A 144,179-nucleotide genomic window follows, 5' to 3' on the forward strand; every position below is an offset into this window, starting at 1 on the left:
CTATTCATGTGTCACGTTCTGACCATCGTTCGTATGTGTTTTCCTTGTTTTAGTGTTGGTCAGGACGTGAGCTGGGTGGGCATTCTATGTTGTGTGTCTGGTTTGTCTATTTCTATGTTTGGCCTGATATGGTTCTCAATCAGAGGCAGGTGTTAGTCATTGTCTCTGATTGGGAACCATATTTAGGTAGCCTGTGTTGGGTTTTGTGGGTGATTGTTCCTGTCTCTGTGTTAGTTTGCACCAGATAGGCTCAGTCACGTTGGTTTTTATTTTTTCCTTGTTTTGGAAGAGAAGAGAACGAGCGCCATTCTCCTTGTGGAGATGGTGCAAAATACATCAACATGGTCGGTCCCTGGGATTGGGCTGGCCAACACGATTCGGTTTGCTTGGAAGGAAAAGGAGTTGGAGCCTTTAGGACGGGAAACTTTTGGAAGGATAATATTGATGGGGATTCTAAAGCTGACGGTGAAGGACGTGTTTTGTTTCCAAGGCAACTCGTTGGAGGGAGCATACGACGTGGCACTATATACAGAGGAGAAACATGATGATATCCTGAGAAGGGCAAGAGCAGTGGGAGGTGAGAGGCCGATGAGCCACTATGAAATAACAAGCCTGGCGAAGAACAACTTTAGGGTTGTAACTGTCAACATTTACAACCCATACGTTAAGGACGAAGAGGTGAGGGCCTTTCTGGGGAGATACATGGATAACGTCTCCACAGCAAGGCACCTCAAAGACTCCCTTGGGTTTTGGAATGGGAATCCCTCCTCAGGGAGGACCCAAAGGGACATGGTGGCTACCTTCATCCTCCTGCTATGTTCTTTTGTTTTATGCACGTCAGCCCCCATTTTGCAGGCGCTGTATGGCCTACGGCCACATATTCGCTTCGTGCAGCACAAGAAAATGCAGATTTTGTGGATCTGAGGAACACGAGGCGAGGGATTGTGACAAGCCTAAGGCGTGCCACGGGTGTGGCTCGTCAGCACACCTGTGGCGGGGGTGCCCGGCCCGTCAGAGGTCATATGCGTCTGCGGCTGGGGGGGGAGCAGGAGCGGGGGATGGGGGAAGAAGAGGAGGGGAAGGAAGCACGCCTCATGACCAGAGTACAGGTCCAGAGGGGAAGGCCGCAAGGAAGGAGGAGGAGCAAGAAGCGGCGGATGGAAGAGAGAAGGAAACGGAAGGCACGGGAGTAGGAGAACCAGGGAAAGCGGCGGAAGAAGGCAACCGAGTGGAGGAGCATGAGAGAGAAGAAAGCGAGGAAGGAGTGTTGGAGAAGGAGACGGTGGAAGAGCAAGTGGACTGGGGGGAAAGTGCCCTGGTGGAAGAGATGAGGGGTATGGTGGAGGAGCTGGCGGGGGAGGGTGGTATCTCTCCACTGCCGCCATCACCAAAGAAGAGAATGAAGAGGAGGGTGCGATTGGCCGACAGTGAGAGGGAGGGGATGGCCAAGAGAGTGATGGGGGTGGGAGAAACCTCTGGGTTGCTGCTGGTTTCCCCAGGCCCTCAACTTCTGTTGGGTGGGGACACACCTAACAAGACTCAGGACTGGGTACAGGAGGAGGTGGGGAGTTTTTTGTTTGGGGATTCAGCCTCCCCGATTTTTTTCCAAACCAACTGCAGCACTGGGGAGGGGGAGGAGTGTGGGGTAGACCCAGGTGCAGGGCACCCCGGAGCCAAACACTATTCCTGCATCCTGGGTTGGTGAGATGGAGGAAGAGGGGGATGTCGGGAGTACGGATGGTGTTCTCACCGGTAGATATGGAGCAGGGGAGCATCGGGTGAGTCTCCTGTTTTTTTTTTTTTTTTCTGTCTGGGTTTAGAATTTGAGTGTATTACATGTTTTTATTTTATTCTTTCATGGGGTCTAATTTTACTTTTGTTAGTTTAAATGTAAGGGGTTTAAGGGATTTTGTTAAGAGGAGGGCGGTTTTTAGTTATTTGGAGGGTGTGGGGTTTGATTTTTGTTTTTTACAGGAGGTTCACCTGAGGGATGGAGGGGATTCTTTTGTGGTAATGCAGGGGAGGGTTATAGGGGTAGATGTCACGATAAGGGATTGTAAATTTAGATTAGTGGTGGTGTATGGGCCACAGGTGGTGGCAGACAGGAGGGAGATGGTGGATTGTCTGACGCCCCTGTGTGTCACAAATAGGAAATTAGTGATAGGGGGGATGGGGGGGTTAATACAGATTTAGGAATAGGGGGGGATGTGCCGGGCTAATGGCTTGCCATGGTCTGGTAGATGGTGGTCTGCACACTATTCCGAAAATGGCCGGTCCTACATGGCGCAACTCCAGGGGGGTTGAGTGGAGGCTCGACTATATTTTTGTACCCAGGTCTTTGGGTATGTTGTCTGGGCGGCTGTTGCCTGTTTTCTTTTCGGATCACGACGGGGTGCTCCTGCAGGTGGGGTCGCCAGTCTGCCTCTTTGGTAGGGGGTACTGGAAGTTAGATCGGGATGTGCTGGAGGAGCAGGCTTTTGTTGACGGGTTTTATGGTTTCTTTTGGAGGCTTGAAGGCCTCCGGTCCATGTGCGAGGGGGTGTTAGAGTGGTGGGAATTAGTTAAGGTGAGGATTAGGGCTTTTATAATAGGGTATTGCAAGAGGAAAAAAAGGGAGGAGAGGAGGGAGGTGGGTCGTATCCAAAGGTTAATTGAACTCGAATACGAGGCAGGCAACCTCGGCGGGTCGTTTGACTGGGAGAGATCCGCAACCCTAAAGGCGCAGCTCAGGGAGTTGCAGGAGCGGAAGGCTCAAGCTTTCCTGGAACGTGCACATAGTGGCTTTCTAGAACATAATGAGACTTGTTCTGCTATGTTCTTTAAGTCGGTTAGGGCCAGACAGAGTAGGAAGGTAATGCATGGCGTTAGGGAAGAAAATGGTAGTATAGTTAGAGAACCAGAGGATATGGTCAGGGTGACAACTGATCATTTCCAAGGTTTATTTAAGGAAAGGGAAATAGATGTAGAGCAGGAAAATGTGTTTCTAGAACACTTGTCCAGGCGGTTGCCGGAGGACATTAGAGAAGTGATGGAGGCCCAGATTTCACTAGAAGAGGTTGAGAGCGCTCTTAGGAGGATGGGAAAAGGGAAGGTGCCTGGGATGGATGGGCTGCCGGCTGAGTTTTATCTCAAGTTTTGGGGTATACTTGGACCAGTGGTCCTCAAAGTCTTGAAGGCCATCCTTGAGACGGGGGTCCCGGGGGATCAATTGCTGTTGGTGTGCTGTCACTTTTATATAAGAAGGGGGAAGTAACAGACGTTGGCAACTGGCGGCCGTTGACCATGCTGTGTGTAGATTACAAGCTACTTGCAAAGGTTTTAGCAGACCGGTTGCGCACAGCCCTTCCCTACGTCGTCCATGAGGATCAGACGTGCGGGGTAGAGGGCCGCTCTATTAGATGGAACCTACAGTTAATCAGGGACTCCATCGCTTGGGTTGAAGATAGAGGACTGCCTTTAATGGTAGCAGCACTAGATCAGGCGAAAGCATTTGATCGCGTGAATAGATCCTTTTTATTCAGAGTGTTGGGTCGATTAGGATTTGGGGAGAAGTTCATAGGATGGATTCGTACATTATATGTCGGAGCGGGGTGCCGAGTTAGTGTAAATAGTCACTTGGATGACGTTTTTGACCTCTCGTCTGGGGTCAGGCAGGGGTGCCCACTCTCGGCTCTCCTCTTCGTTCTGTACATGGAGCCTCTGGGGGCTGCCATTAGGGCAGACACAGGGGTGGAAGGCTTGTTGATCCCTGGAAGTGGTGGGCTGCGTGTTAAGATGACGCAGTACGCCAACGACACTTCCTTGTTGCTGTGCAAGGACTCGTGCCTGACAAGGTCCCTTGCCATCTTTGGGGATTTCACCCGAGCGTCGGGAGCAGTTCTGAACCATGCAAAGTCTTCCGTCAAGTTTTTCGGAAGATGGCGTGGTAGAACGGATGTGCCTGGGGGGTTATCTCTCTGTGAGGGGGCCCTGAGGATTCTCGGGGTCCATTTTGAGACCTCCGGCTCAGCGACGCTGAACTGGAACATGCGTATCGCAGTGGTACAGAGGAAGCTAGCAATGTGGAAGGCTAGGTATTTGCCTTTTACGGGCAAAGTCCTGGTCCTAAAGGTGGATGTGTTGCCGTCTCTTTTGTATTTGGCGTACATCTACCCATTGCCGGCTTGTCTGAGGAGGCCTCTAGTGAGGCTTGTGTTTCAGTTAATGTGGAGTGGCAGGTGCGAGTGGGTCGCCAGAGCATGCATGATCTGTCCCATCGGGGAGGGAGGTAGGGGGGGTACCACATTTCCCCCTCAAGCTGGACACAATTTTTGTTTCTTTCTTGTTAACGGAGCTTGCTCATCCAGTGATACACCCATCCGGTTACCTCCTGCGGGTGTTCTTCTCGTATCGGGCGAGAAGCGCAATGGTGTGGTCTAACACGGGTCCTCGGGCGGAACAGCTGCCGTGGCACTTTGGTCATGCGGGCGTGCGCACCCTGAGGTTGAAGTTGCCCGAGTAGGTTTAGATCACAGACACCTGTACGAGGAGGTCAGAAAGGCAGGGAGTCCGGCGCCTGTAGTGGGCATCTCGGAAGTGGTCTGGGAGGGAGTGCAGGCGCGGGGTCTGGACAACAGTCTCAAGGACCTGAATTGGTTGAGCCTCCATAAGTGCTTGCCGGTACGTTCCATCATGTACCGGTATAGTTTGGTGCAATCCCCCACCTGTCCAAGATCCTCTTGTGGCAGGGAGGAGACTGTGCGCCATGTATTTTGGGACTGTGCCTTTGCCGGAGTAGTATGGGCTAGGGCACGGGTGTTGTTGGGTTTGGTAAGGGGGGATTTTGTATTGACATGGGCCAGGTTAGAGAGAGGTGTAGGGAGAGCGAGAGGGACGGATAGGGACAGGTTTCTGCTCTGGCTTCTCATGAGTCTCTTTAAACGGGGGCTGTGGGTAGCCAGGCAGAACATGGTGAAGACAGGGAGAGATTGGGGGGTGGAAGGGATAGTGAGGAGGGTGGAAGGAGATTTGAGGGGGAGGATGAAGAGGGAGGAGAGGAAGTGGGGGCAGCATGCTGCTCGGGAGAGGTGGAAGGGGGGTTTAGGGCTGGGTGTCATTTAGATTTGTAATGGGATAGATTAGGGACGGGGAGATAGGGAAAGGTATTTTGTAGGGTGACGGGGAGGGAAGATGCTCCCCTGAGGTTTTGTTTGGGGTTTATGTTAATTAAATAAGTTAAATTAAAATACCATTATTTGAGTATGTATGAAAATTATGAGTTGTAAAGAATGAATAGTATTGAAGATAATAAATTATTTTTTATTAAAACATTTTTTTAAAGATAGGACTGTTTTGGTTTTTTCACGGTTCTTGTTTTGTAGATTGTTGTACTTTCATCTTTATTAAAGATGCACAAAACTAACCACGCTGCATTTTGGTCCGCCTCTCTTTCCCCAGAAGAAAACCATTACAGAATCACCCACCAACCAAGGACCAAGTGGCGTGGTAAACAGAGGCAACAGCAGCAGCAGGAGAAGCGACAGGTGTAGCAGGAGCAACATCAGCAACAGCAAAGGCAGCAGCAGGAGAAGCAACAGCAGCAGCAGCAGCAGCAGTGGGAGAGGCTGCACTATTTGGACAAATGGACTTGGGAGGAGATCCTTGACGGGAAAGGACCCTGGGCAGAGCCAGGGGAATATTGCCGCCCCAAAGCCGAGCTGGAGGCAGTGCAAGCAGAGAGGCGGCATTATGAGGAGCTAGCACGGCAGAGCGGCTGGAAGCCCGAGGAGAGGCAGTGTGGCAGAGTCCCCCAAAAATGTACAGGGAGTTCCTAGGAGCCTGTAAGAGTAGAAAGGCGTTGGTTTGGCATAGGAGAAGGGTAGTTTATTGGGCGTGTTAGCTGCCGCTCCTCAGTCCAGCCACTGGAGCCATTTGATTGAACAACTTCCCAGGTCTCAGTACCAAACATTAGAACCTTCCAACCCGGTGCTGTTCCTTGCCCATTCACCCCTCTGCCCACCAGTACGCCAGTGCATCAACCAACTCTGCCCAGTCTCCTCCCGCCGCCAGTGCCATTCCAGCACTGCCAGAGCCTTCTCCCCAGCGCGCCTTAGCCGCCAGCGCCGCCTTATGCCATCCAGTCTGCCCAGCCGCCGCCAGTCTGCCCAGCGCCGCCAGCGCCGCCAGTCTGCCCAGCGCCGCCAGTCTGCCCAGAGCCGCCAGTCTGCCCAGAGCCGCCAGTGCCGCCAGTCTGCCCAGCGCCGCCATTTTTTTATATTTTTTTACCTTTATTTAACCAGGCAAGTCAGTTAAGAACAAATTCTTATTTTCAATGACGGCCTAGGAACAGTGGGTTAACTGCCTGTTCAGGGGCAGAACGACAGATTTTGTACCTTGTCGGCTCGGGGGTTTGAACTCGCAACCTTCCGGTTACTAGTCCAACGCTCTAACCACTAGGCTACCCTGCCGCTAGTCTGCCCAGTGCCGCCAGTCTGCCCAGCGCCGCCAGTCTGCCCAGCGCCGCCAGTCTGCCCAGCGCCGCCAGTCTGCCAGGAGCCGCCAGTGCCGCCAGTCTGCCCAGCGCCGCCAGTGCCGCCAGTCAGCCAGGATCCTCCAGAACTGCCAGTCAGCCAGGATCCTCCAGAACTGCCAGTCAGCCAGGATCCGCCAGAACTGCCAGTCAGGATCTGCCAGAACCGCCAGTCAGCCAGGATCTGCCGGAACCGCCAGTCAGCCAGGATCTGCCAGAACCACCAGCCAGGATCTGCTAGATTCATCAACCTTCCCGAGCTTCCCCGTTGTTAGGTTTCCTAGGCCAAGGTTAGCGGCGAGGGTCGCCACTCAAGGGACGCTAAGGCGGTGGACTAAGACAATTATGGAGTGGGGTCCACGTCCAGCGCCAGAGCCGCCACCGCGGACAGATGCCCACCCAGACCCTCCCCTATAGGTTTAGGTCTGTCACGTTCTGACCATCGTTCGTATGTGTTTTCCTTGTTTTAGTGTTGGTCAGGACGTGAGCTGGGTGGGCATTCTATGTTGTGTTTCTGGTTTGTCTATTTCTATGTTTGGCCTGATATGGTTTTCAATCAGAGGCAGGTGTTAGTCATTGTCTCTGATTGGGAACCATATTTAGGTAGCCTGTTTTTGTGTTGGGTTTTGTGGGTGATTGTTCCTGTCTTTGTGTTTGTGGCACCAGATAGGACTGTTTTGGTTTTTTACGGTTCTTGTTTTGTAGATTGTACTTTCATCTTTATTAAAGATGCACAAAACTAACCACGCTGCATTTTGGTCCGCCTCTCTTTCCCCAGAAGAAAACCATTACATCATGGGTGCTTTTTCAAAGCCTATGTCAGATACTTCAAGAAGATTAATTGGCTCCAATTAGTAATTTGCTCAATATTAGGAAATAAAGTTGGCATCATTACAAAGAAGATATTCTCCTCTTTTCTACTGTCGGTATGTAATTCAAAATGTGTTTATTCTGTTACTAGAGATATTCATAAAAACATTGAAACATTTTTCTATATACTTTTCCACGGTCCCACTGCAGTAACTCTGGTTGAATACCCCTGTAGTAGAGAAATTCCCTGGTGAAATAGAATGATCAGAGTGGTACAGGAAAGGAGGCTTCGCTCACTGTGGGGAAGAGTCTGATTATTCCTAGTAACAGTAGCCTACTATGATGCAGAGTTTTCTACAAGGGCAACATTAGGATTCTAGGAGGAGTGGAAAGGGTATTGTATAAGAGGGTAGAGGGGTATGGATGGGAGAAGGGTAGTATTATTGGGCTTTACGATGCAGAGAGATCGGTGTCTTTCAGTTTGGTGGAGAAGGGGGAATTTTGGAATTGAACAACTTAGTAGCCTAAATGTACACTGAGTATACCAAACATTAGGAACACCTTCCTAATGTTGAGTTTTGTCTTGCCCATTCACCCTCTGAATGGCACACATACACAATCCATATCTCAATTGTCTCAAGGCTTAAAACTCCTTTAACCTGTCTCCTCCCTTTCATCTACACTGATTCAAATGGATTAACAAGTGACATCAATAAGGGATCATGGCTTTCACCTGGATTCACCTGGTCAGTCTATGTCATGGAAAGAGCAGGTGTTCTTAATGTTTTGTACACTCAGTGTATATCTTTGTATATAGTTTAAATGTAGCCCTTTATTGTTGATGATATGTGTTCATCAACAGATCATTTGTGGGAACAGGATCTTCATATCTTCATGAATAATACTGCATTTGAAAGCATACAAGAACTGCATGCATTGCGTGTTTTGGTACTTAAAGCAGGTCTGACAGCCAGGTCTTTCCCATCACCCTCTGCTCAGGCCTGTTCTCTGCCTGCATCTCACATCTATTCAAATATTAAGTAACCAGGGGATCAACAATGTGTTTGAAATGATGGGGCCTATGTGTACTGTGTTTTGGGTGATTTGTAGATTCTCACAGCCTCTGGGTATAGGATAGAGGAGGTAGACTTCAGCCATCCATCAGCTACAGCCAGATTGTCATTTGAATAGACGCTGTGTGCAAGGGATGATTGGTCCAAAAATAGGAACCCAATGGTTTTATTATTAGGGCTAAGTTAAACCTGCGACTGCAAGAAAAAACATTTTACACGGGAATGAAAATAGTTATCCGAAACGTCTATTTTAATTTTAGACTATTAAATATTAACTGATGAATTTGTAAACCTGTTGTGTATTCAAAATTAGGCCTATTCTATATATTTTTGTATGGCGTGTGTGTGTGTCTATGTGTGTGTGTGTGCGTGTGCGTGTGCGTGTCTGTGAGAATTACACTATCAATTTACATCCTTGATTTCAAAATGCATTGGCCTCGCACATGCATGGTAAGGACCCTAAATAAGGACCATACGCTATCTCAATGTACGCAGTGCAGGGACTACCGAGTTTTGCTTATGCATTAGCCATTATTTTAATCTGCTTGACATATCCCCAACATAAAACCGTAAAGCGGTGGTGAACTATCTCTCTCCTGGTGAAAGTAAAGCGTTGCCTCTCTCCTGATCTATGTGCTAGAAAATTAAACACGTCCACCGGTGGTGGCTCTATCTTCAACAAGACCTGCACTTGCGCACACAAAAGGCTATGAAGACAATCAGACGAATGGAATAGATTGTGGTGATTCTCATGCGCGAGCCACCCTATAATCTACTCAAATGAAATCAGTTCTCTTTCGGCTCTATTTTTTCTGAAGACTCAGTGGTTGCTATGCAAATACAGTTTTTTTCCCTCGCGGATTTAATTAATCTTAATCTAATTTTCCAACCCGATTTTTGCCCCAGTGTTATGATAAACTGTATTTGATCAATTTTAAAGGCCTAGTGCAGTCAAAAACGATTTCTCTGTGTTTTTAAAACATATATATATTTCCAAACTATGAGGTTCTGTGTGAAATTGTGAAGATTATGATAATGCAATTTTAGTGTAAGAGCTGTTTAAATGAGTTAATAAACCAAAAGAGAGTTCCAAACCTTTCTGCCAATAACACACAATTTTCCCCTCCCCAGTCAGGCCACTCCCAGACAGTCCTAGCAAAATTATTGCTTTAGAAATGGCTCTTTTTGACCATTTTAATGAATTGTTAACCAGAAATTATTTGACATTGAGATGAAAATGGCTCACCATGGCCTATAAACCCACTGGGTACACACTGGTTGAATCAACGTTGTTTTTGCGTCATTTCAATTCAATTATGTTGAACCAACGTGGAATAGACGTTGAATTGACGTCTGTGCCCAGTGGGAAGCCTACTTTGCACATACATACAAATAAATAAATCATATGAGGAGCTGGGCCTACAAGAATAGACCTGGATTTATATTTCAGAGTCTGAATGAGACTATATCACAACAGTTTCAGTCGTCCACACGGTTGATTGTTTATACATTTCCCCGGGCAACAGATATCAGCGGCACGCAGAGCTGTGGCCGGTGGGAGAAAATGGGCATGAAAATCCGCTATCTCCATGTTCCCAGCCCCGAAGACTGTCCCAAGTGCATTGCCCACTGCGCGATACTATCTTTCAGGGAGCGCCTATCGCTAGACATGATATTATAATGATTATCCTTGCCCTTTCACCCAAAATGTAGAATAAGCGCAGGGAAACATTAATCTATGTAGAAAGCTTGTATTCAGACTTCCCAGAGCCCTTCCCTCCCCTCATCTGCAGATGATGAAGTCATGATGATTTGTCATTTCTGTCACGGCTCCACAGTCTTATTCTCAGGTCTACTCTTTCGCTATGTTGCTTTAATACAGTATTATAACAATACCCTTTGGAAAACAATGTAGGCTAGTAAAATGTAGACCTGTATACAGAGTAGGCCTAAATAGTGAATAATAATTGACTATAATAATTGACAAATTGTTATAGTTGTTGACAAGGTTATAACAATTATGTTAGTTCAACTCTAGTTAGCGAAAATATAGGCTACTCTAAATTATTAAGACATCAAAACACAGTCATAAATGACCATGTACATTTCCGGGGGTTAAAATTGGTTTATTCTATGAAAAACATCCAGTGTCAAGTTTTTAATGTCACATGCACAAGTACAGTGAAATGTCTTTCTTGCAAACTCAAAACAATGCAATAATCAATAACAATGTAATACTAGACAAAACACACACGAGAAATAAGAAGAAACATGAAGAACACAATAAGGAAATAAGTAAGCATACCATATACAGGGCCAGATACTATTAGACAAGCATATTGTCCTGTTTGAAGTTAAGAGCCATAGAGTGAAAACTAAATTAAGAGAATTCATTTAAACATCTTTTTCGTGAGTTTTTAATGTCTGTCAAAGACATCCAAACGAATTCTTAATGTGCGTTTAATAGCCCACTTTTGTAATTATAAAATATATGTTATCTTCATCATCATCATCATCATCGTCCAAGTCTGACCACATCAAACTCTATAATTGCAAGTTAACCTAACTCTGTCGTTTTGCATTGCCCTTCTTCCACATGTGAGGGTGGTGGTTTCCTTTCAAATAAAGTGAGAAGTCAGTCACATATGTGGCGTGTTTATCCGTACGTTTCTCAGGGAACTATCTAAATATCCATGCATGTGTCAGAGATGCATTTCCGTTTGATTAATCGATCTGTGAACTTCAGTGCGTCCGCGTCATTCACTTTCTCTCCTCTCCTAAGACGTGCAAAAAAAATGATATAGGAAGGCCTAACCATAATGATAGCCTAATAAATTATATTTCCAATTTCAGATAAATAATGTTAGATATAAACGAATTTAGTTCCCTCTGCCAAAATGACTGTAAGCTACAAGAAAAGTTGTTGTTTTCATGAAATACTGTACCTTATTAAATGTATTCTATCCGGAGACCCTAGCTCCGCTTCCACCTGGAATATGCGATATACCTGCTGTATCGAGTTGGAATTTACGAGTTTCTAAAACAATACGACAGTTTCAAAGATACGAGGCAATAGTCGTTCTCTGTTCCCTAGTCCTTAGTGGGTCCGTCCGGCAAGTTTAGCGGGCATATTAATTGCCACTCCAACAGCAAGCTGCTGATAGGTGTCGATTCAACATGACGTCAGGAGGCTCGTAATAAGGCTAGCTCGTGCGCTTTCAGAGGTACGGATACTGAAGCTTGGACTAAAGAGTGCATCATACTCGAAGAATAGAAGGATTATGACAGAATCGACAAGATATTGAACAGATTTTTGTCATATTTGTGTTAACTTTCGACTTTGGCAATAATTATTTGGCTGTGTGGCAGTTATGTATTCGTGCGTAATTGTAGTGGCATGATGCCTTGTTCAGATACACTAAATCATTAGCCTACTATCGCACCTCTTGGCTCATTTTGATGGACAAGCGGAGGCCTTTGCTGCTCTCAAGTTTGCATTCTTGCTTGTGAAATGTATTCACTTTGATAAGTTATTTGTTCGTTTTCGTTTTTTTGATACCATTTTTATAGCCAAGGTTTGTTCTGTCCATGCAAGAGGAATGCAATAATATTTTTGCTCAAGGGATATGATGATGCTAGCTCATTGTTGAGAGATTCGTCTGGATGAGCTGCATCCTCTGGATTGTAGGAGTGGACTAGAGCAGGTCATTCTCTAAATCAACAAAGCGACCAAGGAGACAGACACATCGCTTTGGTTTGGGACAAAAAAATAAAGACATTCACTTGGAATAGCTGGAATTATCCAAATATGGTTCACTGTGCCGGCTGCGAAAGACCTATTCTGGACAGGTTTCTACTCAATGTTCTGGACAGACCATGGCACATCAAGTGCGTACAGTGCTGTGACTGTAAATGCAATTTGACAGAAAAATGTTTTTCACGGGAAGGGAGGCTGTACTGTAAAAACGACTTTTTTAGGTAAGCACGCCTGGGCACATGCCTTTCAATATTGCGCGGAAGAGCTTTAGCTTCTACTGGGTATCCAATTAAGCAGAACTATGCAAATGTACAACAGATTATGTGAAATGCAAGTTTTATAATTATACAATTCTATTGCAAGATTATTATTTATTTTTTTGCAACAGGGGTATATGCCTAGTGTCAATCTTGTTTAATCTATCCTCATGAGCGACATAATTTGAACAAACCAGAGGCAGGATACCCAGATTATGAGTGGTGATCCAGGAAAAGATGATACATTATAAGCATATATCACCATGTTCTGTGACGGATTAAAGAAAAGCGTCCTTTGTTTACAAGGAAAGGCTGTCAAACAAACCGCGGGGATTAAAATTATGCCAGGATTCTTGACGGAAGTGTATTCTGCGTTCAATCAGTCGGCGCACGCCCGTTTGTTTGCTGAGACTCTAGTGAAAATGTGATAAGTGGATTTGAATAATAAATCATCTTGAGAAAACCCACACTGCAATCACAGAACTCCAGTCCAGACGTTTGTTAACTATTTAAATACACAACTATCTACATAAATATAGGCTACATTGCAACATTGAAAATTTAACTGTGGCTTTGTAATTTTCAAGCATTAAATGGGATATATTTCAATAATGGACCGTTGTTTTATGCATGTTGGACTTCTCTCCATACAATAACCTACTAATAAACGGCGTGGCCTTTCTTGAATTATAGTTTTAGGTAGGCCTAATAATAGTTCTACAACACGTAAACCTAGGCCTAAATATAAGATACATTTATATATATTTATAAAAATGTATTTAGCATAAAAAACATAATTATTATATTATATTTATGGTTGCTAAATAACTGGTTATCTGTGTGAATAGGCCCACGTAAAACTAATATAGTGGCGGTGAAGCTAGTGAAGCCAGGCCCAACATCCGTGTAGCCTGTAATTTCCAGATTCACAAACCAACTCGAAAAGAAAAAGCCTACGAAATTGATATATATATATTTATATTCACTTGGAATCTCATCAAAAATATATTAAGCATCAAAATACTGAAAATTAAATATTTTGCGTCATGAAAAACGCGTATCCCTTCGTGTAAACATCTATAATGTTGCCAATAATGTTTCCATGTTATTGGTAATCTGATGTGAATATTTTTTTGTGTCTATTTGCTGCTACACTGTCAACCCTGTTTTGTTTGATCAATGATGGTATTTATTTTTTCTTTCTTTCTTTTAGGAGATTTGGCACAAAGTGTGGAGGTTGCGCCCAGGGAATCTCGCCCAACGATTTGGTTCGAAGAGCAAAGAGCAAAGTGTTTCACCTGAACTGTTTCACGTGCATGATGTGTAACAAACAGCTATCTACTGGAGAGGAAATGTACATTTTAGATGAATTTAAGTTTGTTTGTAAAGAGGACTACCTAAGCAACAGCAACGGAAAGGACACAACCCTGCTCTCAGGTATGGAACATGACTTGAACCACATCCCAATTTTCAACCATAAAGCGTTATAATATATATGTATATTCTATATAATTCTATAGCCTCTTGTGAATCATTATTTTCAACGTTTTGCTATTGCTTTATATTCCATTTATAAAAGATGTATTTTGGGGGGGGGGGGGGGGCAGTTACGATAACAGTATCCTGATAGGTTCAATAACAGTACAAATCTAAACAATGACCTTGATGACGATTAAAATATTATTATAAGGATTAGAATGGATTGTTAATTCATGTTATCATCACCAATAATAATATGTCTAAAGGTAGTTGGCTAATATGTCTAGTGCATAATACTAACAATAACAATATTAATTGGCCCAATAGTAGCCTAATAATTCTCTAATGATATGGTATTCTTGTCGATTATTTTTTGTATATTCGTTCATGAATAGGCTATAAAGACATAAGAATAGATTTAAAGTAATTTCATTTCATGTTTCTTTCATCTCACAGTCACGACCTGCAGTGACCCAAGTCTATCTCCAGATTCCCAAGACCCACAGGATGATGGTAAAGATTCGGAAATCGGGCCTTTATCCGATAAAGAGGTGGGCAGCAATGAAAACGATGAGCAGAACGTAGGGGGGAAACGACGTGGGCCTCGAACAACTATAAAAGCCAAGCAACTTGAGGTCCTCAAAGCTGCTTTCACGGCCACGCCAAAACCCACAAGACACATTCGAGAACAGCTGGCGCAGGAGACAGGTCTCAACATGAGAGTGATCCAGGTAAGAGTCCATTTCGCTTACGTCTGTATCACATGAACAATAAAAAAAGAAGCTTATTTTCAGAATTATTATACGGGTCAGTGAAAATTTATTTTCAATTCAATGGCACCTAGTTCAATAATGGCAGATGGCAAGATATGCAGATTGCTTACCACTTTCGTGGTGCAGAACCACATATTGTCATTACTTCACAATGTTTTCACACCATGACCTCTAGGCTATCTATAGTCTATACACATCAATGCAAATGTCTTTGTTTTCTCATTTTGAAAATAGCGGCTATATGTTGGACTCTTAGGCTTTAGCATATGTTACGAGAATGTGGCAATTGTGGAATAAAAGGGTGGTGGTGGGGGGTGGGGGGTGGGGGGTCCCTGGCTGTTAAATCCCTGGTATTCACGGAACATACGATAAACTGGGTTAAGGATCATTGAGCATTTGACAGTTGAGCCAAGGACCCATTTAGAGGTATAGGCCTATAGGCTAATCACGTCATGGTTATTAAAAGGCATTTCACAACATGTCATCAGATCTGGGACCTCGAGATGCTGCACACATTTCTGATGCACAAAATAAATATTTGACCGGGGCTGAAAACTCAATTTCAATCAGCCATTTCCATGTAATTTGTGGTGTGCAGGTTTGGTTCCAAAATCGGCGGTCTAAAGAGCGGCGCATGAAGCAGCTGAGTGCACTGGGGGCGAGAAGGCACTCGTTCTTCCGCAGTCCAAGGAGAATGAGAACTCTGGTGGACCGACTCGAACCCGGGGAGCTGGTCCCCAACGGCCATTTCTCATACTATGGTGGTAAGGTATTTTATATTCACCATTGTCCACCCAAATAACACATTTGTGTTTTAAAGGTCATCAGAAATGCATTTTGACTATGAGCGCCCTGCACAGGCCTTTTTTAAAATTACCTTATTTAAATTCCCAATTTCACTCATAATTCACAGGTGTTTTATTGCATTAAAAAAAAGTCTAATTACAATACTGTCATCCTCCAAATAACTATTATGGCAAATTAACCCTTTATACTACTGGAAATGTAATAGTTGTACTTTTTTTTGTAATTTAAATGACATTCCTATAGGTGCATTGTACCGGTACAGGACATTTTGTTAAATAACTATTATGGCAAATTAACCCTTTATACTACTGGAAATGTAATAGTTGTACTTTTTTTTGTAATTTAAATGACATTCCTATAGGTGCATTGTACCGGTACAGGACATTTTGTTAAAGTTTTTATTTTCACCACATAAGCATTTCCCATAATAATTCTGGTGTATATGTTTGTAGATTATCAGAGTGAATACTATGGACCTGGAGGAAATTTTGAGTACTACACCCAAGGCCCCCCCTTGTTGCAGGCCCAGACCCCAGTGGACCTAGGCTTCTCCTCTGGCCCTGCTGGCACCCCTTTAGGTGGCATGGACCATCACCTGGCTGGGCACCACCCATCTGGTGAGGTGCAGTGCTTCACTGACATCATATCTCACCATCCAGTGGACTCGCCTAGCCCCGAGCCCAACGGACCCGGGTCAATGCACAGCATCTCCAGTGAGATGTGTGGCGTCAGCACACCCTTCACCTCACTGTCCATCAACGGCAGTGGATACAGCAACCAATTGTCACACCCCTCCTCAGAGATGAGCGAAGGCACTGTCTGGTAGCCCACAGGACATTATGAAGCCAAGGCTAACTATTGACTTAGGAGGCAACTGAAGTCCTGAGCGAGTATCCCTTTTACTTTATATTATTTATTTATTCATCAATTCATTTATATATAATAATATATACCCATTTCATTTATTACTTGTCTCTAACTACCTTTACTGCTGTTTTGATTGTTGCAGTGTTATTTAAAGATTCACACAGTAACAGTGTAGACACTAAAGCAGTCATATAATGGTGAATAGTGTACAAGCGTTCAGCAGAACTTTCGCTTTAGAGGGTCTACCATATCAGATGATAATGATTTTTTACCTAAAGCTTTTATGATGGCTTTGGTATATGTGCTTATTTCTCAATTTGTTTTTGTTTCTCTGTATATTTCTGTGTTTTGCCAAATCCTAGAGAGTTTGCCTTCAAAAGGAAAACTTTAAAAAGTTGTATAATCTTTTATTTAATTGAAAATAACTTGAATTTGAAGAAGAAGTCAACCTTCTAAAAATCTATGGACAATGGTTTGAGGTGGACATACAGTAGAACAGTCAACTGTTTACGTATATATTTACAGTACTTCAGGGGTTTGAATATGAGCATTGTTTGAAACCTCTTGATTCAGATGTGAACATCGTTCAAGCAACAAACCAAACTTTTGTATTTATTCTATTTATATTATGGTCATGGTTCCTCACTGTGCTAGATTGTATTATTGTGTTTACTTCGAAGAACATTTACAAACACAAATAGACAGTTGCCAAATAAGGATAAAAGCACAATTCGTTAGTGCTTTGCGTCATCAATTGCTGAACATACTACAAGAAACATAGTAGCATTTTTAACAGAATGTGTTAAATTATAGTTAATTATATAATGAGGCTGTCTATTGTGTCCGAAAGGCTTTATTTTGTGTCTTTACATGAAAGTCCAAATGATTAAGCATTGATGGTCAAATATGTTACCAGCAGCTGCTATATTCTTGAAATATCAACTCTGATATGATTATGTGACCTCTAGTGCATATTAGACCATTCACTGTATAATAAAACATGTACACAAAAACTGCAAGCTTTTTTAACGATAAAGGGGTCGACATTTTTAGGTTGAAAAGATGGACGCTACTGTTCTTTCCTCACTCACTTCTAACACACCTTCTGCACACTTGTTGATTTCTAAACAGTCGACCTAAAGTACAGTTTACCCAACTGCCCCTAGGCCCTAGTGTTATGTTATTTAAATCCCTGACATTGGGTGTGTCTGATGAACAGAATCCACTCACTGATTAGACTACAGTACACAGAGGGCCACATCCACGTCGACAACGCTTCTCAGCTCTCCATCATCAGATACATTGACATGAGGATGTCTGAGCAGGCCTCTTCTATAAGTGGATAGGAGTTTGGAAAAAGGAAGATCAAGCCTATAAATTAAGAACATATGATATAACGGTAGACCTACATATTTCTCAAATGCAATCAGATTTTTTAAATATGATAATGAGATCCTACATGTATGAATTGGCACCAAAAAATTGCGCAGTCACAACCCTTTGGCACTAATTATAGAAGTAGGCCTACAACATATAGAAAGTATATTATTAATTTACCATATATTATAACCCACTTATGCTGAACAACAATTACGTCGGATAGTATTCGTCCACCCGACATTATCTGGTTGAATTATTTTAATAATCCAAAATCAATAGCCTAAACAACAACCTCCGGTTGCTTGAAGTTAAACTGTTGCAGATCTATTTCGTCAATCAATTTTTATTTTTGATCTTTGAGTCGCCTCCTGATGACGTAGGGATTAACACGTGTTAGTTGTGAGTGCATGGAACGATGACTGGCTACAAATCACAACAGCTCGAGGATTTATTAAATCCTCTGCCCAAGTTCACGGATCCAGGGGATGATAATGATATACATTATTTGTAATGTTTTATAGTATATTTTGCTTTCAATTTGAGAACAATGTTTCCGTTTTCATGTATCAACTCGTTACACACACGCCGGGTAGCATGCAAAACTAAGCTAGCCAGTTAGCTAACAGGCTAGTAGTACACTGTAAGCACGAAACACCTATATAAACGATTGTGATGCTCAAGAAGGACTACCCTGTAAGCCAAAAGTTATCAACAGTACTGGCAACCATCCACTTAGACATGTGTTTGTTGTGAGGTAGGATGAACACCCACTGCACCAGTTCCAATAACATGATTCTGCTATTGTTGCTGCTAGCTAGCTATGATGACAATTTTAATATTTTCACTAGCTAGTATTCTTATCTCTCCAAACCTCTTATATTCATTGTCATTGCTAGTTATTCGGCTCGATGCTGAAGAGTACAAATCAACATTGACATGACCTTATGGAGAGGGGCAATATCCTGTCAGTTATTCCACTTGACTTGTCTTTCTCCTGAATAGTTCTTCTGATTTAATTGTAACATTCTGATCCTGAACAGTAAGCTATTATTGCCAGCCACTTTGTATATTGATCAGATATGACTATAAACTTGCAGTTTTCAATCATTCAATCTCACTGTTTGGATACCTCCCAGAGACGAAAGCCAAGGTGGTAGAGGCATTTGAGGGTGGTGGTGGTGGTGATGATGTGGTTGCCTTGAGTGGCCTCCGGAATAAAGCTAGACCTCTGCTGGAAGAGACAGACAAACGGTATCTGGGCAAGGCAACCTCTCATAAAGACATGCTAAAGGGGATCGAAGTTTCTGGTGAGTTGGAACATGAATGTGTCATTTATAATAATGTTAAACATATATGTTGGATAATCAATGCAACTGACCACAGGGAAAAGGAAATAAAGAACCTGTCTAGAAAGTTGGATGAGAGCTGGTTGTTTGGGTTCAAGTACTTGAAATGCATATTTTTCTCCTTCTGTCCCTGGAATTGATCGGACAAGGTTGGACTGGTGAAACGATAGTAACCTTGATTTTACTTATTTAATCAGATACACGACTACCCTTAGGATACATGCTCACCCTTTTGGGGCGGCAGGTGGTTAGAGCGTTGGGCCAGTAACCGAAAGGTTGCTAGATCGAATCCCAGAGCTGACAAGGTAAACATCTGTCGTTCTGCCCCTGAACAAGGCAGTTAACCCACTGTTCCTAGGCCGTCATTGTAAATCATATTTTTTTCTTAACTGACTTGCGTGGTTAAATAAAAAATAAATAAATAGGACGGGAGGAAGGAAGAATGTATTTCAAAAGCAATTTCATCAAGGCACTGCATTTGAAAATGGTCTTCTGTAGAATTCTGCCCTCTTGTGGTTCTGCAAGGGACACCTTTACATTTAGTAACTGTCCATCATTCAGTTCAAAATAAACTACAAGTAAATGTGCCTCTCACGCCACACTAGATTCTCTTATAATCTTGTTAACGTCTCCTATAATTATTACCATAACACATTGCTGGTCAACAAGATACCGTAGCTTTAATAGATTGATGTAGGTTCCTTATTTCCAATTTAATCTATGCTCAGCTGTGTATTGTCATATCATGTCTAGACGTTTAATTACAATAAGCATGTAACATAGAATAGCTTAGGCCTACATCTTCAAGTGGGCTGTTTTTTTGGGGGGGCTATTTATTGGAGAAATTGCATTGCTGTTAATCAAGCTAATCCCTGTTTATCCAAACAAAATGCCTTGATTAAGGCAAAGATTTACAAGTCAAACACGGGCCATGCAGCTAATCAATTTAAACTTAGAAGACAACTGATTACAGCATTAAGCTGTTGTGTATACGGCATGCACTACTATTATTCAGCTGCTGAGTGGAAGGCCATCTACATCCTTAACTGCTTGCATTAGTTAGAAATGCTACATTTTATCGCCGTATGGTTGTTAATGAACACCTGTTTGTTTTTTTCAAATGTAATATTGAATCCTGGTCTTATCATTCTATTGCGATTTGGGTTTTTAGGAGAGGATGAGGACAATGATGATGAAAACAAGGAGGAAGCTGAAGATGACAATGTTGATGATGCTGATCTGGAGGATGGAGAGGCTGAAGATGGAGATGATGATGATGATGATGAAAAGATTGAGAGTGACACTGCTAAGAAGACATCAAACTTCCCTCAGAGACAGACTTACATAAGCTAACAGAGGGGATGGATCACTTTGGAGAGAGCGAAGAGGAGGATGATGATGATGAAGAAAGTGGCGATGAGGATGGAGAGAACGAGGAAGATGAGGATGAACAGATGGAGGATGAAGCTGACGATGTGGGAGCTGTGATGATATTTTCTTTAGAGGAGGTGGATGAAGAGGTGGAGAAATGGAAAGCTTGGAAAGATCAACTTGGTATGTATTTTGATAGACCTGCTATGTGTAATATATATTCTTCACTATGATGAACCAACTTCAGCCCATATTATCATCTCTTTTTCGCAGTAGACAACCTTGTCATTATTTTATTGAATCTTCACAGCTCTTTGGGACCAGCTACTTGAGGGGCAAATGAATGTGCAGAAAGCTCTTCTGACAGCCAATAAGCTGCCACAACCACATACCTTCCCATAGTTCAAGAAGAGGGGTGGAGCAGAGTTTGCTGGAGCGTTGAAGAATAGTGAGTGCATTGTTTCTGGTTATATTTTAAACAGTACATTTTATTTTACAGCTACCAAGAATATGAAATTAATTGAACTTTGTTGATCCCCAGGGGGAAATTGAGAAAAAAGGGAAATGACACAAAAACACACATTAAAGTTTACAACCCAGTAAATTATGTGGTGATAATACTGAATGTTTTGTCTAGACATGTTATCTCCCAGAAACAGATTTTAAAAATTAGTATTGCTTGCCTGCATATGCAGTGATTATTAGTGCGTAAAATAAGTTACTTTAAACGCAATGGCATTTGAAACATTAATTTTTAATCTTGGTGGACAAGGCTGGAGCTAGTGTTATGGTTTAGTATTTGGTGGGTAAAAAATAATTCAAACTATGTGACTAGAATCTGAAGTAGGCTTGGCTCTCGGTAAAAACATCACTATAGGAAGATTGTCATAACCAAATAATATTTTCTGTCTTTTCTTATAAGAATATCTTAATCCTTGTGTTTCCACAGTGGAATCATATGTGAAACGCTAGTTTGCCTGTCTCTCATTATTGTTTAAACCTGACAGATTTGTCGTGATTCTTCTAATACTATTTTTCTCAAGGCGTGATGGTAGTCCACCTCCCTCATGAAAATCACTCACACAATTTTAGAATCAATGCCCACAGTAATAGGATTCCTCTGGCCACGGGCAATTAATAGAGTTTTTCCCTTTCTTTCTCCCCGCGCTGATCTCAAAGCTACGAGACACTGGCTTCTCCTCATTTACATATTTATTGCATTGGACTCAAATCTGGCGAGTGATTGATGTGGATCCTGCCTCCTGAATTTTTAGCGGCCCATTATTATGAAAGGGAGGGAGGGGGCTCCAGCGTGCCAGTGTACTTTTGATTAAAGTTGAAGAGGAAGGAATCATAAGTGTTCCCCACCTCCTTTCTTTTCCTACGACCTGTGATTTGGAGGGCAAAGTCTCAAGGATTTGTGGCATGTTTTAATGGATGTTGACAAGATGTGGACTAACAACAGCCGAGGCAGATCTGCTCCAAAACATTTTATGCTTGGGGGGAATACTTTCTGTAGATTGGTTGGACAAGTGAAGTTATATATTTTTTTATTGTTATGCTGCATAACTTTGTTTTATTATTTTCCCTTTTCCACCCAGCTAATATTGAGGATTTGACTTGTACCATTATGCCATTTACACTCATACTTCCCTAATTCATTAAAAATGTGTAATCATATTTACTACTAATCATAATTTCAGAGTTTGACAAAACCAATGTTAAGTTTACTTTAGACACCATATTCATAGAATGTTTCCCTCTATCTTTACCCTCTTGGTTCCCATATCTCTCTGTTTGTATATTACATCCTGACAGCATGTTCTCTCTCTGATGTTCTGTAAGGTCACAAAGCCCTGAAGGCTCTCCACTGGAGCTACAGGACCAGCTGCTTCATCAGAACCCAGACAATAGGCCCATCTCCCTGGGTAAGACCTGGGGAGCACACAGGTCAGCACTGTCTCTCTTCCACACCCACAGACAGCACACGTTGTACTCTGCTACATGGACCACTCTCCTGATTAACATTAAATGCTCTGGAATTTCAACCTACTTCCGGCTTTAAAGGCGCAGTGTAGTCAAACGTTTTTTTCCCCCTGTGTTTTGTATCATATTGTACAACAGCTGATGAAACTAACACTTAAGAAGTATAAATATATTTTCTGTATTATGTCCTGATAGGGCTTGCCTGGTGACATCACCAGGCGAGAAAAAGTTGATATAGACCAATAACAAAGCGAGTTCAAAACCTCTCTGCCATGACCGGGAGACCCATGAGGTGGTGAACAACTGTACGGTGTTTCCTCCGACACATTGGTGCGGCTGGCTTCCGGGTTAAGCGAGCAGTGTCAAGAAGCAGTGCGGCTTGGTGGGGTCGTGTTGCGGAGGACGCTTGGCTCTCGACCTTCGCCTTCCCCGAGTCCGTACGGGAGTTGCAGCGTTCGGACAAGACTGTAACTACCAATTGGATATCACGAAAAAGGGGTAAAATGTACCAAAACAATAAATTAACATAAAAACTCTGCCAATAACAGCTAGTTTTCAAGATTCCATATCCCTCCCCCTCTCCACTAAGAACACTCCCAGACAGTCCCTTGCAACATTTTAGCTTGAGAAATAGTTTTTTGCTAAAAAGCCATTTTTGTATCTCTTTGACCATTTGAATGGAAAACTATTACAGTAAGGTTCTTATTAATTGTTAACCAGAATCAAATCAAATGTTGTCACATTTCCCAAATACAACAGGTGTAGGTAGACCTTACAGTGAAATGCTTACTTACAAACCCTTAACCAATGTGTTTTGAAGAAAAATAAGTGTTCAGTAAAAAATAGATAAGTACAATTTTTTCATTACAAATAATTAAAGAGCAGCAGTAAAATACAGGGGGTACTAGTCATGAAAAGTATGAAAAAATAAAACTGTTTGGCCATAATGACCATTGTTATGTTCGGAGGACAAAGGGGGATGCTTGCAAGCCGAAGAACACCATCCCAACCATGAAGCATAGGGGTGGCAGCATCATGTTGTGGGGGTGTTTTGCTGCAGGAGGGACTGGTGCACTTCACAAAATAGATGGCATCAGGAGGAAGGAAAAATATGTGGATATATTGAAGCAACATCTCAAGACATCAGTCAGGAAGTTAAAGCTTGGTCACAAGTGGGTCTTCCAACTGGACAATGACCCCAAGCATATTTCCAAAGTTGTGGCAAAATGGCTTAACGACAACAAAGTCAAGGTATTGGAGTGGCCATCACAAAGCCCTGACCTCATCCTATAGAAAGCTATGTGGACAGAACTGAAAAAGCGTAGGTGAGCAAGGAGGCTTACAAATCTGCCTCAGTTACACCAGCAGCTCTGTCAGGAGGAATGGGCCAAAATTCACCCAACTTATTGTGGGAAGCTTGTGGAAGGCTACCCGAAACATTTAACCCAAGTTAAACAATTTAAAGGCCATGCTACCAAATACTAATTGAGTGTATGTAAACTTCTAACCCACTGGGAATGTGATGAAAGAAATAAAAGCTGAAATAAATCATTCTCTACTATTATTCTGACATTTCACATTCTTAAAGTAAAGTGGTGATCCTAACTGACCTAAGAGAGGGAATTTTTACTAGGATTACATGTCAGGAATTATGAAAAACTGACTTGAAATGTATTTGGCTAAGGTGTATGTAAACTTCCGACTTCAACTGTATCAATGATGTCGCTTTTGCTGCTGGTGATTCTCTGATCCACCTCTACGCAGACGACACCGTTCTGTATACATCTGGCCCTTCTTTGGACACTGTGTTAACAAACCTCCAAACGATCTTCAATGCCATACAACACCCCTACCGTGGCCTCCAATTGCTTTTAAATGCTAGTAAAACTAAATGCATGCTTTTCAACCGATTGCTGCCCGCCCGACTAGCATCACTACTCTGGACAACTACAAATACCTAGGTGTCTGGTTAGACTGTAAACTCTCCTTCGAGACACATATTAAGCATCTCCAATCCAAATTAAATCTAGAATCGTCTTCGTATTTCGCAACACAGCCTCCTTCACTCATGCTGCCAAACATACCCTCGTAAAACTGACTATCCTACCGATCCTTGACTTTGGCGATGTCATTTACAAAATAGCCTCCAACACTCTACTCAGCAAACTGGATGTGGTCTATCACAGTGCCATCCTTTTAATCACCAATGCCCCATATACTACCCACCACTGCGACCTATATGCTCTCGTTGGCTGGCCCTCACTACATATCCGTCGACAAACCCACTGGCTCCAGGTCATCTATAAGTCTTTGCTAGGTAAAGCCCCGCCTTATCTCAGCTCACTGGTCACCATAGCAACATCCACCCGTAGCACACGCCCCAGCAGGTATATTTCACTGGTCATCCCCAAAGCCAACACCTCCTTTGGCCACCTTTCCTTCCAGTTCTCTGCTACCAATGACTGGAACGAATTGCAAAAATCACTGAAGCTGGAGACTTATATCTCCCTCTCTAACTTTAAGCATCAGCTGTCAGAGCAGCTTACCGATCACTTTACCTGTACACAGCCAATCTGTAAATAGCCCACCCAACTACCTCATCCCCATATTGTTATCTATCTGTTTGATTTTTTGCACCCCAGTATCTCTACTTGCACATCATCATCTGCCTTACCTCCCTTATCTTCTACATTTGCACACACTGTACATAGATATTTCTATTGGGTTACTGACTGTACAATTGTTTATGTGTAACTCTGTGTTGTTTTTGTCGCACTGCTTTGCTTTATCTTGGCCAAGTCGTAGTTGTAAATGAGAACTTGTTCTCAACTGGACTACCTGGTTAATAAAGGTGAAATAAAAATAATACAAACTGAGTTACGGTATTGTTTCTGACTGTTCTTTATCTCTTCTTTCATGGTTTCGGGCGTTTGACAGAAACATCCTCACCCAGGTGGAACAGGTGCTGATGGACAAGAAGAGCCTGCTTAGACACACCCAGACCAGACGCTCAGAGTACGGAGTCCTGGGCAAGCTAGAGGCCACAGCCCCCTACCTGAGACCACCACTGCAGAGGGATATAGGATAGGGAACTTGTTGCGAAAGCAGCCTGAGAGTGTGTGTATTGACGTGTCCACCTTTTGACTGTAAACAGGGCTCGACATTAACGCTTGTCCGCGGCAAGTAAAATCACAATATCAAACAATTACTCTGATCAGAATTGTATCAGAATTGTATCATTTGTCCTCTGGATGCTTTGTATTGCTGTTCTCCCAATTTCTGCAGAGCGCATCAAGTAGGACTATTGCATTGACAGGCAGGAGCAGCCTGTCAATCTTCCCTGGTTGTGAGCGTTTGAGATCAAAGTACGTAACCATATGTACTAATTAGCATGGAATGTATATTCCTTGCTAATTAGTGAGTTATTTCCACAGTTATAGCAACTTTTTGGTCAGCAAACAGGGTTTGTACGGTCCCATGCTGTCAATAGATCTACCCTGAAACCGGAATATTCTAGCCCTACAAGTTTATATATAAACATGCCTTAGTTACCTTGCTTTGAAATAGCCTACTTTAGCCATTTGATCCCTGATTCAATTAGTACAGTTATTTTTATATAGATGAAAAGTATTTAGTTGTACTTGTAATCTAATGTTGCAATATTTTATAGGCTATGAAGGGTGGCCAACCATCCTCCATAAGAGCCTTAAAAGGGCAAAGTTGTATTTTGAGACAGGCTTGAATATACAAAGAAGCCAATAGGACAGCCTACATTTTTGTCTCATGGTAATTGGCCTAATAACTAATTGTAGTTTGAAAAGTGGTTCCTTGGATCATACAACACAATTTTAAGTTACCTTTTTTGGGGCGGGGGGACGACGACACACGTGACTTTCAGACAAGTAAAAAATCTGTCGTGCTTGTTAATGTCAAGCCCTGGTAACTATAACCATACTAGTGAGAACTCACCCCCCTAAAGTTAACTGTACAAGAACCCCTTATTTAAAGGCCCAGTGCAGTCAAAGATGGGAGTTTCCTGTGTTTTATATATATTTCCACACTATGAGATTAGAATAATACTGTGACATTTAGTAAATGATGATCATTTCATTTTAGTGTAAGAGCTGTTTGAAAAGACCACCTGACATTTCAGCCTGTTTTGGTGGGATGGAGTTTTGGCCTGCCTGGTGACATCACCCGGCTGTAAAATTATTTCATAGATCAATAAGAAAGAGCGTTCCAGACCACTCTGCCAATAACAGCTAGTTTTCAGTTTTCCCTTCCCCACTCAGACCATTCCCAGACAGTCCTAGCATAATTCTTGCTTGAGAAATTGCTATTTGCTAAAAACTCACCAGAAGTGACCTGGTGGAGCAAGCAGAGCGAGGCGGTGGAAAGAATGGGACAGGCAGAGCAGTGACTGTATGCAAGCAGGATAGTCCATATCGCCAATAATCTTTGCTGAGAGCAATGTTGTGTTTCCAAAAGTGGATGAATTGGCCTAATTTAGCATGTATGCTAAAGCCTCAACCCTTAGCTGTCTCTTCCAATTCAAATGAGCTAAAAAAAATTGTAATAATGACTACATTAAAATAAAAATGTTTGACTGCAGCGTCAGCGATGAAACGCAAAAATAGAGACACGTTCTAATTGAGCGCGATGTCAAAGCGGACAACCCGCCTGCCCTACTTCCGTTGCGTCATAATAATTCAAAACAATGCATTCTAAAATAAATCACACACATGCCTCATACATTCGCCTTTGGTGAGTTTAGGCCATAAGGTACTTCAAAGTTACCCAGAAATGATTTGATATTGAGGTAAAAACTGCTGCATTGGCCCTTTTAAAGAATATATCTCTGGTGGGAGCTTTCACCATGAAACCCCTCTTCAGTCAGATTCCTTCTAGTTTGTTAAGCATTCATTTGTTACAGCATTAACTGAGTGAGATACATTAAGTTCTGTATCTTAACTTAATCTAGTCAGCAAATGCAGCATCTGAACTTCATTAACCTGAAATGTAGGCAATGTCACGGCCCAAAATGATTTCAAGCAAGGAGCATTTGTAGGTTGTTAAATACATTACGGGAGATAGAGGGGTTGTTTCAGCAGTTTTAGATTAGGACCCGCGCAGCTCAGCCATCCCTCTTCCTCCTCCAGAGGTGCCACTTTATCTGGAGAGCAGCCTGTTTATCTGGGGTGCCACATCTGGAGTTTATGGCTTCACCTCCTGCATCGCTACATGACAGAGAGCTTTCTCTCTACCTCTTTCTCACCCCTCCCTCTCCCCTCCTCATCCTCTCTCTTCTCTCTCAGGGGACAAAGCAGCTGCTCAATGCTAACACACGTCTGAATGACCTGGACGAGGAGATCTTCGATGATGATGATTCCTATCACCAGGTAAATATCAACCCTTCTGCATGAAACAATCATCACACAAGGCCTGAAGCATTCCTAAAAAGATCTATTGTTTGATACCACACTTCCATTTTGTTACAAAAGTGGACGTGTATTACAGGCAGCATATCAGGAGTAAGCGATGCTGTGCTCTTGGGAATGGTGCCTGGATGTACATTGTGTCGTGTGAAGTACCAAGAATGCCCTTGTTATTATAGTTGGTCCTTCAGAGGGCAACATCCTGTCATTCCAGTCTCCCCCAGTCTGAGGGCTCCGGAAGTGCAGCTCAGAGCCGTTCCCTGTGGGACTAAGCCTGCTCTAGTAATACTCCAGTAATACATGGTTTTAATGTGGTTAACCTCTCACAGCAGGCCAGAGCTGGACTGATCTTTGCATCCACCGAAACATTTTTAGTCAGCAACTCTGTGCATGCCATAAATCACTGTTGTGCATTTGTGTGTGTGATGCTGACTCCTATAGTACTGTAATGGCTCTCTCTACACCGCTCAGTACAGCTGAGGCGTAGTCATTAACCATGTCTGTGAACAGAGCGATCACTCCCACACTGGATTAGAGTCATTATGTAGCACCAATGGAGCTTTAAGTTACATTCACCAAGGAACTGCAAGATATGCACATTCCTAACCTATGTCCTGATCAAGGATATGGAAAGCTATGGGGACATGCACACTGTAGTGTGCATGTTGTGTTGCTGGTGACTTGGTAGTGCCCATTCTCGCTATCTTTCCCTGTCTCAGAGCCTGGAAGCTGGCCATACAGAGAGAGAGCCCCATTGAGGGGGAGCCAGAGGGGTTAATTGGGGACATTAATGAAGATTCTCTCTCTCCTGATAGGGGTCAGGGAGAGGGCTGCATGGTGGCCGATTTTAAAACGAAATGGTCCAGTCAGTCAAGACGAGATGTTATTATCTCTGGGGGGGAACACAAAGGAACAGGGCTGAGTAATGAAACTACTCCCTGTAATGTGGGGCTGTGTGGGGTGATGTGTAGTCAGAGTCAGTTGTGTGAATGGAGTGTGAATCAATGAGAACTGTCCTCATTAAGATGTTGTACTGTGAGGTCCAGTGCTGATGATCCTCTGGGGTCCTGGCACTGTGTTACTCTTCTAACTGAGGCTGATGCCCAGTGGTGCTTCATTCTGGCAGGGCCTGGCTGGTCTGGGCCTAGGTTCTGTGGTTGGCTGCTGGGCTGACGCTGTTGAAGAGGTCCAGGTTAAGTGAATGGATTTGCTGCTAGGGCAGAGAGGAGGGGGAGAGAGAAAGCTCTGTACTCTGGTGAATATATCCAGACAGATTTCTGACTGCCTGACTCTCACACACAAAGTCTCCCCTTTTGGTCTCTTTTTCCTCTGCTCACCTTATTCTGTTTCAAACAGCTTTTAAAACAGCTTATGTGGCTGCTTATTGAACGCAAGACAAGTGCTGCAGACCCCAACGACCAGGTGGCTATGGGGAGGTGAGTGATGTGTGTGTGTGGTGCTGAGATCTGGGGTTACCCCTCTAGGCTTTGTCTGATAGGGGTCCTCTTGTCCTCTCCTACTCTTCCAGACAAAGGCTAGCCATTCAGAAGCTTCGCAGTAAGATCGAAAAGAAAGTAGCCACCAAGGCGAGCAAGAGCCGCAAAGTCAGTTGAGTGGAGGGAACAGTGAAGGTATACAGTGAGGAAATATTGATTCACTAGAATATTTCTTTTTCTCCACATTAAAACTCTGACAATAATTGAGTGCCCTTGTTTCCATGTACGTCTTGTTCCATTTATGTCCGTTAGCAGTATTAGGTGTAGTAGGTCTGTTTTTAGCATCCACTGCAGAACAATCTGTGTTTCTCTGTCCGTGGAGGCGCCAATGACCGCATGTATTACCCTTGGTTCGTTTATGAAAAAACAAATAGATTTCACTTCCTCTAATGCTGGTTTGTCCTTTCAGTCCTTTCAGTTATTTCAATGATCTTTTATTCCATAAATTCCATTTATATAAAAAAATAAAATAAAAAAGTCAACTACGCTATTCGTTTTCTCCATTTATTGCAAGTGGTCAGCCTTTTATTTGGGGCCTTTTGTGCCCATTGTATTTCTCTGTGTTTATCTTATACACACAGGCACACTGAACTAACACATGGACTCAAATACTCACATTTATTAACGGACAAACCACAGTTACACACATGTACATTGCATTAACATTTTAGTCATTTAGCAGACACTCTTATCCAGAGTGAATTACAACAGTTGAAATGGTGTGTATTCCCTATTTTTGATGTTTGTTCTTGCGTGCGTATCTGTCTAGGTTCCACATCCACAGTAAGCTGGTGAACATCATGGCCCCCATCGACCACAGCTCCATGAATGTTGATGCACGGCGAGTCTGTTATTGTTCACGCATTACATGAGTAAAGGCAGCACTCTTCACTGGCATGCCAATATTGACCTGTTCTTCAACCTATCACCTCCTCTATCTTGGGGCTGGAAATCACAGAGCTCAGTGTTCCTCTGTCCCGTCCTCTTGTCACAGCCATCTGACACACTCACTACAGCCTCACTCACAAACCTGAAATGACTGTCCCTATAACAGCTACCCTCCCATAAATCTCTGAATGCTGCTGTGCTCGGCTGCTCTCCTGCACTCACACACATACGTTGTTCCCCTTTTAGCCTTTTTGTTGCCATCGTCTGTAGTTGGTCAGTGTGATTTCTAAATGAGATGAACAGGTTCTTCAGCTGTAATGTATTGACTGCTGATAGTCCTATTATGTGAGTTTATAAATGCCATAGCAGGACTGTTGTAGTCTTCCATTTGCTAGTGGGCCCATATTGATTCCAAGCGCACACTGGAAACGGAGAGGACAGTAGATGGCTAGTCCCCTGACTGTCCTTATCTGTCCTCCAGTACGTACTATAGGTAGGTAGGGTAGTGCAGGCAGAGGTTGTGTTTACTGTGAGATGACAGCTATTCTAAACACGGTAATAACTGACCAATGGCGTGACCTTGCCCTGCCGTGTTTACAGCCCACCTCATTTCCATAGCAATCAATGGCCTACAGTAATAATGGTGATGTATGACCGTTGCATCAGGCTGGTCACTGACCTTTCCCAGAGAGACACACTGGGTGACCTTTTGGAATGAATGCCCCGGCACAGCCCTCCTCACCCTCTATATCACCCTCCCTCCCGGCCCTCTTATCTCTCTCCCCCACCACCGTATCTCAATGCTGCGCTGGCTTCACGGACGCAGTCCGCAATGCTCCACTGGCTCCATGAATGTTAATGTGAGGGGGGAGGGGGGCTGTCAGAGACAGGTCTCATACAATGCAGGATCTAAACGCGGTTTGTTTATTAATAAAGGTACGTGGTGGAGTTGAGTGAGTGGGCTCTTTTTATTTTATACTGACTGTTTCCAGCCCTGCACCCACTAAAGGATGTGCATTTGATCACTCTTGACACACACATGCAAGTGTCATGCATACATTTCATGCACATTGCACACCTGTGCACATTTAAGTCCTCTAGAAGGTATTTAGACATTCATCATGGCACATTTCTGCATGTAATATATAGGAGATGCAATTTGAGGGAGGCTGCACCTCCAACCACACTTCAGCTCCCCTGTTCCTCGTCTCCCGTCTTCTCTCCCTCGTGCACACACACACACACACAGACACACAGTCAGTCAGTCCTATTTTAGGCTGGGTTCTGAGCCTCCTCCCCTGTCTTCCCGGCGCTCCTCAGTATTCCCCAGTCGATATTTACCGAGCTCAGGCGGAATGAGAATTTATGCATTATGTGGTGATGATCAGAATGTATTGTAATCCTTGACCCTGGTGGCGCATTTCAAATGAGGATTGGGGATTAAGCCCCTGTGGCTGGCTGACAGACACATTGGCTCCCTGCCCCCTGAGAACAACACAAGGCTCCTCTTTAACACAACACATTACACAGATACAGGGACTGGGACCCTGCACTGACTGTTATGCTGTAGTGGACACAGATTTGTAATAGGTTATAATCTGTATAGCATGCTATTGTAGGAGTGGTTACTTCTCTACCCTGGCCAACACAAACTATAGGTTGTTTGACACCACTGCAGTTTTTGCTGAAGGTGCAGTGCGGGAGTGACATGCTCTGAGCTAGTAGGAGAGGTGCACAGCAGAACAGAAGGCAGAACCCAGGAGATAAACACATGCCTCTTCCTGTGGTCTGGCCCTCTCCTCTAAAGGCTTATGAACAGCACCAGTCTAGATGTTAGTTCAGAATGGAGAGCACAGGTCAACTGACTGCACCGGAGCAGCACAGGTCAACTGGCTGCACCGGAGCAGCACAGGTCAACTGGCTCCCTTGATTTTCTAATAATCTCAACACAATTAACAGAGACATGTCAGTTCTGGTGGCATCACATACTGCCATCTAGTGTCTATTCCATATGCAGACAGACGCACACAGGCTTCACAGGATGTACATTTGTATGTAAATGTTGAACATTGTTTTATGGATGTAGAAAACAGTTGTGATCTATGTGCAGACAGTCGTCGTACACAAACAAAACTAGCCCCGTCTCAAAATTAGGCTCTATTGGCCTATCTATCTGAGTAGAGCCACTTTGGCTGGAACATTTGACTGATTGAAATGACTGAGCTGGTCAGGGAAGGAGGAGGCAGCCCAGCAAGATGTAGATTGAGAGCAGCTGGGGCCTTTCCCTGATTCCCTCCCTGCCTGCCTGTGTTGGTCTGCTTTTTGTCATGGACAGGCCTGTCAAAGACAGTGACAGACACTTGTGTTCAGGCCGTAATCAGACGGCACTGGGCTCCGTAAAGACCCTTCTCTGTCTCATCTGGCCTATTGCATATACCTCCCTAATTGGAATCCTGCAACTGGGTCACTGGCATTATCTCTCAAGTACCGTCAAGTCATTGAGACGCATGAATGTGGAATTATTCCTGCTCCCGATGCATGATTGAGACCTCTCCTTCTTTTCTGTCTCATCCCTCTGTCATCGGTTGATTTCCTCTTCTGTCACATTCAAATGTTAAGTCTGTGGCGAAGCCAGGTTTGATCATCATTTTGCCTTGCTTCTTGTTATTGAAAAAGGTGATGTTTAAAATGTTTTTCTCCTTGATGGTGTAGGACTGAGTTGTATCGTTCACTATTCGGGAAGAACGCATTGTGCTCCCGAGTGGCACAGCGGTCTAAGGCACTGCATCTTAGTGCAAGAGGTGTCACTACAGTCCCTGGTTCGAATCCAAGCTGTATCACATCCGGACGTGATTGGGAGTCCCATAGAGAGGTCGCACAGTTGGCCCAGCGTCGTCCGGGTTTGGCCGGGGTAAGCTGCCATTGTAAATAAGAATGTGTTCTTAACTGACTTGCCATGTTAAATACACATTTTTTTTTTTGCTGAAGGTGCAGTGCGGGAGTGACATGCTCTGAGCTAGTAGGAGAGATGCAGAACAGAAGGCAGAACCCAGGAGATAAACACATGCCTCTTCCTGTGGTCTGGCCCTCTCCTCTAAAGGCTTATGAACAGCACCAGTCTAGATGTTAGTTCAGAATGGACCTGACTGATTTGGAATCTGCCTCATTGACTTGAAGATACGGTTTTCTTCATTAGTATCAAAATCACATATTTAAACCTATCAGAATTTTTTTTTTTGACAAGTTGCAACATACACTCAAACTCTCTCTCTTGTTGTGATGTATGTTTTGTCCTATATTTATATTGTATTTTATTTGTATTTTTAATCCCAGGCCCCCGTCCCCGCAGGAGGCCTTTTGTCTTTTGGTAGGCCGTCATTGTCAATACGAATTTGTTTTTAACTGACTTGCCTGGTTAAATAAAGGTTAAATAAAAATAAATCAATAAAAAGTTGTTTCTATTATCCCCATTTTATGTCTGTCAGGTGATTTGTCTGCTGACCAATGGAGGGAACTTAACCCACCCCAGAGTTGGTTGGTGATTAAATGTGTTGTTGTTTTTAAACTTATTATGGGGGAAAACAACACTTAAAAACCTAACAAGCAGCCATGCCAAACCTAACAAAGCAATTCCTCGTAACTTTCTCCAAACAATCCTGTTCTCTCCGCTCCAGTAGAAGTAGTGGAGGAAGGGTCTGATGCTGCAGTTTGTCAGTGATTAGCGCTGGAATTAGCCAGCCTAGCGTGCCTCTACAAATGAGCAAAGCCCTCTGGGAGACCGGAGAGGCCAGGCAAGGCGCATTTCCAATTATACCACCAAATTACTCATTTTCTTATTGGGTCTCCCATAATTGTGATGGGTATTGGGTGTATGCAACTCAATTTGTCTTACATATTTGTTGGTAGGATGGTAATAGAGTTGACAGAGCCAAGGGGACGATATGAAAGTGAGACAGGAAAAACAACTAAAGGGATGAGATGGATTCCTCACTATTTGTTTGATTCGTCTCATTCCTCTTAAGACGGTTGAAGTTTAAAAGCCCACTGTTTAAAAATGCCACTGATCATCTGTGGGTTGAGGCATGAGAAGAGAATATAATTTCAGAGTAATCAGAATGTCTCTCCCCAAGTATGATACTTCTCTCACTGCATTTGGCAGAATTGCTGAAGTATGATGGTGGTGTGATAATCTATCATGGATCATCTATTTGTCCATGGGCTAGGCCACCGCCACTTTGCCATGAAGAGATTTTTATGTGGATTATAGTACACTGAACAAAAATATACAGTAAACACAACATGTAAAGTGTTGGTTAAATGTTTCATGAGCTGAAATAAAAGATTCCAGGAATGTTCCATACGCACAAAAAGCTTATTTCTCTTAAATGTTCTTAACAAATTAGTTTATATCCCTGTTAGTAAGCATTTGTCCTTTGCCAAGATAATCCATCCACCTGACAGTTGTGGCATATCAAGAAGCGGATTAAACAGCATGATCATTACACCAGTTTCAACTGTTCTGCCTTACTATTATTCGACCATGCTGGTCATTTATGAACATTTGAACATCTTGGCCATGTTCTGTTATAATCTCCACCCGGCACAGCCAGAAGAGGACTGGCCACCCCACATATGCTCTCTCTAATTCTCTCTTTCTTTCTCTCTCTCGGAGGACCTGAGCCCTAGGACCGTGCCCCAGGACTACCTGACATGATGACTCCTTGCTGTCCCCAGTCCACCTGACTGTGCTGCTGCTCCAGTTTCAACTGTTCTGCCTTATTATTATTCGACCATGCTGGTCATTTATGAACATTTGAACATCTTGGCCATGTTCTGTTATAATCTCCACCCGGCACAGCCAGAAGAGGACTGGCCACCCCACATAGCCTGGTTCCTCTCTAGGTTTCTTCCTAGGTTTTGGCCTTTCTAGGGAGTTTTTCCTAGCCACCGTGCTTCTACACCTGCATTGCTTGCTGTTTGGGGTTTTAGGCTGGGTTTCTGTACAGCACTTTGAGATATCAGCTGATGTATGAAGGGCTATATAAATAAATTTGATTTGATTTGAGGTGCACCTTGTGCTGGGGACAATAAAAGGCCACTCTAAAATGTGCAGTTTTGTCACACAACACAATTACCACAGGTGTTTCAAGTTGAGAGGGAGCATGCAGTTGGCCCACTGACTGCAGGACTGTCCACCAGAGCTATTGCTAGAGAATTGAATGTTCATTTATCTACCATAAGCATCAACTCTATGAGAAGCTGTGTTGTGCTGCGAGGCAAATGGTGGACACACCAGATAGTAACTGGTTCTGATCCACGCCCCTACCTTTTATTAAAGATATCTGTGATCTGTATTACCTGTCATGTGAATTCTATAGATTAGTGCCTAATTAATGTATTTCATGTGACTGATTGCCTTGAATGAACTGTTACTCAGTAAAAGCTTAGAAATTTGCATCCTGTGTTTATATTTTTGTTAACTATAAATTTACATTTTTAAGGGGTAGATGTATTTTTCGTTAGGGATTTATTTTTAAGCAATGGTTTTATATGTTGAAGGCAAGCAATAGGTAGAATAAATGTTTTCGGTTACCTCAGTGCCTGTGTGGAGTTACAGTTAAGGTTAGTGCGTCCTTAAGGTTAGTGAGTCCTTAAGGTTAGTGCTATGGTTCGGGAAGTTTAAAACAAAATGATAAAAAACGACGTGCCTACGTATCAGTATTATTTTAGTGCTTGCTAGAGAGCATTGTGAATTGCCATAGCGCAGTGATCTAAGCAGCGCGCTCCGGCTCCAAGACTCATGAGTGCTGGGCGATCTAGTGACCAGTCCAGTGGCGTTAGTTCAACAAAGGACCGAGTTTGGGAAGCCCTGGACTAACATATTATCGGTTTTCCATGATGTGACAATGGATAGGCTAACGGGTATCATATTGGAATATAATCACATAACACTAGATTATCGCCAGTTGATGTCATTCAAACATGAATAGGCCTACATGCTAAATTCACCCGCACAGCTGATCTCCAGTTGCAACCATTATTGGTCACCACATTACCGCTCCCTAAAATGTGTGTGTTACCTTAAAGTTAGTCCTGCTTGCAACCAACGTCTTTCAAGATATGTTCGTCCTCTGGTTGGTATTGTAATCGGAACAATGTAGTGTCCTTTTTGAACATCTATTCAATCCGCATCGCAGAAGTCCAGCTTTACAGCATGACACAAATTTAAAGGGTAGTGTTCCCGCTTTAACAGAGACTGTATTCATGGTAAACGCCGCATATGTCGCCTCAAACGGAAATGACCTTTACATTTTTATCACGGAATCTGTAACTCTTTAGTTTGAATAGATTGAATAGAGCCCTAAGGGGGATTTATTCATTTTACAAGCATTCCATACAATATAAAAAAAGTACAGTATTTCCTTATTTACCATGACAAATCTACTGTGGCAATTCACCCGACGCTTTGTATAAATGGAAAAGAATGTTTGTGTAACCTATTATTATTTTATTCATGTCCTTTTGGGTGATTCTGTAACTTCGGGCACTTTGGCCCTGCAAGCTTTCAGAATTAAAAACGTATTGAAACACCATTTTACCAGTATTATAATTGTCTTTGATTTGTCCAGAAACAATATCTGATAATGTCAGCGATCTTACTATTTAGGAATTTATATATTTGTCATTTTCCCCAGACAGCCAGAGACAAAGGTCATTTCCATCGTCATTAAACATCCATTTTAGTTGAAAAAGAAATATCATAATATATTATTTAACTCATTTGTACATGACCTTGTATTGAATATAGTTTTAAGTCATTTTGAAGGTTTTCCTACTATTAATATTTCAACCCTATCCCTGAATGTATAAACGTGCCTTGGTCACAGCTGAAAACATGAAAAATAAGATATTTCCACCCCAACTTTTTGTAAAATTATGATAACCATATGATTTCCATATCTAAAACAAATCAATGTAAATTTGACATAATATACTAATATTCCTCAAAAAATATATGGGTTGTGATGGAAATGTTTTGGTACCCTTCCCCAGATCTGTGCCTCGACACAATCCTGTTTCGGAGCTCTATGTACAATTCCTTCGACCTCATGGCTTGGTTTTTGCTTTGACATGCAATGTCAACTGTGGGACCTTATATATACAGGTGTGTGTCTTTCCAAATCATGTCTAATCAATGGATTTTACCACAGGTGGACCCAGATCAAGTTGTAGAAACATTTTAAGGTTGAACAATGGAGAAAAAAATGCACCTGACCTCAATTTCAAGACTCATAGTAAAGGGTCTGAATACTTACAGTACCAGTCAAAAGTTTGAACACACCTAGTCATTCAAGGGTTTTTCTTTATTTGTACTATTTTCTACATTGTAGAATAACAGTGAAGACATCAAAACTATGAAATAACACATGGAATCATGTAGTAACCAAAAACATATTAAACAAATCAAAATATTTTGAGATTCTTCAAAGTAGCCACATTTTGCCTTGATGCTCTTTGCATTCTCTCAACCAGCTTGACTTGGAATGCTTTTCCAACAGTCTTGAAGGACTTCCCACATGCTGAGCACTTGTTGGCTGCTTTTCCTTCACTCTGCTGTCCAACTCATCCCAAACCATCTCAATTGGGTTGAGGTCGGGTGATTGTGGAGGTCAGGTCATCTGATGCAGCACTCCATCACTCTCCTTCTTGGCCCTTACACAGCCTGGAGGTGTGTTGGGTCATTATCCTGTTGAAAAACAAATGGTAACCAAATGATAGCGCAAACTAGATGAGATGCGGTATCACTGCAGAATGCTGTGGTAGACATACTGGTTAAGTGTGCCTTGAATTCTAAATAAATCACAGACAGTATCACCAGCAAAGCACCATTACATCACCTCCATGCTTCATGGTGGGAACCACACATGCGGAGATCATCCATTCACCTACTCTGCATCCCACAAAGACACGGCAGTTGGAACCAAAAATCTCATATTTGGACTAAGACCAAAGGACAGATTTCCACTGGTCTAAAGTCCATTACTCATGTTTCTTGGCCCAAGCACGCCTCTTCTTATTAGTGTCCTTTAATAGTGGTTTCTTTGCAGAAATTTGACCATGAAGGCCTGATTCACACAGTCTTCTCTGAACAGTTGATGTTGAGATGTGTTTGTTACTTGAACTGTGTGAAGCATTTAATTTGGGCTGCAATTTCTGAGGCTGGTAACTGTAATGAACTCTCCAGCAGAGGTAACTCTGGGTCTTCCTTTCCTGTGGCGGTCCTCATGAGAGCCAGTTTCATCATAGCGCTTGATGGTTTTTGTTACAGCATTTGAAGAAACTTTCAAAGTTCTTATAATGTTCCAGATTGACTGACCTTCCTGTCTCAAAGTAATGATGGACTGTCGTTTCTCTTTGCTTATTTGAGCTGTTCTTGCCATATTATGGACTTTGTCTTTTACCAAATAGGGCTATCTTCTGTGTACCACCCCTACCTTGTCACAAAACAGCTGATTTGCTCAAATGCATTAAGTTATTGGTGACTGGGGGGCAGTATTGAGTAGCTTGGATGAATAAGGTGCCCAGAGTAAACTGCCTGCTACTAAGTCCCAGATGCTAATATATGCATATTACTAGTAAATTTGGATAGAAAACACTCTGAAGTTTCTAAAACTGTTTGAATGATGTCTGTGAGTATAACAGAACTCCTATGGCAGGCAAAAACCTGAGAAGAAATCCAACCAGGAAGTGGGAAATCTGAGGTTGGTCGTTTTTAAACTCAGCCCCTATTGAAGATACAGTGAGATATTGGTCGTGTTGCACTTCCTACGGCTTCCGCTAGATGTCAACATTCTTTAGAACGTTGTTTCAGGCTACAGCCCCCCTTCTACCCTGAAGGGGGGCTGAATGAGAGGGGAATGAGTCAGGTGTCTGGCAGAGTGCCACGGGGTCGTGACGCGCGGTCATGTGAGAGCGACCTCGCGTTCCATTGCTTTTGTACAGACAAAGGAATTCTCCGGTTGGAACATTATCGAAGATTTATGATAAAAACATCCTAAAGATTGATTCTATAAATCGTTTGACATGTTTCTACGGACTGTAGCGGAACTTTTTGGACATTTCGTCCGACCTTTCCGCTGGACTTGCCCGCGCCTCTTGAGTTTAGATTTGTTTACTAAACGTGCTAACAAAAGGAGGTGTTTGGACATAAATGATGAACTTTATCGAACAAATCAAACATTTATGGTGGAACTGGGATTCCTGGGAGTGCATTCTGATGAAGATGATCAAAGGTAAGTGAATATTTATAATGCTATTTCTGACTGACTAATGTTGACTGCACAATATGGTGGATATCTTTTTGGCTTGTTTGGGCTCTGAGCGCCGTACTCAGACTATTGCATGGTATGCTTTTTCCGTAAAGTTTTTTAAAATTCTTACACAGCGGTTGCAAGTTCCATGTATAATAGTTGCATTGATGTGGCTCTCTGCAAAATCACCGCATGTTTTGGAACTACTGAACAAAACACGCCAATGTAAAATGAGATTTTGGGTATAAATATGCACTTTATCGAACAAAACATACATGTATTGTGTAACATGAAGTCCTATGAGTGTCATATGATGAAGATCATCAAAGGTTAGTGATTCATTTGATCTATTCTATTTCTGCTTTTTGTGAATCCTCTCTTTGGCTGGAAAAATTGATGTTTTTCTGTGACTTGATGGTGACCTAACATAATCGGTTGTGGTGCTTTTGCTGTAAAGCGTTTTTGAAATCAGACACTGTGGCTGGATTAATGAGAATTTTATCTTTAAAATTGTGTAAAATACTTGTATGCTGGAGGAATTTTAATTATGAGATTTTTGTTGTTTTGAATTTGGCGCCCTGCACTTTCACTGGCTGTTGGCAGGGTGGGACGCTACCGTCCCACATTTCCCAGAGGTTAAGAAGGAAAGAAATTCAACAAATTAACTTAAGGCACACCTGTTAATTGAAATTCATTCCAGGTGACTACCTCAGGAAGCTTGTTGAGAGAATGCCAAGCGTGTGCAAAGCTGTCATCAAGGCAAAGGGTGCCTACTTTGAAGAATCTCAAATATAAAATCAATTTTGATTTAACAGTTTTTTGGTTACTACTTGATTCCATGTGTGTTATTTCATAGTTCATGTCTTCACTATTATTCTACAATATATAAAATAGTAAAAATAAATACATCTTTGAATGAGTAGGTGTGTCCAAAGTTTTTACTGCTACAGTATGCGAATATGTAGTTCAAATGTTTTTTTATACACAAATTCTAAAAACCTTTTTCTAAATGGGTGTAACGTAACAAAAATGTGGAAAAAGTCAAGGGTCTGAATACTTCCTGAATGCACGGCATTTGTGCCAGAATCGAACCCACGCCAACATGGTAGGCCTATATGTGCGTGCTGAAGCCAGTGGCCCTAGCAGCTTGACCACCCCAGGCCACAATTGGACTAGTTTGACCTGAGTATACACTTGTATGTCATCAGCCTAGTGGAGATCAATATCTATCTTTTATTAACAGTGGTGGAAAAAGTACCCAATTGTTATACTTGAGTAAAAGTAAAGATACCATAATTGAAAATTACTCAAGGAAAAGTGAGTCGCCCAGTAAAATATTACTTGAATAAAAGTCTGGGTTATACTTAAAGTATCAAAAGTAAAAATATAAATTTAAAATGACTTATATTAAGCAAACCAAACAGCAGTTTATTTTGTATTTACGGATAGCCAGGGGCACACTACAACACTCAGACATAATATACAAACAAAGCAAGAGTGTTTGGTGAGTCTGCCAGAGATCAGAGGCAGTAGATGGCAAGGGATGTTCTCTTGAAGTATGTGAACTGGACCATTTTCCTGTCCTGCTAAGCATCCAAAATGTAACAAGTACTTTTGGGTGTCAGGGAACATGTATGGAGTAGAAAGTACATTAGTTGTCAAAAATATAAATAGTAAAGTACAGATACCCCAAAACACTACTTAAGTAGTACTTTAAAGTATTTTTACACCACTGGTTATTAAACTACATAAAATGACAGTTGTTGTGTATGCTCCATTTCAGATACTTTGTACATTTGAATGTTGTAGTAATAGGACCTAGGCCTAGATGTTGAGTGAGCAAGCAAACATTTTTTTAATAGCAAACACTGATCCCAATGACTCCATGGAAAGAACTGCAGATCAATAATTAACTCAAAATTACAGTGAACATTTTAAAACACACCTGTAATACTGACTGTATAACTCCAGTGTACAGTACCTAGTTCTCTTTAACATGATTGCCATTTAATAAGTCACCTAAATGTTTCATATTTTGAACAAAAACAAATACAGAACACATTTTGAACAAGTTTTTTTTTGGTAAGCTACAATAATTGCCAAAAATATACCCCACGGTAGAAAACTATTCATTCTTGACCATTATGGCAACAATTACCATTGATAGGGTTTGCTTCTGTGTCAGACTTTTAGTATACTACAGAGCAAGCGGTGCTGCACTAAAGCCTGATGTAAGTAATAGAACAGTAAGGTGTAGTCAAAGCAATGTGTGTAAGGCGACAGCCACTCGTCTATCTGCTTCAGCATGTGTCTGCCTGCCCTAGTCTCACCCCAGGGCCCGTGTGGTTGGTCTGAATTGGCCTCTCCTTCTGCTGGACTCTTCTCTCCAGGCACAGGGCAGATCTGCCCACTTTCCCCAATCACAAAAGCCCGGTAGTACCATGCAACACTCACTACCCTGGGTTTTATCAGTAAATAAGTGCTCCCTCCAAAAGTTCCAATTTGCAGGCATTTTATTTTCAAGATAACCATCAAAACACCCCAAAACCCAATGCATGTTTTCCTGTCCTATAGGACAGAGGCTCTTTAAGATTGCAAATGGATGAAGAGCTGCTTCCACTTTGGTCAATTGTGTAGTCCCTAAGCTTGACCTCATTAATGTAGCTATACAAGTATATCGTTTCTGGTCTCTGCTTTGTTGATAATTTTTCAAATTGCACTTACATATACACATATATTAGATACACTGAGTGTACAAAACATAAACACCTGCTCTATCCATAACATAATGACCAAGTGAAAGCTACAGTATGATGAGTTATTGATGTCACTTGTTAAATCCACTTCAATCAGTGTAGATAAAGAAGGATTTTTAAGCCTCGAAACATGGACTGTGTATGAGTGCCATTCAGAAGGTGAATGGGCAAGACAAAAGATTTAAGTGCCTTTGAACGGGCTATCATAGGTGTCAAGTGCACCGGTTTGAGTGTGTCAAGAACTGCAACGCTGCTGGGTTTTTCATGCTCAACAGTTTCCCGTGTTTCAAGAATGGTCCACCACCCAAAGGACATCCAGCCAACTTGACAACTGTTGGAGGTATTGAAATCAACACGGCCCAGCATCCCTGTGGAATGCTTTCAACACCCTGTAGAGTCCATGCCCCAACAAATTGAGGCTATTCTCAGGGCAAAAGGGGTTGCAACTCAATATTAGAAAGGAGTTTATCAAAACGAACACACATTCTGTAAGACTTGTGTAAATTCATTACCCTGGACATCAGTCCCCCCTCCCTCCAGAATCATTGCCAACAGTTTGATCAGTAACAGCAAACTCATTGGCTCCAACCCCAGTTTCCAACACAGTTCCTCCACAGGGGCAGTGCACCGGAGACAGTGGGCCAGGCTGGGAATAGAGGCCCTCTAGGTTTAGAACTGGTGCTAACATGAGTCCTTTGTCCAGATCATATTCACATTCTGATTGCGCCCACATTGCCTCTGATTAATACCCTTGTATTTTTTTTTTTTAAACCACTGACTCTCTTGCATACTCACACACTGGTGATACGCTTATCTTTCCTGATTGCTTCAACTACCTCGTATTCCTGCACATCGACTCGGTACTACTTGTTTTTAGCCTCGATATTTTTTAATTTATTGTGTTATTAATACTTTTAATTCTGCATTACTGGGAAAAGGCTCATAAGTAAGCATTTCACAGTAAAGTCTACACCTGTTGTATTCAGAGCATGTGACATATATAATTTGATCTACACATGGTAGTAAAATGTGTCTCTTATCCACTAACCATTGTGACCAGATTTCCTGGTGCCTCCCTGTATGCAAATTATGTGACAGATATTCTTTCAAAATATATATTTGTTTGTAAGACAATTATTGATGCCATTAGTCAATGGAGCTACTCGTCAATGGTTTTAGAGACCGGTATAATGATTTAAATGGATTTACCATCCTGATCTGTTTACAATGGGTCCCTGACTAACTCCGGAAGTGGTCAGGAAGATATGATCACAAAAATCTATACCTTTCTAAAAATGTGAACAAGATCAAGACAAAGGACGCACGTTAGAACCAGGTATAAATGAGGCTTAGGTGGCAGCCGGGGCAGCATCCATGGTAGACAGGATGCGCACCACCTCAGCACGCTGTGTTGGGGAGATGTGTTGGGTCATGTGCACGATGGAATCCATGGCAACCTCAGGATTGGCTTGGACCAGGCTAAGAAAAGAGAGATTGTGTAAAATTAAGGCAATGCACAGCAAAACAAAGGATTACATGTAATAAATGGATTCTGTGGGAATCAGTGACATTGCACTTTCCTGACACCAGGAATCCCCCTGCATAAACAGATGGTACTATACAAGGATTTGAGTTGACTGCTACCGGACATCTAAAGGCCGGTAAGTTCCCAGTTATCAGCCTGTTAAACAGGCCGTCTGTCTCACCTGCGGATCTGCTTGAGGATGTGGTCCCTGCGGATGTACTTAATGTTCTCGTCGACGATAGACCTGGCTCCCTCCTCCTCCTTCAGCTGCTTCTCCAGCCACTCCACTACCTCCTCATTGCTGTCCCATAGATACGCCTGCACACATACCACAGAGAGAAGAGGGGAAGATTACTTTGTTTGGCCTCAAATTTACCAATTTTCGAGCAGGAGAGTACTACAATAATTATCTCATAGCCTTGCTTGTTTGAACTAGCAAACCAAGAAAGTGAAAATATAAAAAAAAAAAATGAAAATAATATCCTATCAGAAGTGTCAGAGCTACAAAGCAGACCACTGATGCCTTTTTGACTGGATCTGATAGAGATCCCTATTCATGAGCACAGCCAGTCTCTGATCCCAAACAAAGGCAGACGGGGGCTTAGGCAGATTGGGAGGGTGTGACCTCACGCCGTTTTAAGAGCGCTCCTGCTTGTAGCCCGCAAGAACATTTAATGCCCTTATTAATCATTTTTTATCCGTTTGATTTTAATTAAGAAACAGCGTGTCGCACTCCTATCTGCACGTGCCAGGGCTCGGATTAATTGTAGCTTAAGATAGCCGGTCCTGATTGGAGTAATGTATTAAGCTAACAAGACGGCCGCTTCTAAAGATATACTCTCAGTGTACCTCAGGAGCTGGGCTTTTTCTAGTCACCCCTGAAGGCAGAAGTCTGGGCTGAGGGACATCTCTTCTATCACATCAGGTTATTTCTACCTAGCCATATCCAAGACCACAACAACTCCTGGTTTGAAATTTAACTGATCAGAATGTATTGGTTTTTGAAAATGACTAAAACCATACTTTAATGGACCGTAAAGGAAGGTATAGATATACTCTGCAGCCTCTAGCCGACAGTGACCGTCAGTGTCTCGGTGCTGTGGTGGGCTGGTTTATGGAAAGTAGAGGAGCAGGTAGTGGCCAGTCACCTTGACAGTCCCCTCAGCCTCTACGAACCAGCGTCTCAGCATGGCCTGAATCTGTCCATCAGTCAGCTCTCTGTTGGCCACCTGGATCTTCATCTTGACCGTGTCCTCCAGCAGCAGACGCCTCAGACGCCAGTAGAAGAAGTGACGTGACGTCCGCCACTCCAGGATGTCCTGGGAAACCATCAAACCACACAAACACACCAGAGCTTCAGAGAGGATCTCACAGACAAGCCATACTGGCTGACACTGTACTTTTAACATTTAAAGAGTCGTATAATGTGTAGTTATCACCAAAACATTGTCTAATATCTGACAATAGTTTCCATACAGGTTTTATTATTTTGAACTGAAAATATTTGTTCATCATGATATGAGAAGTTGAGTGCAAGCAGTGGCATCCTGTCATTTATTTGGGCTGAGCAACATCTGCTTTGAGGTACATATTTTGTTATTTTGGCATTAATACGTGTCACATATCAGTTTGAAAGCAAAGTGAAAAAAATATATATAATTGGAGTTAATAAAGCCGCATACACACATGGTCTCTTGTTTTCTTGAGTAAGGCAGCTCCAAAATGCAGGTGTTTCAGTCTAACTCAGTGCTTTGTGGTGGTAGGGCGGGCCAGCGAAAATTAGGAGCATTGCACCGTGATTGGCTCATCAAGATTTACATGCTAAAATCGCCAATGAGTGCAAGAGACACATCCATTGGTCCTTCGTATTCTAATGGGAATCTGTGCGTCTGTAAATCACAGATTGTGCGGTTGCATTTGCAGGCATCTTGAGAGCGTCAGAGATTGTCATCTCTTATACAGAAATGCCCCAGCAGTCTTCTCTCATGAAGTAACTCATTGTGCGTACATGAGTGTGTGTTTCAAGTGTGTGAGCGCGTGTGTGTGATAGAGAGCCTGGAATCCTGCCTGGGGCTGTTCTGTGCTTGCTGAGGTGATGGGCCGGGTCATCAGCAGATAATTATAAAGACATCTCACAGCCTGAGAGAGATTGGAACACACCATTCCCTAGGCCTCTACCGAACACACCATTCCCTAGGCCTCTACCGAACACACCATTCCCTAGGCATCTCATCAACTGTACCAGGCTACTGCATCCTGGGTAATACAGGCTTGGTTACTCACACACCGCATAGACAGTTGTGTGTATGAGTTAGATTTTATCAAAGAAAAACTAACATTTCTTCTCATATAGCTATGGAGGACACTATTACACCCTTCATTTTCATAGTGTTCTGACACAATCTCTGTTGTGATCACTTTTGCTTCAGCGTGACAGTGTCGTCTCACCGTGATGACGCCCTTCTCCTGCATGCGTCCCGGGGTGTCATGGAGGTCAGCGAACTGCACGGCTACCTGGTGGTAGATGGGTAACAGGAACTCCTCCCGCTCCTTCAGTTTGGTCTCAAGTTCCTTCCTCTCTGGCAGGCCCAGTTCTGGGGTACCTGGGGAGGGGGACCAAAATTAGCAGGAGGGTTACAACACAAACCATACTGAGCAGGTTATTTATTTTTTATTTAACCAGGCAAGTCAGTTAAGAACAAATTCTTATTTTCAATGACGGCCTAGGAACAGTGGGTTAACCGCCTGTTCAGGGGCAGAACGACAGATTTGTACCTTGTCAGCTTGGGGGTTTGAACTTGCAACCTTCCGGTTACTAGTCCAATGCTCTAACCACTGTTATGGTGAGACAGGGATTATTCACGGAGGTATGATTCAAGCCAGCTGCACGCTGAGAACATTTATGGAACATTAGAAACTAACATGCCAAGGACATTGTGTCAATGTGATGCTGGACGTTTGGGATGAGCTACACTTCCTTATTCACAGAATTGGTATTTTGTTATTTATTTCACCTTTATTTAACCAGGTAGGCCAGTTGAGAACAAGTTCTCATTTACAATGAGAACGGGAGGGTGCGGGTGGGCAGCAATCGGTGGATGAGCATGCACTTAGTTTTCCTTGCACTTAAAAGCAGTTGGAGGCCTCGGAAGGAGTGTTGTATGGCATTGAAGCTCGTTTGGAGGTTAGTTAACAGTGTCCAAAGGGACAGAAGTATACAGAATGGTGTTGTCTGCGTAGAGGTGGATCAGAGAAATCACCAGCAGCAAGAGCGACATCATTGATATATATAGAGAAAAGAGTCAGCCCGAGAATTGAACCCTGTGGCACACCCATAGAGACTGCCAGGTTGCTGCGGGGTGTGCAGAGCTGTTGGCCGGGGTAGCCAGGTGGACAGCATGGCCGGCCATAGAAAAATGCTTATTGAAATTCTCAATTATCGTAGAATTATCTGTGGTGACAGTGTTTCCTAGCCTCAGTGCAGTTGGCAGCTGGGAGGAGGTGCTCTTATTCTCCATGGACATTAGTGTCCCGAAACGTTTTGGAATTAGTGCTACAGGATGCAAATTTCTGTTCGAAAAAGCTAGCCTTAGCTTTCCTAGCTGACTGAGTAGATTGGTTCCTGACTTCCCTGAAGAGTTGCATATCGTGGGGGCTATTCGATGCTAATGCAGAACCCCACAGGATGTTTGTGCTGGTCGAGGGCAGTCAGGTCTGGGTCAATTCTGGGTTGAACCAAGGGCTATATCTGTTCTTAGTACTAAATTCTTTTTTTGAATGGGGCATGCTTATTTAAGATGTGAGGAAAGTACTTTTAAAGAGCAACAAGGCATCCTCTACTGACGGAATGATGTCAATATCCTTCCAGGATACCCGGGCAAGGTCGATTAGAAAGGCCTGCTCGCAGAAGTGTTTTAGGGAGCGTTTGACAGTGATGAGGGGTGGTCGTTTGACCGCGTACCCATTACAGATGCAGGCAATGAAGCAATGATCGTTGAGATCCTGGTTGAAGACAGCAGAGGTGTATTTAGAGTGCAAGTTGGTCAGGATGATATCTAAGAGGGTGCCCATGGTTACGGGTGTAGGGTTGTACCTGGTAGGTTCCTTGATAATATCTAGCTAAGATTGTAGGTCGGCCGGGGTGTTAAGCATATCCCAGTTTAGGTCACCTAACAGTACGAACTCTGAAGATGGATGGGGGGGAAAACAATTCATATAGGATGTCCAGGGCACAGCTGGGGGCTGAAGGGGGGTCTATAACAAGCGGCAATGGTGAGAGATTTGTTTCTGGAAAGGTGGATTTTTAAAAGAACAAACTCAAATTATTATTTGGGCACAGACCTGGATAGTAAGACAGAACTCTACAGGCTCGCTCAGCAGTAGATCGCAACTCCACCCCCTTTGGCAGTTGTCGTCGGAAAATGTTATAGGGATGGAAATTTCAGGATTTTTGGTGGCCTTCCTAAGCCAGTTGGTGGAGTGTGCTAAAGCAGAGAAATAAACTTAGGAGGCTTCTAATGTTAACATGCATGAAACCAAGGCTTTTACGGTTACAGAAGTCAATAAATGAGAGCGCCTGGGGAATGGGAGTGGAACTAGGGGCTGCAGGGCTTGTGTTAACCTCTACATCACCAGAGGAACAGAGGAGTAGGATAAGGGTATGGCTAAAGGCTATAAGAACTGGTCATCTAGTGCGTTCGGAACAGAGAATAAAATAAGCAGGTTTCTGGGCGCAGAAGAATAGATTCAAGGCATAATGTACAGACAAGGCTATGGTAGGATGTGAATACAGTGGAGGTAAACCTAGGCATTGAGCGTTGAGAGGTCGTGTCTCTATAGGCACCATTTAAGCCAGGTGAGGTCACCGCATGTGTGGGGGGGTGGAATAAAAGGACTACACTCGGCTAAGGCATATTGAGCAGGGCTGGAGGCTCTACAGTGAAATAAGACAATAACACTAACCAAAACAGCAATAGACAAGGCATATTGACATTAGGGAGAGGCATGTGTAGCCAAGTGATCATAGGGTCCAGTGAGTAGCTAGGCGAGCTAGAGTCAAGGCGATTCAGACCGCTAGCGGGCTGGGGCTAGCAGATGGGCCTCAGGGGGACATCTCAGCGGAAGATCCTGTTGAAACCCCCTTGGACAGTTACGTCGGCAGAGCAGTCGTGATGGATTGGCGGTGCTCCGTGTCAGCAGTAAAAGGATCCAGACCAATTGGCAAAATAGGTATGGTAGCCCAAGAATTGGCTGATGGACCTCTTCAGCTAGCTGGGAGATGCACCTAGCTCGAGGCTAGCTCCAGGCTAACTGGTGCTTGCGTCGGGACAGAGACGTTAGCCAGGAGTAGCTACTCGGATAGTAGCTAGCTAGCTGCGATGATCCGGTGTAAAGGTTCAGAGCTTGCGGTAGGAATCCGGAGATGTGGTAGAGAAAAAGTAGTCCGATATGCTCTGGGTTGATATCGCGCTGTTCAGACTGGCAGGAATTGACCGGGCTGAGGCTGGCTGATTTTCGAGTTAACAGTGATGACCGCATGACAACAGGAGTGTTTAGGTAAGAAGCTACACTCCATTAGCATGGTGTTGGTTTTATGCTATAGTGTGTAAGCGCCACTCATTATCCCGGAGTTGGTTGGTTCTTTATGACTGAGTGCAGGCTCAGCTCTCTGTTTCACTGTCTGTTTTGCGACACTGTTCTCCAGAACCTCTGGCTGCTGTGCTACCTGTCAGCAGAGATTGATTTCTGTCAGAGCCAATCGGTCAGCATCCCCACCACAGCCCCTAGAGGCCCGGCGCTGGCCCATTGCTCCATGGTGCTCCTGTGAGCCCAGAGGAAAATCAATAAGCCCGGGTTGGGTGGGGGGAGAGCAGGCCCTGCTGATTGATCTGGCCCTGTCGTGATTGACACATCTCCCCAGGGAACAGAGCAGGGACGATACGATCACCCTCAGATAAAGAACAAGAGTGACAGGGAATTACAGCACACATACTCCGCTAGATATTACCATCCCTCCCTCACAGAGAGATTGAGAAAGAGAGAACGCAAAGGAGAAACTGAAAAAGAGAGTGAATGAGAAAGAGTGAAGAGCAGTTGTGAAAGAGTTGATTATTTGCAAAAGAGAACGGCATTGTGTGATTTAGAGAAAATAGGAATAAAGCGAGAGTATCTTACTCACCCAGTCTCTCTGCCAGGCCCATGTAGACCGGGTCCACCCTCCTCATAGTCTTCACCAGGTCCTTCTTCCTGAACTTGATCTCTACCGTTCCCTCTGGCTCCAACACCCCACCACTGTAGAACAAACAGAGGACATCTTCAACACAGCACCCAAACATCACTGACTAAACACTATTTCAGTAGAAGCAGAAATCGGTCTGGAAAGTGCTTTGCTAAATCAAATTTAATTTATCACACGCGCCGAATACAACATGAAATGCTTACTTACAAGCCGTTAACCAACAATGCAGTTCAAGAAATAGAGTTAAGAAAAGATTTACCAAATAATAAAAATACAATTAAAAACAAAAAGTAACAAATGAAAAAACAATAATGGAGGCTATATACAGGGGGAACAGGTTAGTCAAGGTAATTTGTAAAGTGACTATGCATAGATAATGTAAATAGTCCGCATGACCATTTGATTAATTGTTCAGCAGTCTTATGGCTTGGGGGTAGAAGCTGTTAAGGAGCCTTTTGGTCCTAGACTTGGCGCTCAGGTACTGCTTGCCTTGCGGTAGCAGAGACAACATTATATGGCTTGGGTGACTGGAGTCTGACCATTTTTTTGGGGCTTCCTCTGACACCGCCTAGTATATACAGTTGAAGTCGGAAGTTTACACACACCTTAGCCAAATACATTTAAACTCAGTTTTTCACAATTCCTGACATTTAATCCTAGTAAATATTCCCTGTTTTAGGTCAGTTAGGATCACCACTTTATTTTAAGATTGTGAAATGTCAGAATAATAGTAGAGAGAATGGGCCCCAGTGTTGAGGATCAGCTTGGCAGATGTGTTATTGTTGCTTTCCCTTACCACCTGGGTTGTGTTCAGAGAAACTCACCGACTGTCCTTGTCAGCATACATCTCCATGTGGCGGGGGTTGATGGTGGGGTCTATGACCACCCAGGACCCTCCTCTGAGCTCTGCCTGGGGAGGGATGTACACCAGAACAGGCTGGCGGTACTCTCTCAGCCCATCCACGATGTAGGCTCCAAACTTCAGCACCTGGTCATACATGTCTGAGGGAGGCACAGGAGTGGGATTTTATATATCAGACTGAAAACCCACAGACACAGGTATAACTAAGATATTTACAAAACATCTGCTATCTGGTACCTTTCATGCCCCCAGAGAAGCCCCTCCAGTTGGCAAACACCATGAGAGGGAGGCCCTCACGGTTCAGATCCTTGATGGCCTGTGACGTCTTAAAGGCAGAGTCAGGGAACCACACTTGGCCTGCCTGCTGGATGATCTGAGGATAGGACAACAGAGGGTTACAGTAAGTGTGTGTGTGTATTTCTCTGTGTTCATGTAAAACAACCTGAATTAGGACACAACATATTATAGGTATTGAAAGGATGTTACCTTGGCTTCAGAGTCGAGGTTTGCTGGATCGGCTGGGATTGACAGCTCCACAGATCTAGTTTCCACAGCAACTACTCCAGTAGGTATGCCACCTAGCCTGTGAGAGAGAAGAGGGTCATATCAGGACAGGACACACAACTATGAAACTGAGGGCTGATGGGAGGGTCGCTCCACCAAACGAGTACCTTTTGGTAGTGTAACTTTGTTTAAAAAATAAAAAGTCCCCTCATTTGAACATTGTCATAAAGAGCACGTGTTCAACTTATTAAAAAGTATGTTTTCCCATCTTAAGAGCTTAAATACATTTTAAAAATCACTATAGTAAGTGCCTTTTAAACAGATAGTTTGGGATTTTAGCAAGGAATCCCTTTACTTCCCAGAGTCAGATTAACTCATGGATACCATTTGTATGTATCTGCATCCAGTGTGAAGTTAGAGGTAGTTTCGCGAGCCAATGTTACCTAGCACGTGCTAGGTGTACCCAAAACCTTCTAGCCTTTGTGCTAAGCTAATTAGCAAAACTAACTTCAACTTCCCTCATGCTGGACACAGATGCATAAAAAGGGTATCCACAGGTTCATGTGAAAAAAGGCTAGAAGGGTTTCAGTACTGGAGAATGTAGCTCGACTTGCATGACCTTCAGAGGAAAGATCTCAGGCCACTTAATATATTTCCTGCATGGCTCAAACAAGATTATGTTCTATATCTACATACATTCAACAAATTATGTTGTGACCAAGATGACCATTGAAGCTCTGCGGACAATCGAGAATGACTTGGTCTTAATGCTCTGGTATGTTTGACAAAGGACTACCGTAATTTCCGGACTATAAGCCGCTACTTTATTCCCACACTTTGAACCTCGCGGTTTATACAATGACGCGGCTAATTTATGGATTTTTCCCGCTTTCACAAGATTCATGCCGCCAAAAAACTGAGCACCGTCACATGTGATGTAAATCGAGCGCGCTCAAACATCCCATCATTCTGATTACGGTAGTCATTTTGTCACCCTCATCATGACAAAGACACGGAGAAATGCATATGATGCAGCTTTCAAGTTGAAGGCGATAAATCTGGCTGTTGGAAAGGGAAATAGAGCTGCTGCATGGGAGCTTGGCCTTAATGAGTCGATAAGACGTTGGAAACAGCAGCGTGAGGAACTGACTCAGTGCAGAAAGACAAAAGCTTTCAGAGGGAAGAAAAGCAGATGGCCCAAAGTATTTGCAGCCACTCGACATCAGTGTAAATCGTGCATTTAAGGTGGCGCTCCTTGTTCAGTGGGAGGCTTGGATATCAAGTGGGGAGAAATCCTTCACTAAAACAGGCCGCAGGCGAAGAGCATCTTATGGTCAAGTCTGCCAGTGGGTCCTGACAGCGTGGAGCATTGTCAAAATCCACTATCATCAATGGGTTTCGAAAGGCTGGACTGCTGCGTGTTGAAGGGGCAGCATGAGCTCAGCGGGGTATTTGCCTCCGGATGAAAGTGACGAGAGCGACAATGAAAACGATCCAACATCGGATGAAGCAATTCTGAGGCTATTCAACTCCGACACCGAAGGAGATGACTTCAGTGGTTTCAGTGCACAGGAAGATAGTGACCAATGACTTTCTTGGTAGGCTACTGTTTTAATTTTTGTTACAAGCCATGTTTCGTTTAACGGCTGTAAAGTTAATTTGTTTCAATGTACCGGTAGGTACCTGCGGCTTATAGACATGTGCGGCTTATTTATGTACAAAATACATATTTTTTAATAATTCAGTGGGTGCGGTTTATATTCAGGTGCGCTTAATAGTCCAGCAATTACGGTAATAGTGACTATATTGCTTAGAAATAGTGGAGTGATGTGGTTCCTTACCTGGCTCTGCCCACCACCACACTCTGAGCCCAAGGCTGCATGATCTCCATGAATGAGCCATGGTCAAAGAACCCACTTTGCCACGGGCCCTTTGGAGCTGCAGAAAGAGAGAGAGAGGAGAGCGAGAAAGTGTTTTAATAATTGATTATTACAAAGTAAACATCTGTAAATGAGAAATACAATTTGCCCTTATTTGGCAGAATACATTTTTCCCTCCAGATGCTGACCATACACTCATGTCATATCCATGCAGCCAAAAGCAGAGTGTTTTATATTTTGAACAGAGATTTAATTTTACCTTTATTTTACTAGGCAAGTCAGTTAAGAACAAATTCTTATTTTCAATAACGGCCTAGGAACAGTGGGTTAACTGCCTGTTCAGGGGCAGAATGACAGATTTGTCAGCTCGGGAATTCGAACTTGCAACCTTTCGGTTACTAGTCCAACACTCTAACCACTACGCTACCCTGTCTAATCTTCAGACGGATGAGGCTGCAAAGAGCTTTGCTCAGCTCTGCTGTTCCTGGCAGACAGAGGACAGGGCTAGTCCAAGAGGTTACCATTCAATTAAGCCTCCCCGCTCATCACAGCTTTAGACATGGACTGCTGAAGACATGGCCTCGCGCACCGCAACTCAGTCGCTTCCTCTGCCAAAAGTTGTAATTACACTGATATGGAATCTGCTCGGTCCTGACCATGCATGTAAAACCTAAGCCATCCATCTCCACCTCTTCATCCACCCAGCGAGCCCAGGATTCAGTGTCTCTCAGTGTCTAAATGAGGAATATCCCCCCCTACATCAAGCCTATAACCCTCTCTAACAGTCAGGAATTAGTTTAACCTCTGACCTCAGGGAGATCTGCCCAAAAGATTAGCAGCACATATCGCATGGCAACCTTTAAATGACAATCAGCTGTTGTTCCACACCTGCTGAGGAAGCACGAGTGAGACTGGATGAGAGGATGAATGACTACTGTTATAATAATAACTCACGTGTACAATAAGAGAGAATAATAAGATCCTTTATTGCACAGCGATGGAAAGATTAGATAGAGTTGGTGATGTGTGGGGTACAAAGTTCACAATATGTTGTAAATGAAAAGTAGTTATTTCTCATTTGTGGGGTATTGTAAAATGTTTTGAAGAAATATTAATCTGAGGGAAAAAATAAATAAAAATGGGGGTTACTAACTTTGGCCGGGGCGTCCTGCCAGCATCCAGCGGGGGTCATAGGGAGCCTTGGTGGGCATAAACTCCACCAGCCGGTCTATGGGGTCCTTGGCATTGATGATGGGCACAGGACTAGAGCGGTCCTATGGGGGACAAACATTCAAGAACTCGTAGAAAAAAATGTAAACATTGCCTCTGAATTTAACACAGCTTCACTGTGAGTAGCTAACAGCATAAAGGTACATTTGCATTGGTTAAGCCTAAATGAATGGACAGTGGAATACATGTTGACAGTAAGAGCGGATGGTTACCTTGGGCATGTAGGAGAGCCAGTGCAGCAGCATGTGGACTCCCTCAAAGTCATCACACACAGTGCTGTGTGTCACACCGTTGTTGTGCATGATCTGAATCCCACCCAGCTGGTTGTTGGAGGTGTATACCTCTCTACCCAGCACCTACGGGAAAGAAGATGGGGTGATGTCATTCTGTATAATTCTTCCTTGGTAGCGTCAAACCATGTAATCCAATTTCCCTACAAACTACAAGGCGAGAGACCCCCAACCATATGTAGACACTAGATATACAATAATGGGTATTTTTATGTTGAGACACCCATTCTTCTCCCTACAGGGCATAGTGAACCAAGCCCTTTGAGGCTTAGGGCCGAGGATAAAGGGTGGTGTCACCGGGGCTCTGGTCCCTGGGGCTGTGGATCAATAGGGTGACACATCTGAAAGGGGACAGGGACCCCCCCCCCTCTCCCCACCGTGGCACCGCCTCGTCAATACTGTCGATCGGTGGCTAGGGATCACTGCATCACGGCGGTCACGGGGGGCCGCTAGCATCCAGCGCTCTCCCTCCCAGGGGTTATTTGTAACCTCCAGAGTGAATTAATACCAGAGGTTTCTCCTCCCCGACACAATCGACAGGAGCTGTGACAGAGCTGCCCGCCCGCACCGCACACTGCCTCAGCCAGTTTATGAGCACGCACACACATACAAAAACACACATGCTCACACAGTTACTAGCATGTGTATGAGACTGCCTGTATGTGTGTGTATATTGGTTTATTGTGCGTCTCTTGGTGTGAGAGGCTAATGAAGGATGGCATGGATCCATTAACCTCCCCACACACACGGCCGTGCAGGGGACACAGTCCCGTAAAACACAGAGGTGCTCGTTGATCACTCAGCTCTCACCTCTTCACCATCATTTACTTTCTCTGTTCCCATTAATGGATATGTCCCTGGCTACAAATCCTGGGTGCTCTCCTAAAGCTGTCAGACCAGCCCGTGGCCCCGGGAAGCATTGCAGTCACCTTGACAGGCAGACACAGGGCCACTGTGCCACAGGGCTGGGCCTTGGTTCATTAACATTCCACAGCAGAGGGAGAAAAGAGGTACAGTGGAGGCACGAGAGAGAGACGCAGGCCCTTTTAGTGGCCCACTGGGATATTTGTACCAGTAGTTACTATCCAGTCACCATACAAATAGGAGAAAGATGTCCATCAGTGAATGAAATGAGTGTCTTTAGATGACAGACTATCTACGGCTTTGGTGAACCAGGGAGTCTATGGGGATATAATATGAAGGCAAGGTTATAGTGAATGTCTAGGTACATTGTTCTGCCATATTATTGTTGAATGGACGGTCCATCATTGTGACATTCATTTGGGAAAAACTATAGATTTACCACTGCACTGGTAGATGTATACATTTCTCAGTAAATCTATAGTTTCCCCATTTAAACATTTACTGTAACACAATACATTTATAATTGTGATATATTACATCTTCTGATGTTTCTCTAGCATCCAAACACACACGCAGCAAAACCTGCAAATGGAAACGCTCATGTTGTGTTTTGTCATGTAATTTGTTATAAAGTCATGTTAATGCTGAGACTGAGGAGAGATAAAGGGAAGAGAGACGGAGGCAGAGAGATGGGGAAAGCAGTGGGTAGTCAGTGCTAGTGGAGCCCTGAGAGAGAGAAAACAATCTGCTTCAGCAAAACTTTTCATTCTGATTGGAGACAAATGATATGGGTGTCCTTCGTCCCAGCAGCAGCCTCAGGCGTCACACTGCTATTTCTATGCAAACAACAACTTGACACTTCTCTTTCTAGTATTCCACCAGGAGCTGCAGCAGTATGACTGGGGAGAGACGGGGGGGGGGGGGGGGGGGGGGTTCAACCACAGAACAAGGGCGAAAAAGGCCTGATCACTGAGGTGGAAAACTGCACACTGAGTGAGAGAATAATATGGGATCACAAAACACCATTATAATTTGTATCGTTGGATTCAGACATGATGCAGTCTTTCTGCCTCCATACTATTTCAGAGGGAGGTCTCTTACAGGAAATCTATCCAATGCTCTGTCCTTACAGTATACAGTAACAAAACGACACACTTTGTCCTCTTCCTCAAATTAACTGCAAAATAAATGGCATGAGAGTAATACATATTAATAGTGAAATTCCAAATTAAAATGAAGATGTGTTAATTGCATCAACTAAGAAAAAATCTATGTGAGTCACAGCTGACGGAGCACAGTGCATAAAGCACACACACACACATTGCATATTCTTAAAAAAACAGGACAATTAAAAGAGTATAAAATGCCCTTCACGGTATCCGTTTTTAAAAATGGTTCATTTAATTATGTGAGATCTTGTTGTTAGTGATGCATGGTGGAGTGCTACAGCTGAATATACCTTTTATTCGTCAGACAAAGAACCAATGTCCCTTTGCAGACGCTGCACTGCAACCAGAGGGAAAAAATGTATAATAAATATTTCTAGACCAAAGATCTCCCTGCCCTTCATTTGGCAAATCTGACCATAATTCTATGCACCCGATTCCAAGCAAAAACTAAATCACAAAGTACCTGCGACTCACTCAATACAGAAATGGTCAGATGTGGATGCTACACCACAGGACTGTTTTGCTAGCACAGACTTGAATATATTCCAGGATTCATCCAACGGCATTGAATGGTATACCACTTCAGTCATGGCTTCATCAATAAGTGCATCGACAACGTCGTCCCCACAGTGACCGTACGTACATATCCCAACCAGAAGCCATGGATTACAGGCAACATCCGCATCGAGCTAAAGGCTAGAGCTGCCACTTTCAAGGAGCGGTACACTAATCCGGACGCTTATAAGAAATCCCACTATGCCCTCAGACGAACCAACAAACAAGCAAAGAGTCAATACAGGATTGAGATTGGATCCTACTACACCGGCTCTGGCACTCGTCGGATGTGGCAGGGCTTGAAAACTATTACGGACAACAAAGGGAAACCCAGAAGTGAGCTGCCCAGTGACACGAGTCTACCAGACAAGCTAAATGCTTTTTATGATCGCTTCAAGGCAAGCAACACTGAAGCATGCACGAGAGCACCAGCTGTTCTGGATGACTGATATAATGCTCGCGTTAGCCGATGTGAGCAAGACCTTTAAACAGGTAAACATTCACAAAGCAGCGGGGCCAGATGGATTACCAGGACATTTACTCAAAGCATGCGCAGACCAACTGGCAAGTGTCTTCACTGACATCAACCTCTCCCTGACAGAGTCTGTAATACCTACCTGTTTCAAGCAAACCATCAAAGTCCCTGTGCCAAAGGAAGCGAAGGTTATCTGCCTAAATGACTACCGCCCCGTAGCACTCATGTTGGTAGCCATGAAGTGCTTTGAAAGGCTGGCCATGGCTCACATCAACAGCATCCTCCCTAGACCCACTCCAAATTGCATACCACCCCAACAGATCCACAGATGACGCAATCTCAATCGCACTCCACACTGCCCTTTCCCACCTGGACAAAAGGAACACCTATGTGAAAATGCTGTTCATTGACTACAGCTCAGCATTCAATACCATAGTGCCCACAAAACTCATCACTAAGCTAAGGACCCTGGGACTAAACACTTCCCTCTGCAACTGGATCCTGGACTTTGACAGGCCATCCCCAGGTGGTAAGGGCATGCAACACATCTGCCACACTGATCCTCAAACTCAGGGGTGTGTACTTAGTCCCCTCCTGTACTCCCTGTTCACCCACGACTCCGTGGCCAAACACGACTCCAACACTGCCATTAAGTTTGCTGACGACACAAGTGGTAGGCCTGATGCCTAACAACGATGAGACGGCTTATAGGGAGGTCAGAGAACTGGCAGTGTTGTGTCAGGACAACCACCTCTCCCTCAATGTGAGCAATACAAAGGAGCCGATCGTGGACTACTGGAAAAGGCGGGCCGAATAGGCCCCCATTAACATCAATGGGGCTGTAGTGGAGCGGGGTCGAGAGTTTCCAGTTCCTTGGTGTCCACGTCACCAACGAACTATCATGGTCCAAACACACCAAGACAGTCGTGAAGAGGGCACAAACACCTTTCCCCCTCAGGAGACTGAAAAGATTTGGCATGGGTTCCCAGATACTCAAAAAGTTCTACAGCTACACCATTGAGAGCATCCTGATCAATTGCATCAACGCCTGGTATGGCAACTGGTCAGCATATGACCGTAAGGCGCTAGAGGGTAGTGTGAACGGCCCAGTACATCACTGGGGCCAAGATTCCTGCCATCCAGGACCTATATACTAGGCGGTGTCAGAGGAAAGCCCATAAAATTGTCAAGACTCCAGTCACCCAAGTCGTACACTGTTTTCTCTGCTACTGAACGGCAAGCAGTACCAGGACGCCAAGTCTTGGACCAAAATGCTCCTTAACAGCTTCTACCCCCATACCATAAGACTGCTGAACAATTAATCAAATGGCCAATTACATTGACACCCCCCCCCCCCCTCCCCCAATTGTCTTGTACACTGCTGTTACTCACTGTTTATTATCTATGCACAGTCACTTCATGTACAAATTACCTCAACTAAGCTGTACCCCCGCACATTAACTCATGACCGGTACCCCCTGAATATAGCCTGGTTGTTATGTTATTGTGTTACTTTAGTTTATTTGGTAAATATTTTCATAACTCTTCCTGAAATGCACTGTTGGTTAAGGGCTTGTAAGTAAGCATTTCACGGTAAAGGTCTACACTTTTTGTATTTGGAGCATGTGACAAATAAAGTTTGATTTGAACACTGCATCCAAGCAGGATCTCTCAGTATTTCAGTTGTGTGTGCCATGAGGTACAGCCTAGGACAGGGGGAGTTATACTGGTCCTTACCTTGTTGAGTGCTCCAGCCCCAGTGAGGATGATGTGGGAGTTTTCCACCTGGATGGTCCTCTGACCCAGCCTAACCAGGTAGGCTCCGATCCCGATTGCTCGACAAGTCACCTGGAGAGAGAAGTACACACATCCTGGTTAGGAAACCACTGGTCAAGTGCATGTCAGTGATCAGGGTAAACCAATCCTTAGATTTGCCATCCTCTGCCTCAGATTCCCCAGTACTTCTGTATACTTTTCAGCCAGTAGATCTAAAAATAGCCAAAGTGCATATCTGCAGATATACGTGCACCATGTCATTGCACTCTCTCTCTGCTGTGTGTGCATCTTGCTAGCTGTTACTCAAACCGCGAGGGACTGAAGCCCATTGGCTAGAACTCGAATTGTTAAGGGGCTGGTCCGCGTGGCGGAAAATGGCACGTCACAGCTTCCAGAAAAACATCCGCTTTCAATATAGGGATTTCTTTGCTAATTGATGCAAGACAGTAATTCTGCTCATATATTCTACCTGTATGAACTACACATTGACACATCCATCACGTCTGAATCCATGTCTAAAAATATACTTAGTAGTCGCCATAGTTCCAGAGCTGGTCTAAGTATTAACTTAGACATGAAAGACAGTTTCGAATTAAAGAGGTGTTAAGTCCACCATTCCTATAAATGCTGTGCGTAGGCCTGTGTGTGTCGGTACATCCAGTGTGTCGGTGCATACCAGGTTCATGGTGATGACCTGATCATAGGCCAAAGAGGACTCTCCAGCAATCATCCCGGAGCCCTTCAGGTTCTCCACCCCCAGACCCTCCTCCTTCCCGATGATGTCAGTGATCTTGTACCTGAACAAGGAAAGGCTCAGTCAGACATCCCGCCTTTCTCGGTGGAAATCACTTCATCCTTATTCCACTTCTCCGATTGTACAAGGTGCTTTTCATGTGTATTCATGCACAGTCCATTGATTCTCTTCATTTACAGTTTCTCCATTGGCCTAATCCAGTGAGCTGGATGCATTATCTGTATTGAATAGAGTGACAGTGAGTAACAATATGGCTGAGGGGTAACGTCTGGACTCACCTGGACTCTCCCTCATCCTCTATGTGTTCACAGTGAACAGAATTCAGGGCTGACACCTTCTTGTAGTCCTGAGGAGTCAGGTACAAGTACTTGAAGCCCTGGAGAGAGAAACAGACTTTGCATCAGCAGACTGCGAGGGACGTACGTACGTAGATTGATTTGATTGATTAATTTATTGGAAAAAAAAGATGCAGAGTACAACTCAGGGGATTCCACATTAAAGCCAACATCACTTGTTTCCAACGTGGTCCCCAATGGAATACACCAATACAGACAAAACAACAGTAAATCCCTATAGTACAAAACAGCATCACAATAGAACCATCTGCTAACAGACAGCTACAACACTAATCTCCAAATCAAAATAGTTTCAATTCTTCAATGGAAGTTCTACACCGCCATGCCCCCTTCTGCCAGCTGACCTTGTAGGGGTCTGCAGTGTCCTGCCAGGCTACATGGAACATGTGTCTGATCTCCTCTGCCAGGCCGATGCGGGCACCGCTGTTGGCAGAGATGTAGATACGAGGGATGCCACTCTCCCTGGACATCTCTGAGGCCTGCAGGAACAGCAGGTCCTCCTGCGGCCCAAACGAACCAATCTTGTGTGTGATGTCATTACTGATCACAATGATCTCACGCCCTGCCGGGTACTCCGGGGTCCTGATGGTCATCCGCCAGGCCACCATGCCAATCTAGAGGGACACACACAGGTACACATTAATTTATGTAGTCGAGACATTACTGTTGTATGCATTTTCACAAAGACAATACAATAACCTGGCAAACAGCTACTGAACAATCCTGCCAAAGAAACACGGAGACACCTACAGATCAGAAATGGAAGTGCAACTTTAAAAAGGAGTTACTTCTCACCTCGTTCCCTCCTGGTAGACGGTTCATCTGCACCAGCTGTCCCTGTGGATCCAGGACCAGCTCTGTGAAAGTGAGCAGCTCAGAGGGCAGAGGGCATTTGGGCAAGTGGGCGAAGACTTTGGTGGACTGCCACAGCTTCTTTAGAGCCTGGAGGAAAGAGGAGCCAGAGACACGAGGGACTGCTGCTCACTCTTAATATAACAAACTTACTGGAAAGTGATAACATGCAGGGTTGAGGTCAATTACATTTCAATTCAGGTTAGACATTTTAATTAATGAATTGGACATTTCCCATTATTTTACAATGTGAAATCTTAATTTCATGCATTGGATTTCAACAAACTTCCTGAATTGACCGAGTTGAAATGCAGTTGACCCCAAACAGTGCTCCCGAGTGGTGCAGCAGTCTAAGGCACTGAATCTCAGTGCTAGAGGTGTCACTACAGACCCTAGTTTGATTCCAGGCTGCATCACAACCGGCCGTGATTGAGAGTCCCATAGGGCAGTGCACAATTGGCCCAGCGTTGTCCGGGTTAAGGTTTAGCCGGGGTAGGCCATCATTGTAAATAAGAATGTGTTCTTAACTGACTTACCTAGTTAAATGAAACAAAAACACATGATTGTATGTTTTTATGTACACCATCAACGGAGACCACTGTGGGCCGTTGTGTCACAGCCCGTACCTGTCTGACCATCTCAGGGAAGTCATAGACGTAGGTGGTTCCCAGGGACTGGGCCTGGAAGCGTTTGGACTGCAGCAGGTCCTTAGTCACATATGGGGTGTTGATGAGCATGCCATGTAGAGGACCCTGCGTGTCCCCATATGCCTGGAACATGATCTGGAGGAGAGGGGACAGAGTCACTCCCCACACACAGACACTAGCTGCCATTTGCAGCACACACACACACCTACAAAAACAACAGAACCCAAATTGTAATGCAATGACAGACAGACGTCAGGCATGGACTGTATTTCAAGATAAACATGAAATGGTGAGAAAGGTGTTTAGAGTTGTGGAATCAGTTATATCTACATAGAACATGTTCTTTCAAATCCCAATCAGCTGTGCACATCGTCTGATTAGGTTCTTTGACTAGACCTGGTAACCTGAGCGGTCATTTCACTTTAGAGACAGGAGCATATCGACTCCTCAGAGTGAGAACACAATAGAAGTCATTTTTTAAGAAAAGCGTTAATCTAACACCTCTGGCTATTGAGACGTTCTCATGGACCTACAGTAGCATAAGGTAAGAATAGGTCTGGCGTCACCGGTGCTTAAGTGTTAACGAATAAGGCTAAGCTCAATGCACCGGATACTCACTTCGCACCATCTACCACCTCCAAAATAGAACCCAGAGTCATTAAATGAATAAAGGTACCTGCCCTGAATACAAATGGGAAGAGTTACATTTCAGTATTTCTCTCTCAACTATGGTCCACAGACAGGTTAAGAAAAATAATACCCCCACTACTACACTCTTAGCTTCTGCATATGCTCTCTGCCAATGACCATTTGATTTATGGATCATTTACCCTGGAATGGGACGACATATTGATGGCTGTTCTCCTATATAAAAGGAAAATATCATGATCACTGCTAGTCTTGTCCAACAGGCTGGCCAGACCACTTCTAGAACACTCAGCTCCACTTTACACAGTGGACTGACTGATCCACAGTTGGCATGTCAAGAACCAAGAATGGCCCATTAAAGGTGCATTCTGGGAGCTGAGGATTATGTATGAGGCTGCTTCCCCGGCCTGTGATTGGATGAGAGTGTGGGGCATGAGGGACATGAGAGTGCCCCACCTGTCGGTCTTTAGGCCCCAACTGTCCCGTGCGGGAATCAGTGACCTCCTTGTACAGGCTGATGTCCAGGTAGTAGCCTGACTCGTTGGTGAGGAAAAGGCGGATGGGGATCTGTTTGCCTGTGGGCGTCAGCCGGATGTTGATCTTCAGCTCAGCCTGCAGGACCCGGAGCTTCCACAGCCGACTGCCATAACGCATCACCATAGAGCGCACCGACTCCTCAATCTGAACATGGTTACACAGAGAGAAGTTTGTTATAAACATATACAATATCAAAACACATCACTACATGTACAAAACCAATGTACACAGTGCAGGTACAAGTCTTGGGTGTGCTACCACTGACCTTGGAGGGGTCCATGATGACGGTGGGGACAAAGTTGAGGAAGATGTGGTTGCAGTCGGTGCGTACGGTGGTGTTGTTGAAGGCCACCTCCAGCTCGTCCATGGCCTCCAGCAGCAGACGCTCTGCCTCGTTGTGGAGGTACTCAAAAGATGCCTCCTGGAGATATGACACAGGACGGAAGCAGAGGTCAGAGGGGCACGTTTTCATATACAAACTGAACAGGTGTAACAATCAAAACACACACAAAGCAGTGTGTCAATATTGCTCTCACCTTGGTGACCAGGTCTGAGTGACGGATGATGGCCCGGACAAAGAAGCGGTAGTCTGTGACCTCTGTGCCCACCTCCACACGGGCAGCGCCCAGGTAAAGGTGCATCTTGTGGTTGGCACAGGGAATGGCGGTCAGGGCAAAGTTACGCATGCGGTTCAGCTCCAGCTGGAAGGCCAGCGCTGGCTCCAAGTGACGGTAGATCCTGTCCTCCTCAAACTGGAGACGCATGGTGACAGTCCGTTACATATCAAGGCAGTCGCACAAGACACCGTCACAGACAGCAGGACACAGCCACCCACAGCAAGATACGGTCACACCAACCAATGAGGGTTCAAGACATGGGAATGATCTTTCCTCAAGGCTTAGAAATGACATCCAGTTAAGGCTGTTCCACCATCAACCCCAATATTAATAGCTGCAGAACTCATGGAACTTGGCTGTTTCAGGAGCATTTGGTTTGTATAAGAGTAGAGGGTGCCCGCCAGCCATACACTGCATTAAGTAAATTAAATCAAAGGCAATCTCAGCCTGCTAATGGGTGTAATTTCTCTTAAATGGAGACGTCATTAAATAGATAATTACGGTAATGAGTTTGTGGTGCCATTGTAGTGAGACTATCAGGGGCCTAGGCAGGGGATGAGCCGTCATTGATCATGTTAGAGACTTTCAGTGCCAACGAAGGGGTGAGCAAGGACAGCGGAAAGGTACTTCTGCAACCATCTTATTCAAATTGCCTCACCTCAATTGTAGTCATTATGTGAAATTGGCACTTGCCTAGTTGAAACTGGCTTACCTCTTCCACTGTAACTCTAGTCTACACATTGAGAAACATGGTCATTTGGGCTCATCTTTCATCTCAGTAATATATTCAGTCGGTGTTTGCACTTCAAATATGAATTCCCTTATCTTTCTGGGATGGATTCAACCCATTTATTGACCACTACCACTGAGCAGACCATTCCCTATTATTTGATGGTAGCCCATAAAGCCAGTGTTCATATTGACACAGACAGTGTGAAGACACTAACCTTGTCTCTGGACCGGAAGGTGAAGAACTTGGGGAACTCTCTCTGTGTGGGAGACAGACAGGTGAGGAGAGAGTTAAACAGATTCTCATGGTACCAAGAACACACGTTGCCAACCTACCAGTTCTACTGGTTAAGACCGGCTAAGAACGACAGTTAGGGCTTTGAGTGCAGGAATTCAAGGATCCCTGCTATGCTGCAACTAAGTGTGTTTTCACATATAGTCCTCTTCACACTTGGTCTCTTTCAGACAATTTGTGAACTCGTGTGGTTCGCTTCATTTTTTATCCAGTATGAACACTCCAATGGAACTCAGACCCCTGGAAAGAGCCCCCAAAGCAAACCCACTGAGAGGTGGTCTGAGTTTGGTTTGCTTGAAATCCTCTGTCCAGCTCCCTTTTTTAGGGCAATGTGAACCCAAAGCTCCCCAGGTTCGCTTGTCATTCCTGTGCCACACACTAGACTACTGAGACACCACTTCCCCCGCCATAACCCCTCACACTAGACTACTGAGACACCATTTCCCCTGCCATAACCCCTCACACTAGACTACTGAGACACCACTTCCCCTGCCATAACCCCTCACACTAGACTACTGCTACACCACTTCCCCTGCCATAACCCCTCACACTAGACTACTGAGACACCACTTCCCCTGCCATAACCCCTCACACTAGACTACTGAGACACCATTTCCCCTGCAGTAACCCCTCACACTAGACTACCGAGACACCACTTCCCCTGCCATAACCCCTCACACTAGACTACTGAGACACCGCTTCCCCTGCAGTAACCCCTCACACTAGACTACTGAGACACCATTTCCCCTGCCATAACCCCTCACACTAGACTACTGAGACACCATTTCCCCTGCCATAACCCCTCACACTAGACTACTGAGACACCATTTCCCCTGCCATAACCCCTCACACTAGACTACTGCTACACCACTTCCCCTGCCATAACCCCTCACACTAGACTACTGCTACACCATTTCCCCTGCCATAACCCCTCACACTAGACTACTGCTACACCATTTCCCCTGCCATAACATCTCACAGGTGCAGGTTCAGATGATTTGTTTGCAATATGTGATCTATAGGCTGAGCGCTTCATAATGCTCTAATTGACAATTGTACACCCAATTTGGAATACTGTCCCTTTAAGAGCTAGAATTTGAGAAAATATATGTTCACACTATTCAAACCTGTTAATAGCATCTTCTGATTAAAAGTATTTTGTCTCATCTAACTAAACGCAGTTAAAAGCTTCCAAAATGTAAGTAGGTATATCTAACTGTCTGATAACACGTTCTGATGGAATGGTTTTTCCTGCACATTGTAAAAACCCAGAGTGCATTGAGTCAATGTTGGGAAAAGATCTTGGTTCCTTTCTAGACAGCAATGTGAATGTAAAGAGGACTCGGACCACAAAGTAGGTCAAGTGAACAGGCAAAAAGGCAAGGGTGAATACAAAGATAAGAGTTCTTTTGCTGTTTTTTGCCCCAGAGTTCACTTTAAAGAGGACTATATGTGAAAAAACCCTCTGTCAGTTCGCTATGGGGGCTCTTTTGAGGCGACAGAGTTCCTTTGGATTGTACACTCCACCAAAACATTAAGCCGACCGCACTGGGTTAAAAATGTTTTGTCTGAAAGGGACCAAGTGTGAAAACAACCTAAAGTTACAGAACCATCTAGACTAAAAATAGACACGACATCTAGAGAACCCAATGACTGCAGGTGAAAATAACAGCGACATTCTAACAAGACTAAGCGGCTACATTTCCTTCTAAGGGTCTACATTTCTCCCTCAATAAGCTGTGATGAGCGCGATCATGTGAATTGCTGTGAGCTTGAAGAGGAACACTATGGCATCAGCCTGATCAGCAACAGCCTGTTTAACATTCAACAGCCCTGATCTCCTCCTATTTGGCCTGGTGTCCGAGGGTGAAATTACAGTGTATTTTGCCAAAACTGCCTTTTTACATAATGACAGACCGCAACAGGCAGCAGTCACATCTGAACCAATGAATAAAACATTATCTTTCCAACAGGGAGTGCTTTGTATTTCTGAATGCTCAAGCTAGAAGCCTGGATGGCAGGTTTGTCTTTGATGATCGTAGCCCACTTGGCCAAACAATACTGGCCTAATTGCAAACACTCATCAACTGGATGTGTACATGATCACAAGAGAGCTGTCAGAGAGCTGTCAACACAATGGTGTTAGTACATCACATCCCCTATTCTCTATAACAGAGAATACACGATTTAATATGAGTGTACACTGGTCAGTGTAGTCTGTTTAGAGGGTTGGATACTCAGGCTCCCGAGTGGCGCAGTGGTCTAAGGCACTTCATCTCAGTGCTAGAGGCTTCACTACAGACACCCTGGTTCGAATCCAAGCTGTATCACAACCAGTTGTCATCGGGAGTCCCATAGGGCGGCGCACAATTGGCCCAGCGTCATCCGGGTTTTGCTGGTATAGGTTGTCGTAAATAAGAATTTGTTCCGACCCACATAACGAGGGCGGCCACACCAATGGCAGTAATTAGCTCTCATCGGGACCAGTTCTTCTCTTAAAGTGTTTCCAGTAGATAACACAGCCACAAAGTCAGATTCCACAGCGACAGTCCAAATTGGCTTTTTGGTCTTAATTTAAGGTTAGGCATAAGGTTAAGGTTAGGTTTAAAATCAGATTTTAAGAAAATAAAATGTATAAATGAGCAGGGTTTAGCCATTGATGATGACTTTGTGGCTGTTTTAACTAGTGACGACAGAGTCAAAGGGCTGAAGTCACGATGCGGGAGAGAGAGAGAGAAGCGAACCTGGCATTTACCCAAATGTCTTCAGTCTCAAATGCTTTCATTTTATCACAGAATCTAAAAGCTACTTTGAGTGTTTAAAGGAAAGAGTTGACAATACAGGAAGACAAACTGTACTGTTTCACAGTCATCATCCACATCCTCCCAGGCTACTCACATGAAACCTCTGGTCCACCTCATAGTTGACTGCCTTCCTGAAATCCTGTCAGCACAAACACCACAGCAAAGGCAAGACATGGATACAGAAGGAAAAGATGGCAAGCAAACAAAACAGCCAAATTTGAGATACAAATTAGTCAAATTATAGGCCATTCCAAATTAAAAAGTGACTCATGCTGTCTGGGTGTCTGGAGATTCAACCAGTATCACTGTGATTAAGATAAGATATTGACGGTGATTGGCAGAGAGTTGCTTAGAAAACAGAGGGTAGAGTAGGGGAGTGGGAATCTTAGTCCTCACCTTTTGAGCTACCAGGAAGGTCAGCCTACGGATGCCATGTTCAAACAGCAGGGATTTCTGGGGAATGAAGACAGAGGAGGAGAAAGTGTGAGCAACTGGGAGGCAGGTAGCATAGCGGTTAAGAGCGTTGGGCCAGTAACCAAAATGTTGCTGGTTTGAGTCACCAAGCAGACCAGGCAATTCTTTTTTGTTGATGTGCCGTTGAGCAAGGCACTTAACCCCAATTGCTCCTGTAAGTCACTCCGGGTAAGAGTGTCTGCTAAATGACTAAAATGCCAATGTGTCCAGTTGTATTTCCTGAAAGGCTCATCTGACCTCTGACTGGGTGAACTCCCGGAACATGGCGGCCAGGCCATCATCGTCGATGTCACTGTCAGTCTTAATGGCCACGTTGAGGATGTGAACGGGCTCATCTTGGATACTCTGGGACACAAACACATGCAGGCAAACCTCAGTCATACAATTCAAAGAGAAAGTAGTCACAACCAAAATGATTGGCATCCTTGATATTGGGCGCGTTCCTCTGCCTGGGTGTTGCAGACACCTGCCAGATTTACAAAGCCTGGATAGGTATTTTATGCATCAGCTAACCACATATATGTTACAGCAATCCGTCAGCTGATGACACTGTCGATGACGTGGCACGCAATCAATGGTTGATCGCATGCCACGCCTGAGCACGGGAACGCAACCAAAGATGCGCTAAAAAAATACATGAAATAAACAATACATACACTGAGCTATATTGTAAGCTCAAATTTGTTTAGAAAAATGTATTATTTTATACTAATACAATTGCTCAGAGAAATAGATTTTGTTTAACAAGTAATACTTTTTTTCTCCCAAAAAGATAGGGGTCAACATTTTTGGCACCCCTGTTTTCAATACTCCAGCACCTTCCCCTTGCAAGGATAACGGGACAGACTTTTTCTAAAATGTTTTATGAGATTGGAGAACATATTGGGAGGAATCTTAGACCATTCCTCCATACATAATCTTTCCATATCCTTAGTCTGCACTTATGGACTGCCCGGCAGGTAGTCTGGCATTTAGGAGCGTTGGGCCAGTAACTGAAAGGTTGCAGGCCCCGCACCTCACTGATTCGGAGGGGTTGGGTTAAATGCGGAAAACACATTTCAGTTGAATACATTCAGTTGGACAACTGACTAGGTATCCCCCTTTAATTCAAACCACAGGTACTGAAAACAGAGGTGCCAATCATTTTGACCGCTACCTTTGAGAAGATAAAATATTACTTGTTCTGCAAACTCTCTGAGCAATTGTATTAATCTCTTTAAAATAAATTGCATCCAACATCGCTCAGTATTTCTATTATTTATTTAACAGTTTTTGTTGCGCATCTTTATCAAGGGTGCCAATCATTTCAGTCGTGAATATTGCAACTGTGAAGAAAAGCAAGGTCATTCTACTTGTAGCAGTGAACAAAGGGCTCTGTCACAATACTCTAGTGTTGCAATACACCTCAGAATCAGTACTAGCAGAACCTTCTGACCTTGGTGTCCTCCTCTCCATAGAGCACCGGGTTCCCTCCCTCTGGGAAGGTGGGGCTGTGAGGAGGAGAGTCAGAGAAACAGCTCATCACGTCTTTAATGTCCCTGAGGGATTGGAAAGGACCACGGTTAGACACCACACAAACAGACACTTAAGGTAAAATCTAAGTATTACAGCTCTAATTCAATAATGCCATTTCCCAATGTGGGATAATAATAGTTATAATGTAATGATTTTGAAAAGGTGAAAAGAGCCCTCACCTGGTGAACTCCTGGAAGGAACGGAAGGAGACCATGGCTCCCATGCGCTGGCAGGGTGGGGTGAAAGAGGTGTCCAGGAGGACGTCACTCACGCTGCCCATGTGCACCATGCCGTAGTGGTTCAGGTTGGACGAGAACGACATCCTGGGATCACAATAGACAGCCATTAGACCGGGGTCCTGCAGCAAACACATTCACTCACCCACCCAGAGTAGGACAGAGCCCATTTCTAGCCCAAAGGAAAGTCACCTTTAAGAGCCCCCACCAGCCACTTCTATCACACACCAGTATTTACCATCTGTGATAAGCTGCTGGGACAGAAGGAACATTGACTCCTCATTCACTTCCAAACCAACAGTAATATAGCACCATGTTCTCACAGAGATCAGTGAATGACGAGCGGAATATAAGAACTACATGTTTATAGATCTGGATGTAATACTCATGGAGCAGCCCAGCAGCCGTGTTCAAACGCTAAGTGGTACTGTAGATTATGTGGAGGAGCACACCTGTATAATGTTAGTGGACATGGAAGCATTGTAGATGTTCCCCTCAGCCAAACATAGAAAGACCCAAAAGCTCCCCCAGGTGTTTTTAGTATTCAGAGGTCCTCCTCTCCCCTCCACACAGAGGCCAAGTCCCCTTTTAGAGAGGTTAAGCCCAGAAGTCTGTTAGCCCACAGAATGATATATAGCCTAGAGGCTGCTATAGGGCCCAACCTGTCCACAGAGTCATCCGTATCTGGAGGTTTATTCTCCTCCGTTTTAGAGTCATCCTTTGTTTTATCATCCTGTGCTTTAGTGTCCTGTATTTTACTGTCCACAGACACAGGCTTAAATAGAAGAGGCAGGGCAGACAGTCTCCTGAGAGGACAGTAGCAGGCAGCACATTCAGAACACAGCTAACAAAGCAAAACAGGACATCCGATCTCACACAGAGCACTATTTGATAACATTTTGCCCCAGAATATTAAAGTTAATGTACATGTAGTCAACATCTTTTGACTCCCCATTTCTCACCGGAAAATGGCACAAGATCCATGATTTGCATACACACAATGTAGCGTACATACACCGACAATTACACCCACAGAAAGACAGAATCTCAGTATGCTGCATCATGCCATGCTGTTACCATTGATTTAGTAAATGAGCCGTGATCAAACATATTCAGCTCCAATTGTACAAATCGGATTTATTTTTGGAATAACTTGTAACACTTTACAGAACAAGCAGTATAGCCAAAAATTTCAATAATGCCCAACGTTATCTTGCCACAAGATGCAATCCATCTATATATAATCTACACCCACACTGAACAGAAATATATACGCAACAATTTAAAATATTTTACTGAGTTACAGTTCACACAGGGATGTGTTTATGTGGATATGAGCTTTTATGTGGATATGGAAAATGTCTGTTCTTTAATTACAGCTCATGAAAAAAAAAAGAACACTTTACATGTTGCGTTTAAATTTTTGTTAAGTGTAAATGGTAGAAATACAATTCAATTAAATTCTAAATGTTGCAGGCATTAAGGCTTTCAGTAACGTTTCTCTGCAGATTGTTGACCATGCTGCTTCCTAGTCTAGAGCGTCTCAGGTCTACCAGAGGAGGCTGGTGGGAGGCGCTATAGGAGGACAGGCTCATTGTAATGGCTGGAATATAATAAATGGAACGGAGTCAAACGTGGTTTCCATATGTTTGATACCGTTCCACCCATTCCAATGAGCCCGTCCTCCTAGAGCTCCTCCCACCAGCCTCCACTGAAGTCTACATATTGGTTGCAATAAGAAGAATGTGTACTATACCTGTTAAGAGTTGGGATGTTCCCTCTGCAATCAAACAACACTGATTGGTTAGTTAGGCAGGCATCAGTTTAAGGAAGCAGTCAGGGCTCAGAGAAGTGTGTGTGAATCATACAAGTGTGAGACTACGTATTATGGACATGATTGGCGTCTCATATGGTACATTTTGAACACTGTTAGAATTTGTTAGGTTGTCAGGAGTAACACATGACATAGGCCTTATGGTTGACTTCAAGGGCTTCGTGAACTAACAATGTATTACAAATGGCAGGCAGCACATGGCCTGGATGCTCAGTGGTGTCAGACTAAGGATCTCAAACATACACATTGCACTCTAGGATTGATCCTCCAGAAATGCAACAATAGTCCTAAACCTCCCTAGAAGCCTATTCTTTGGTCAGGGTATTGGTTCATTCCCGAGGTGGGAGACAGGCACGCAGCTAGCTTAGTTCCAAAGAGGAAGCCAATCATGGTTGGTTAAAGCAACTGGGTTAAACATTTTAAAATGGGTTAAAGCAGGTGCCTGCAACAATCTGAGCATAGCAGTCAATGGGAGACGACCCCTCCTGTCTGAGGGGGTCAACACACTGGATCAGTTATTTATCAGACATATCAAAATTGTACATGGGCACAACAGCAAGAAGCAAAGACATGATCATCCACAACATTACACACAGAACATCTATGTATCTGGGATCAGTAACAGGCAGTCGACAAACGCTGAACATGTACAGTACAAGTCCTGAGTCACTCTGGTTGTGTTACTGAAACAGATCTTCAGAATACGTCAATCTTGTAGTCATCCAGTGGTCAGATCGACAAAAGTGGACTCTTATGCTGACAGGAGACTAGTTAGTTTCCACTCACACATTTTTTCGTAAACCAGAGAAAGTATTTGAGCTCTCACAGAACACCTACTTTTGCACACGAGGAGCGTTTTTCAGGGGTTGAACACAGTGGACTGTGGGTACACGAAGCATGGTACCATGGATGAGAACTGGACCCTTCTGGAGATGGTGAAAGACTGTACTCTCCTGAAAACTCTGGTCTCTGTTAGTGCTCATCTCCCATGTAGAACCACCTCCCATATAAAGGGCATTGGGAAAGTATTCAGACCCTTTCACTATTTTCACATTTTGTTACGTTACAGCCTTATTCTAAATGATTTTAATTGTTTTCTTACCTCAATCCACACACAATAACCCATAATGACAAAGCAAAAAAAGGTTTAGACATTTTTGCAGATTTATAAAAACTACAAAAACTGAAATCACATTTACATAAGTATTCAGACCATTTATTCAGTACTTTGTTGAAGCACCTTTGGCAGTAATTACAGCCTCAAGTCTTCTTGGGTATTGTGCTACAAGCTTGGCACATCTGTATTTGAAGAGTTTCTCCTATTCTTCTCTGCAGATCCTCTCACGCTCTATCAGGTTGAATTGGGAGCGTTGCTGCACAGATATTTTCAGGTCTCTCCAGAGATGTACGATTGGATTAAAGTCTGGGCTCTGGCTGGGCCACTTAATTAGGACATTCAGAGACTTGTCCCAAAGCCACTCCTGTGTTTTCTTGGCTGTGTGCTTAGGGTCCTTTTGGAAGGTGAACCTTCACCCCAGGCTGAGGTCCTGAGAGCTCTGGAGCAGGTTTACACCAAGTACTTTGTTCTGTTTATCTTTCCCTCGATCATGACTCCCAGTCCCTGCCGAAAAACATCCCCACAGCACGATGCTGCCACCACCAGTCTTCACCATAGGTTTCCTCCAGACTTGACGCTTGGCATTCAGGCCTGTGCCTTTCCAAATCCAATCAATTGAATTTACCACAGGTGAACTACAATCAAGTTGTAGAAACATCAAGGATGGTCAATGGAAACAGGATATACTTGAGCTTAATTTCGAATATCATAGCAAAGTGTCGGAAAACTTATGTAAAAAAGTGAAGGGGTCTGAATACTTTCCGAAAGCACCGTAGAACCACCTCCCATATAGAACCATCTCCTGTGCGTGTGTGTGTACGTACCGGTTGGGGTGGGAGGTAGGTAGCATGAACTGGAACTCTACAATGCAGGTGTTGTCCTTCAGCTGTCTGTGCTGGACGCTGTTGAGCTCATAGGCGATGTAGGCTCTACGTACGTACACCTGGGGTGGGGAACACAGACACGAGAGTGAACACAGTAGAGATCTGGCTACAGTGGAGGATTGTCTCCTTTAATCCCCTGAAATGTCCCTCTTAGTTCATCTGCAAATACGGTTAAATTCTCTGGGCAACCAGCTACGGTGGCTTTGAATCCAAAAACCACGATCTGCTTCCTCTCACCTCCAGGGCAGCCATCCGGACCACCTGGTTACTGTGGTAGAAGAAGTTGGGCAGCACATCAAAGATGGACGTCTCAGACAAGATCAGTTTCTACAAAGAACGAGAGAGAATTCAGAATCTTGAAAAGGCTGTGAAAAAGTAACAAAGATCCTCAATATACTGCCTTCAGCAATGCCAATAAAAAGTCACCGGCCATGGTCCCTACCTGCAGGTTCTCGATGCAGAACTGGTGTCCATACATGTCGATGGCAGAGAGGAAGATGGACTCCACCTGGTTGTGGCGGAGCTCGTAGGACGGGAGGTGGGAGGCGATCAGCACCTGAAGAGGAGACGGAGGGGAGTGAGAAGATGACAACTCATACCCTGGTCAATCACAATAACAGGAAGAGACCCTTCAGAGAGACAGGAAGTGATGAGTGCTGACCTGGCGGGCGCGCAGTGCCACCTTGGCGTTGGTTGTCTTGCTGAGCTGGGTGAGCTCTGTCAAAATGGCCATCAGCTCGTCAGTCAGGGTGGGGTCACGACCACACAGCTGGTCCTACAACACACACAAACTCTGGTCTTAGACAAACAGGAAAACACACAGTCAACTGTGTCACACAAACACTTAGGAATTACTCATGACCAATGTATTTCTAAAGGAGGGAAGGACTTACAATAAGCATGGTGACCAGGAGGTTCTTCTTGGTGACCTGGGCGTGTGAGAAGATGTAGTTTAACACGTTGGCCATGTCGCTCTTGTTCTCCTCACGCAGTGTGAACACACACTTGTCGTAGTGTCCTGGAATCACACACAATACATGATTCAGAGGAAAACGAAAATCAACCGGAGCTCAAAGGCGCAACTGAAATGTGTGTTGTCTAACAGTGCCCTCACATGGACAAATAGAGCAACTGCAGTCCTGAGAGAAGACCTTTGAATCCTATTTATAAATCAAAGACCAACAGGACTAAAAAAAACAAAGGATCATCCTTTCCCCCCTATACCAACCCAGGATACCCATTGCTTAACAGCCTGCAGATGTTTGCAGTAGAGTGTAATGTTCCTCACCATGCTGGAACTGGACCTCTACTTTGAGGTACTGTCTGAGCAGGTCCATCACCACAGCCTTCATGTGACCACGGATGCCACTGCGGTACCTGGACACAGAGACAACATGGACATGGTCTGGCACAGAGAGAATCAGTGTGAACACAGTATGTGTATTTATCATCAACAATTTAAATCCCTGAAGCTGAGAGCAGGACTCACTTCTGCACCAGCTGTACAATGCTCTGAGTGTTCATGAAGAACACCTCTCTCTCCGACTTCCTGTTCAGAGTGGCAGCATGACTGTCCAGGATGTTGGCAATCTGGACCAAAGAACATGTAAAATCAGTCTGGTGTATTCCCAATGCACTCTCCATATAATCAGAAATAATGTAATAACCAGCCTGAATAATACAACGTGTGTGTGTGTGTGTACCTGCTGACTGGGGAACTGGCAGAGCACAGAGGTAATGTTGCTGGCGTACTGGGCCATCTCCTTCTTGATGCATTTCTCTACAGCGAGGGGGATCCGGCCTGACACACTGGTCATAATGTCCTGCAGCTCCAACAGTGGCAGGGAGGGGTCCCGGAAAGTCTTCATCAGCCTTTCCACCCATTCCTTTAGCTGGGGAAACACACAATATTACCAATTTAAACAGATTCATGTATGAACACAGAATATTGGCATCTTTTGTTTTTACATCTTTGGGCGTATACTAGTGTGTGTACAGTAGTAGTGCACAACTTACCTTTCCACTGAAAAATGGTTCAGGCAGGCAGAAGCCACTCATGATGTGCACCAGGTGGTCCAGGGTGCTGTGGAAGACCCTGTGGAGCTTCTCTCCTCTCAACGCCGCCGCCTGGATGACGGGCAGGGCCCCGTGGTGCAGCTCCGCCTGAGAGACACGCACGTTACAAAATACTTCTAAAGTATCACATGGAATGTTCTGTACACCTTCTCCATATTTCAGGTACAAAATACAAAAAGGAGCATTTTTAGTCAAATATTTCTAAATCCCCCAGTGTCAGACACGCCCTGCCACACTGACCTGTTGTGCCCTGCCACACTGACCTGTTGTGCCCTGCCACACTGACCTGTTGTGCCCTGCCACACTGACCTGTTGTGCCCTGCCACACTGACCTGTTGTGCCCTGCCACACTGACCTGTTGTGCCCTGCCAGGATCATCCAACTGCAGCTTGGCGATGACGCAGCCGGGCTCCAGCACGGCCCCGGGTCTCTTCACATAGTGGATACAGCCAGACACCAGCGCCGTCAGAGTCATCACCATCTTCATCACCTGAAACAGAGACACAAACACACGGTTTACATGCCTGTTCACTCCATTAATGGAGTGTGACCATGGCCAAACCACATCTCGCCTATTTAACCAAACCTCAACCATATGTCACACACACACCTCTATCTCAGCGTAACACTGGCCAGAGAAGACGTGTCCCCCGTCCTCCACTGTGTACTGGATGAGTTTCCCTGCTGAGGGCGAGCGAAGCAGGGACGGGTCGTTCTCCTTCTCAAACACACACGTCTTGTTCCCAATGGTGATACGGTACCTGGGAGAAATTCTCTTTCAGTCTATTGCCCAATTCTAAAATCAACCCCAAGCAAACGCCTCAATATTACTTTTAATAAAAGAACGCATTTATTCTTTCTTTCCATCCAGCCTACCGGTCCACCTCCTCCTTCATGTAGGTGGTGTAGCTGCTGCCGTCGTAGGAGAGCAACAGGCCCCCGTCGCTGAGGCGATGGACGTCCACCTCGGCAGCGGTGCTGTTCATGATGACCACGTAGGAGTTGGGGGACTGACGCGTCACCTTCAGACAATACTTAGTACCCTCATAGATCAACTCCACATCCACGGTGTTGAGAAGGGTGTGTGCGGGCAGCACCTGGCCTCTGCAGAGGGGGAGATAGTGTGTGTGTAGGGTCATAATCAATAGCAATCCCAAAGTGACCGGAGAACTGCAGCTTCTCTCTGGACTAAAGTTGTAACATTCTTCAATGCTTAAAATAGTGTTGACCTTTCTAGAGAGTGCAGGAAGTTGGAGACACTGTTCCTCAGGTTGACGTCAGCCACATGGAGAGCTCCGCTCACTATGCCTAGCATGGTGTCAGGACGCTCCGCTTGCATCTTCTCTGAGATGAGCCTGTCCAGCCAGCCTGTGTCGATGGTGTTGTGCTGGAAGCTCTCAGTCTCCAGCAGCTTGATGAGGTACTCCACTGTGGTCCTAAAGTCTCCTCTGATAGACAGCTCCTTCAGGGCCACCACCATGTTACTACAGACACAGGAGAGGTGTTAACATACATCATTGGGTGTTACTGACAACACAACACACTTTACATGAGTATTTCTAATGTGTGTGTGTGTGTGCGCACGCGTGTGTACTCACGAGATGGCCTCCTCTCGGTTCTCTCCCCAGGAGAAGCAGTGGCCAAACTGGGAGTCTGCAAACTCATGCAGGCCTCCGGCAGCAGCCACACTGAAGTATCCCCACACATTCTTGTTACTGCGGAAGTTCAGCTCCTGCACCGTGCCCGAGCTCGGCTTGAAACCCTCATCCGGGTTCTCACTGGTGATGCGGGCAGCGATGACATGTCCACGTGGGGAGGGGGCCGTGGACAGACCCTCAAAGTCAATCATAGAGTCTCCCCAGGGCTGGACCCCATACATCATTCTGATGTCCTTAATACGGTACAGGGGGATCCCCATGGCAATCTGAGGAGGAAGACCATTATGGTCTGTAGAACTAAGAATATTCTGTCAAACTAATTGAAAAGTCCAATGTTTAGAAATGACATGATCATTATTAACAATTTTATCAAAGGAAAATGTCCCTTTTATTTCCTAAATGGTAGCTAGGGTTTTATTTGGCTGACAAGAGGAACATTGTATCTTGAATGAAACAGATATTTTTCTCTCACTTAGAACACGGTTATGAACTTTCTCCTTTGGACTCTTCCTGCCTGGACTTTTGTGTAACTCAGGAGTCAAAGCGCTGTTGTATCCCATTGTGGTCTGTACCTTCCTGCCTAGTGAGATTAGATTGTGTCTATGCTGCAGAGAGGTTGACAGACAGCAGATCCCTCCACCACAGCACAGACAGACGCCTGCCTTCTTCAGCAACAGCTCTGTCTAGATGCTGCGGAGTAGCTTAGTTTAGCTCGCTCTAATCTAGCCAGTTACCATGGAGACAGAGGCCTGGGATAAAGCACATTTGAGAACAGTGAAGTGTGTCATCAACAGAGACGTACAAACAGACTGAACATGAGCAGGGCAGGACATCACACACGCGTTTCTTTTACTATCCCTGTAGGGACCAAACAATTGATTCCCATTCACAATCCTAGCTTCCCTAACCCTAAACCTAACACCTAAGCTTAAAATACCCAAACTGTCCTTGACAGACCTGTAGCTGTGCAGCAGGCAGGTTGACGTCGGCCACCATCTCAGTACAGGGGTGTTCCACCTGCAGACGAGGGTTGAGTTCTAGGAAGTAGAAGCTGCCATCTTGGCTGTAGAGATACTCCACTGTGCCAGCACTGACGTAGCCCACCATCTTAGCCAGCTTCACTGCACACTGAGGAGTGAGGAATAGACACTCAGTCACAACCCGGCAACTTAACCACAGGTCAACAAGTCCCTCTGGTCATAGTCTCATATGAAACATATTGGCATAGCTCTTCCCATCCAATAGCACAAATTGTGCCATACCCGCTCCATGTCCTCAAAAACGGCAGAGGTGGAGATTGTGGCGGGCGCCTCCTCTATGATCTTCTGGTGTCGCCGCTGTACGGAGCAGTCCCTGCCGAACAGGGAGATGGCGTTGCCGTACTGGTCGGCCAGGAGCTGGACCTCCAGGTGACGAGCGTGTTTGGCCAGCTGCATCACGAAGATGGGTGAGCCTGGAACCTCGGTCTGGACCTGAGGAGCCAAGGAGAGAAGGCATCATAAGCATACTGATCACGTAGTTTAGATAATTATACACATACTGATCATGTATTTCAGCTCTTACCCTTCTAGTGATACTGGAATTAGACTGGACTTCAAACCTGTCTGAAGAGGTTGGGGAAGTCATCAGCACAGTTGACTTTGCGGATGCCCTTTCCTCCACCTCCCTCGGAGGCCTTCACCATCACGGGGTAGCCCACCACCTCCGCAGCCTTCAGTCCTGCCTCCACATCATGGATGCAGCCCAGCTCATACAGATCAGGGGGAACGTTGATGATCCTCTTCTTCTGGTCACTCTCTGTCCAATCCACTGTGAGTCCTGAGACACACACGGGTTGGGCGGTAAACAGATTTCCATACCATTCCTGTACCATACCAGTGTGTTCGGTATTACCGGCAGGGGCTCCATTTCTTTCACCCCTCACAAATGCAAAGAAATGCAAACAAAGTACTAGCGAATTCCCATAGCGGACGCTAGCTAAATGCTAACAAATGCAAGCGAACATAAAATAATTGCAAGCACAGAAATCACAGCTCATGAAGTTATACAACTAACTCAAAGGGCTACTCGCACTTCATCCAGGAGGGGATTGACCATCTCTGCTGTAACCAAGAAGGTTGATCTTGCAAGTTAACCACATATAACTAGCAAGTTAGCAAACCAAATGCATAGCTGAAGCCCTGAAAACATTTATTTGGCACATCTTAGATTGTTAACTTATAGTTATAAGATATTCAGCTGCCAAACATTAGTAGCTAGTGAATTTCAAGTATAACTTGATCACCTTTCTCACACTGGTTCATCACATCACAAAACTTCTGTTTGCTCTGTGTGCTCTTTGAGACAAACACCATGTGACTGGCTCAATTAGATTTTTGTGAAAATAATTATTCAACAAAAATATATGCACTGTGTGTATTTCAAAATATCCCGGTATTACCGCCCAGGTCTAACACACACTATGGGAGCCATCTGACAACACACTTAAGACATCAGAAATATTCATGCTTATTTATAAAACCCTCTTCGGCCTCACTCCCCCCTATCTGATATATCTACTGCAGCCCTCATCCTCCCCACTCTGCCAGTCACATTGTGTTAAAGGTCCCCAAAGCACACACATCCCTGGGTCGCTCCTCTTTTCAGTTCGCTGCAGCTAGTGACTGGAAGGAGCTATAACAAACTAGACAGTTTTATCTCAATCTCTTCATTCAAAGACTCAATCATGGACAATCTGACAGTTGTGGCTGCTTTGTGTAATGTTGTCTACCTTCTTGCTGTTGTCTGTGCCCAATAATGTTTGTAACATGTTTTATGCTGCTACCATGTTGTTGTTATGTTGATACCATGCTGTGTTGTCATGCGTTGCTGCCTTGCTATGTTGTCTTAGGTCTCTCTTTATGTAGTGTTGTGTTGTCTCTTGTGTGTGTTTTGTCCTATATTTATATTGTATTTATTTTTTTATTTTTAATCCCAGACCCCCGTCCCCGCAGGAGGCCTTTTGGTAGGCAGTCATTGTAAATAAGAATTTGTTCTTAATTCTTAACTGACTTGCCTGGTTAAATAAAAGGTTAATGAATTTAAAAAAAAAATTTAAACAGTGCACGGACATACCTGCTCCACTCCATGGCAGGGTAGGGATGCCAGCTGTCTGAGCCACGATGGATGAGGCGATCTTGTCCCCTAGTGCCCACATGGCCTGGCTAGGAGGACCTGGAAGTGGGAGCAGAACACATCTTACAGGCCAACTCATGCACAGGACAGGGGGGCTAAAACCAGTATCCATGGCTCTGTGTGTGAAGAAAAATCTAGACTCAGTAGAAAACAGTCTTACCCATGAAGGCAATGCCATTCTTCATGAGCAGCTCTGGGAGTTTGGGATTCTCTGAGGCGTGGCCCCACCCAGCCCATACAGCCTGGAGACACAAGACAAGAATTACAAACACAACAAGTTCAAATACAGATTTCAAGAAAGTTCAATCATTATTTAAAAGAAGGTCTACTCAAGGCCTAAATACAGTGCCTTGCGAAAGTATTCGGCCCCCTTGAACTTTGCGACCTTTTGCCACATTTCAGGCTTCAAACAAAGATATAAAACTGTATTTTTTTGTGAAGAATCAACAACAAGTGGGACACAATCATGAAGTGGAACGGCATTTATTGGATATTTCAAACTTTAACAAATAAATCAAAAACTGAAAAATTAGGCGTGCAAAATTATTCAGCCCCCTTAAGTTAATACTTTGTAGCGCCACCTTTTGCTGCGATTACAGCTGTAAGTCGCTTGGGGTATGTCTCTATCAGTTTTGCACATTGAGAGACTGACATTTTTTCCCATTCCTCCTTGCAAAACAGCTCGAGCTCAGTGAGGTTGGATGGAGAGCATTTGTGAACAGCAGGTTTCAGTTCTTTCCACAGATTCTCAATTGGATTCAGGTCTGGACTTTGACTTGGCCATTCTAACACCTGGATATGTTTATTTTTGAACCATTCCATTGTAGATTTTGCTTTATGTTTTGGATCATTGTCTTGTTGGAAGACAAATCTCCGTCCCAGTCTCAGGTCTTTTGCAGACTCCATCAGGTTTTCTTCCAGAATGGTCCTGTATTTGGCTCCATCCAGCTTCCCATCAATTTTAACCATCTTCCCTGTCCCTGCTGAAGAAAAGCAGGCCCAAACCATGATGCTGCCACCACCATGCTGTGTTGCTTTTACGCCAAACATAATGTTTTGCATTGTTGCCAAAAAGTTCCATTTTGGTTTCATCTGACTAGAGCACCTTCTTCCACATGTTTGGTGTGTCTCCCAGGTGGCTTGTGGCAAACTTTAAAAACTTTTTATGGATATCTTTAACAAATGGCTTTCTTGCCACTCTTCCATAAAGGCCAGATTTGTGCAATATACGACTGATTGTTGTCCTATGGACAGAGTCTCCCACCTCAGCTGTAGATCTCTGCAGTTAATCCAGAGTGATCATGGGCCTCTTGGCTGCATCTCTGATCAGTCTTCTCCTTGTATGAGCTGAAAGTTTAGAGGGACGGCTAGGTCTTGGTAGATTTGCAGTGGTCTGATACTCCTTCCATTTCAATATTATCGCTTGCACAGTGCTCCTTGGGATGTTTAAAGCTTGGGAAATCTTTTTGTATCCAAATCCGGCTTTAAACTTCTTCACAACAGTATCTCGGACCTGGCTGGTGTGTTCCTTGTTCTTCATGATGCTCTCTGCGCTTTTAACGGACCTCTGAGACCATCACAGTGCAGGTGCATTTATACGGAGACTTGATTACACAGGTGGATTGTATTTATCATCATTAGTCATTTAGGTCAACATTGGATCATTCAGAGATCCTCACTGAACTTCTGGAGAGAGTTTGCTGCACTGAAAGTAAAGGGGCTGAATAATTTTACACGCCCAATTTTTCAGTTTTTGATTTGTTAAAAAACTTTGAAATATCCAATAAATGTCGTTCCACTTCATGATTGTGTCCCACTTGTTGTTGATTCTTCACAAAAAAATACAGTTTTATATCTTTATGTTTGAAGCCTGAAATGTGGCAAAAGGTCGCAAAGTTCAAGGGGGCCGAATACTTTTGCAAGGCACTGTAAATGAATGTCTAGCAGTACCTGCACAGGTATTCGCTTGGCAATGTCCAGAATGAGCTCCACGTTGGCATAGTTGTTGTTATTGGTCCCTCCTGGCACCGGCACATAGTGGTCGGCCATCTTTATGTACTCTGTAGAAGATAGTGGAGTGAAAACCATTTCGCTCTGCACATAAGATAGCATGTATAACAGTCCAACATTTAATCTGACCTTTTGTCTCTCAATATCATCCAAACCATCAGTGTCAAACTATTTACACATGACAGCACTTTCAGAATGCACTGCCTTTCTACACCATCAGACAGAGCATTTTCTTCTGAACTAGGTCATGCTTGGCTGTTCAGTGCATTGCAGGACAAAACCAACAGACAGCCTGCTCTGGTCCATCCCTGGGAGCCTCGAGGGTCTGCTTGATTATTAAGCAGAGTTAGGAGAGGATGGGTAGAGACTAGTCACTCTGCTGTTACTAGTGGTGATGCTTCCGTAATGTAAAGCACACCTGCATTGGCCTTCAGGTCCTCGGGGGTTACCATGACGACAAAACGGATGGCGCGCTCGTTGCGGAACATCTCGTAAGCCCAGCGGCGGATGGAGCGCATGCACTTAACCGCCGCGATGCCATTGTTGGCAATGAGGACCTGAGACAGGAAGAGATGTGAGTGGGGGACTAGTCTCTGAAATACTCTGTCAATGTGGTAAAACTAGGCAACAGAAGCTAAAGAAGGCCTGGTCTTACCTTCTCGATGACCTTATTGCCTCCGAAGCGGGTGACGAACTCTGCGGGGGAGGCCACAGTGAAATCTCTCTGCAGGTCGATGCGACGGCGGTCTCGCCCCTGCTTGACCAGGTGCAGCCCAGACATGCTTGGTCTGTGTGAACAACTAACATTATTTCCGCATTAAGAGTGTACAGTTGATGAGGTTCACCATTTCCCAGCATAAACATAACACAATCTATCATAAAAATGTACAGTACCAATCAAAAGTTTGGACACACCTACTCAGTCCAAAGTTTTTCTACATTGTAGAATAACAGTGAAAACATCAAAATTATGAAATTACACATGGAATCATGTAGTAACCAAAGTGTTAAACATGTCAAAAATATATATTTTATATTTGAGGTTCTTCAGAGCAGCCACCCTTTGCCTTGATGACAGCTTTGCACACTCTTGCGTTTCCACTGAGGGAAAAATAAACTAGGCTCCACCCACAGAGAGAGCCAGTGGGAGGATGGGGAGGAGGAGCAGGCATCCATTCACCCAGGAGGGTGTGGCAGAGGCAGAGCCCCCAGTCTGCGTTTGGCTGGCTGCTGTGGCCTGACACTGTCCTGTTGCATCATGAGGATATTGGGGAGATCTGTGCTCTCCTCAGCAGGCATGCTACATTCAGACAGAGGCTTCTGAATGAAGAACCCCCAGAGAATGGCACTTCCCATTAGAGCTAAGCGGAGCTCCCCCTTGCCCTATAGGAGAGAGGGGTGGAGGAGTCTCCCCTCCCACTGTCCAGTTTCACCATCAACGCTCACATCCCCTGTCCCCTGAAGCCCAACCAGACATGAGGGCAGCTGTGGAGAGCTGTGAGACTACAACTGATCACTAAAAAAGGATCAACAACAAAAACATGCCTCCTTTGTCAAACTGGCACATCATAAGTCTGAAAGCTCAGTCAACACCAAATAGACTGTAAGTAAATATTTTGGCACGATGTTTAGTTAAACCTAACTTGATATCTGATATACAGTGGGGCAAAAAAGGATTTAGTCAGCCACCAATTTTGCAAGTTCTCCCACTTAAAAAGTGGTAAAGTAAAGTAAGCCTGTAATTTTCATCATTAGGTACACTTCAACTATGACAGACAAAATGAGAAGAAAAAAAATCCAGAAAATCACATTGTAGGATTTAATGAATTTGCAAATTATGGTGGAAAAATAAGTATTTGGTCACCTACAAACAAGCAAGATTTCTGGCTCTCACAGACCTGTAACTTCTTTAAGAGGCTCCTGTGTCTTTCACTCATTACCTGTATTAAATGGCACCTGTTTGAACTTGTTATCAGTATAAAAGACCTGTCCACAACCTCAAACAGTCACACTCCAAACTCCACTATGGCCAAGACCAAAAAGCTGTCAAAGGACACCAGAAACAAAATTGTAGACCTGCACCAGGCTGGGAAGACTGAATCTGCAATAGGTAAGCAGCTTGGTTTGCAGAAATCAACTGTGGGAGCAATTATTAGGAAATGGAAGACATACAAGACCACTGATAATCTCCCTCGATCTGGGGCTCCACGCAAGATCTCACCCAGTGGGGTCAAAATGATCACAAGAACGGTGAGCAAAAATCCCAGAACCACACGGGGGGGACCTAGTGAATGACCTGCAGAGAGCTGGGACCAAAGTAACAAAGCCAACCATTAGTAACACACTACGCCGCCAGGGACTCAAATCTTGCAGTGCCAGACGTGTCCCCCTGCTTAAGCCAGTACATGTCCAGGCCCGTCTGAAGTTTGCTAGAGAGCATTTGGATGATCCAGAAGAAGACTGGGAGAATGTCATTTGGTCAGATGAAACCAAAATATAACTTTTTGGTAAAAACTCAACTCGTCGTGTTGAGGACAAAGAATGCTGAGTTGCATCCAAAGAAGACCATACCTACTGTGACGCATGGGGGTGGAAACATCATGCTTTGGGGCTGTTTTTCTGCAAAGGGACCAGGAAGACTGATCCGTGTAAAGGAAAGAATGAATGGGGCCATGTATCGTGAGATTTTGAGTGAAAACCTCCTTCCATCAGCAAGGGCATTGAAGATGAAACGTGGCTGGGTCTTTCAGCATGACAATGATCCCAAACACACCGCCTGGGCAACGAAGGAGTGGCTTCGTAAGAAGCATTTCAAGGTACTGGAGTGGCCTAGCCAGTCTCCAGATCTCAACCCCATAGAAAATCTTTGGAGGGAGTTGAAAGTCCGTGTTGCCCAGCAACAGCCCCAAAACGTCACTGCTCTAGAGGAGATCTGCATGGAGGAATGGGCCAAAATACCAGCAACAGTGTGTGAAAACCTTGAAGACTTACAGAAAACGTTTGACCTCTGTCATTGCCAACAAAGGGTATATAACGTATAACTCAATAAAGTATTGAGATAAGTATTCCACCATCATTTGCAAATAAATTCATTAAAAATCCTACAATGTGATTTTCTGGATTTCTCATTTTGTCTGTCATAGTTGAAGTGTACCTATGATGAAAATGACAGGCCTCTCATATTTTTAAGTGGGAGAACTTGCACAATTGGTGGCTGACTAAATACTTTTTCCCCCTACTGTACATTTTAATTGTTTTCTTTCTATCCTACCACCAAATGATTGCCAATAGGTTAATATAGGAGTGTGTACACTGCTATTGTCCAACCATGGCATGTAGCCCGAGGTGTATGAAAGAGTTAGGCCTAGCTGACAGGTGAACAGCAGTGTGAATATTTACTTCCTCAGGGTATTGGACCACTAGAACACTAAAACCTTACTGCTAGAGTGAGTGTAGGCCTGACTAACCAGTCTCTATTAGGGCTGGCACAATCACTGTATAACTGTAACCGATGAGTATGGATGAAAACCAGCATTAAAATAAAATAACCATGACACCGTTTACGTATTCTAAAAAAGCTGACTGAAGACTGGACAGCAGGGCATTTGTGCGGTTGAGTCCGTTTCTGCTTTAACATGGACTCTAAAAAAGGGCCCCCCAACTGGTGGCCAAATTCAGTGATTTTACACAGGAAACTTGAGCGTAAAAAGAAACCAGCAGCGTTACAGTTCTTGACACAAACCAGTGCGTCTGGCACCTACTACCATACCCTGTTCAAAGGCACTTAAATCTTTGTCTTACCCATTCACCCTCTGAATGGCACACATACACAATCCACACCTTGATTGTCTCAAAGCTTAAAAAGCCTTCTTTAACTTCTCCCCTTCAACACTGATTGAAGTGAATTTAACAAGTGGCATCAATAATGGATCATAGACTGACCAGGTGAAAGCTGTCACAGAAAGAGCATGTTCTAATGTTTTGTACACTCAGTGTATGTGACCGTACACAAACATAAGCAAGGTTTGAAATGAATATGTTCTAGTCAAATATAATATTTCATCACATTGTAGAGCAGGGATCAACTAGATTTAGCCACAGGCCGATTTGTTTTCTTCAGTGGATTGTCAGGGGGCAGGAACAACGTTTCAAATAACTTATATACTGCAAATTGACCGCAAGAAGCCTAAATAAATACAATTATATATATTTGGGCTTCTTGCAGTCAATTTGCAGTATACAAATGATTTGCAACGATGTTCCTGCCCCCTGACAATCCACTCAAAAGAAGAAAAAAGTCCACCCACAGCTGAATCTAGTTGATGATCTCTGCTCTACAACATGATGAAACTTTGTTGCTCCTTATTGAAACAAGCAAGGTGTTGTGGTTGACACGTTTTCGGTTGCCTAGGCAACACACCCCTCCCTGCAGCAGGAGCACATGCAGTCAGGCGCAGATGATATAAGAAAATGTGTAATATAGAAATGTATACATCATTGTTTTTATTCAACGGGTTATAACGGTGACAGCGATCATTTGGCTGACCAATAACGTCATCCAAAATTCCATGACTGTCACAGCCTGAGTCTCTATTACAATGCTTCAATTCCAACAACAACCCAGGGCCGAGGCAGGCATATACTCTAGCTTAACCTCACTAGACCAAATAACCTACACAAAAAGAGTTTGCAACAAGAAAAACAGTGAGAAACAAAACAGCCAAAGCTTACTATATGTACAAATGTAGCCATATTCTTCCTGCCAGCACCATATTTGCCACTTAACCATACAAATCAAGTCTGATGTATACCACACTCATTTACAACTTCCATTCTCTACAGCCTAGTCCCAGTAGCTGTAAGAAGAGCCACTGAATACAAAGGAGAGCTGGTGAAACCAGGCTCCAGGGAGAGCTCTGGGCTGAGGCTGCTGGCAGAAGGACAGCAAGCAGCAGGGAGGCCAGTCCTCCCAGAACACACAGCTCCTCTATAGCAGGCAGGCAGGGTGTGAAGCTGGCCTGGCCACGTTTTTAAACACACAGCAGAGAAGAGGGAGCCAGCCAGGGGGTTAGCACTGAACTGAACCCAGTGTTCTCCTCCTGCTGCCATTTCAGAATACTCCCCTCCAGACTCATCTGATGGAGACAGGTCTGTATTGGAGGTTTCTTCCTCCCATATGACTGGGGGAAGATTGTTGCTGCAATCAAAGCTAGTGCAGTACCATCTTGTATAATCTATTGAGATAACGGTAGCCTCCGTAAAGACCATGTATGATTAAACACTTGTGTGGATGCCATGCCTGGATACACAATACAAACCAAACAGAGAGACTCAGGTAAAACAAACAAGAAAAGCCTGGGTTCTGACCTCATGTGGGGTCCGTCAATGTTGTCAAAGCCCATCTCGTAGCTGCTGTTCTCTGAACTGAGGCTAGAGGTGGGGGATATGGAGCGCTCCTTCTCCTCCAGGCCCAGCGTCAGGTCTGGCTTCCCCAAAAACTCATCCTCAGAGTTCTCCTCTGACACAGAGCCGATGATAAAATTGGAGTGCAGCACGGCCAGGTTCGGGGCAGCAGCCTTATTGGCAGGCGCATCCTGCTGTGCCATGGCTGGACTGTCACCACCCTGGCAGGCTGTGAACACTGGAGGGAGAGGGGAATCAAAACCACATGTATTTATAAAGCAGGAGATCAACTGAGTACTCAAGTCAGGCCACAGCGTGATGACAGGGTCATCCTGTCATGGGCTGCTGTTAGTCAGACTTCATCAGTGAGTTGAGTTGCACAACAATTATGCTGACGCTGCATTCATATTGCAAAAAGAATGGTAGATTGCAATACCTCCCAATCCTTCTTAAATAAAGTGCTTACTGTAATATATCTCATAGCTACAACAAACTCCAATCCAAAACCACATGGTTTGAGAGGCATGGTCTGCCTTGATATTAGTCTTATAATTTCTCGAAACTGCAACTGCGCATGAGCAGAGCAACCAGAAGACAGACACACCTTATGAGCAGCAGTTTAAGCTGCTGGACCTGAAAAACAAGCCCAGCACCGCAGACATAATTTAAGTGAAGGTGAGTGAACAGCACTGATCAAAGACATTGCTACCCAGCATGATAATACATTATGTTTTACAACAGGGCTCTAACAACTTGGTATCATAGACAAGACATAACATAGTAAATGTAAATCCGGGACACTCAAATTAGTATGATATCTTACGTTTGATATGGTTACATAAGAAAGAAGTTTACTTAAGACAAAACCTAAAGTAGGGCGATTGTTCGGGGTGGATAGGAAGTTGCGTGTTCAAATCTCATCCAGGACAACTTCAGTGTTTTAGCTTGATTCCATCCTAAATACACAGTGAAATGATTGAACACTCTTGCAGTGTTGTCACAATACCAGTATCACGATACTCTGAAGTATCGCGGCAAGGAAATAAAACATGAAGCAGATTTTAATTTCTTGAGGAAAACAGTTATAATGTTAGAAACAAACAGTATTTTGTAATCAAAAGTCACATTGGTTTATTTTGCAAGCTATAGCACCAACAACTTTACATAAAGTATGTTTTTAATAGGGCCTGATTTTTCACCAACAGAAAAATTGCTCAATTAAGTTCTGGGTCCATAAATGTTGAGAAAAGATTGAACATCAGTTAAATTATTGAAAGAATTTCAAAAAGTAAACTGCTGTTTGTCATTTATTCAAAAAAAGTAATTGTTTAACAACTGACCCACAGATTTCTTATTAAATCATTTTAAGAGTCTGCTGACTTCCACAGGCTTTAAACTTCCGTTTAAGAGGAATTCTCACCCATCTGCAATACAGGTATGACTGAAGAATGAAGCAGGTGTTAATCATGGGCCTTCCTACACTGAAAACAGCAGTCCATTGTCAACACTGATTAAATCAGTAGACCTATATCAATCTTTCTGAAAATACCACAAGTGTCATTAGCTTTAAAAACAATTCAATCCTTTTTATTTTATCATATTTTGGACCAGAGTGAGGCTATTGCTCCACTAACCTACCCTTTGTTCCTGCAGTGAGGAGGACTGATCATCTAATGTTTTCATAATTTATCTGGAGATAATCACCAAAAAGGCTACAAATTAGAGAGTCAAATGAATGGCTCTTACCAATGCGATTTGGTAGGCTACTGACGAGTCACTCACTTTAACGTCTGCCTGGAAAGTCCTGATGGACTTCATATCAAAAACACTAACAATAGCTTTCATTTACTTGTACTGTTACGATACCATAGACATAACTATATTGTATTTAGTCAGTTCGAGCCCATTTATAAACTAGTCAAGTTTGCAGTTCGTAAATCAAATCACAGTAAGCCTACGCACCAGCATTTCGTGGCTGCATAGGAAACCCGCAAAAGAAAATAAATTAATGTGCCAAAAAACAATAGGTTAAGTGGATTTGGAATCAGTGTTACTACATTATACAGGACTCACATAGACATTGAAAGAACATCATGCTCTCTCCATCCATGTAAAGAAATGTGACTGCATCCACAGCGTACACAACACACACACACAGGTATAGTGAAGCGTGACAGACAGCAGACTGTCAAACCAGTAGTGTTTCTATGTCATCGCTCACTTCGTGATATGCATCAATAGATCGCTAGAAGATGCATATCGTTCATCCTAAAGAGAGATGGCTCAGTTGACGACTTTCTGACTTGCGAATCGAAAAGTAGCCGAGTTAATTCCCATCATTCATTCAAGCGGGAGAGGGCTTTGCTGACTTTTTTCGGCCTTGCGAATTGTAAAAAAGTAGCATAGTTAATTTAAGCGGACAAAGTACACGGCTGAAAAGTACCCATAACTAGTAGAAACCACTGCCCAACCCTAACTCATAGCCTAATAAACATTAGCCAAAAATTGGCATTTGCAGCATAGGATACGAATTGGATGATTAGCCACATATTAATACATAACATACGAACTAAACGAAACATAGCAAACTAAATATAGTATTCCGGATTTACGTTTACTATGTTACGTCTACCATCGAGTCCATGTTGACTAATGATGGGGAAATAAATGTCTCTCCCGCACCGGCCCAAAACTGGTGAATCTTATGGATGGGAATCCTATGTCGAGCAAAGTAACAAACGTTAGCTAGCTAGTTACAGTAGCTACATCAAATCATGCTAGTAACTACTAATTGTGTGTCGCGTTATGGTTTAACTACGATAATCAAATCAATCAAAACGCCTTCGTCGCAATACAAATATGGTGGATGTGAATGCGTATCATATAAGAAATTGTTGGTTACTGACATTTGCAGCTAGCTAGCTAGTCAGACCGGCATCTTACTAGCTAGCACAGTGGCATGCAAGGTGTAGTTATATACAGGCAGCTAGCTACTTAGCGTTACACTGTACACAGACTGTCAGTGTACTCGTAATGAGCTTAAAATACTCACCGTGTGAAATAAACCGACAAGCAATCCTGGATATTTTATCCCAAAGGATGGGTGAATATTTATTCACTCTGGTTCAGACATGCATTTCCAAACAAAATCACACTATGATGACCTAACGCAACTACAAGAGACGTTTTTGACAGCAACGAATGGTGTGATGCGAAGATGGGTTACTTTTGGCCTCACGCTGCAGCGGAGGACCAATCGGATTGCGCGACGATTTCAGGAGGAGGGCAGAAAGAGCCATAACTGGAACTGACTGGGAGGAGGTGTGCCCAATGAGAAAACCTTTGTACTGTCCCACGTGTTTGGTCCAGTATGGCCTGGGGTGGTATACTACGTAGTCGAATCAATGGGTCAAAAGTACCCAATTGTCATACATCAGTAAAAGTTTAGATACCTTAACCTGCAATCCTTTCAAATTCAAATCCAAATGGTTCAGTTGGGCAGTTAGGCTCCTGCAAGAACCCCCACCAACTAAGGAGGTTCCTCAATTAACCCCACCTCCTATGGGGTTCTTTAAACAACCTTTTGGGGGCCATTTTCAGTGCCAAGAACCCAAAGATTCTTCAAAATGTTTTGAGTGTATGCCAGCTGAGGTTATTTGCTGCAACTTTGTTGACGAACATGCACCCAAATCCACAAATTGCCTTGTTAGGGTGAAGGAGACAGAGGTGGTGAGAAAAAGGGTTGTCCAGTGGGTCTCCTATTTGGAGGCAGTGAGAAGAGTGGAAGGAGCAAGTGGCATTGAAGACCCAATGGTAATTGAGACTGCATCAGTGAATGTTTCTTGGCAATTAAGAGCTCCTCCTGAGACCCAGCAATACATTTTTGTCCATCAGTTCTTGGTCATATCTCTGAGGCCATACAAGCCACTGTTGTCCCTTTGAGATCACATTTTTTGTCTTTTCTGTAATAATAAGCGTGGGGGTGTGACCCTGACAACTTTAGAAAATGTTATGGAAAGTTGAAAATAAGTGTGCAATTATTATTTATAATTTTTGTGTTTGGTATTCAAATTGTTTCCAGTAAGTGAATATCTCAGGAATAGTTAAGTGAGTTGCCGGGACAGTGTAATATGTTTTTCACATTAAATAAGAGCTAAATAAGAGATTATCAAGAAATGTCCTCTGTAGTGGACACCCGGATGCTGCAATGTCGGCTGGAGTGGTGTAAAGCTCACCGCCATTGGACACTGGAGCAGGGGAAACGCGTTCTCTGGAGTGGTGTAAAGCTCACCGCCATTGGACTCTGGAGCAGGGGAAACGCGTTCTCTGGAGTGGTGTAAAGCTCACCGCCATTGGACACTGGAGCAGGGGAAACGCGTTCTCTGGAGTGGTGTAAAGCTCACCGCCATTGGACTCTGGAGCAGGGGAAACGCGTTCTCAGGAGTGGTGTAAAGCTCACCGCCATTGGACACTGGAGCAGGGGAAACGCGTTCTCTGGAGTGGTGTAAAGCTCACCGCCATTGGACACTGGAGCAGGGGAAACGCGTTCTCTGGAGTGGTGTAAAGCTCACCGCCATTGGACACTGGAGCAGGGGAAACGCGTTCTCTGAGTGGTGTAAAGCTCACCGCCATTGGACACTGGAGCAGGGGAAACGCGTTCTCTGGAGTGGTGTAAAGCTCACCGCCATTGGACACTGGAGCAGGGGAAACGCGTTCTCTGGAGTGGTGTAAAGCTCACCGCCATTGGACACTGGAGCAGGGGAAACGCGTTCTCTGGAGTGGTGTAAAGCTCACCGCCATTGGACTCTGGAGCAGGGGAAACGCGTTCTCTGGAGTGGTGTAAAGCTCACCGCCATTGGACACTGGAGCAGGGGAAACGCGTTCTCTGGAGTGATGAATCACGCTTCACCATCTGGCAGTCCGAAGGACTAATATGGGCTTGGCAGGTGCCAGGAAAACGCTACCTGCCCGAATGCCTAGTGCTCACTGTAAAGTTTGGTGGAGTGGAATTAATGGTCTGGGGCTGTTTGTCATGGTTCGGGCTAGGCCCCTTAGTTCCAGTGAAGGGAAATCTTAACGTTACAGCATACAATGACATTCTAAATGATTCTGTGCTTCCAACTTTGTGGCCAGTTTGGGGAAGGACCTTTCCTGTTTCAGCATGACAATGCTCCCGTGCACAAACCGAGGTCCATATAGAAGTGGTTTGTCGAGGTCGGCATGGAAGAACTTGACTGGCCTGCACATAGCCCTGACCGCCACCCCATCAAACACCTTTGGGGTGAATTGGAACGCCGACTGCGAGCCAGGTCTAATCGCCCAACATCAGTGCCTGACCTCACTAACGCTCTTTTGGCTGAATGGTGTTACACCCTGATCTGGTTCACCTGTCCTTGTGATTGTCTCCACTCCCTCCAGGTGTCACTTATTATCCCCGGTGTATATATCCCTGTGTTTTCTGTCTCTCTGTGCCAGTTCATCTTGTTTGCCGGCGTTTCCCCGCCAGAAGCTGTACTTCCGGCGCCGACTGAGATGGCCGCCTCGCTTCGCGTTCCTAGGAAACTATGCAGTTTTTTGTTTTTTTACGTGTTATTTCTTACATTAGTACCCCAGGTCATCTTAGGTTTCATTACATACAGTCGAGAAGAACTACTGAATATAAGATCAGCGCCAACTCACCATCAGTACGACCAAGAATATGTTTTCCGCAACGCGGATCCGGTGTTCTGCCTTACAAACAGGACAACGGAATGGATCGCATGCAGCGACCCAAGGAAACGACTCCGAAAAAGAGGGAAACGAGGCGGTGTTCTGGTCAGACTCCGAAAAAGGGCACATCGCGCACCACTCCCCAGCATTCTTCTTGCCAATGTCCAGTCTCTTGACAACAAGGTTGACGAAATCCGAGCAAGGGTAGCATTCCAGAGGGACATCAGAGACTGCAACGTTCTCTGCTTCACAGAAACATGGCTTACTGGGAAGACGCTATCCGAGGCGGTGCAGCCAACGGGTTTCTCCACGCATCGCGCCAACAGAAACAAACATCTTTCTGGTAAGAAGAGTGGCGGGGGCGTATGCCTCATGACTAACGAGACATGGTGTGATGAAGGAAACATACAGGAACTCAAATCCTTCTGTTCACCTGATTTAGAATTCCTCACAATCAAATGTAGACCGCATTATCTTCCAAGAGAATTCTCCTCGATTATAATCACAGCCGTATATATCCCCCAAGCAGACACATCGATGGCTCTGAACGAACTTTATTTAACTCTTTGCAAACTGGAAACCATTTATCCGGAGGCTGCATTCATTGTAGCTGGGGATTTTAACAAAGCTAATCTGAAAACAAGACTCCCTAAATTTTACCAGCATATCGATTGCGCAACCAGGGGTGGTAAAACCTTGGATCATTGTTACTCTAACTTCCGCGACGCATATAAGGCCCTGCCCCGCCCCCTTTCGGAAAAGCTGACCACGACTCCATTTTGCTGATCCCTGCCTACAGGCAGAAACTAAAACAAGAGGCTCCCACGCTGAGGTCTGTCCAACGCTGGTCAGACCAAGCTGACTCCACACTCCAAGACTGCTTCCATCACGTGGACTGGGACATGTTTCGTATTGCGTCAGATGGAAATATTGACGAATACGCTGATTCGGTGTGCGAGTTCATTAGAACGTGCGTCGAAGATGTCGTTCCCATAGCAACGATAAAAACATTCCCAAACCAGAAACCGTGGATTGATGGCAGCATTCGCGTGAAACTGAAAGCGCGAACCACTGCTTTTAATCAGGGCAAGGTGTCTGGTAATATGTCCGAATATAAACAATGCAGCTATTCCTCCGCAAGGCTATTAAACAAGCTAAGCGTCAGTACAGAGACAAAGTGGAATCTCAATTCAATGGCTCAGACACAAGAGGCATGTGGCAGGGTCTACAGTCAATCACGGACTACAAGAAGAAACCCAGCCCAGTCACGGACCAGGATGTCTTGCTCCCAGGCAGACTAAATCACTTTTTGCCCGCTTTGAGGACAATACAGTGCCACTGACACGGCCTGCAACGAAAACATGCGGTCTCTCCTTCACTGCAGCCGAGGTGAGTAAGACATTTAAACGTGTTAACCCTCGCAAGGCTGCAGGCCCAGACGGCATCCCCAGCCGCGCCTCAGAGCATGCGCAGACCAGCTGGCCGGTGTGTTTACGGACATATTCAATCAATCCCTATACCAGTCTGCTGTTCCCACATGCTTCAAGAGGGCCACCATTGTTCCTGTTCCCAAGAAAGCTAAGGTAACTGAGCTAAACGACTACCGCCCCGTAGCACTCACTTCCGTCATCATGAAGTGCTTTGAGAGACTAGTCAAGGACCATATCACCTCCACCCTACCTGACACCCTAGACCCACTCCAATTTGCTTACCGCCCAAATAGGTCCACAGACGATGCAATCTCAACCACACTGCACACTGCCCTAACCCACCTGGACAAGAGGAATACCTATGTGAGAATGCTGTTCATCGACTACAGCTCGGCATTCAATAACATAGTACCCTCCAAGCTCGTCATCAAGCTCGAGACCCTGGGTCTCGACCCCGCCCCTGTGCAACTGGGTACTGGACTTCCTGACGGGCCGCCCACAGGTGGTGAGGGTAGGCAACAACATCTCCTCCCCGCTGATCCTCAACACGGGGCCCCACAAGGGTGCGTTCTGAGCCCTCTCCTGTACTCCCTGTTCACCCACGACTGCGTGGCCATGCACGCTCCAACTCAATCATCAAGTTTGCGGACGACACAACAGTGGTAGGCTTGATTACCAACAACGACGAGACGGCCTACAGGGAGGAGGTGAGGGCCCTCGGAGTGTGGTGTCAGGAAAATAACCTCACACTCAACGTCAACAAAACTAAGGAGATGATTGTGGACTTCAGGAAACAGCAGAGGAACACCCCCTATCCACATCGATGGATCAGTAGTGGAGAGGGTAGCAAGTTTTAAGTTCCTCGGCATACACATCACAGACAAACTGAATTGGTCCACTCACACTGACAGCGTCGTGAAGAAGGCGCAGCAGCGCCTCTTCAACCTCAGGAGGCTGAAGAAATTCGGCTTGTCACCAAAAGCACTCACAAACTTCTACAGATGCACAATCGAGAGCATCCTGGCGGGCTGTATCACCGCCTGGTACGGCAACTGCTCCGCCCTCAACCGTAAGGCTCTCCAGAGGGTAGTGAGGTCTGCACAACGCATCACCGGGGGCAAACTACCTGCCCTCCAGGACACCTACACCACCCGATGTTACAGGAAGGCCATAAAGATCATCAAGGACATCAACCACCCGAACCACTGCCTGTTCACCCCGCTATCATCCAGAAGGCGAGGTCAGTACAGGTGCATCAAAGCTGGGACCGAGAGACTGAAAAACAGCTTCTATCTCAAGGCCATCAGACTGTTAAACAGCAATCACTAACATTGAGTGGCTGCTGCCAACACACTGTCATTGACACTGACCCAACTCCAGCCACTTTAATAATGGGAATTGATGGGAAATGATGTAAATATATCACTAGCCACTTTAAACAATGCTACCTTATATAATGTTACTTACCCTACATTATTCATCTCATATGCATATGTATATACTGTACTCTAGATCATCGACTGCATTCTTATGTCACTAGCCACTTTAACTATGCCACTTTGTTTACTTTGTCTACATACTCATCTCATATGTATATACTGTACTCGATACCATCTACTGTATGCTGCTCTGTACCATCACTCATTCATATATCCTTATGTACATATTCCTTATCCCCTTACACTGTGTATAAGACAGTAGTTTTGGAATTGTTAGTTAGATTACTTGTTGGTTATCACTGCATTGTCGGAACTAGAAGCACAAGCATTTCGCTACACTCGCATTAACATCTGCTAACCATGTGTATGTGACAAATAAAATTTGATTTGATTTGATGATTTGATTTGAAGTCAACCAGCGGTTTTCCTTGCTCCTATTTGTCCCCGTCTCTGTTTGTTTCTAGTCCTCCTGGTTTCAACCCTTGCCTGTACTGACTCCGACCCAGCCTGCCTGACCACTCTGCCTGTTCTGACTACCAGCCTGCCTATCCCCTTGTACTGTTTTGGACTCGGATCTAGTTTCTGACCCTTGCCTGGCCTGACCTCGAGACTGCCTATCGTCTGGTACTGCTTGGACTCTGACCTGGTTTATGAACTCTCGCCTTTCCCCGACCTGCCTTTGCCTACTCCCTTGTTATAATAAATATCGGAGCTCTACCATCTGCCTCCTGTGTCTGCATTAGGGTCTCACCTTGTGCCCTTATGAATGGAAGCAAGTTCCCACACCAATGTTCCAACATCTAGTGGAAAGTTTCCAGAAGAGTGGAGGCTGTTATAGCCGCAAAGGGGGGACCAACTCCATATTAATGCCCATGATTTTGGAACGAGATGTTCAACGAGTAGGTGTCCACCTACTTTTGTTCATGAAGTGTAGCTACAATAAATAACGCGTTAGTACAGTGTACAGTCAGAAAGCAGTTTAGCAGTTACACCGGACGGCCCCAACGGCAATAAATGTAATAAAATCAAAAGCTTACCTAGATTTGTAAGAGTTCCAGTGTTATATAGCCAGCTAGCTAACATAACATCCCTCTCTGTTTGAGCTGGGTGTTTGAGCAGGCTAAACTAGCTAGCTGCATCCAGCTAGCTAAGTGAAAGTTAAAATAATACAACCAAATAATAATATATAGCTCTCTCAATCTCTCTCTTCTCTTTCTCTTGCTTCTGCTTAATTTTGGAAGAAATTAATTTGTTAAACTGTTCAGCTATTGTCTTTCTCTCTCTTTGAATCAACTACTCACCACATTTTATGCACTAACTGTAGCTTATACCTTCAGTACTAGATTCACTCTCTGATCCTTTGATTGGGTGGACAACATGTCAGTTCATGCTGCAAGAGCTCTAATAGGTTTGAGAAGATCCTCTGGAAGTTGTCATAATTACTGTGTAAGTCCATGGAAGGGGGTGAGAACCAAGACCCTCCTAGGTTTTGTAATGAAGTCAATGTAACCAGCGGAGGACAGAAGCTAGCCGTCCTCCAGTTACACCATGGTGCTCCCTTAGAGTGATACTGAGGATACTGTAGACCTTCATTGCAAGACATTGTGTTTTAATCAATTATATCATTATTTGATGACATCTGAATATATTTAGTATTGTTTTATCTAAAAAAAATACTTTTTAAATGTTTCATTATTTGTATGAAATTCACAGAGGAGGATGGCCCTCCCCTTCCTCCTCTGAAGAGCCTCCACTGGTAGGGATGTGACTTGAATTGGAATGTGACTTAAGGAGTGGGATCTTAGGCTATAATTGTTTTTGTATGATGTCAGTTTTTCCTACAATGGATATTCTTTCTATAATTTACCACTCGTACAGTAGGGGGCGGCATGCATCTCTAACGCTTGTTTGCTGACCGCAATAAAGAAGAGCGAGGGAATGTGCTGCTGTGCTGTGGTTGTATGTGTAGATCTGCAGTCGCGATATTGTATTTACATACATTTTCTCTGTCGCAACGTGTAAAACTTTGTAATGTGAATGAATCCAATCTTGTGTTTAGGGTATGCCAGGGAATCGTCTGATCCAGAACACGGTCGGACTCGGCCCTTATCTCATCTCGTAGCTCCAACCCAATAGGAGGGATGGTGAAAAGGGAGCCAGTTTAGGTGCATGTACAGTGCTTCCTCCTTTTTGGTATTATTTGTGGTTTGCTGCAGGGACAACAGGGAAGAAAAATCGGTCCTGACATTTCTAACACACCGGCCCATTTATTTTCTTGAGGCCCCCACACGGCCCATTTTTTCCTTCCTCCCTTGAGGCTTCTATTATTAGCCAGATAATTATAATTTTGCACAAAAAACAAGATAGACAAGCCCACTAGGCAAAAAATGAACCAGCTCATCTGGCATTAGCCCGACATGCCAGATAGCCAGTCCGCCCCTGGTTTGCTGTGCTTTTCCTTCTCTTTTTCTTTTCCACATCACTATTTCCCTTGCAGATGCCTGGGGCGGGGACATGGGTTGGAAGCGGTCTCCAGCTCCCCGGGATAGGTCTGGTGATCGGCTAGACAGGATAGAGTATTTTGAATTTATAACCATCACCCATTAAACGCTGTAATAAAATTGCCATTTTGCTTTTTCTTAAACTGCCTCATCTGGTGATCTGTTGTGAACTGTGCAGGGAACATTCTAGGCCTTAAGGTTGAGGTCCTTCCTCTCCTTAAACAGAAGGTGATGTAGTCTAGTCTAAAAGTTGGACGATAGGGTTAGGTAAACCCACGTAAAGATCACAGTACAACCCTGCCACCCAGTGGATATTTACTAACACTGCAAGTGTCTCCATCTTTTGATTTAATCTGTGTTTGCATGCTCTGTTGTCTCCTGTCTGGAGTGCAGCAGAATCCAGCCAGTATTTGCCCACCAGTAATGCCTTCTGGATATGTACATAACCATATGCACAGATCAAGGGAAATGGCTTGGAAATAGTCCAATTGAAATGTCAAATTACCAGGGGAGGTTGTGCTTTACCTTGTGAGTAAAGGTCTGGAGTGTAAGATAAAAAAGCTGTATTTTTTTCTGGCAGTAGAGTAATGTATCACATAGCCCTTTTCTACAACACTCAACAAGATGTGAACAAATGACCAGTAATTATGATTCATTTTGATAGGAATACATAGATCACTTTTCACAATAAAGGGTCTAAAATGTTGTGGAAAATGCTGTACTAAAATGACTAAAAAGGCCAGTGGAAGCCTGTCATCACTCTTTGTCCCTCTATGCCAGGAGTCGCTGAAAATCAAATGCATTGTAACAAACACCCTGGGTTTCTGGAGTCCTGCAGTGAAAAGAATCTGTGTTAATGTGCTCACCCATCACACAGAGGAACATATTGCTTACAATCGGTACAATGGGCTCGGGGTGATTCAGTTACACGTTCCTGGAGACTGGCAGACTGTTACAATGGGCACCGGGGCCCTGGCCCCTTTATTGCCACGGCGAGAAGGAAAGTGGCCAGATAAGGTTTCACTCCATCCCTCTATCGCTGATTGACATCCTTGAATGCAGCTTTTGAGGCAAGCTCCAGTTTAATTAAAGCGTTTGCCCGGCTTCACAGTGATCTGAGAGCCCCCGTGATAAATATTGAATGGAGTTCACCTTCTGGTTAGTGCATGACTCCCAGGATACAGGCAGATGCTTTGTGAGAGGGGCTCACTTGAGAGCCCTGCAGTGGGGTCTGGGGGAGAGGAGACCAGGGGAACCAGAGGAGAGCTGCTGGAGTCACTGTGAGGCTGTGCCAGCTCAGTTGAGCCAGAGGTTCCCTGGAGCGTCCGGCCGTGTGAGATTTCACACCGCCCAAACACCGTGGCCGCTCTCAGGTGTCTGAACAGCCGTTCTGGAGATGGAGGGAGAGAGAGGTCTCAGGCTCACACAGGCCGAGCCACTTTCTCTCCTTTCTCTCCTCACAGCCCAGGAGCTACTGGGTATCAGGCTACCTCCGCCGAGTGAAAAGACAGACTGATAACCTGTTAACCAAGCCCTGTGTGTAAAGGACACTGGCAAATACCTTATCTCAGCCACATTAGCCTCCCTCAGATACACTTCTGTGGATTGTGTAATCCAGTATGTCCTGAACATCTCACTATCACCTCAGAAATTACCACAGTGCTCCCTATCTTACCCTTTTAACCTCATGAATTTATGAGATGAACAACAGCAGGTGGTATGATGATCTATGATGGTCGCTTAGTGTGGGTGCAGTATTTTTGGGATGGGAGGGTTCACTCGGATGTGGGATTGTTATCTACATTCCAGAGGAGAACTGACTGAAGCTGAGACTGTGGCAGGCATCTTCAAGGTGGAGGGTTGGGTTGGGCTGGGGGAGTGTTGGGACGGGTAACAGATACTCTTGTGTCAGCTGTGTCCTGCGCTGCAGCTGACAAGGACCCCCATTCACAACTCTCCCCTTCTTCGCCACCGTGATGAATAAGTAATTATCCCATCACGGAGGCCGGGCACTTGGAATGGACTATTTCATGTGGCAGCCGTAGGTAAAGTGATCCCCTGTCACGGGCAACTGGAGCCGAGTGTGTACCAATTCCAGCAGGGCCGTAACCCTACCTGCCACCGAGCGCTCTTTCTCTCCCTGACTGACAGCTCGAAAAGGGGTCACATTCACCTCCACTCTATCACGCATTGTAATATTTAATGGCAAACAAGCTTGAGAAGGACAGCAGGTAACCGGAGTCTGTCCTTTCCACCGCAATGGGAGGCTAAGGAGGCAGCTTGATCCCTGGTATTGTGGTGCAACACACGCCGTTGGCTTACTATTTGTTTATGAAGGATATAGCCTTACTGATCATAGTTTGAAAAGAGAAAGGTTGAAAAAGGAGAGGGACGAATAGAGATGAGGATTTGTTATTTGAGGACGTTACTGATAGTGCCTTCTCCTTGATGTAGTTCAGAAGTTGTGTTGCTTTTGTGTCTGAAGTGAAGGGGGTCATCACTTTGATGTAAGAGGGCAAATTGAGCTCCCAATTTAACATAATAAGCTCAGATCTCTGATAAGTGTACTCTCTGGTTGAATTGCACCTCCTTCCATGCTGTTGAGTGTAGTGCTGTGAATTGCTTTCAGTACCAGAACACCTCTCTGAAGGAGACTCCAGCTCCATAGAGCTGGGTGTCTTTGATACACTGATGAATTGAATGTGTGTAGTGAGTGATATGTGAGTGCCTGTGTAAAATATGTTTTTGGTGTTTCCACAGCAATACATTACTGGGATGTGGAACGGCTGCAGAGAATGAGGACAGCTTCTGGGAACCAATTTAGACATGGCCCTACACTTTACACAGAGATCAAGGGCTAAGGCTACCTGGTGCAATCACATCCACCTCTCACTCAGACAGCGGCTCCTCGCTGTGTGGCCAAAGGATTGCCTTCTCTCCCAAGACAAAAAATAGAACACAAAGATACTATTTTGCAATTAATTCCTTTTGGATTGTCTTTCCTTTCTAAAAAATGGTTGCCTTGCTAATCCACTAGACGTCTACAGAGGCCATTGCCTTGCTAATCCACTAGATGTCTACAGAGGCCATTGCCTTGCTAATCCACTAGACGTCCACAGAGGCCATTGCCTTGCTAATCCACTAGACGTCTACAGAGGCCATTGCCTTGCTAATCCACTAGATGTCTACAGAGGCCATTGCCTTGCTAATCCACTAGACGTCTACAGAGGCCATTGCCTTGCTAATCCACTAGACGTCTACAGAGGCCATTGCCTTGCTAATCCACTAGATGTCTACAGAGGCCATTGCCTTGCTAATCCACTAGATGTCTACAGAGGCCATTGCCTTGCTAATCCACTAGATGTCTACAGAGGCCATTGCCTTGCTAATCCACTAGATGTCTACAGAGGCCATTGCCTTGCTAATCCACTAGATGTCTACAGAGGCCATTGCCTTGCTAGTCCACTAGACGTCCGCAGAGGCCATTGCCTTGCTAATCCACTAGACGTCTACAGAGGCCATTGCCTTGCTAATCCACTAGATGTCTACAGAGGCCATTGCCTTGCTAGTCCACTAGACGTCCGCAGAGGCCATTGCCTTGCTAATCCACTAGACGTCCACAGAGGCCATTGCCTTGCTAAATCACTAGACGTCTACAGAGGCCATTGCCTTGCTAATCCACTAGATGTCTACAGAGGCCATTGACTTGCTAATCCACTAGATGTCTACAGAGGCCATTGCCTTGCTAATCCACTAGATGTCTACAGAGGACATTGCCTTGCTAATCTACTAGACGTCTACAGAGGCCATTGCCTTGCTAATCCACTAGATGTCTACAGAGGCCATTGCCTTGCTAATCCACTAGTTGTCTACAGAGGCCATTGCCTTGCTAATCCACTAGATGTCTACAGAGGCCATTGCCTTGCTAATCCACTAGACGTCCACAGAGACCATTGCCTTGCTAATCCACTAGACGTCTACAGAGGCCATTGCCTTGCTAATCCACTAGACGTCTACAGAGGCCATTGCCTTGCTAATCCACTAGATGTCTACAGAGGCCATTGCCTTGCTAATCCACTAGATGTCTACAGAGGCCATTGCCTTGCTAATCCACTAGATGTCTACAGAAGCCATTGCCTTGCTAATCCACTAGACGTCTACAGAGGCCATTGCCTTGCTAATCCACTAGATGTCTACAGAGGTCATTGCCTTGCTAATCCAATAGACGTCTACAGAGGCCATTGACTTGCTAATCCACTAGATGTCTACAGAGGCCATTGCCTTGCTAATCCACTAGACGTCTACAGAGGCCATTGCCTTGCTAATCCACTAGACGTCTACAGAGGCCATTGCCTTGCTAATCCACTAGATGTCTACAGAGGCCATTGCCTTGCTAATCCACTAGACGTCTACAGAGGCCATTGCCTTGCTAATCCACTAGACGTCTACAGAGGCCATTGCCTTGCTAATCCACTAGACGTCTACAGAGGCCATTGCCTTGCTAATCCACTAGATGTCTACAGAGGCCATTGCCTTGCTAATCCACTAGACGTCTACAGAGGCCATTGCCTTGCTAATCCACTAGACGTCTACAGAGGCCATTGCCTTGCTAATCCACTAGACGTCTACAGAGGCCATTGCCTTGCTAATCCACTAGATGTCTACAGAGGCCATTGCCTTCCTAATCCACTAGACGTCTACAGAGGCCATTGCCTTGCTAATCCACTAGATGTCTACAGAGGCCATTGCCTTGCTAATCCACTAGACGTCTACAGAGGCCATTGCCTTGCTAATCCACTAGATGTCTACAGAGGCCATTGCCTTGCTAATCCACTAGATGTTTACAGAGGCCATTGCCTTGCTAATCCACTAGACGTCTACAGAGGCCATTGCCTTGCTAATCCACTAGACGTCTACAGAGGCCATTGACTTGCTAATCCACTAGATGTCTACAGAGGCCATTGCCTTGCTAATCCACTAGATGTCTACAGAGGCCATTGCCTTGCTAATCCACTAGACGTCTACAGAGGCCATTGCCTTGCTAATCCACTAGATGTCTACAGAGGCCATTGCCTTGCTAATCCACTAGTTGTCTACAGAGGCCATTGCCTTGCTAATCCACTAGATGTCTACAGAGGCCATTGCCTTGCTAATCCACTAGACGTCCACAGAGACCATTGCCTTGCTAATCCACTAGACGTCTACAGAGGCCATTGCCTTGCTAATCCACTAGACGTCTACAGAGGCCATTGCCTTGCTAATCCACTAGATGTCTACAGAGGCCATTGCCTTGCTAATCCACTAGACGTCTACAGAGGCCATTGCCTTGCTAATCCACTAGATGTCTACAGAGGCCATTGCCTTGCTAATCCACTAGATGTCTACAGAGGCCATTGCCTTGCTAATCCACTAGACGTCTACAGAGGCCATTGCCTTGCTAATCCACTAGATGTCTACAGAGGCCATTGACTTGCTAATCCACTAGATGTCTACAGAGGCCATTGCCTTGCTAATCCACTAGATGTCTACAGAGGCCATTGCCTTGCTAATCCACTAGATGTCTACAGAGGCCATTGACTTGCTAATCCACTAGACGTCTACAGAGGCCATTGCCTTGCTAATCCACTAGACGTCTACAGAGGCCATTGACTTGCTAATCCACTAGATGTCTACAGAGGCCATTGCCTTGCTAATCCACTAGATGTCTACAGAGGCCATTGCCTTGCTAATCCACTAGACGTCTACAGAGGCCATTGCCTTGCTAATCCACTAGATGTCTACAGAGGCCATTGCCTTGCTAATCCACTAGATGTCTACAGAGGCCATTTGCCTTGCTAATCCACTAGACGTCTACAGAGGTCATTGCCTTGCTAATCCAATAGACGTCTACAGAGGCCATTGATTTGCTAATCCACTAGATGTCTACAGAGGCCATTGCCTTGCTAATCCACTAGACGTCTACAGAGGCCATTGCCTTGCTAATCCACTAGACGTCTACAGAGGCCATTGCCTTGCTAATCCACTAGACGTCTACAGAGGTCATTGCCTTGCTAATCCAATAGACGTCTACAGAGGCCATTGATTTGCTAATCCACTAGATGTCTACAGAGGCCATTGCCTTGCTAATCCACTAGACGTCTACAGAGGCCATTGCCTTGCTAATCCACTAGACGTCTACAGAGGCCATTGCCTTGCTAATCCACTAGATGTCTACAGAGGCCATTGCCTTGCTAATCCACTAGACGTCTACAGAGGCCATTGCCTTGCTAATCCACTAGACGTCTACAGAGGCCATTGCCTTGCTAATCCACTAGACGTCTACAGAGGCCATTGCCTTGCTAATCCACTAGATGTCTACAGAGGCCATTGCCTTGCTAATCCACTAGACGTCTACAGAGGCCATTGCCTTGCTAATCCACTAGACGTCTACAGAGGCCATTGCCTTGCTAATCCACTAGACGTCTACAGAGGCCATTGCCTTGCTAATCCACTAGATGTCTACAGAGGCCATTGCCTTCCTAATCCACTAGACGTCTACAGAGGCCATTGCCTTGCTAATCCACTAGATGTCTACAGAGGCCATTGCCTTGCTAATCCACTAGACGTCTACAGAGGCCATTGCCTTGCTAATCCACTAGATGTCTACAGAGGCCATTGCCTTGCTAATCCACTAGATGTTTACAGAGGCCATTGCCTTGCTAATCCACTAGACGTCTACAGAGGCCATTGCCTTGCTAATCCACTAGACGTCTACAGAGGCCATTGACTTGCTAATCCACTAGATGTCTACAGAGGCCATTGCCTTGCTAATCCACTAGATGTCTACAGAGGCCATTGCCTTGCTAATCCACTAGACGTCTACAGAGGCCATTGCCTTGCTAATCCACTAGATGTCTACAGAGGCAATTGCCTTGCTAATCCACTAGATGTCTACAGAGGCCATTTGCCTTGCTAATCCACTAGACGTCTACAGAGGCCATTGCCTTGCTAATCCAATAGACGTCTACAGAGGCCATTGACTTGCTAATCCACTAGATGTCTACAGAGGCCATTGCCTTGCTAATCCACTAGACGTCTACAGAGGCCATTGCCTTGCTAATCCACTAGACGTCTACAGAGGCCATTGCCTTGCTAATCCACTAGATGTCTACAGAGGCCATTGCCTTGCTAATCCACTAGACGTCTACAGAGGCCATTGCCTTGCTAATCCACTAGACGTCTACAGAGGCCATTGCCTTGCTAATCCACTAGATGACTACAGAGGCCATTGCCTTCCTAATCCACTAGATGTCTACAGAGGCCATTGTTTGACACAACTCAGCTACCATCTTTGTTTGTACATTTCTGTAAAAATGTCCCCCTTAAAATGCTGTCGTATTACTGTGCGGTTATGCATCATAAATTCTTCATTGTGAAGGTGGGTGTAGGTTTCAAAGCAGTGATAATAAGCAGCTGGTATGTATAATACATGACGTCCAAAACCTCAGTTTACAATTCACATTTAACTTTCCTTTGTTTCAGCTTACATTCTGTGTGTTTACCATAGGAGCCCATTGATGAATACTCTGTTGTCCACTTTGTTCTGTCCTGCTATTGAGATGAATAATGTTGTATCTTTCATGCTGTCTATCAGTGCTAATTCTACTACAGTAATGCTTTGGAAGCCTTCTCATATTTCCAGGTCAATTCATATACAGTCCGTATTGCATATTGTAACAGACAATGTTTTTATGTAGACACTTTTGTCTAAAGCTTAATTCACTCTTGTCTGTTGTTCATAGATTGGGCAGCAAATATCCTTGCAGTTAGAATGCTAGGAAGGTAACTGAAAGGTTGCTAGTTTGAATCCCTGAGCCAACAAGGTGAGCCTCCCTCGAGAAAGGCACTTAACCCTAATTACTCCAGGGTTGCTGTTGATAATGGCAGAGCCTGGCCGGGGCCCCACTCTCTGAGGGTGTCTGAAGCGGAGCTGGGATATGCAAAAAACACATTTCCAATTCACATGTGTATAATACGCACTTGAACATGTGTGAAATAGGACAAATATAAACACCCACATAACTATTACTGGATTTGTGGTTGTACACATAAGTGCCCCCTCCAACCCTGATTTTGGGACATATTTACATATTTTATGTAATTGGATGTTTATTGGTCAAATCATGTTGTTGTCCACAACTCCCTTGTCCAAACATGGTAGAGGTAGTTGGGCCCTACCTACCATCCTTGGGGTGATCATGACTGTGATGTACAGAGTGTGAATAATTCACATCTCCATGTGCGTTCTGTTATCTGGTGCCTCTGAAAGGCTTCTTCTCTATGTTTCATTTATGTGGCCATTGTGCTGCTGATCCCCTCCATTATTATTAAAGGGATGGAAAAAACAGCAATGCAACTTATAGCAGTCAGAGAGCTAAAGAAAATGTAACGTCATAACCAGACAACACATTGTCATGTATATCCAGAAGAAAGATACTTGATAAAATATTTGAGCAGTTTGAGCAGTTTTCTTTGGAAAAGACTGCACATTGCTTGATGAATTGCACCACATTGATTTGAAAATACAGTAATCTCTAGTTACTGTAGCCTATGTAAATGTTATGTAGTGTTGTGAAAGCAGTGTAGTCATGCATGCATTTGCTATGGTTTTCTGGGACATACAGTTTATTCTGAAAGTATTCTGACCCCATGACTTTTTCCACATTTTGCTACGTTACAGCCTTATTCTAAAATTGATGAAATCTTTTTTTCCCCTTATCAATCTACACACAATACCCCATAATGACAAAAAAACAAACAATTGTACATTTTTGCAAATTTCTTACAAATAAAAAATAAATGTCACATTTTCAGACCCTTTAATCAGTACTTTGTTGAAGCACTTTTGGAAGTGATTACAGCCTCGAGTCTTCTTGGCTATGACGCTACAAGCTTGGTACACTTGTATGTGGGGAGTTTCTCCCATTCTTCTCTGCAGATCCTTTCAAGCTCTGTCAGGTTGGATGGGGAGTGTTGCTGCACAGCTATTTTCAGGTCTCTCCAGAGATGTTCAATCAGGTTCAAGTCCGAGCTCTGGCTGGGCCACTCAAGGAATTTCAGAGACTTGTTCCGAAGCCACTCCTTTGTTGTTTTGGCTGTGTGCTTAGGGTCATTGTCCTGTTGGATGGTGAACCAGTCTGAGGTCTTGAGTGCTCTGGAGAAGGTTTTCATCAGGGACCTCTCTGTACTTTGCTCAGCTCATCTTTCCCTCAATCCTGACTAATCTCCCTGTCCCTGCCGCTGAAAAACATCCCCACAGCATGATGCTGCCACGACCATGTTTCACCGTAAAGATCGTGCCATATTTCCTCCAGACGTGACACTTGGCAATCAGGCCAAAGAGTTCAATCTTGGTTTCATCAAATCAAATTGTATTTGTCACATGCGCTGAATACAACAGTGAAATGCTTACATACAAGCCCTTAACCAACAACGCAGTTTAATAAAAAAGTAACAAATAACCAGACCTAGTATGTTATTTTTCATGGGTCCTTTAGGTGCCTTTTGGCAAACTCGGGTTCTTGGTCACCTCCCTGACCAAGGCCATTCTCCCCTGATTGCTCAATTTGGCTTGGCAGCCAGCTTTAGGAAGAGTCTTGGTGGTTCTTGGTGGTTCTTCAATTTAAGAATGATGGAGGCCACTGTGTTCTTGGGCACCGACAATGTTGCAGAATTATTTTGGTACCCTTCCTCAGATCTGTGCCTCAACACAATCCTGTCTCGGAGCGCTATGGACAATTATTTTGACCTCATTGTTTGGTTTTTGCACTGACATGCACTGTCAACTGTGGGACCTTATATAGACAGTTGTGTGCCTTTCCAAATCATGTCCAATCAATTTACCACAGGTGGACTCCAATCAGGTTTTAGAAACATCTCAAGGATGATCAATGGAAACAGGATGGAACTTAGCTCAATTTTGAGTCTCATAGCAAATGGTCTGAATACTTATGTTGTAATGGTATTCCTGTGGTGAAGTAGAGGCGGACCAAAACGCAGCGTGGTTATATTGATTCATGTTTAATAAAAAAAGATAAACACAAACACTACAAAACAATAAATGTGGAAAACCAAAAACAGCCCTATCTGGTGCAAAACACAGAGACAGAAACAATCAACCACAAACACACTGAAACCCAGGCTACCTAAATATGGTTCCCAATCAGAGACAATGACTAACACCTGCCTCTGATTGAGAACCATATCAGGCCAGACATAGAAATAGACAAACAAGACATCCAACATAGAATGCCCACTCAGATCACACCCTGACCAACCAAAACATAGAAACATACAAAGCAAACTATGGTCAGGGTGTGACACATGTAAATAATCTATTTTTCTGTAGTTTAAACAAAAAAAAATTGCAAAAATATCTAAAAACCTGTTTTCGCTTTGTCATAATGGGTTATTGTGTGTAGAATGATGGGGAAAACAATTAATTTAGTCCATTTTTGAACAAAGATGTAACAGAACAAAATGTGAAAAAGTCAAGGGGTCTGTGTAACGATCGTCGTAGGTGGAAGAAGGTGAGGACCAAGGTGCAGCGTGGTATGTGTCCATATTTATTTAATGAACACAGAAATAACAAAAATAACACCGACAACGACCGAAAGAACAGCTGGTGCAGACACACAACAGAAAACAATCACCCACAACTCAAAATAGGAAAACAGGCTACCTAAGTATGGTTCTCAATCAGAGACAACGATTGCCAGCTGCCTCTGATTGGGAACCATACAAGGCCAAACACATAGAGATATAAAACATAGAACACAAAACATAGAATGCCCACCCCAACTCACGCCCTGACCAAACTAAAATAGAAAAAAAAGTAACGAAGGTCAGGACGTGACAGTCGGAATATTTTCTGAAGGCACTGTATTTGCCAAGCCCCGTCTCTCTCTGGTCTGTATATTATACATTTCCTAAAAATACACTAGGCGGTTTTATGTGTAAGACACTGTAACTGGACCGCTTACCTACTGTATGAAATAGTTGAGATATGCATTATTCACAGGCCTTCACTAAGTGTATTTCTCTGCCATCTGTGTTGTTGTAGGATTACGTGCTAACGTTTAGACAAGCTGAAGTGACTGCAGTTATTATGATGAAAGTAAATTCTGTATAATGAATATTTCAAGACAGTGCTTTATGGAATTGGAGTGCACTTGTGAGGCAAACATTCTTATGGGGACCCCTGGCAAATGTTGACAAACAGGTTTTTTTAGTCGCTTCAACGTTACAGCATGCAAAGGATGATGTTTAATCAATAAGTCATATCCCAGTTTTCCTGTCATCACCTTTACAGACCTGAGGAAGTTTGGCCTCGCTTGATTTCACAATCCAGCTCAGGCGTGCAGAGTTCTGCTCTGTGTGCTAGTTCTCTCATTTGTCTCTTTAACACGGCTCAGTGAGTATTCTACACACAGCAGTGTGAGCTGATATCATTCTCTCTCCCATCCCTACTCCTCCTGCTTCCCCAGCCGCCTCAGCCCACAGCAGTAGATGGTTGAGGGTGAGAGGGAGGGAGGGAGAGAGAAAGAGAGAGAGTGAGAGAGAGAGAAAGATCGGGCTCTGGCGCCAGGAGTCGAGCTCTTCTTTGCCCACTGCTTCCCTTCCTCTGACCACCATGCAGAACACTCTCACTGACCCTGCAGTAAGAAGTTTTCTGCTGACTGCAAGAACTTGTGGTTGACCTGTCCGCCATGTTTCCAATCCAGTAGAGATGCTCTTTCAGTGTGAAGCCACGCTCAGCCGAGGAGAAAATCCACCCAGAGGAGACATGAATGGAAGAGGGCTTTTAGATCACTGCTCCTCCTTGGAGACCGCCTGCACCAGTTATAGTCAGCACACGGAGCCAGGCAGGCAGCCACACTGATTTTATTACTATGCTGGGGAGAGCTAAAACACACTAGCTCCTCTGCAAAGAGCTAGGAGGAAATAAAGAGCACAAAAGTAGTCCTGCAATAACTAATAGGAGTTCTTGTAGGATGAAAAGACAACTACATTGTGTATCGCAATCACAGAGTAGCATGAAATGTTAACACTGTGGCTCTTTTAGAGAGGGCACTACTGAAATGAAGAAAAAGAGGGTGATATACACATTCTACACTTGAGAATACTGGTACTGCACTATAAACTAAAAACTTTTAAGCCTTTTGGTAATGAACTTAAATTTTGATATCAGACCATTCCTGTTGTATATTGACTGTGTGATTTTATTTATATTTATTCTGCAGCTATTTGGTGATACATGATGAGAGGACAGCAGATTGTTCATAGATAGCTTATTAAACTAGGTAAATTAGCTGCATCAGTCAGACAGGGCCTCTCTCCAGTGTTTCTTGGGGGGCAGGACCAGCGTGCAGGGGTCTTCCTCGGGATCCACATTGGCTGGTACCACTGGTAAGGACATCTTCACAAACAGGGTCAGCATGACAGGAGGACTGCTGCTGTCACTCGGACCAAAGAGAATGCCACTGATAGAGGTGCCGGTTTAAAATATAGGTACTGTCCCGGTTAGAGAATGTAGAATAATCAGTAGGAGATACAATTCATGCTTTTCATATCACACTCAAGACAGACACACACACAGAATTGAAAAAGGAAGTAATGGTGGAAGGAGTTTTCTGTAATGGAGAAAAATAAAGAGCATGTATTACACAACAGTGTAATAGCAATTCTAACAGTTTTATGCTACTCTGATAGCAAAAACAATGTCCCCTTGCTTGCTATTTCTTGCTGTTGCTACACCCAAGGCTATAAATTCCTACTGCCAGCAGGCGAATGGAGCTTGCCGCTCAAGACGTGATTTGCATCTCTGGCGGGTAGCCCCCATTCAGAGGACCACTATAAGCCCTCTGCAGGCCGCTTTTGCATCTCTGGCATTTAGCCTCCACTCAGCGGACCGCTATATGCCCAAGGCAAGCCATCGAGCCCTGAGTTCATTTGAAAGACAATAGCCAGGAGTTTTGCTCATCTCAAATTAGTTCTTCCACCTTCCAGCCAAACACAGCCAGCCAGAGGCTGCAAGCTCTTTTCGTTGTGATCTATAAACCTCAGCCTACATTCTTTTGTGATTTAAAATTGATTTGATTTATTTGCCACTTTAAAAACAAAACAACCACACTAGGAGCAAATGCATGAAAAATAATTGAGAGATAAAGAGATAAGAGATAAAAAGAGATAAAAGTAACAAATAATTAAAGAGCAGCAGTAAAATAACAATAGCTGGGATATATACAGGGGTTACTGGTACAGATTCAATGTGGGGGCACCGGTGTCGAGGTAATTAAGGTAATATGTGCATGTAGGTAGAGTTATTAAAGTGACTAGGCATAGATACTAATAGAGAGTAGCAGCAGAGTAGAAGCGGGGGGGGGGTGCAAATAGTCTGGGTAGCAATTTGAATAGATGTTCAGGAGTTTTATGGCTTGGGGGTAGAAGCTGTTTAGAAGCCTCTTGGACCTAGACTTGTCGCTCCGGTACAGCTTGCCATGCGGTAGCAGAGAGAACAGTCTATGACTAGGGTGGCTAGAGTCTTTGACAATTTTTAGGGCCTTCCTCTGACACCGCCTGGTATAGAGGTCCTGGATGGCAAGAAGCTTATGTCCTGGACCGTACTCACTACCCTCCGTAGTGCCTTGCTGTCGGAGGCGAAGCAGTTGCATACCAGGCAGTGATGCACCCATCAGGAAGCTCTCGATGGTGCAGCTGTAAAACCTTTTGAGGAGCTGAGGACCCATCCCAAATCTTTTCAGTCTCCTGAGAGGGAATAGGTTTTGTCATGCTCTTTTCACAACTATCTTGGTGTGCTTGGACCATGTTAGTTTGTTGGTGATGTGGACGCCAAGGGACTTGGAGCTCTCAACCTGCTCCACTACATCCCCGTCGATGAGAATGGGGGCGTGCTCAGTCCTCCCTTCGCTGTAGTCTACAATCATCTCCTTTGTCTTGATCACGTTGAGGGTTGTTGTCCTTTCACCACTCGGTCAGGTCTCTGACATCCTCCCTACAGGCTGTCTCGTTGTTGTCGGTGTTGTCGGTGTCGTGACGTTGTATTAGTTAATGTGACTACTGTTGTTCATCTGTTGTTCATCGAATGATTAAAAGTTTCTAATTGCGTGATTAACTGAATCAAGCAATTATTAACTCATTAACCCGGGGCACCAGCCCGGGCACCATGATAGAAATGAGGTAAAACTGATTTAAGTTTCCCTGCATTAAAGTCCCCGGCCACCAGGAGAGTCGCCTCTGGATGAGCATTTTCCTGTTTGCTTATTTATTTTTTATTTTTGTACCTTTATTTAACCAGGTAGGGCAGTTGAGAACAAGTTCTCATTTACAACTGCAACATGGCCAATATAAAGCAAAGCAGTGCGACACAAACAACACAGAGTTACACATGGGATAAACAAACATACAGTCAATAACACAATAGAAAAATCTATACACAGTGTGTGCAAATGTAGTAAGATTAGGTAAGGCAATAAATAGGCCATAGTGGCGTAATAATGACAATTTAGCAATTAAACATGAGAGTGATAGATGTGCAAGTAGACATACTGGGGTGCAAAAGAGCAACAAAAAAAAACGATATGGGGATGGGGTAGTTGGGTGGGCTATTTACAGATGGGCTGTGTCTAGGTGCAATGATCCGTAAACTGCTCTGACAGAGGATGCTTAAAGTTAGAGAGGGAGATATGAGACTGCAGCTTCAGTGATTTTTGCAATTCATTCCAGTCAAAGGCGGCCAAAGAAGGTGTTGGATTTGGGGGGGACCAGTGAAATATACCTGCTGGAGCACGTGCTACAGGTGGGTGCTGCTATGGTGACCATTGAGCTGAGATAAGGTTTGGGCGAGTTACCTAGCAAAGACTTATAGATGACCTGGAGCCAGTGGATTTGGCAACGAATATGATGCGAGGGCTAGCCAACGAGAGCATACAGGTCTCCAGGGGTGGGTAGTATATGGGGCTTTGGTGACCAAACGGATGGCAATGTGATAGACTACATCCAATTTGCTGAGTAGAGTGTTGGAGGCTATTTACTAAATGACATTGCTGTAGTCAATGATCGGAAGGATAGTCAGTTTTACGAGGGTATGTTTGGCAGCATGAGTGAAGGATGCTTTGTTGTGAAATAGGAAGCCGATTCTATAATTCATTTTGGATTGGAGATGCTTAATGTGAGTCTGGAAGGAGAGTTTACAGTCTAACCAGACACCTAGGTATTTATAGTTGTCCACAAGTCAAGACCGTCCAGAGTAGTTATGCTGGACGGGCGGTCGGGTGCGGGCAGAGATCGGTTGAAGAACATCCATTAAGTTTTACTTGCATTTAAGAGCAGTTGGAGGCCACGGAAGGAGTGTTGTATGGCATTAAAGCTCATCTGAAGGTTTGTTAACACAGTGTCCAAAGAAGGGCCAGAAGTATACAGAATGGGTGTCCTCTGTGTAGAGGTGGATCCGAGAATCACCAGCAGCAATAGTGACATCATTGATGTATACAGAGAAAACTGTCCAGCCAAGAACTGAACCCTGTGGCACCCCCATAGAGACTGCCTGAGGTCCAGACAACAGGCCTCTGATTTGACACACTGAACTCTATCTGAAAAATAGTTGGTGAACCAGGCGAGGCAGTCATTTGATAAACCAATGCTGTTGAGTCTGCCGATTAGAATGCGGTGATTGAAGCCTTGGCCAGGTCGATGAGGACGGCTGTACAGTATTGTCTTTTATCGATGGTGGTTATGTTATCATTTAGGACCTTGAGCGTGGCTGAGGTACACTCGTGACCAGCTCGGAAACCAGATTCCATAGCTGAGAAGGTACGATGTGATTCAAAATGGTCAGTGATCTGTTTGTTAACTTGGCTTTTGACGACCTTAGAAAGGTAGGGTAGGATAGATAGTCTGTAACAGTTTGGGTCTAGAGTGTCTCCCCCTTTGAAGAGGGGGATGACTGCGGCAGCTTTCCAATCTTTAGGGATCTCAGACGATACAAAAGAGAGGTTGAATAGGCTATTAATAGAGGTTGCAACAATTGTGGCGTATAATTTTAGAAAGAGGGTCCAGATTGTCTAGCCCAGCTGATGTGTAGGGGTCCAAATTTTGCAGCTCTTTTAGAACATCAGCGATCTGGATTTGGGTGAAGGAGAAATGGGGAGGCTTGGGCAAGTTGCTGTGGGGGGTGCAGAACTGATGACTGGAGTAGAGGTAGCCAGGTGAAAAGCATGGCCAACCGTAGAAAAATGCTTACTGAAATTCTCGATCATTGTAGATTTATCGGTGGTGACAGTGTTTCCTAGCCTCAGTGCAGTGTGCAGCTGGGAGGAGGTGCTTTTATTCTCCGTGGACTTTACAGTGTCCCAGAACTTTTTGGAGTTTGTGCTAAAGGATGCAAATTTCTGTTTGAAAAAGCTAGCCTTTGCTTTCCTAACTGCCTGTGTGTATTGGTTTCTAACTTCCCTGAAAGTTGCATATCCCGGGGGCTATTCGATGGTAATGCAGAACGCCACAGGATGTTTTTGTACTGGTCAAGGGCAGTCAAGTCTGGAGTGAACCAAGGGCTATATCTGTTCTTAGTTCTACATTTTTTGAATGGGAGATGCCTATTTAAGATGGTGAGGAAAGCAGGCATCCTCTAATGACGGAGCGTTTGACAGTAATGAGGGGTGGTCGTTTGACCGCGGACCCATTACGGACGCAAGCAATGAGGCAGTGATCGCTGAGATCTTGGTTGAAGACAGCAGAGGTGTATTTAGAGGGCAGGTTGGTCAGGATGATATCTATGAGGGTGCCCATGGTTACTGATTTAGGGTTGTACCTCGTAGGTTCATTGATAATTTGCGAGATTGAGGGCATCTAGTTTAGATTGTAGGATGGCCGGGGTATTAAGGATATCCCAGTTTAGGTCAACTAACAGTTCAAACTCTGAAGATAAATTGTGGGCAATTAATTCACATATGATGTCCAGGGCACAGCAGGGGGCTGAGGGTGTCTATAACAAAAAAAACAAAAAAAATAAATAAAAATAAATAAAAATTTAATTTTTTTTAAAAAAATCAACAAAAAAAAATCAAAATCAAATTTTATTTGTCACATACACATGGTTAGCAGATGTTAATGCGAGTGTAGCGAAATGCTTGTGCTTCTAGTTCCGACAATGCAGTGATAACCAACAAGTAATCTAACTAACAATTCCAAAACTACTGTCTTATACACAGTGTAAGGGGATAAGGAATATGTACATAAGGATATATGAATGAGTGATGGTACAGAGCAGCATACAGTAGATGGTATCGAGTACAGTATATACATATGAGATGAGTATGTAGACAAAGTAAACAAAGTGGCATAGTTAAAGTGGCTAGTGACATAAGAATGCAGTCGATGATCTAGAGTACAGTATATACATATGCATATGAGATGAATAATGTAGGGTAAGTAACATTATATAAGGTAGCATTGTTTAAAGTGGCTAGTGATATATTTACATCATTTCCCATCAATTCCCATTATTAAAGTGGCTGGAGTTGGGTCAGTGTCAATGACAGTGTGTTGGCAGCAGCCACTCAATGTTAGTGATTGCTGTTTAACAGTCTGATGGCCTTGAGATAGAAGCTGTTTTTCAGTCTCTCGGTCCCAGCTTTGATGCACCTGTACTGACCTCGCCTTCTGGATGATAGCGGGGTGAACAGGCAGTGGTTCGGGTGGTTGATGTCCTTGATGATCTTTATGGCCTTCCTGTAACATCGGGTGGTGTAGGTGTCCTGGAGGGCAGGTAGTTTGCCCCGGTGATGCGTTGTGCAGACCTCACTACCCTCTGGAGAGCCTTACGGTTGAGGGCGGAGCAGTTGCCGTACCAGGCGGTGATACAGCCCGCCAGGATGCTCTCGATTGTGCATCTGTAGAAGTTTGTGAGTGCTTTTGGTGACAAGCCGAATTTCTTCAGCCTCCTGAGGTTGAAGAGGCGCTGCTGCGCCTTCTTCACGACGCTGTCAGTGTGAGTGGACCAATTCAGTTTGTCTGTGATGTGTATGCCGAGGAACTTAAAACTTGCTACCCTCTCCACTACTGATCCATCGATGTGGATAGGGGGTGTTCCCTCTGCTGTTTCCTGAAGTCCACAATCATCTCCTTAGTTTTGTTGACGTTGAGTGTGAGGTTATTTTCCTGACACCACACTCCGAGGGCCCTCACCTCCTCCCTGTAGGCCGTCTCGTCGTTGTTGGTAATCAAGCCTACCACTGTTGTGTCGTCCGCAAACTTGATGATTGAGTTGGAGGCGTGCATGGCCACGCAGTCGTGGGTGAACAGGGAGTACAGGAGAGGGCTCAGAACGCACCCTTGTGGGGCCCCGTGTTGAGGATCAGCGGGAGGAGATGTTGTTGCCTACCCTCACCACCTGTGGGCGGCCCGTCAGGAAGTCCAGTACCCAGTTGCACAGGGCGGGGTCGAGACCCAGGGTCTCGAGCTTGATGACGAGCTTGGAGGGTACTATGGTATTGAATGCCGAGCTGTAGTCGATGAACAGCATTCTCACATAGGTATTCCTCTTGTCCAGGTGGGTTAGGGCAGTGTGCAGTGTGGTTGAGATTGCATCGTCTGTGGACCTATTTGGGCGGTAAGCAAATTGGAGTGGGTCTAGGGTGTCAGGTAGGGTGGAGGTGATATGGTCCTTGACTAGTCTCTCAAAGCACTTCATGATGACGGAAGTGAGTGCTACGGGCGGTAGTCGTTTAGCTCAGTTACCTTAGCTTTCTTGGGAACAGGAACAATGGTGGCCCTCTTGAAGCATGTGGGAACAGCAGACTGGTATAGGGATTGATTGAATATGTCCGTAAACACACCGGCCAGCTGGTCTGCGCATGCTCTGAGGGCGCGGCTGGGGATGCCGTCTGGGCCTGCAGCCTTGCGAGGGTTAACACGTTTAAATGTCTTACTCACCTCGGCTGCAGTGAAGGAGAGACCACATGTTTTCGTTGCAGGCCGTGTCAGTGGCACTGTATTGTCCTCAAAGCGGGCAAAAAAGTGATTTAGTCTGCCTGGGAGCAAGACATCCTGGTCCGTGACTGGGCTGGGTTTCTTCTTGTAGTCCGTGATTGACTGTAGACCCTGCCACATGCCTCTTGTGTCTGAGCCATTGAATTGAGATTCCACTTTGTCTCTGTACTGACGCTTAGCTTGTTTAATAGCCTTGCGGAGGGAATAGCTGCATTGTTTATATTCGGACATATTACCAGACACCTTGCCCTGATTAAAAGCAGTGGTTCGCGCTTTCAGTTTCACGCGAATGCTGCCATCAATCCACGGTTTCTGGTTTGGGAATGTTTTTATCGTTGCTATGGGAACGACGTCTTCGACGCACGTTCTAATGAACTCGCACACCGAATCAGCGTATTCGTCAATATTTCCATCTGACGCAATACGAAACATGTCCCAGTCCACGTGATGGAAGCAGTCTTGGAGTGTGGAGTCAGCTTGGTCTGACCAGCGTTGGACAGACCTCAGCGTGGGAGCCTCTTGTTTTAGTTTCTGCCTGTAGGCAGGGATCAGCAAAATGGAGTCGTGGCTTTTCCGAAAGGGGGGCGGGGCAGGGCCTTATATGCGTCGCGGAAGTTAGAGTAACAATGATCCAAGGTTTTACCACCCCTGGTTGCGCAATCGATATGCTGGTAAAATTTAGGGAGTCTTGTTTTCAGATTAGCTTTGTTAAAATCCCCAGCTACAATGAATGCAGCCTCCGGATAAATGGTTTCCAGTTTGCAAAGAGTTAAATAAAGTTCGTTCAGAGCCATCGATGTGTCTGCTTGGGGGGGGATATATACGGCTGTGATTATAAGTATTTGATACAGTGAGAGACAAGTGGCAACAGTGAGAGACTTTTTTCTGGAAAGGTGGATTTTTAAAAGTAGAACTTTGGGCACAGCCCTGGATAGCATGACAGAACTCTGCAGACTATCTCTGCAGTAGATTGCAACTCCGACCCCTTTGGCAGTTCTATCTTGGCGGAAAATGTTGTAGTTGGGAATGGAAGTTTCTGAATTTTTGGTGGCCTTCCTAAGCCAAGATTCAGACATGGCTAGGACATCAGGGTTGGCAGAGTGTGCTAAAGCAGTGAATTAAACAAATTTAGGGAGGAGGCTTCTGATGTTAACATGCATGAAACCAAGGTTTTTACGGTTATAGACGTCAACAAATGATAGCGCCTGGTGAATCGTAGTGGAACTTGGGGCTACAGGGCCTGTGTTAACCTCTACATCACCAGGGGAACAGAGGAGGAGTAGGATAAGGGTACGGCTAAAGGCTATAAGAACTGGTCGTCTAGTGCATTGGGGACAGAGAATAAAAGGAGCAGATTTCTGGCTGTGGTAGAATAGATTCAGGGCATAATGTACAGACAATTGCATGGTAGGATATGAGTACAGTGGAGTGAAACCAAGGCGTTGAGTGACGATGAGAGAGTTTTCTTCTCTGGAGGCACCAGTTAAGCCAGGTGAGGTCTCTGCATGTGTTTCTGGTCGGACAAAGGAGATATCTAAGTCATTTTTAGCGGGACTGAGGGCTCTACAGTGAAATGAAACAATAAGAACTATCCAAGACAGCAGTAGACAAGGCATATTGACATTAGAGAGAGAGGTATAAGGCAATCACAGGTGTTGATCAGGAGAGCTTAGACCACAATGGGTATTTAAATGGCAATGAATGGGCAGAGCGGGTCAGTTAGGTACATACAGGACCTGAGTTCGAGGCTGGGGCTTTCATTTTTCAGAATACAAGCCTGAAACAATTTCTAAAGACTGTTGACATCCAGTGGAAGCCATAGGAAGTGCAATTTGAGTACTAAGTCAATGGATACTGTAATGGCATTCAATAGAAAACTACAAACATTTAAAAAATCCCACTTCCTGGATGGATTTTTCTCAGGTTTTCACCTGCCAAATCAGTTCTGTTATACTCATAGACATTATTTTAACCGTTTTGGAAACTTTAGAGTATGTTCATGAAGCCAATTCTTGTCTATTGTATTGACGCCATTAATACATAGCATACATTCCAATGTAAATGTAATTCTGTGGCCTGTTTAATTGCTTCAAACTATGTTCAATTCGAAGCCACACTCAATGTTGCTACTTCCAATGTAAATTTCAATGAATAACCTGCAATGCTAAACTTTAGCAATCCATAGCCATTTAATTAGGGGGTTGGGGGGTGCTAGTCTTTTGAACTTTGACCACAGATAGTTGTGGGTAAACTCAAACTGCCTCTTTTTTTCTACCCTTCTTTGCCAAGTAATGTTATTTGCATTAGATACTGTATACAGTGCCTTCAGGAAAGTATTCAGACCTCTTGACTGTTTCCACATTTTTCTGTGTTACAGCCTTATTCTAAAATATATTAAATATATTTTTGCTTCTTAGCAATCTACACACCATACCCCATAATGACAAAATGAAAAGAGGTTTTTAGAAATGTTAGGAAATGTATTCGAGGCACAGATCTGAGGAAGGGTAACAAAAGATGTCTGCAGCATTGAAGGTCCCCAAGAACACAGTAGCCTCCATAATTCTTAAATGGAAGAGGTTTGGCACCACCAAGAGTCTTCCTAGAGCTGCCCACCCAGCCAAACTGAGCCATTGGGGGAGAAGGGCCTTGGTCGGGGAGTCAACCAAGAACCCGTTGGTCACTCTGCCAGTACTCTAGAGTTCCTCTGTGGAGATGGGAGAAGCTTCCAGAAGGACAACCCTCTCTGCAGCGCTCCACCAATCAGGCCTTTATGGTAGAGAGGCAAGATGGAAGCCACTCCCCAGTAAAAGGCACATGGCAGCCCATTTAGAGTTTGCCAAAAAGCACCTAAAGACTCTCAGACCATGAGAAACAAGTTTTCTGGTCTGATGAAACCAAGATTGAAGTCTTTGGCCTGAATGCCAAGCGTCATATCTGGAAAAAACCTGACACCATCCAATACCAAAGAAGACTCGAGGCTGTAATCACTGCCAAAGGTGCAGCAACAAAGTACTGATTAAAGTGTCTGAATACTTACAGTGGGGAGAACAAGTATTTGATACACTGCCGATTTTGCAGGTTTTCCTACTTACAAAGCATGTAGAGGTCTGTCATTTTTATCATAGGTACACTTCAACTGTGAGAGACAGAGTCTAAAACAAATATCCAGAAAATCACATTGTATGATTTTTAAGTAATTCATTTGCATTTTATTGCATGACATAAGTATTTGATCACCTACCAACCAGTAAGAATTCCGGCTCTCACAGACCTGTTAGTTTTTGTTTAAGAAGCCCTCGTGGAGCATCAATGATCATGAGGAAGGTGAGGGACCAGCCCAGAACTACAAGGCAGGACCTGGTCAATGACCCGAAGAGAGCTGGGACCACAGTCTCAAAGAAAACCATTAGTAACACACTATGCCGTCATGGATTAAAATCCTGCAGCGCACCCAAGGTCCACCTGCTTAAGCCAGCGCATGTCCAAGCCCATCTGAAGTTTGCCAATGACCATCTGGATGATCCAGAGGAGGAATGGGAGAAGGTCATGTGGTCTGATGAGACAAAAATAGAGCTTTTTGGTCTAAACTCCACTCGCTGTGTTTGGAGGAAGAAGAAGGATGAGTACAACCCCAAGAACACCATCCCAAACGTGAAGCATTGAGGTGGAAACCTCATTCTTTGGGGATGCTTTTCTGCAAAGGGGACAGGACGACTGCACCGTATTGAGGGGAGGATGGATGGGGCCATGTATCGCGAGATCTTGGCCAACAACCTCCTTCCCTCAGTAAGAGCATTGAAGATGGGTCGGAGCTTGGTCTTCCAGCATGACAACGACCCGAAACACACAGCCAGGGCAACTAAGGAGTGGCTCCGTAAGAAGCATCTCAAGGTCCTGGAGTGGCCTAGCCAGTATCCAGACCTGAACCCAATAGAACATCTTTGGAGGGAGCTGAAAGTCCGTATTGCCCAGCGACAGCCCCGAAAGCTGAAGGATCTGGAGAAGGTCTGTATGGAGGAGTGGGCCGAAATCCCTGCTGCAGTGTGTGCAAACCTGGTGAAGAACTACAGGAAACGTATGATCTCTGTAATTGCAAACAAAGGTTTCTGTACCAAATATTAAGTTATGCTTTTCTGATGTATCAAATACTTATGTCATGCAATAAAATGCTAATTAATTAGTTAAAAATCATGCAATGTGATTTTCTGGATTTTTGTTTTAGATTCCGTCTCTCACAGTTGAAGTGTAGCTATGATAATAATTACAGACCTCTTCATGCTTTGTAAGTAGGAAAACCTGCAAAATCGGCAGTGTACCAAATACTTGTTCTCCCCACTGTAGGTCAATGTGATATTTCAGTTTTTTTTGTTTAAATATATTTGCAAAAAACTTTTTGCTTTGTCATTACGGGGTATTGTGTGAAGATTGGAGGGAAAAATATATATTTTAGAACAAGGCTGTAACTTAACAAAATGTGGAAAAAGTCAAGTGGTCTGAATAATTTCTGAATCCCCGTTAAAAAAGTATGTGGACACTCCTTCAAATTAGTGGATTTGGGTATTTCAGTCACACTCGTTGCTGACAGGTGTATAAAATTGAGCACACATCCATGCAATCTCCATAGACAACATTGTCAGTAGAATGGTTTTACTGAAGAGCTCAGTGACTTTCAACATGTCACTGTCTTGTACCCTGACTACACCGCTCGTATCGCGTGCGCAAGCATTGCAAAATAAATTTAGAAATCTATGTTAATCTATGTTATCATCATATAAGTTCAAAGATGAAAAAGCCTGGGAGGAGAGATGATTAGAAACGATTCAGTTGACCGTTTTATGTGTGGATTAATGGTAGGAGTAGAGGACCTTGTGCATTTCAGGTAAAATAACAAATCAATGTTTATATCCCAGGACAAATTAGCTAGAAACAGCAAGCTATCTAAATACAACAAATTAGCTAGCAAGTGCAAGCTAACTAGCTAAATTGCCATACATGTTTAATGCTTTTCGACCTGTCCCCAAATTAATGTCATTGGTTCAGAGTTTGTTTTGATATTTTAATCTGTGTGTCGTGATCACATTTGGTGTAGGGGGACAAAATACATTTGTGCACGTGCGCAGCCGGTTTGGGTTCCGTATTAGGATGCCACCTTCCCAACAAGTCAGTTCATCAAATCTCTGCCCTGCTAAAGCTGCCTTGGTCAACTGTAAGTGCTATTATTGTAAAGTGGAAATGTCTATGAGCAATAACAGCTCAGCTGTGAAGTGATAGGCCACACAAGCTCATAGAAAGTGATTGCCGAGTGCTGAAACATGTAGCACATACAAATCGTCTGTCCTCGGTTGCAACACTCACTACTGCGGTCCAAACTGCCTCTGGACGCAACGCCAGCACAATAACTGTTTGTCGGGAGCTTCATGAAATTTCTTTACATGGCCGAGCAGCCACTCACACCCTAACATCACCATGCGCAATACCAGGTGTCAGCTGGTGTGGTGTAAAGCTCGCCACCATTGGACTCTGGAGCAGTGGAAACGCATTCTCTGGAGTGATGAATCCCGCTTCACCATCTGTCAGTCCGACTGACAAATCTGTATTTGGTTGATTCCAGGAGAACGCTACCTCCCCAATACATTGTGCCAACTGTAAAGTTTGGTGGAGGAATAATGATCCGAGGTTGTTTTTCATGGTTCTGGCTAGGCCCCTTAGTTCCATTGAAGGGAAATCTTTAATGCTACATCACACAATGACATTCTAGATCATTTTGCGCTTCCAACTTTGTGGCAACAGTGTGGGGAAGGCTCTTTCATGTTTCAGCATGACAATGTCACTATGCACAAAGCAAGGTCTATACAGAAATGGTTTGTCGAAATCGGTGTGGAAGAACTTGACTGGCCTGCACAGAGCCCTGACCTCAACCCCATCGAACACCTTTTGGATGAATTGGAACGTCGACTGCCTGTTCAGTTCTAATTGCCCAACTTCAGTGACCCGAACTCACTAATGCTATTGTGGATGAATGGAAGCATGTCCCCGCAGCAATGTTTCAACATCATGTGGAAAGCCTTCCCAGAGGAGTTGATGCTGTTATTGCAGCAAAGGGGTGACCAACTCAATATTACTGCCCATGATTTTGGAATGAAATGTTCGACAAGCAAGTGTCCACGTACTTTTGGTCATGTACAGTCGTGGACAAAAGTATTAATTTTCACAAAGTCTGCTGCCTCAGTTTATGTGATGGCAATTTGCATATACTCCAGAATGTTATGAAGAGTGATCAGATGAATTGCAATTAATTGCAAAGTCCCTATTTGCCATGCAAATGAACTGAATCCCCCCAAAAACATTTCCACTGCATTCCAGCCCTGCCACAAAAGGACCAGCTGACATCATGTCAGTGATTTTCTTGTTAACACAGGTGTGAGTGTTAACGAAGACAAGGCTGGAGATCACTCTGTCATGCTGATTGAGTTTGAATAACAGACTGGAAGCTTCAAAAGGAGGGTGGTGCTTGGAATTATTGTTCTTCCTCTATCAACCATGGTTACCTGCAAGGAAACACGTGTCGTCATCATTGCTTTGCACGAAAAGGGCTTCACAGGCAAGGATATTGCTGCCAGTAAGATTGCACCTAAATCAACCATTTATTGGATCATCAAGAACTTCAAGGAGAGTGGTTCAATTGTTGTGAAGAAGGCTTCAGGGCACCCAAGAAAGCACAGCAAGCGCCAGGACCATCTCCTAAAGTTGATTCAGCTGCGGGATCGGGCACCACAAGTACAGAGCTTGCTCAGGAATGGCAGCAGGCAGGTGTGAGTGCATCTGCATGCACAGTGAGGCGAAGACTTTTGGAGGATGGCCTGGTGTCAAGAAGGACAGCAAAGAAGCCACTCATCTCCAGGAAAAACATCAGGGACAGACTGATATTCTGCAAGAGGTACAGGGATTGGACGGCTGAGGACTGGGGTAAAAGTCATTTTCTCTGATGAATCCCCTTTCCGATTGTTTGGGGCATCTGGAAAAAAGCTTGTCCGGAGAAGACAAGGTGAGCGCTACCATCAGTCCTGTGTCATGCCAACAGTAAAGCATCCTGAGACCATTCATGTGTGGGGTTACTTCTCAGCCAAGGGAGTGGGCTCCCTCACAATTTGTAATTGTACTTCAGCATTCCATAGTAACATCTGACAAAAATATCTAAAGACACTGAAGCAGCAAACTTTGTGGAAATTAATATTAGTGTCATTCTCAAATCTTTTGGCCACGACTGTAGTCTTCATAATCATACAAGGATCAATGTTTTCAATGTTGGTATCTCTAATACACATGGTAGTCTTCATAATCATACAAGGATCAATGTTTTAATTTTGGTATCTCTAAATACATGTGATAGTCTTCATAAGCATACGAGGATCAATGTTTTTAATTTTGGTATCTCTAATACATTCAGTAGGACAGTGATCACTGATGTCATTACCAAAGACACTGCTCAATAAATATTTGTCAAAATAAGGGTTTATCAGTGTGTAATTGTCTTGGTTTCTTACATTAATTTGTGTAGGTTTGGAGATTAGTTGAGTCAGGTTAAAGTCAAGTGAACAATTCGTCAAACTATCAGAGGCTGGAGTAAGCCAATCCAGGTTAAAATCTCCTAGAATAACTAATTCACATTGGACATGGGGAATGGGACTGGGGTGCATTAGATCAGAACTTTGTAGCTTGTTCCTGGTCCCTCTGAGTGTCCAGCCCCAGGGATGAAAGGGTGGGATGGAGGAAGAGAAGGTGTGGGTAGAAAGTGGTTGTGTGCCTGGCCATTGTCACTCCCTCCCAATGGCCCAAATGCCACAATCTGTTATTGACAGTTTTCTGTACGCTGTGTCCTGTGATAACAGTCTCCAGACAAAGCATGCTTACCCTTTCACAATAATGGTGCCAAGTCAAGGGTCAGGGGGTTTAGTTTATCTGTTATGATTTGACAAAACATACCACAGTGCAGAACAACTCAAAAGGGATTATTTCACAACGTCTATATTCTCTGCAAATACATTTTTCTCATGCACCATTGTCTTATAAGAATAGGGAGGGTTGCATCCCACAGCTGATGACCTGGTTGTCCTTCCCAGGGTGAGTGACAGGTCAGTGACAGGTCAGTGACACTAACGGTGGCTTGGCCTCCTGTGTGTAACAGGGACATGGTGCTGCAGATGAGGCACAAACACACAGAGGTCACTGCTCTGGGGACACACAGTATATAGGTAACTGCCAAAATAAAGGAAACACTTGAGTAAAATCTAAAAAAGTATATTGCTATATCGTACACAGACTTTGGGATGCAAAGTGTATTGAAAGCAGGTGCTTTCACACAGGTGTGGTTCCTGAGTTAATTAAGCAATTAACATCCCATCATGCTTAGGGTCATGTAAAAAATGCCAAGTTGCCCATTATTTTGTCTACCATGGCTAGAAGATAGGATCTCAGTTACTTTGAAAGAGCGGATTCAAAGGAGCATAGTGGGTTTAAAGTGTGTGCGTGCCTCAGTCACCAGATCTCAACCTAATTGACCACTACTTATGGGAGGTTCTGGAGTGGCACCTGAAACAGTGTTTTTCACCTCCAGCAACAAATCAAATCAAATCAAATCAAATTTTATTTGTCACATACACATGGTTAGCAGATGTTAATGCGAGTGTAGCGAAATGCTTGTGCTTCTAGTTCCGACAATGCAGTGATAACCAACAAGTAATCTAACTAACAATTCCAAAACTACTGTCTTATACACAGTGTAAGGGGATAAGGAATATGTACATAAGGATATATGAATGAGTGATGGTACAGAGCAGCATACAGTAGATGGTATCGAGTACAGTATATACATATGAGATGAGTATGTAGACAAAGTAAACAAAGTGGCATAGTTAAAGTGGCTAGTGACATAAGAATGCAGTCGATGATCTAGAGTACAGTATATACATATGCATATGAGATGAATAGTGTAGGGTAAGTAACATTATATAAGGTAGCATTGTTTAAAGTGGCTAGTGATATATTTACATCATTTCCCATCAATTCCCATTATTAAAGTGGCTGGAGTTGGGTCAGTGTCAATGTCAGTGTGTTGGCAGCAGCCACTCAATGTTAGTGGTGGCTGTTTAACAGTCTGATGGCCTTGAGATAGAAGCTGTTTTTCAGTCTCTCGGTCCCAGCTTTGATGCACCTGTACTGACCTCGCCTTCTGGATGATAGCGGGGTGAACAGGCAGTGGCTCGGGTGGTTGATGTCCTTGATGATCTTTATGGCCTTCCTGTAACATCGGGTGGTGTAGGTGTCCTGGAGGGCAGGTAGTTTGCCCCGGTGATGCGTTGTGCAGACCTCACTACCCTCTGGAGAGCCTTACGGTTGAGGGCGGAGCAGTTGCCGTACCAGGCGGTGATACAGCCCGCCAGGATTCTCTCGATTGTGCATCTGTAGAAGTTTGTGAGTGCTTTTGGTGACAAGCCGAATTTCTTCAGCCTCCTGAGGTTGAAGAGGCACTGCTGCGCCTTCTTCACGACGCTGTCTGTGTGAGTGGACCAATTCAGTTTGTCTGTGATGTGTATGCCGAGGAACTTAAAACTTGCTACCCTCTCCACTACTGTTCCATCGATGTGGATAGGGGGGTGTTCCCTCTGCTGTTTCCTGAAGTTCACAATCATCTCCTTAGTTTTGTTGACGTTGAGTGTGAGGTTATTTTCCTGACACCACACTCCGAGGGCCCTCACCTCCTCCCTGTAGGCCGTCTCGTCGTTGTTGGTAATCAAGCCTACCACTGTTGTGTCGTCCGCAAACTTGATGATTGAGTTGGAGGCGTGCGTGGCCACGCAGTCGTGGGTGAACAGGGAGTACAGGAGAAGGCTCAGAACGCACCCTTGTGGGGCCCCCGTGTTGAGGATCAGCGGGGAGGAGATGTTGTTGCCTACCCTCACCACCTGGGGGCGGCCCGTCAGGAAGTCCAGTACCCAGTTGCACAGGGCGGGGTCGAGACCCAGGGTCTCGAGCTTGATGACGAGCTCGGAGGGTACTATGGTGTTGAATGCCGAGCTGTAGTCGATGAACAGCATTCTCACATAGGTATTCGTCTTGTCCAGATGGGTTAGGGCAGTGTGCAGTGTGGTTGAGATTGCATCGTCTGTGGACCTATTTGGGCGGTAAGCAAATTGGAGTGGGTCTAGGTTGTCAGGTAGGGTGGAGGTGATATGGTCCTTGACTAGTCTCTCAAAGCACTTCATGATGACGGAAGTGAGTGCTATGGGGCGGTAGTCGTTTAGCTCAGTTACCTTAGCTTTCTTGGGAACAGGAACAATGGTGGCCCTCTTGAAGCATGTGGGAACAGCAGACTGGTATAGGGATTGATTGAATATGTCCGTAAACACACCGGCTAGCTGGTCTGCGCATGCTCTGAGGGCGCGGCTGGGGATGCCGTCTGGGCCTGCAGCCTTGCGAGGGTTAACACGTTTAAATGTCTTACTCACCTCGGCTGCAGTGAAGGAGAGACCGCATGTTTTCGTTGCAGGCCGTGTCAGTGGCACTGTATTGTCCTCAAAGCGGGCAAAAAAGTGATTTAGTCTGCCTGGGAGCAAGACATCCTGGTCCGTGACTGGGCTGGGTTTCTTCTTGTAGTCCGTGATTGACTGTAGACCCTGCCACATGCCTCTTGTGTCTGAGCCGTTGAATTGAGATTCTACTTTGTCTCTGTACTGACGCTTAGCTTGTTTGATAGCCTTGCGGAGGGAATAGCTGCATTGTTTATATTCGGACATATTACCAGACACCTTGCCCTGATTAAAAGCAGTGGTTCGCGCTTTCAGTTTCACGCGAATGCTGCCATCAATCCACGGTTTCTGGTTAGGGAATGTTTTTATCGTTGCTATGGGAACGACATCTTCAACGCACGTTCTAATGAACTCGCACACCGAATCAGCGTATTCGTCAATATTGTTATCTGACGCAATACGAAACATGTCCCAGTCCACGTGATGGAAGCAGTCTTGGAGTGTGGAGTCAGCTTGGTCGGACCAGCGTTGGACAGACCTCAGCGTGGGAGCCTCTTGTTTAAGTTTCTGTCTGTAGGCAGGGATCAACAAAATGGAGTCGTGGTCAGCTTTTCCGAAAGGGGGGCGGGGCAGGGCCTTATATGCGTCGCGGAAGTTAGAGTAACAATGATCCAGGGTTTTACCACCCCTGGTTGCGCAATCGATATGCTGATAAAATTTAGGGAGTCTTGTTTTCAGATTAGCTTTGTTAAAATCCCCAGCTACAATGAATGCAGCCTCCGGATAAATGGTTTCCAGTTTGCAAAGAGTTAAATAAAGTTCGTTCAGAGCCATCGATGTGTCTGCTTGGGGGGGGGGTATATACGGCTGTGATTATAATCGAAGAGAATTCTCTTGGTAGATAATGCGGTCTACATTTGATTGTGAGGAATTCTAAATCAGGTGAACAGAAGGATTTGAGTTCCTGTATGTTTCCTTCATCACACCATGTCTCGTTAGTCATGAGGCATACGCCCCCGCCACTCTTCTTACCAGAAAGATGTTTGTTTCTGTCGGCGCGATGCATGGAGAAACCCGTTGGCTGCACCGCCCCGGATAGCGTCTCTCCAGTGAGCCATGTTTCCGTGAAGCAGAGAACGTTACAGTCTCTGATGTCCCTCTGGAATGCTACCCTTGCTCGGATTTCATCAACCTTGTTGTCAAGAGACTGGACATTGGCAAGAAGAATGCTAGGGAGTGGTGCACGATGTGCCCGTGTCCGGAGTCTGACCAGAAGACCGCTACGTTTCCCTCTTTTACGAAGTCGTTTTTTGGGGTCGCTGCCTGGAATCAATTCCGTTGGCCTGTTTGTAAGGCAGAACACAGGATCCGCGTCGCGGAAAACATATTCTTGGTCGTACTGATGGTGAGTTGACGCTGATCTTATATTCAGTAGTTCTTCTCGACTGTATGTAATGAAACCTAAGATGACCTGGGGTACTAATGTAAGAAATAACACGTAAAAAAACAAAAAACTGCATAGTTTCCTAGGAACGCGAAGCGAGGCGGCTATCTCTGTCGGCACCGGAAGTATACTCTATAAGAAGTAAAACATGGTTTCACTTTCAAACACACGTTTAGATGCAGAGTTGGTCAACTAGACTCAGATTGGCCTCAGTATATCAGAGCCTCAGCTACTGCATCCTCTCAGCCCAGACAGACACCTAGATACAGCATGCTGAAACCTCTGAGACAGACACAAGATGGCCGCTGAGGGCCCAGGGCAGACTCTCCCACACTGTCCAACGCTCGGCTTGGCCGCCAAACATGCCTTGTGACTAACTGTATGTTTTCATGGATGACCAGGTAAGATTAACAAAAAAGTCAGAGAGAAAAAAACAACACATTTGTCTAAAGACATTTTTGCTCTCCCCCTCCAGGTTTTGTTTTCGTTATTTTTGGGGATCTTGTGCTGGCAGCAAAGATAGGCTTTTTAACATATGCAACCTGTCAGTTTTGATTGTGTGCTGGATTGTGATTGGATCTAAATGACACCAAGCCCATGGGCTACAGGCCTTCTCCTTTGAAAAATCTGCCCCTGCCCCCTCCCTCCTCCTGTGCCCCCACTCTCAACGTCCTGTCCCTGCTGGTGTCACAGAGACGGATGAGATCTCATCAGGAAACTAGTGGCCTTTTATGACGTTCTCTCTCGGCCTGAGTGACGGGCACCTCTGCTCCGGGCAACAACCTCAGTAGGATTCATTCTCTCCTGTTCAGGATGAAAATGTGTCATGATGAATTTGGGTCTCTCTCCTGCTGTACACGTTGGTATTAGGGAACTTGTAAGGAAGATGTCATAGATCTAGTGGTCTGTGTGTTAATGATGCCATGTACCATATGACAGCTGTCAATGTGTGTTAAGCTGACTGGCCTCTCAGAGTGTGTGTTAGAGTGGGGTCTCTACATCCAGAGTGATGTGACCCCCCACCATGGAGTACCTGCCATGGCCTGGAGCCTAGAGGAGGCCTTCATTGGGTCCAAGGATACCTGTTGAAAGGGTCATTCCTCTCTTTGTCCCTCACAGCCTGTCAGGTGGGATATCTGTGAACTTATCACCTGTCAATTTACAGACCTGAGTGCCAAAATTCACATGAAGGGCAGTGGCTGAAAATTGGCAGATGTTCTTTTGTTTCTTTCTGTCAAGGGACTGTTTGTACCGAACGCCTACAAGCCCTGCTCAGTCCTATAACCGTCTCTCCCCTTCTCTGTCCATCAGAATGGACTCTCGCCGCAGGCCTTTCTGTGTTAGGCATTGTTGTGTGAAACATGTTATATGTGGACACTATCGCCATTGTGCTATTACAAATACAATATATTCTCTGTCAGTGCGCTGGGTATGACGGAGTAAACCCAGGTGAGAGGGGAAAGCTTTGGCTACAGCTCTGATAGAATCTCTGGGTCTCTGGCGGCACAGTTCAACCACAAAACAATATATTGAAAGGTCAGAACCTTAGGAATGGAGAACCTACAGGCATCAAGGCGCTAGTAGCAATGATGTTCTAAAAGACAGGGATATCCCAACATATTTGCATAAAGATCCTGAGGACAACAGGCTAATGGGATTTTAGTGTATGGTTACAAACTTGACATTTGGGATAAAATCAGTTTCCCTTACAATTTTTTAACTTCATATTCATCATCTCCAGCACCACCCCAACATCAACATACTGTATGTGAAGATGTTGCATTTCTATTTCTAAAGATAGAAGATAAGTGTTTCCAATTACATCATCAACCAATTAGTTAGAAATTAGTAGGCAATTCCTACTCATAACCTTAATCCTTTAACCTATCTCCTAAATGTAACACTAAACCCTAGTCTAGCTAACGTTAGCAAGCTAGCTAATATTAGTGTCAGTCACCTAGCTACCTAGCTAACATTAGCCACATTCGTAACATATTGTATGTTTAGGAAATTTGCAACATATCATACAAATTGTAATTCGTAACATATCATACGAAATGGCTGATGGACATCCACAAAATAATGCATTCGAGTATCTCGGATCTAGAGGTATTTATGTTATTGAGGGATTCAAAGTACAGGGTATATTGAACGCAAGTGCTTCCACACTGGTGTGGTTCCTTAGTTAATTAAGCAGTTAACATCGCATCATGCTTAGGGTCATGTGTAAAAATGGCCAGTTGCCCATTATTTTGGCTACCATGGCTAGAAGAAGAGATCTCAGTGACTTTGAAAGAGGGGTTTCAAAGGAGCATAGGGGGTTTAAAGGGTGCGTGCGTGTGTCTCTCAGTCACGGGATCTCAACCCAATTGAGCACTACTTATGGGAGATTCTAGAGTGGCACCTAAAACAGTGTTTTTCACCACCATCAACAAAACACCTTGTGGAAGAATGGTGTCGCATCCCTCCAATAGAGTTCCATCGTGGTGGCCCAACGCCCTGTTAAGAATGGTGTCGCATCCCTCCAATAGAGTTCCATCGTGGTGGCCCAACGCCCTGTTAAGACACTTAATGTTTTTGTTTCCTTTTTTTGGCAGTTACCTCTTCATAGCCTACACATTCAGATGGGACTCAGTATATCAGACCCTCAGCTGCTGCAGCACCTCAGCCCATACTGACACCCAGATACAGCATGCTGAAATCTCTAAGAAAGATACAAGACGCTGATGACCCAGTGCAGACTCTCCCACACAGTCCAACGCTCGGCTCGGCCTCCAAACATACCTAATGGCTAACTGTCTAGTTAATGTTAGCAAGCTAGCTAATGTTAATGTTAGCCACCTAGCTAACGTTAGCCACAACAAATTAGAATTTGTAACATATTATACGTTTTGCAAACTCGTAACATATTGTTAGTTTTGTACATTCGGAACATATTGTACATTTTTGCAAATTCCTAACATATCATACAAAATGGATGATGATCCTCCACAAATGAATACCATGCGGTACGAAATGTAACATATGATACTAAATGGAGGGTCTCGGATTTACGGTAAAGAATAATATGAAATGCTCAGCTTGATGGATTGTATTTTATTTTTGTATTTTGTATTTTATTTAACCTTTATTTAACTAGGCAAGTCAGTTAAGAACAAATTCTTATTTACAATGACGGCCTACCAAAAGGCCTCCTGCGGGGATGGGTGCTGGAATTAACAATTAAATAAAAAATATAGTACAAAACAACAAGAGAGACACCACAACACTACATAAAGAGAGACCTAACACAACAACATAGCATAGCACCAACACATGACACACAACATGACAACAACATGGTAGCAACTCAACATGGTAGCAACACAACATGGCAGCAGCACATGATGGTAGCAGCACAAAACATGGTACAAACATTATTGGGCACAGACAACAGCACAAAGGGCAATAAGGTAGAGGCAACAATACATAACGTGAAGCAGCCACAACTGTCAGTAAGAGTGTCCATGATTTAGTCTTTGAATGAAGAGATGGAGATAAAACTGTTCAGTTTGAGTGTTTGTTGAAGCTCGATCCAGTCAATAGCTGCAGCAAACGGAAAAGAGGAGCAACCCAGAGATGTGTGTGCTTTGGGGACCTTTAACAGAATGTGACTGGCAAGTGTTGTATGGGGAGTATGGTATTTCTACAGTATGGTTGTTTGCAGCTTTCAGCCTTTTTGGGGGGATTTGTGACACACTAATTGGGGTAGAAGTCTGTTCTAAAGAGACAGATGTCTAGGCCTTGGGTTGGATCAATAACTTGGCACTACATGACATTGTATATCTTTGGCTCTCTATTGCATTGGAGCATTCATGATTTAGACTTCATGCAGTTTTATCATGAATGGTTGGATGTAGTTTATTGCATTTCTTTTGCCCCTTGAGTCTTGCATGATTTTAAGTGTGTTAAGTATAGATCCATATTGATTACAAAAGGTGTCGGTGGTGTGGCGGTGGTTTCCAAAGCTGTGAATGTCACCACTTTGCAATTATGTACAGTGGGATGTGGTTGTGAAAGGACACTCCTCAGTGCGTAAGCAGACTTGACACCAACCCAAACACAGTGAGACTGATACTATTCGACTTGGCTTCGCCTCCTGCCAGAGTCACTGGAGTGTGTCCATAAATGAGATACGTGACATCTAAGACCAATATGAGGATTTATACGTTAACAACATTGCAGAGTTCAGCTGTCCAGTCTTGATTTCTTTAGAAAATTCGAAAATGTCACATTTTGCCAGCTGATCACATACAGTGGGGTCTGGAATTATTGGATCCCTCAATAAAGTTGACCAAAACCTACTTTAAAATAAAAAAATACAAATATTTAGCTATATTTTATGCTTGAAACAAATGAAAAATGTTATTATTTTATACTAATACAATTGCTCAGAGAAGGAGATTTTGCTCAATAAGTAATAAAAAAGTGCCCTGTTTTTTGCAATACTCCAGCACCCACCCCTTACAAAGATAACAACCTTAAGGCTTTTTCTAAAATGTTTTACGAGATTGGAGAACACATTGAGAGGGACCTTAGATCATTCTTCCATACAGAATCTTTCCATATCCTTGATATCCTTCGTATGTGCTTTTGGACTATCCTCTTCAATTCAAACCACATGTTTTCAATAGGGTTCAAGTCCGGAGACTGAGATGGCAATTGCAAAATGTTGATTTTGCAGCCTGGTATCATAGACAAGACATAACATAGTAAATGTAAATCCAGGGACACTCAAATTAGTATGATATGTTATGTTTGGTAAGGTTAATTAAGACAAAGTTTACTTAAGGCAAAAACACAAGTAGGGTGGCTGATCAAAATGGATGGGTAGGTGTATAACGCAAACATCTAGCAACCCAAAGGTTGTTCAAATATCACCACGGACAACTTTAGCATTTTAGCTAATTAGCAACTACTTACAACTTTTAGTCTACTTTGCAACCACTTAGCAAGCTAGCTAACCCTAACCTTAACCCTAACCATAACCCTTTAACCAAATGTCTAACCCTAGGAGATGAAGGATATCACGGATCTGAAAAGATTTTGTAAGGAGAAATGGTCTAATATCTCTCTCAATTTGTTCTCCAATCTCATAAAACATTTTAGAAAAAGGCTCAGTGTCATTACTTGTTAAACAAAATCTCTTTCTCTGATGAAAAATGTATTAGCATTAAATAATATTTTGGGGGGGGTAAACAATAAACTTCAGCATTTGTATTATCTATTTTGTATAGTATTTCTTGCTCATCTATATCAAGAGATCCAATAATTGCGGACCCCACTGTACAGTCGTGGCCAAAAGTTTTGAGAATGACACAAATATGAATTTTCACAAAGTCTGCTGCCTCAGTTTGTATGATGGCAATTTGCATATACTCCAGAATGTTATGAAGAGTGATCAGATTAATTGCAATTAATTGCAAAGTCCCTATTTGCCATGCAAATGAACTGAATCCCCCAAAAACATTGCATTGCATTTCAGCCCTGCCACAAAAGGACCAGCTGACATCATGTCAGTGATTCTCTCGTTAACACAGGTGTGAGTGTTGACGAACACAAGGCTGGAGATCACTCTGTCATGCTGATTGAGTTCGAATAACAGACTGGAAGCTTCAAAAGGAGGGTGGTGCTTGGAATCATTGTTCTTCCTCTGTCAACCATGGTTACCTGCAAGAAAACACATGCTGTCATCATTGCTTTGCACAAAAAGGGCTTCACAGGCAAGGATATTGTGGCCAGTAAGATTGCACCTAAATCAACCATTTATCGGATCATCAAAAACGAGAGGAGAGCGGTTCAATTGTTGTGAAGAAGGCTTCAGGGCACCCAAGAAAGCACAGCAAGCATCAGGACCGTCTCCTAAAGTTGATTCAGCTGCGGGATCGGGGCACCACAAGTACAGAGCATGCTCAGGAATGGCAGCAGGCAGGTGTGAGTGCATCTGCACGCACAGTGAGGTGAAGAGTTTTGGAGGATGGCCTGGTGTCAAGAAGGACAGCAAAGAAGCCACTCCTCTCCAGGAAAAACATCAGGGACAGACTGATATTCTGCAAAAGGTACAGGGATTGGACTGCTGAGGACTGGGGTAAAGTCATTTTCTCTGATGAATCCCCTTTCCGATTGTTTGGGGCATCTGGAAAAAAGCTTGTCCGGAGAAGACAAGGTGAGCGCTACCATCAGTCCTGTCTCATGCCAACAGTAAAGCATCCTGAGACCATTCATGTGTGGGGTTGCTTCTCAGCCAAGGTAGTGGGTTCACTCACAATTTTGCCTAAGAACACAGCCATGAATATGGAATGGTACCAACACATCCTCCGAGAGCAACTTCTCCAAACCATCCAGGAACAGTTTGGTGACGAACAATGCCTTTTCCAGCATGATGGAGCACCTAGCCACAAGGCAAAAGTGATAACTAAGTGGCTCGGGGAACAAAACATCGATATTTTGGGTCCATGGCCAGGAAACTCCCCAGTCCTTAATCCCATTGAGAACTTGTGGTCAATCCTCAAGAGGCGGGTGGACAAACTAAAACCCACAAATTCTGACAACTCCAAACATTGATTATGCAAGAATGGGCTGCCATCAGTCAGGATGTGGCCCAGAAGTTAATTGACAGCATGCCAGGGCGGATTGCAGAGGTCTTGAAAAAGAAGGGTCAACACTGCAAATATTGACTCTTTGCATCAACTTCATGTAATTGTCAATAAAAGCCTTTGACACTTGAAATGCTTGTAATTATACTTCAGTATTCCATAGTAACATCTGACAAAAGTATCTAAAGACACTGAAGCAGCAAACTTTGTGGAAATTAATATTTGTGTCATTCTCAAAACTTTTAACTTAAGCCGTATGTGCTTCCCACTTGTAGGTGCTGTCTATCTATTCCCTCCTGCTCTTCTTATCCTATACACTATAAACTACACATGGATGAATCACACTCCCAACACTGGGTGAAATTGGGGAAGAGCCAGGACTAAAACAACTGCTTCCACAGTTTACTTTGAGCTACAGAGATAATGTGAATTGGGTAAAATGAGGAGTGGATCAGTTCAATCATAGGGAGATCTGTCCTCACCTCCAGTGTGATCAGAGTGAATTTTTAATTTTTAATTTTTATTTATTTTTTAAAATTTTATTTCACCTTTATTTAACCAGGTAGGCTAGTTGAGAACAAGTTCTCATTTGCAACTGCGACCTGGCCAAGATAAAGCATAGCAGTGTGAACAGACAACACAGAGTTACACATGGAGTAAACAATTAACAAGTCAATAAAACAGTAGAAAAAAAAAAAGAAAAAAAAAAAAAAGTGGGGAGTCTATATACAATGTGTGCAAAAGGCATGAGGAGGTAGGCGAATAATACAATTTTGCAGATTAACACTGGAGTGATAAATGATCAGATGGTCATGTACAGGTAGAGATATTGGTGTGCAAAAGAGCAGAAAAGTAAATAAAAAAAAATAAAAAAAACAGTATAAAAACAGTATGGGGATGAGGTAGGTGAAAATGGGTGGGCTATTTACCAATAGACTATGTACAGCTGCAGCGATCGGTTAGCTGCTCGGATAGCTGATGTTTGAAGTTGGTGAGGGAGATAAAAGTCTCCAACTTCAGCGATTTTTGCAGTTCGTTCCAGTCACAGGCAGCAGAGTACTGGAACGAAAGGCGGCCAAATGAGGTGTTGGCTTTAGGGATGATCAGTGAGATACACCTGCTGGAGCGTGTGCTACGGATGGGTGTTGCCATCGTGACCAGTGAACTGAGATAAGGCGGAGCTTTACCTAGCATGGACTTGTAGATGACCTGGAGCCAGTGGGTCTGGCGACGAATATGTAGCGAGGGCCAGCCGACTAGAGCATACAAGTCGCAGTGGTGGGTGGTATAAGGTGCTTTGGTGACAAAACGGATGGCACTATGATAGACTGCATCCAGTTTGCTGAGTAGAGTGTTGGAAGCCATTTTGTAGATGACATCGCCGAAATCGAGGATCGGTAGGATAGTCAGTTTTACTAGGGTAAGCTTGGCGGCGTGAGTGAAGGAGGCTTTGTTGCGGAATAGAAAGCCGACTCTTGATTTGATTTTCGATTGGAGATGTTTGATGTGAGTCTGGAAGGAGAGTTTGCAGTCTAGCCAGACACCTAGGTACTTATAGATGTCCACATATTCAAGGTCGGAACCATCCAGGGTGGTGATGCTAGTCGGGCATGCGGGTGCAGGCAGCGATCGGTTGAAAAGCATGCATTTGGTTTTACTCGCGTTTAAGAGCAGTTGGAGGCCACGGAAGGAGTGCTGTATGGCATTGAAGCTCGTTTGGAGGTTAGATAGCACAGTGTCCAATGACGGGCCGAAAGTATATAGAATGGTGTCGTCTGCGTAGAGGTGGATCAGGGAATCTCCCGCAGCAAGAGCAACATCATTGATATATACAGAGAAAAGAGTCGGCCCGAGAATTGAACCCTGTGGCACCCCATAGAGACTGCCAGAGGACCGGACAGCATGCCCTCCGATTTGACACACTGAACTCTGTCTGCAAAGTAATTGGTGAACCAGGCAAGGCAGTCATCCGAGAAACCGAGGCTATTGAGTCTGCCGATAAGAATATGGTGATTGACAGAGTCGAAAGCCTTGGTGAGGTCGATGAAGACGGCTGCACAGTACTGTCTTTTATCGATGGCGGTTATGATATCGTTTAGTACCTTGAGCGTGGCTGAGGTGCACCCGTGACCGGCTCGGAAACCAGATTGCACAGCGGAGAAGGTACGGTGGGATTCGAGATGGTCAGTGACCTGTTTGTTGACTTGGCTTTCGAAGACCTTAGATAGGCAGGGCAGGATGGATATAGGTCTATAGCAGTTTGGGTCCAGGGTGTCTCCCCTTTGAAGAGGGGGATGACTGCGGCAGCTTTCAATCCTTGGGGATCTCAGACGATATGAAAGAGAGGTTGAACAGGCTGGTAATAGGGGTTGCGACAATGGCGGCAGATAGTTTCAGAAATAGAGGGTCCAGATTGTCAAGCCCAGCTGATTTGTACGGGTCTAGGTTTTGCAGCTCTTTCAGAACATCTGCTATCTGGATTTGGGTAAAGGAGAACCTGGAGAGGCTTGGGCGAGGAGCTGCAGGGGGCGGAGCTGTTGGCCGAGGTTGGAGTAGCCAGGCGGAAGGCATGGCCAGCCGTTGAGAAGTGCTTATTGAAGCTTTCGATAATCGTGGATTTATCGGTGGAGACCGTGTTACCTAGCCTCAGTGCAGTGGGCAGCTGGGAGGAGGTGCTCTTGTTCTCCATGGACTTCACAGTGTCCCAGAACTTTTTGGAGTTGGAGCTACAGGATGCAAACTTCTGCCTGAAGAAGCTGGCCTTAGCTTTCCTGACTGACTGCGTGTATTGGTTCCTGACTTCCCTGAACAGTTGCATATCACGGGGCTATTCGATGCTATTGCAGTCCGCCACAGGATGTTTTTGTGCTGGTCGAGGGCAGTCAGGTCTGGAGTGAACCAAGGGCTGTATCTGTTCTTGGTTCTGCATTTTTTGAACGGAGCATGCTTATCTAAAATGGTGAGGAAGTTACTTTTAAAGAATGACCAGGCATCCTCAACTGACGGGATGAGGTCAATGTCCTTCCAGGATACCCGGGCCAGGTCGATTAGAAAGGCCTGCTCACAGAAGTGTTTTAGGGAGCGTTTGACAGTGATGAGGGTGGTCGTTTGACTGCGGCTCCGTGGCGGATACAGGCAATGAGGCAGTGATCGCTGAGATCCTGGTTGAAGACAGCGGAGGTGTATTTGGAGGGCCAGTTGGTCAGGATGACGTCTATGAGGGTGCCCTTGTTTACAGAGTTAGGGTTGTACCTGGTGGGTTCCTTGATGATTTGAGTGAGATTGAGGGCATCTAGCTTACATTGTAGGACTGCCGGGGTGTTAAGCATATCCCAGTTTAGGTCACCTAACAGAAAAAACTCTGAAGCTAGATGGGGGGCGATCAATTCACAAATGGTGTCCAGGGCACAGCTGGGAGCTGAGGGTGGCCGGTAGCAGGCGGCAACAGTGAGAGACTTATTTCTGGAGAGGGTAATTTTCAAAATTAGTAGTTCGAACTGTTTGGGTATGGACCTGGAAAGTATGACATTACTTTGCAGGCTATCTCTGCAGTAGACTGCAACTCCGGCCCCTTTGGTAGTTCTATCTTGACAGAAGATGTTATAGTTGGGTATGGAAATCTCTGAATTTTTGGTGGCCTTCCTGAGCCAGGATTCAGACACGGCAAGGACATCAGGGTTAGCAGAGTGTGCTAAAGCAGTGAGTAAAACAAACTTAGGGAGGAGGCTTCTGATGTTGACATGCATAAAACCAAGGCTTTTTCGATCACAGAAGTCAACAAATGAGGGTACCTGGGGACATGCTGGGCCTGGGTTTACCTCCACATCACCCGCGGAACAGAGAAGGAGTAGTATGAGGGTGCGGCTAAAGGCTATCAAAACTGGTCGCCTAGAGCGTTGGGGGCAGAGGATAAGAGGAGCAGGTTTCTGGGCATGGTAGAATATATTCAGGGCATAATGCGCAGACAGGGGTATGGTGGGGTGCGGGTACAGCGGAGGTAAGCCCAGGCACTGGGTGATGATGAGACAGGTTGTATCTCTGGACATGCTGGTTGTAATGGGTGAGGTCACCGCATGTGTGGGAGGTGGGACAAAGGAGGTAACAGGCGTATGCAGAGTGGGTCTAGGGGCTCCATTGTGAACTAAAACAATTATAACTAACCTGAACAACAGTATACAAGGCATATTGACATCTGAGAGAGACATACAGCGAGGCATACAGTAATCACAGGTGTTGAATTTGGAAAGCTAGCTAAAAACAGTAGGCGAGGCTAATCCGCTAGCACAACAAACAGCAGGTAAAATGGCGTTGACTAGGCAACGGGGCCGACAGTTAAGACAAACAAGCAGAAAGGAGTACCGTGATTAATGGACAGTCCAGCGTGCGTCAGCTATGTAGCCAAGAGATCAGTGTCCAGGGGGCAGCGGTGGATGGGCAGGGGGGCTGGGCTGGCGAGTGTTATCCAGGTTTTTTTTTTATTTTAAATTTTTTAAACTAAGAATGACTAACTAGCTTGTAGCTAGTTAGCTGGTTAGCGTCTGGAGGTTCTTGAGAGTGTCATAAAAATAAAAATAAGAGTAAAAGTAATAGCGATTCCGTATCACATTGGGTGAGGCAGGTTTCCGGAAGGTATAAACAAATTAAAAATCAAAAAGAGATAGAAAGTAAATGGGGTCAGAGAGTGATTGGGACGCGGTGGTACAGACGGTTAGCAGGCCTGTGCTAACAAGCTAACAGTTCGTAGGCCCGAGCTAGACAAGGTAGCAGTTAGCGGACCGGAGCTTGACAAGCTAGCCGTTAGCAGGCCGAATTAGCAAGCAGGGAGATAGCGAGGGCTAGAGAGTTAACCTTTGGGGGACGTGGCGATGGGGTGAGTCTGTTTATTTATTCCTCTTCATGCGGTGAGCTGGAGATACAGCGATTCAGAAAGCTCGCGGGCCTTGGCCAGCAGATGGATCTTTGGCGATGTCGCAGCGGAAAAGCCTGTTGAAACCCCTCGGACGATTATGTCGGCGGACCAGTCGTGATGGATCGGCGGGGCTCCGTGTCGGCAGTAGAGGGTCAGTAGAGGGTCCAGGCCAATTGGCAAATTAGGTATTTTTGGACCTCTTCGGCTAGTCGGGAGATGGGCTTAGCTCGAGGCTAGCTCCAGGCTAACTGGTGCTTGCTCTGGGACAGAGACGTTAGCCAGGAGTAGCCACTCGGATTGCAGCTAGCTATTTACGATGATCCGGTATAAAGGTTCAGAGCTTGCGGTAGGAATCCGGAGATGTGGTAGAGAAAAAGCAGTCTGATATGCTTTGGGTAGATGTCGCGCTGGTGTCCTAGTTAGCGTTGAAGACCGCTAGCAGTGGCTAGCTAGTAGCTAGTTAGCGGCTAGCTTCTGATGAGGGTTCCGATTCTAAAGTATAGAAAAAGCAGATCCGTACCACATTGGGTGATGCGGGTTGCAGGAGAGTATATTCAGCCTGTAGTTGGGAAGTGAGATTAAAATATGTACGAAATATATACAGAAAAAAAAGAGGAAAAACTATACTTACACTATACAGGACGGGACGAGACAAAACACACGTCCGACTGCTACGCCATCTTGGATCATAGTCATGCTGATCATGGGAGGACTGACGGTGGCACACACACAAAGTGGGAAACATTGTCATAGCTATAATAAAGGGATCATGACATCCCCCCTTTCCTCAAGGAGAGGATGTCATATGAAGGCCAACAGTAAGAGAAAATTCAAAATAATTGTTTTATTATTATTTTCTACATTGTAGAATAATAAAGAGGAAAACAAAACTAAAATAACACATATGGAATCATGTAGTAACCAAAACAGTGTTAAACAAATCAAAAAATATTTTATATTTGAGATTCTTCAAAGTAGCCACCCTTTGCCTTGATGACAGCTTTACACACTCTTGGCATTCTCTCAACCAGCTTCACGAGGAATGCTTTTCCAACAGTCTTGAAAGAATTCCCACATATGCTGAGCACTTGTTGGCTGCTTTTCCTTCACTCTGCCGTCCGACTCATCCCAAACCATATCAATTGGTTTGAGGTCGGGTGATTGTAGAGACCAGGTCAACTGATGCAGCCCTCCATCACTCTCCTTCCTGGTCAAATAGCCCTTACACAGCCTGGAGGTGTGTTTTGGGTCATTGTTCTGTTGAAGTAATCCAAGATGGCGTAGCAGTGCAGACGTGTTTTGTTCGTCCTCTCGTGTACTTTTGTATTTTTTCATCTTTTTTTGTATATATTTCAATTTTATTTTCAATCTCTTCTCCATTTTAGTTCAATTATACCTTCCGGTAACCTGCCTCACCCAATGTGATACGGAAACGCTATTATTTTTTAATTGTTAAACCTTATAGCAAGAACCACCTAGCCATCAGAAGCTAACCAGGTAATTAGCTACAAGCTATTTAGTCATTGTTAGCCACTGCTAGCGGCCTTTACCTTCTGTACAGGTACCAGACCTTTTTTTAGCTTGGATAATTCTCGCCAGCCTACCAGTAACGGACTGTCTCTCCACTACAACGCCGGATTCCTGATGTAATCCTTGGACCATTCTCCTGATTTTCACAGCTAGCTAGCACCCACCGAGTTACCCAATATCAAAACTATCCCTGAGGCCCACCTCCCGGCCTACTCAGTTGTTCACCCGGACTCCACCCAAACACGGCTAGAATCCACTACTCCACCGGATCCGTAAGCTCGGGACCTTGGCACCGGATCACCGCTGCTACCGAGTGGCTATAGTGGCTAACGCCCCTGCCCCGAAGCTAGCACCGGGTTAACCCTGAGCCAGGCGCATCTCCCGGATAGAAAACTAAATTACTAAATTACTACAACTACAATACCTTAGTCAACACTGCGCACCACCACGACAGGTCTGCCGACAAATACTCCATCCGCTGTGCTTTCAAGTGGCCTCCGTCGGATCAGACGCTTCTACTAGCCCCGGGCTACTAACTTTACATGCCGTGTCGCCCGCGTGCTAGCGTAGTAACGACTACACCGCGGCTTCCTTGTTCCATCTATTGCTGCCCCCTGGACCCTATGATCACTTGGCTACATAGCTGATGCCCGCTGGACTGTCCATTAATCACGGTACTCCATTCTGTTTATTATTATTATTATTTTTAATCTGTCGT

The 144,179-nt window shown here is 44.4% G+C and overlaps 2 protein-coding genes and 1 pseudogene across 8 annotated transcripts; 2 read left to right on the forward strand and 1 right to left on the reverse strand.

The window, feature by feature from the left end:
- The first annotated feature begins 12,135 nt into the window (after nucleotides 1-12,135).
- Nucleotides 12,136-16,290, forward strand: LOC115104714 (LIM/homeobox protein Lhx1-like). The gene is made up of 5 exons (XM_029626068.2): nucleotides 12,136-12,369; nucleotides 13,619-13,842; nucleotides 14,341-14,615; nucleotides 15,256-15,421; nucleotides 15,917-16,290. Exons 1-5 carry the CDS (start codon nucleotides 12,200-12,202, stop codon nucleotides 16,288-16,290), a joined length of 1,209 nt encoding a protein of 402 aa, XP_029481928.1. The 5' UTR covers nucleotides 12,136-12,199.
- Nucleotides 16,291-18,120: 1,830 nt separating this feature from the next.
- Nucleotides 18,121-33,703, forward strand: LOC115104798 (protein AATF-like; annotated as a pseudogene).
- A 7,243-nt stretch (nucleotides 33,704-40,946) lies between these two features.
- LOC115105779 (acetyl-CoA carboxylase) lies at nucleotides 40,947-91,489 on the reverse strand. 7 transcript variants are annotated; one of them, XM_065007427.1, is made up of 51 exons: nucleotides 91,341-91,489; nucleotides 88,253-88,526; nucleotides 83,541-83,673; nucleotides 83,304-83,442; nucleotides 82,826-82,935; nucleotides 81,036-81,117; nucleotides 80,816-80,914; nucleotides 79,302-79,519; nucleotides 78,964-79,173; nucleotides 78,659-78,829; nucleotides 77,642-77,967; nucleotides 77,273-77,527; nucleotides 76,920-77,147; nucleotides 76,654-76,804; nucleotides 76,399-76,533; nucleotides 75,984-76,130; nucleotides 75,671-75,859; nucleotides 75,457-75,557; nucleotides 75,256-75,344; nucleotides 74,861-74,985; nucleotides 74,629-74,742; nucleotides 74,410-74,523; nucleotides 74,205-74,294; nucleotides 73,908-74,026; nucleotides 71,889-71,912; nucleotides 70,076-70,219; nucleotides 69,817-69,919; nucleotides 68,619-68,726; nucleotides 68,304-68,360; nucleotides 68,002-68,046; nucleotides 65,027-65,068; nucleotides 63,999-64,214; nucleotides 63,728-63,883; nucleotides 63,382-63,606; nucleotides 62,257-62,412; nucleotides 61,574-61,720; nucleotides 61,123-61,392; nucleotides 60,701-60,798; nucleotides 60,345-60,465; nucleotides 59,630-59,740; nucleotides 54,752-54,895; nucleotides 54,463-54,583; nucleotides 53,271-53,367; nucleotides 51,412-51,508; nucleotides 51,163-51,298; nucleotides 50,888-51,065; nucleotides 50,004-50,116; nucleotides 46,274-46,428; nucleotides 44,974-45,144; nucleotides 44,007-44,143; nucleotides 40,947-43,779 (listed from the first exon to the last, which is right to left on the reverse strand). In XM_065007427.1, exons 2-51 carry the CDS (start codon nucleotides 88,489-88,491, stop codon nucleotides 43,650-43,652), a joined length of 7,086 nt encoding a protein of 2,361 aa, XP_064863499.1. In that variant the 5' UTR covers nucleotides 88,492-88,526; nucleotides 91,341-91,489; the 3' UTR covers nucleotides 40,947-43,649. The 7 variants fall into 7 exon arrangements, with proteins under 7 accessions (XP_064863499.1, XP_064863498.1, XP_064863501.1 ...); XM_065007426.1 differs by having other exon boundaries at nucleotides 83,541-83,685; XM_065007429.1 differs by lacking the exon at nucleotides 71,889-71,912.
- Between the last annotated feature and the right edge of the window lie 52,690 nt (nucleotides 91,490-144,179).

This window comes from Oncorhynchus nerka, linkage group LG22, assembly GCF_034236695.1.
Source record: "Oncorhynchus nerka isolate Pitt River linkage group LG22, Oner_Uvic_2.0, whole genome shotgun sequence".
Lineage (NCBI taxonomy): Eukaryota > Metazoa > Chordata > Actinopteri > Salmoniformes > Salmonidae > Oncorhynchus > Oncorhynchus nerka.

Excerpts from the sequence above, each read along its gene's own strand:
- LOC115105779 (XM_065007426.1), bottom strand. The coding sequence starts at position 88,491 with ATGGCACAGCAGGATGCGCCTGCCAATAAGGCTGCTGCCCCGAACCTG. Across the intron at positions 54,584-54,751 it reads GGCTCTCCTACATGCCCAAG|GACCGCTCTAGTCCTGTGCC; the intron begins GTAACCATCCGC and ends TGTCCCCCATAG. Across the intron at positions 46,429-50,003 it reads GGGCCTGGCAGAGAGACTGG|GTACCCCAGAACTGGGCCTG; the intron begins GTGAGTAAGATA and ends CCCCCTCCCCAG.
- LOC115104714 (XM_029626068.2), top strand. The coding sequence starts at position 12,200 with ATGGTTCACTGTGCCGGCTGCGAAAGACCTATTCTGGACAGGTTTCTA. Across the intron at positions 13,843-14,340 it reads GGACACAACCCTGCTCTCAG|TCACGACCTGCAGTGACCCA; the intron begins GTATGGAACATG and ends TTCATCTCACAG. Across the intron at positions 14,616-15,255 it reads TCAACATGAGAGTGATCCAG|GTTTGGTTCCAAAATCGGCG; the intron begins GTAAGAGTCCAT and ends TGTGGTGTGCAG.